Source organism: Phyllobates terribilis, unplaced genomic scaffold (genome assembly GCF_046119375.1).
Source record: "Phyllobates terribilis strain yellow unplaced genomic scaffold, ASM4611937v1 Scaffold_8__6_contigs__length_399053987, whole genome shotgun sequence".
NCBI lineage: Eukaryota > Metazoa > Chordata > Amphibia > Anura > Dendrobatidae > Phyllobates > Phyllobates terribilis.
Window position 1 is genome coordinate 106,127,984 of NW_027362768.1, and position 144,179 is coordinate 106,272,162.

The window sequence follows — 144,179 nt, forward strand, 5'->3', positions numbered from 1 at the left end:
ACAGTTTTCCGACGACTCTTCACTCTGCAAGGGACGGGATGGACACCCCCCAATAAAATGTCCCTTTCTCCCGCAGAAGAAACACCTTCCTGTCTTATGGCGCACCACCGGTCCCCTCCCCCGAAATGATGTCCCTCCTAATTGCATAGGCTCCTCTGGACTGACCAGGGGAACAACCATATGAGGGGACCTTGTAGGAGGTGGAGTCATCACAGGGGGTAGAGTTATCCCGCACCTCTCCCGAAGCCGTCTGTCAACGCGAATAGCAAGGGCCATAGCGGCTTCCAGTGACGCGGGAGAGTCATACTGTGCCAACACATCCTGTAATTTGTCGGATAAACCTTGACAAAACTGGCTCCTAAGAGCCGGGTCATTCCACTGGGTGTCCGTGGCCCACCTACGGAACTCCGAACAGAATTCCTCCGCCGGACGATCTCCCTGCTGGATCCTACGTAACTTAGACTCAGCAAGGGAGATCCGATCTGGGTCATCATATACGAGTCCCAGAGCAGCGAAAAACCTATCCACTGACTGGAGAGCCGGGGAGCCCGGGGGAAGAGAGAACGCCCAAGATTGTGGGTCCCCTTGTAGGAGCGAGATGACAATTCCCACCCTTTGTTCTTCACTCCCCGATGACCGAGGCCGCAGCCGAAAGTACAACTTGCATGCCTCCCGGAAAACAAAAAACTTGTCCCGCCCCCCAGTGAACCTGTCAGGGAGAGCTACTTTAGGTTCTGGTCCGGCTTGCTCCTGAGGATACAAAACCTTGGACCTAACGTCCGCCAGCTCCATGGACAAACTCTGCAACTGCCGAGCTAGACCGGCTACTGGATCCATGGTAGCTGGAGAAAAACTAAGTGGTCGGTGAAAATGTCACGCTGTCTCTGTATACTGGAGGTAGGGGGCCTAAGCTGACCCTAAGCTGGGGCCCTGACTAATCCCTCAACCTGAAGGTACTGTTAAAGGTACAGAGGTCCAGGCCGCCAGCGTAACCCCTACCTCCTGAGGATCCCTGCACCTAAGAAATCTAGTCCTGAGAAGGACCCTGATCACAAAAAAAGGGCACAAGTAATAATATGCCCACACACAGTACTTAGACGAACGAGACAGTACAAAGGAAAAACCAAAACCACCTTGCATACAAAAACTACACAACTACAACAGAGGGAACACCAACGGGAAAGGAGATAAATGATAAAGCGAGGAAGGGAAAAAACACTCCAAATACACTTATCTCTGAAACTCCAAATACCACGATCCGCTCTGTTAGTCTGCATGAAATGCTTTCACCGACACTTCCCTAACAGACCAGCAGGCATTTGAAGGAGTCTCACTACAGCAGCATTGATTGCAGCTGGGCGAGGCTGGACCTCGTCTAGCACAGAGAGAGAGAGAATTAACTCCCTCACTGCCGAAAAACACAAAGCACCAAAAAGTCAGCTGCGAGAAGTCAGGCTGTGTAATCGTGACGATCTTCGTGGCGACACACCCATGACACTACGTGAGTGACAGGGATACAATGCTCGGAAGTATTCTCAGAAGGACAGGTTTCTTCAAACACTGCTGTACTATACATATGTGAAATAATGCTACTGTGCTGGGAAAGAATACAGCAACTACTGACCACTGGTGCCATATAGTAGCAATTTACACTACTAGAAGTCTACTGAATACTGTTTTATTATTAAAGGGGTTCTTCCACCAACATTTGTTACCTGTCCACAGGATAGAGAATAAATGTATGATTGATGGGGGTCTGACCACTACACCCCCTACAGATCACAAAAACTGTCTATGGGAGAGATCATCACTACTGCTCCCAAACATCCAGAGAAGAGTATGAAGTGGGGGTCACCACCATTCCATTCACATAGGACTATGCAATCCCCATTCTCAGGATTGCTGGAGGTCCTGGTGGTTGGAACCCCACCGCTCATGCATTTAGCACTAATCCTCTGGATAGGTGATTAATATTATATGTGGGACAACAGTATAACTTGTATGGTAAGATCATTCATGTGGCAACTTCTGTGCAAGAAAATCATACTTCTTAATGGTTAAAGGTAGAATTACAGCAGAATGCCCTAAGAGATTTAGGATAGCATGTCACCAAATAATGAATAAGATGTGACCAATCAATAAACTCAGACGTTAGAACCAAACTATAGTTACTGTAAGTAGGAATACATGCACAAGTTAGTGTCAGGAGCCTCCATAGATAACAACTATTTGCTAGCGAAACATCCTAGTATCAGCTTATTATTAGCAGACCCTTCTAATTATAGTGATTGTTCAAGGCAAATAACCCCTTTAACAATCAATAATTAGTGCAATGTTATAATAGATTTGATATTGTCGTTCCCCTAGCCTGAAACACAATTAAAGGAATTTTTTAGACCTGTATGAGCACCAGACACATAAATTTCCACACTTATACCCCATGGCTGCTATCAGTGATGTTATTAATGGTTGTTTGACAAATGTTCTGCCACTCTGAATGCACTCCTGCACGAAAATCATCAAGATTCACTACTGGCAGCTGCCTTTGAAATTGCCGACCAATGATGTCCCAGATGTGCTCGATGGGAGACAAGTCTGGAGACTCTGTAGACCAGGGTAGCATGTTTAGATCATGCAGGCTGCACACAGTAGCAGGATCAATAGGCGGCCTGGGCTGTCATGTTGAAAAACGGCTCCTAGGACACTTTGGAGAAATGGCCATACCACTGGTTCTTTAACCAAATCAATGTAACGTTGAGCTGTTAGTGTACCTGGAATGAAGGCTATAGGGGTCTGGCTACTGTACATTATGATGCCCCACACCATAATCCAAGGAGTAGGACCCGTGTGACATTCCATTGTGAAGGCCTCTTCCTGATTTTGCTCACGTGGTCTCCAGACCAATTTCTGGCTATTATCATGTAGAAGACAAAGACAGGACTCATTGCTGAAGAGGATAGACCTCCATTCCAGGCTCTATTTCCATCTTGCCCTGCACCATCGTAGCCTTTGAGAGGTGAACTGAGGTCAATGAAACTCATGGATCGCAGCCAAGACGTGAGGGGATTTCTGCATGTGGGGCTCATGCTCAATACAGAATAAATCTAGATATTTTGAAAATTTTTGTTTCCTTTTTTAACCATTTGCATATCATTAACATATCTATCCATCCTGTCATTTCAATTATTCCACGATTCCTTCTTGATGCTGCAACTTCAATGTCATTGTTGAGGAGTGATGAAAAAAAAAGTAGACTGGGCTATAACAAATAATAAAAAGTGAGTAGACACCATAAATTAGCAGCAGAAGTTGTTTATTTCGATTTACTCTACTTTCCTTACTGGCTCTCCTTTATTTCACACTGAAACACACATATACTTTAATTCATAAAAACAAAGCCTAAACAAGCATTTCGCAAGGACATGGATGCATGATGACAACGCTGACAAGAACAGAGGTATTGAAGCCATGGAGGATGCCAAACGTAATTTATGGTGTTATGCTGTGCCCTCCAGTTTGCAGAAACTCCCGTCCTATTTCCTTCACTATCATCAAAACGACATAAGGTAACTAAAAAGCTAAGATTCAGTACTATTGGCGACATTTGTCCCGAGCCAAGAAAAGCATCAGAGAACATTTTCTAACTATAAATAAAAGGATTTCATTTTAGTTTGTCTCAAGGATAGTGCCAGGCGTATGACAAAAATGGAGAGGAAAATGTGGTGTGATGGATTAGAAGAAGAAAATATTACTGTAACATTAGATAAATGTGTAATCCATATACAAACCATTCGAGTATAGGCATTTAGTTTGGTAGATGGTTGCATTGTAATTGATCATTTCAAAGAGTTGATCTCCTAGTAGAATAACCAAGCATGACCGTCCATCATGGCTACATTATGGCTCAGTATTTTATGGTGCTGTAATAGAGCTGCCATCGAGGTACATAAAGCCTCTGCTGAACTTCTACAGGTCTCTGAAATCATATGCAGACAAGTAGTAATATTTTGGCAGGTTCTGTATAAATCTGACAAAATAAAAATTGAAACTTGCTCCATCGAATTCCATATGTACGCAGACCATTGCTCTTTACTTTGTACATACAAGAATTAAAATTCCCCCAAAAATTAAAGAAAAAGCACAGCAAAAAAGGGCAGCAATGTTTACCTGCCCAGATCTTCAAAGCCAAATGCACTACCAGGGTGCAGCAAACCCACATAAAGATGGCGGCTACACAGGTGCAAAATACTGATGAGACAATCACTCACAACCTACCATTTTAAGGAGGGGGTGACTGTTTAGTATTTGAATTGCACACAAAAAGGCTTGTATAGGGTACTGGTCACACATGGGTAGTGCACAGTATCCGGCTTACAGCCTATTAGTTACGCCCATACTAATAGACTAGGCGGGCTCCCCGGTACTATCCAAGTGCACCCCCTGGGAACAGATACCCCAATTTACAGTGCCCACACTGATGGGCCTGGCTGCACCCTGGAATAAAAATGTGCAAAAATACATATACAGTGCCTACAAGTAGTATTCAACCCCCTGCAGATTTAGCTGGTTGACACATGCGGAATTAACTTGGCATTGTGACATTTGTACTGTAGATCAGCCTGGAAGTGGGAAATGCACTGCAGCAAATTTTTTTTTTTTTTTAAAACGTTAAAAGTTAATTCAGAGTGTCATTTATTATTCAACCCCTCAAACCACAAGAATTCTGTTTGGTCCCCCTAAAGTATTAAGAAGTAGTTCAAGCACCAAGAATAATGAGCTTCACATGTGTGGATTAAAGATCTCTTTTGCCAGCCTTTTCTGACTATTTAAGACCCTCCCCAAACTTGTGAACAGCACTCAGACATGGTCAACATGGGAAAGACAAAGGAGCATTCCAAGGCCATCAGAGACAAGATCGTGGAGGGTCACAAGGCTGGCAAGGGGTACAAAACCCTTTCCAAGGAGTTGGGCCTACCTGTCTCCACTGTTGGGAGCATCATCCGTAAGTGGAAGGCTTATGGAACTACTGTTAGCCTTCCACGGCCTGGACAGCCTTTGAAAGTGTTCTCCCGTGCCGAGGCCAGGCTTGTCCGAAGAGTCAAGGCTAACCCAAGGACAACAAGGAAGGAGCTCCGGGAAGATCTCATGGCAGTGGGGACATTGGTTTCAGTCAATACCATAAGTAACGTACTCCACCGCAATGGTCTCCGTTCCAGACGAGCCTGTATGGTACCTTTACTTTCAAAGCGTCATGTCAAGGCTCGTCTACAGTTTGCTCATGATCACTTGGAGGACTCTGAGACAGACTGGTTCAAGGGTCTATAGTCTGATGAGACCAAGATCGAGATCTTTGGTGCCAACCACACACGTGACGTTTGGAGACTGGATGGCACTGCATACGACCCCAAGAATACCATCCCTACAGTCAAGCATGGTGGTGGCAGCATCATGCTGTGGGGCTGTTTCTCAGACAAGGGGCCTGGCCCTCTGGTCCGCATCCATGGGAAGATGGATAGCACGGCCTACCTGGAGATTTTGGCCAAGAACCTCCGCTCCTCCATCAAGGATCTTAAGATGGGTCGTAATTTCATCTTCCAACAAGACAACGACCCAAAGCACACAGCCAAGAAAACCAAGGCCTGGTTCAAGAGGGAAAAAGTCAAGGTGTTGGAGTAGCCTAGTCAGTCTCCTGACCTTAACCCACTTGAAAACTTGTGGAAGGAGCTCAAGAATAAAGTCCACATGAGACACCCAAAGAAGATCTGCATGGAGGAGTGGGCCAAGATAACTCCACAGACCTGTGCCGGCCTGATCAGGTCTTATAAAAGACGATTATTAGCTGTAATTGCAAACAAGGGTTATTCCACAAAATATTAAACATAGGGGTTGTATAATAATTGACCCACACTTTTATGTTTAAAATTTAATAAAATTCAACTGAGCAACATAACTTTTTGGTTTGTAAGATTTATGCTTCTGTTCATAAAACCTACTCTCGTTTGCAGTTTGAAGGCTCTAACTTATTTGCATCTTATCAAACCAGCTAAATCTGCAGGGGGTTGAATTCTACTTGTAGGCACTGTATATATAATATATGAGGCATTAGTTGATAGTTTGGCCAAAATACATAAGCTCGTAACTCAAGACATGGGTCCTCATGCTTACGAGTCCTACTCTAAACACTAACAGCAAAGCCACACTAAGAAGAATTAAAATTCCCCCAAAAATTCAAGAAAAAGCACAGCAAAAAAGGGCAGCAATGGTTACCTGCCCAGATCTTCAAAGCCAAATGCACTACCAGGGTGCAGCAAACCCACATAAAGATGGCGGCTACACAGGTGCAAAATACTGATGAGACAACCACTTACAACCTACTATTTCATGGAGGGGATGACTGCTTAGTATTTGAATTGCACACAAAAAGGCTTATATAGGGTACTGTTCACACTAGGGTAGTGCACAGTATCCGGCTTACAGCCTATTAGTTACTATTAGACTAAGCGGGCTGCCCAGTACTATCCAAGTGCACCCCATGGGCTGCTCGTAGGATTGCTAGAGAGGCAAATCAGAACCCCCACTTGAAAGAAAAAGACCTTAAGAAACAATTAGCAGACTGTGGAGTTGTGGTACATTGTTCTACAGTTCAGAGACACCTGCACAAATGTGGCCTTCATGGAAGAGTCATCAGAAGAAAACCTCTCCTGCGTCCTCACCATAAAATTCAGCATTAGAAGTATGCTAAAGAACATCTAAACAAGGCTGATGAATTTTGGAAACAAGTCCTGTGGACCGATGAGGTTAAAATAGAACTCTTTGGCCAGGGGCATACATAGGAATCATGGGACCCCATAGCAGAAGCTCTAATTGGGCCCCCCCCAAAAAAAAAAAATTGTAAACAATTGTCGGGGTCACCAAAGATCAGATCTCACAACTTTCCATCCTTTACATAGTAATTTTCCTCCTGCTGACGTCCTAGATTCCTCTTTCATTGCCCCATAAAGTGTGATGCCAATAAAAGGGCCCCCCAAACACAGTATGAAACCCCCATGGTGAATTCCTCCACATGCACAGTATAATGACCCTACTGTACCCCACCTCAACTCCCAGAGTAAAGTATGCTGACCCCAATACAGTATGATCCCCCAACTGTGATCCGCTAGAGAGGATGGTACATAATAAGGGACGGCGCTATACATAATAAAAGAGGAAACTATATAACTAAGGATGGCGCTATACATAATAAGTGAGTACACTATATACTAAGGGACTGTGCTATACATAATAAGGCTACATTCCTGCATCTGTGTGCAGTGTCAGTGTGCTGCCCTGTTTTACTGATGCATTGAGCATGTCCTATTCTAATCCTCAAAATCGGATCAGAACAGGACATTGTCTGACCCTCACAGATCTCATTCTCAGATCTGTGATTTTCATGGATGTGTGAATGGATCTATAAAACTGCACGAGTCCGTGGACCATCTAATAAAAAGATCTGGCAGCACACGGACATTTCACACAAATGTGAGAATGTGGCCTAAGGGATTTTACAGATAACATTATCACTCCAAGTCACACAGTGCAGATACAGAATAATATTTACATCCAGGCACTTACCGCTGACGTCTCATCTGATCAGAGTCGGTTTCTGCTGCTTCTTCTCCATCTGGTCAGACCTTCATGTCGACATCTCACAGCCACGACTCGTCTTGTCACGATGATCTCCAGCCTAGAAAATAACAAGGTCATACATTGTATGCATACATGTGTCTCCCCCACACTGCGTCCTCAAATACAGATATGTAACCCCCCCCATTAATATACTATTATCCACTTAGTAATCAAAATATAAAGTGATAAGCAGCACTGTGCCCCCCATTAACTATAATCTGCACCGGCCAATAATATAAATTATTCAGTCTCTGTGACTCTCCCCAATTAACTGTAAGGCAATGTGCACACGGAAAACATACAAGGCTTCACAGTACAAGCAAAGTGAAACCCCCATAATTGCTCTCTCCCAGCACCCCCGTCATTGCTCTGTCCCAGCACCCCCGTCATTGCTCTGTCCCAGCACCCTCATCGTTGCTCTCTTCCAGCAGCGCCATCATTGCTCTCTCCCAGCACCCCCATCATTGCTCTCTCTCAGCACCCGCATCATTGCTCTGTCCCACCACCCCCATCATTGCTCTCTCCCAGCCCTCATCATTGCTCTGTCCCAGCACCCCCATCATTGCTCTGTCCCAGCACCTCCATCAATGCTCTCTCCCAGCCCTCTCATCATTGCTCTCTCCCAGCACCCCCATCATTGCGCTCTCCCAGCACCCCCATCATTTCCTCTCAGCACCCCCATCATTACTCTGTCCCAGCACCTCCATCATTGCTCTCTCCCAGCCCCACATAATTGCTCTCTCCCAGTCCCCCACCATCGCTTTGTCCCAGCACCCCCATCATTGCTCGCTCCCAGCACCCCCATCATTGCTCTCTCCTAGCAGCACGTCATTGCTCTCCCCTTCCCCACCATCCCCATCATTGCTCTCCCCAGCCCTATCAGCCCCATTATTGCTCTTCCCAGCCTCATCATTCCTCTCCCCAGCCCCATCAGCCCCATTATTGCTCATCCCAGCCTCATCAGCACCATTATTGCTCTTCCCAGCCCCATCATTCCTCTCCCCAGCCCCATCATTGCTCTCCCCAGCCCCATCATCCCCATCATCCTATCATTCCTCTCCCCAGCCCCATCAACTCCATTATTCCTCTCCCCAGCCCCATCAGCCCCATTATTGCTCACCCCAGCCCCACCATCCCATCATTGCTCTCCCCAGACCCATCATTCCTCTCCCCAGCCCCATCATTGCTCTCCCTAGCCCCACCATCCCATTATTTCTCTCCCCAGCCCCATCAACCCCATCATTCCTCTCCCCAGACCCATTATTGCTCTCCCCAGCCCCATCAGCCCCATTATTGCTCACCCCAGCCCCACCATCCCATCATTGCTCTCCCCAGACCCATCATTCCTCTCCCCAGCCCCATCATTGCTCTCCCTAGCCCCACCATCCCATTATTTCTCTCCCCAGCCCCATCAACCCCATCATTCCTCTCCCCAGACCCATTATTGCTCTTCCCAGCCCCATTAGTCCCATTATTCCTATCCCAAGCCCCATCACTCCTCTCCCCAGCCCCATCAACCCCATTATTCCTCTCCCCAGCCCCATCAACCCCATTATTGCTCTCCCCAGCCCCATCAACCCCATTATTCCTCTCCTCAGCCTCATCAACCCTCTCCCCAGCCCCAATATTTCTCTCCCCAGTCCCATCAGCCCCATTATTGCTCTGCCCAGCCCCATCATTCCTCTCCCCAGCCCCACCATCCCACCATTGCTCTCCCCCCACCTCCCCTCCCCAGCATTTCAGTAAAAAAAAACAACAACTTACCTCAGCTCGCTCCCCTGCAGCAGCATCCTCCTGGTTGCCGGCAGCTTTCTTCCTGACCCAGGCGCGCACTGCATGATGACGTCATCAAGCTGTGCGCGCCTGGGTCAGGGAGGAAGCAGAGGACGAACCCTCCAGCTCCGTTGCTATTCTCCTCCTGACAGCAGCGGAGCTGCAGGGATAGCTCCCTGACCACTGCGTGCTGGGAGCAGCTGCACCTTGCGGGTCCCCACTATGCAGCTGCACCAGCGGCGGTATGTCCACCCCTGGACTGCTATGGGGCCCCCCCGGCTCACGGGCCCCATAGCAGTCGCGTGGTCTGCCGCCATTGGTGGTACGCCACTGTCTTTGGCCACAATGATCAAAGGTATGTGTGGAGAAAAAAGGGCACAGGATTTCAGGAAAAGAGCATCTCGCGAATCATTAATCATGGTGGCGGATCAATCATGCTTTGGGGTTGTGTTGCAGCCAATGGCAGGAGGAACATTTCATGGGCAGAGGGAAGAGTGGATTCAATGAAATTTCAACAAATTCTTGATGCAAACATAACACCATCTGTAAAAAAGCTGAAGTTGAAAAGAAGATGGCTTCTACAAATGGAAATGATCCTAAACACAAATCAAAATCCACAATACACTACCTCAAAAGGCAGAAGCTGAAGGTTTTACAATGGCCCTAAAAGTCTCTTGATCTGAACATCATTGAAAATCTGCGGATAGACCTCAAAATAGCAGTGCATGCAAGACGACCAAACAATCTCACAGAACTGTAAGAATTTTCCAAGGAAGAATAGATGAAAATCCCTCAAACAAGAATTGAAAGACTTTTGGCTGGCTACAAAAAGCGTTTACAAGCTGTGATAGTTGCAAAAGGGGGTGCTACTAGGTACAAACCATGCAGAGTGCCCAAACTTTTGCAAAAAATTACTATATATTTTTTTGCTTAAAATACAAGGGAAACGTGTCATATTTAACTGTAGCCCTTTTAGAGATCACTTTGACCAGGGGTGCCCAAACTTTTACATGCCACTGTACATGATGACATACTGATTGGCAGGGGTTCGACCGTTGGGATCGATCAGCAACTGGAGAATTTTTATCCTTGACAATACTTTTATCCCTGTCATAATGGAACGGCAGTTGCTCTATTCATTTTCTATGCGGGGCTGCTGGAAAAAGCAGAGCAGAGCAGTCAGCAGCTCAATAGTTGAGCATGCAAAGATGCCACTTCATTCTGTGGTAAAATTGCCAAATGTTATTGATCAAAGCAGGTCCCAGTGGTCAGGTCCCCACCGATCCAACAAGTTACCTTCACTGGACAACCCTTTAAGAGTGCATTCCTACTGGTATTGCTTACTTACAATGAGTGGAGAATATGGGTCTATTTGAGAGCCTCTTGGAAACCACTGGTTCAACACATTCTCATTTTTTTTGTGTGCACTATGGGCCCGATTCATCTAGACTGGCCTTTTGCATGCCAGTATTGATGTAGAGTGCACTGGAATTAGGGGTGCACTTAATGAATTTGATGCATCTTTTAATTTTTATTGTAATTTATAAAACTGTTGTGGCCTTAATGATGATGAATTTGTTAGCTGCAAGCGGCCACGCTCCTATCCGCTAGGCTACTCCCATTTTTCAAACTCTTGTCGGAGCTGGCCAGGACTGGCAAAAAAAACTGCCAAAAGTCGCAAGTTCTTTTGCATAAATCCAAATTGTGCAACAATTTTACAACATTCCAAACAGTTTTACACCAGACTTAAACCTGGCATAAACAGCTTGATGACCCATTGTGTTCCTGCTGGGCATATACAGCTGAAACCAGAAGTTTACATACACTATATAAAAAGACACATATGCATGGTTTTCTCAATATCTGACATGAAATCAGAATAAACCTTTCCCGTTTTAGGTCACTTAGGATTACCAAAATTTTTAATATTTGCCAAATGCCAGAATAATGAGAGAGTATGTTTTAAGGCTTTTTTTATTACTTACTGCAAAGTAAGATTTACAATGGGACACAGAGGGTGTTCTACACTACTCACAGAGTCTCCGTGACATCATGCTGAAAGTTTACAGTAGAGGACAGAGACTTACAGAGCAAGGTGGGATTTCTTCCCTGCTCAATGTAAGAGTCTTTAATACTAGATAGAGCATCCTTTGACTGCTATAACCTGCAGCAAACATGATGCATAGGCAGAGACAAAATTCTGGCAGCATTGCTGAGGATTTGTAGTCCACTCCGAATAGGCAGTGGCCTACAGTCACTTGACTTGCTCTTCGAAGTACTAGAGGTTGAAATTACTTGTGAGAGTGCAGTAACTAGTAAAAGTGACATTTTCTGTGGAGTTTGGATAAACCACTTGTTATATTAATTGCATTGAGCTATGTACGCAGTTCTTGTTCGGTTTACTGCAAATAACAAAGTTAGCAAATTAAGCTAATAAACCTAATTTGTAATGGGTGAAAAAAGCTATTCCGCCATTGTTTTTTGGGTTTCAATTTTACGGCATTCATTGTGCGGTAAACAGGACCTGGCAACATAGTTATCCAGGTCAGTATGACTATAGCGATACACAACTTGTATAGTTTTTTGTTTTACTATTTTAATATCTTCAAAAACTGTTGAACTTTCTAAAAAAAAAAAAAAAAAGGTTTCTGTCACTGTTTTCTGGGTCCCATAACTTTTTTTTTTCCACCGATAAGGCTGTATGAAGACTTGTTTTTCAGTGCTGAAGCTGTGTCACTTATAAGAACCATTTTGAGGCACATACAACATTTTTATCACTTTTTATTTAATTTTTTTGTGGGAGGTGCGGTGACCAAAAACAGCAGTTTGGGACATTCTTGTTCTTTATGTGCACTATATGCGTTACACACTTTTATATTTTCACAGATCAGACTTCTATTTTTTTTATAACTGGAAAAGGTCATGGCAAAAAAACCTGTGTGTGAAAACTGAATACTTAGTTTCATAGTTTTAAAAATTGACAGTAGACATAACTCCATCGTGTTTAACCTATAACCTAATATGTTGTTCAGAGGACGGCAAAAACTTGATGAGGGAGATGCTAAATTCCCCATATCAGGGGACAAATTGCTTACCAACTCCAAATATGTCATGCAAGACTAGTTCTTACAGAATCGAGCACCCATAACCTGTAATATTATATTGTTTAAGAAAGGCAACCAGGCCCTTCTTGTACTTTAGCAGTGACTTGACCATTATTACATCGTGTGGCAGAGTTCCATAGTCTCACTGCTCTTACAATAAAGAATAATCATCTGATTATGATTGAACCTTCTTTCCTCTAGAGGTAAAGGATGTCCTCTTATCATGGTCGCAGGCCTAGGTGTAAGATCATTATACTGATCTCTGTACTGTCCCTTCATTCATTTGTACATTGTAATAAGATCGCAGCTAAGCTTTCATTGTTCCAAACTGATTAACCCCAAGTTTGATAATGTGTCTTGGTACTGAAGATCACCCATTCCTTTAATAACTTTGGTTGCTCTTCTCAGCACCCGCTCTAGTTCAGCCGTGTCCTTATACACGGGAGACCAAAACTATACATGGTAATCTAAGTGTGGTAGCACTAGTGACTTGTATAGAGGCAAAAATGATGTTCTCGTCATGTGCATCTATGCTTATTTTAATGCATCCCATGATTAAATTTCCCGTGGCAGCAGCTGCCTGGCGAAGATCACTAAAGTTGAGTTTGCTGCCTAACCATACGCCTAGGTCTTTTTCAGTGACAGTTGTACCATTAAATATATAACCGTACATTTTATTTTCTCGACCCAAGTGCATGTCCTTACATGTACAGTTGAAACCAGAAGTTTACATACACTATATAAATAGACACATATACATGTGTTTCTCAATATCTGACATGAAATCAGAATAAACCTTTTCCGTTTTAGGTTAATTAGGATTACCAGAATTTTTAATATTTGTCAAATGCCAGAATAATGAGAGAGAGAATGTTTTAAGGCATTTGTATTACTCACTGCAAAGTCAAAAGTCAAGCTTCAACTTCCTGGCTGATGTCTTGAGATGTTGCTTCAGTATTGCCACATAATCTTCTTTTCTCATGATGCCATCTATTTTGTGAAGTGCACCAGTCCATCCTGCAGCAAAACCCCACATGATGCTGCCACCCCCGTGGTTCAGAATTGGGATGGTGTTTTTATGCTTCCAAACTTCTTTTTCCTCTAAACTTTGGTCATTATGCCCACAAAGTTCAATTTTAGTTTCATCAGACCACAGGACATGTCTCCAAAAATTAAGGTCTTTGTTCCTGTGTGCATTTGCAAACATTAATCTGGCTTTTTTAAGTTTCTTTTAGAGTAATGGCTTCTTCCTGGCAGAGTGGCCTTTCAGCCCATGTTGATACAGTACTCGTTTCACTGTTGATATTGACACAATCTTACCAGCTTCCACCATCATCTTCACTGGGTCTTTTGCTTTTGTCCTTAGGTTGATATGCACATGTCGGACCAAAGCACGGTCATCTCTGGGACACAGAACCCGTCTACTTCCTGAGCGGTATGATGGCTGGACATTTCCATCTTGTTTGTACTTGCGTATAATTGTTTGTACAGATGAACAAGGCACCTTCAGGTATCTTGAAATTGTACCCAAGGATGAGCCAGACTTGTGCAAGTCCACAATTCTCTTCTGATATCTTGGCTAATTTCTTTAGACTTTCCCATGATGCTACACAAAGAAGCAGTGTGTTTAAGGTGTGCATTAAAATACATCCACAGGTGTGTCTTTAACTCAGATGTTGCCAAAACAGAAGCTTCCAAACACATGGCATCATCATATGGGCAGTCCAGAATTGTTTAAAGGCATAGTAATCTTAGTGTATGTAAACTTTTGGCTTTGCAGTGAGTAATAAAAATGCCTTAAAACACTCTCTCTCTCATTATTCTGGCATTTGGCAAATATTAAAAATTATGGTAATTCAAATTGACCTAAAACAGGAAAGGTTTATTTTGATTTCATGTCAGATATTGAGAAAAACATTCATATGTGTTTTTATATAGTGTATGTAAACTTCTGGTTTACATTGCCATGTCATCCTCCTCTGTGGTGATTACCTTTCACAATTTAGTATCATCTGCAAATATTGAAATTTTACGCTACACTGTGTGCAGAATTAGGCAAGTGAGTATTCTGACCATATCATCATTTTTATGCAGATTTTCAAGTCCAAGCTGTATAAACTTGAATGCTTATTGGATGAAGCAGATCAGCTGATGTGTATTTGTATAATGAAGGTGGGTGCAGCCTAAGGACATAACACAATTTTCCTCATGGAAAATGGGCCAAGAAAAGAGATTTAACAGACTCTGAAAAGTCTAAATTATTTAGAACACTTACAGGAGGATGAAGCACTCTTGATATTACTAAGATTAGACTGTGATCACAGATCAACCAAAGGTCTGTTTGCAAATAGTCAACAGGGTTGCAAAAGCGTGTTGAGAAAAAAAACACATTAACTGCCAAAGGTTTAACAAGAATGAAATGTGAAGCGACCAGGAACCCATTATCCTTCAGTGCTTTCCAGAACTGCGACCTCCCTGGTGTGCCCAGAAGTACAAGGTGTTCAGTGTTCAGACACGTGGCCAAGGTAAGGTAGTCCAAAACCCGACCACCACTGAGCAAGATGGAGGTGGAAATGTCAAGACTTCAAGCACTCAAGTTTATATAGCTTGGAGTTGGAAAATATTCATAAAAATGATAGTCAAAATACTCTCATCTTATAATTCTGCACACAGTGAATGCCTTCTACAAGGTCATTAATAAATGTTAATTAAAAATGAAATATTTAAATAAATATGTAACATTAATAAATGTTAAAAAGAAGAGGGCCCAATACTAACCCCACAGGTACATCATTGTGATAATGAATATTGACCCTCCAAATTCTCCCATATAGAGATTTACCAAATTTGTGTACTTATTCATACTTTTCAGTCAGTTTTCAAATAGAGGCGCAAAAAGCGCCATTTTAATAAATTTTAATCACGCTTTTGACATCCCATAGAGAAGGATATTAAGAACACTGGAGGAAAAATCAAAACACAAAAGAAAAAAAAAACAAAAGACACCATACCTAGTGTTTTTGGGGAAAAAAATAAACCGATTATAAAAGCAATACAAAAATGTCAACAATCAAAAGGCTTTTGGTATAGGCTTGATGTACTGATATTTTATTACAAGCTTTTAAAGAAAAATGTTACCACCGCTTTTTGTCCAAGAAAGAAAAAGTGCAAATCTCCATGCACACCTCCCCTAAGAGAAATCAACAAAACAGGGAATTTTTTATCCCCGTTTACAAAATGGAGTGGCAGGTCGAATGCCCGACTGACGTTCCATTAATTTTATATGGAGCTGCTGGAAAATAGTTGAGCATATCGCTCGGCAGCCCCATGGGGAATGAATTGAGTATGCACATTGCCGCTCTACCCTAACAGAAATAATAGTGCCCCGTTTTTGCAGATTAGTTTTCAACTATTATATGGATAGGTGATAACTTATTTTCAATCGGACAACCACTTTTATTGTATCTCCATTCTTTCATTCATATTTGGCCTCTGCACATGGATGCAAGTGGAAGACTTTTTTATTATGATTTTTTAAATCCTTCTGGTTCTGGTCATCTGGACCCATGCTTCCATAAACATACAGAATGCATCCATGGCATGCAGGTTAATAAAAAAATGAGATAAAAAAAAATAATTGTTTTAATATTACATGGTTAATCACAAGAAGACAATCAATTTAAGATAGCTGTACAGGATAAAAGAAGAAAAGTAAGGAAATTATGAGAGACGCAAAGACATCACATTTTTACATTTCAATGTAGTAAATATGATATACTATTCTAATCAAAAATTTCAAAGCAAAAGGAAAAATGAGAGAAGAAAGAAGCCTAAAGCAGGGAAAAACTAGATGAGGCTTTCAGATAATAACTCTAAATTATGAACTATAAAAATTGTGTGCCTTAACTTGGATACACAACGTTTGTTAAAAAAGCCAATATACAGTGGCATGTAAAAGTTTGGGCACCACTGGTCAAAATTACTGTTAATGTAAACAGTTAAGCAAGTTGATCTCGAAAAGGGCTAAAGGTAAAGATTACACAGTCATCTTTTACATTTTAAAAATTACAAAAAGGAAAATGGGAGGATCAAAAGTCAGGGAACCCTGCATGGTTAGTACCTAGTAGCACCCCCTTTTGAAATTATCACAGCTTGTAAACGTCTTTTGTAGCCAGACAAGAGTCTTTCAATTCTTGTTTGAGGGATTTTCATCCATTCTTCCTTGGAAAATTCTTCCAGTTCTGTGAGATTTCTGGGTCGTCTTGCATGCACTGCTATTTTGATGCCTAGCCACAGATTTTCAATGATGTTCAGATCAGGAAACTGTGAGGGCCATTGTTAAACCTTAAGCTTGCATCTTTTGAGGTCATCTATTCTGGATTTTGTGTGTTTAGGATCATTATTCATTTGTAGAAGCCATCATCTTTTCAACTTCAGCTTTTTTACAGATGGTGTTATGCTTGCATCAAGAATGTGTTGAAATTTCATTGAATCCATTCTTCTCTCTACCTGTGAAATGTTCCCCGTGCCAATGGATGCAACACAACCCCAAAGCATGATTGATCCACCCCTATGATTAATGGTTGGCAAGATGCTCTTTTCCTGAAATTCTGTGCCCTTTTTTCTCCACACATACCTTTGATCATTGAGGCCAAAGAGTTCTATTTTTAACTCATCGGTCCACAGGACTTGTTTCCAAAATGCATCAGGCTTGTTTAGATGTTCTTTTGCATACTTATGATGCTGAATTTTATGGTGAGGACGCGGGAGAGGTTTTCTTCTGAGGATCCTTCCATGAAGGCCATATTTGTGTGGGTGTCTCTGAACAGTAGAACAATGTACCACAACTCCAGAGTTTGCTAAATCTTTCTGAAGGTGTGTTGCAGTCAAGCGGGGGTTGTGATTTGCCTCTCTAGCAATCCTACAAGCAGCTTTCACTAACATTTTTCTTGGTTTTCCAGACCTTATCTTGACCTCCAATGTTCCTGTTAACTGCCATTTCTTAATTACATTTCAAACTGAGGAAAGGGAAACTTGAAAACGCTTTGCCATCTTCTTATAGCCTTCTTTTTTGTGGACCTCCACCATTTTAATTTTCAGAGTGCTAGGCAGTTGCTTAGAAGAACCCATTGCTGCTGTTTTTTGGCACAAGGTTAGAGGAGGATGGCTATTTATAAAGCTGGGAAATTTGCATCACCTGGCCTTTCCTAACGATGATAGTGAACAAGCCATAACCCTAACAAACTAATTAATGCCTGAAACCTTGGTCATCTGAGCACATAAATCTCCAAGGGTGCCCAAACTTTTGCATCAACCCATTTTCCTTTTTAAAATTTTTAAAATGTAAAAAATGACAACATATATAGATTTTTGCCCTAAAATACAAAGGAAATGTGTCTTTAACTTTAGACCTTTTAGAGATCATTTCATCTTCAACTTGCTTAACTGCTCACAATAACAGTAACTTTGACCAGGCGTGCCCAAACGTTAACATGCCACTGTACGCGTGACCACCTTATTAGTTACGGCACTCTGGGACTGGGCAAGATACCCTCCTTTATTACTTCAACTTCTGGTAAATATTGCATTTTCGGCTGTGCTATAACTTCTTTACCATATACAGTAGTGTTCAAAATTTTAGCAATCCAATATGACTAACCAGATTAATCACTGTTTTTGGTATAAATTATATTACCACATGTTAAACAATTTACCAGTTGGTGCAGTAGATTCTAAGAAAACCAACAGACTCCGCATTCATGATCTGCATGTTTTTGAGTCTGTGTATTTGAATAATTAATTGAAAGGGGGTGTTCAAAATAATAGCAGTGTGGAGTTTAATTAGTGAGGTCAATCATTCTTTGAAGAAACAGGTGTGAATCAGGTGGCCCTTAATTAAGGGTGAAGCCAGCACATGTTGTACATGCATTTCTCCTTGAAAACTTGAGAAATATGGGTCGTTCAAGACATTTTTTCAGAAGAACAGTGTACTTTGATTAAAAAGTTGATTGGAGAGGGTAAAACTTATAAAGAAGTGCAGACAATGATAGGTTGTTCAGCTAAAATGATCTCCAATGCTTTAAAATGGAAAGCAAAACCAGAGAGACGTGGAAGAAAACAGAAGACTACCATTCAAATGGATCGAAGAATAGCCAGAATGGCAAAGGCTCAGCCAATGATCCGTTCCAGGATGATCAAAGACAATCTCAAGTTACATGTGAGTATTGTGACAGTTAGAAGACGCCTGTGTGAAGCTAATCTCTAAGCAAGAAGTCCCTGCAAAGTCCCACTGTTAAAAAAAAGACATGTACTGAAGCGGATACAATTTGCCGAAGAACACATCAACTGGCCTAAAGAGAAATGGGGAAACATTTTGAGGGCTGATTAAAGTAAAATTGTTCTTTTTGGGTCCAAGGGCCACAGCCACAGACAGTTCGTCAGACGACCCCCAAAGTCTGCATCCAAGCCACAGTACACTCTGAAGATAATGAGCAATGGTGGTGCAAGCATCATGATATGGGCGTGTTTCTCTTACTATGGTGCCGGACCTATGTACCGCATACCAGGGATCAAGGACTAGTTTGCATATATTAAAATACTTGAAGAGGTCATGTTGCTTACGCTGAAGAGGATATGCCCTTGAAAAGGTGCTTCAACAAAACAATGACCCTAAACACACCAGTAAATGAGCAAAATCTTCCAGTCCAACAAAATTGAGGTTGTGGAATGGCCAGCCCAATCCCAGGACCTTAATCCGATAGAACACACATGGGGTGACATTAAAAATGCCGTTGCTGAGGTAAAGCCAACAAATGCCCAAAATTGTGGGATGTAGTCAAAGCATGGAATAACAGTTGACAGGTGCCAAAAGTTGGTTGACTGTATGCAACATAGAAGTGAAGCAGTTATAAAAAAAATCTATGGGCATACAACTAAATATTAGGCTAGTGATTCACAGGAATGCTAAATCCTCAAAAAAAAGTACATATTGTGAGTTTGTAAAGACAAATTTACATTCTATTTTTTAGAACAGCCCAATGTTCATTTTTTATTTTCTGTTAAGTAGTTACAAATTATACACATTTCTCTTCATGTTTTGAATTAGAAAACAGTGTGCAATGTTCCCAATGAATGGAAATAAAAACTAGTATAAAGATTTTGCGCTTAACTCATGTTTTTGAACACACTGCTATTATTTTCAACACTACTGTATTATCTTATAATGCCTTTATCAAGCAGCTGGTTCCTTAAACATGTAATAAAAAAAATGAGCTGTGTAATGTGGAAGTGGTTCTTTAGCTGTTGTTTGCTTTGAGCCTCCATTTTCTACCTGGCTAAGGAAAGTGACCAAATCCCAACTTTCAACTTATACCTGTATTCCCAGTTTCCTGTAGGATTGTGTCATTAGTGGGATCTTCTGTTTCTGTAAAGGCCCCGTCACACTTAGCGACGCTGCAACGATCCCGACAACGATATGACCTGTCAGGGATCGTTGCTGCATGAGCTGTCAAACAGGCAGGCTCACCAACGATCAGGGGAGCAGCGACATCGTGGAAAGAATCTTTCCACGATGTCCTGCTCCAGGTTACCAGTCTGTTGCTGAAGCAGGAGCAGGCTGGTAACCATTGTAAACATCGTGTTACTAGGGGCACACGCGCACCTAGTAACCCGTTGTTTACCATGGTTACCACTCTGCTACAGTGAGCGGGAGGTTACCGCTCACTTTAGCAGGCTGGTAACCATGATAAACATCAGGTTACTAGGGGCACACGCGCACCTAGTAACCCGTTGTTTACCATGGCTACCACTCTGCTACAGTGAGTGGGAGGTTACCGCTCACTTTAGCAGGCTCGTAACCATGATAAACAACGGGTTACTAGGTGCGCGTGTGCCCCTAGTAACCCGATGTTTATCATGGTTACCAGCCTGATCGCTGCTCCCGCTGGTCACAGACAGCGATGTGTGCTGACCAGCGGGAGGGCAACGACCAAAAAATGGTCCAGGACACTTTGCAGCGATCAGCGACCTCACAGCAGGGGCCTGATCGCTGCAAAGTGTCACACATAGCGACATCGCTGGTGAGGTCGCTGTTGCGTCACCAAAACCGTGACACAGCAGCGATCTCACTAGCGATCTCGCTATGTGAGACAGGGGCTTAACACATCTACCTACATCCGTTTGATGTGATGTACATTCATAATACTTGTGTTGTAATTTATGGTGGATATTTGACTGTCTATCGCCTTCATCAGCTTGGACCATTTGGGCTTCATATCTTTAGGTCTGCTATCAGGGAGGTTTTTTTACTCACCATTCTTTGTAAATTCTAGAAGTTGTTGTAGATCAAGATACGAGTTTGGTACATTTTCAAAGTGCCTAGGCTAAAACCATCAAGCAATTTAGGGACAAAGCCATTTAGTTTAGGTCGCCTTCATAAGGTTTCATTTAGATTGCCCGATTATCGGGAACACAAGTTCCTAGCAATGCTCTTTTCACAATAATCATGCAGTATAAACAGTCTGCCGATCACCTGACAAATAAGCAAAATGTTCGTTCGTTGGGGAAAAAAATTGTATGGCTTGAAGAGGACCGGTCAACACTCCTGACTTTATAGTAAATATTTTTATGCTTCGTGAAATAATTATGTAGCTTCTCATGTCTGAGATGTTCCTGTTATTTGCTGTGGATTTTGTTGCATATTTTTGTTGCAGAAAACCCACAGCAGATACACCCCATGTGAACATTCTTTAAAAGGGAATCAGTCACCAGGTTTCTGCTATGTAATCCAAGAGCAGCATACTGTAGAGACACAGGCCCTGATTGCAGCGATGTATCACTTACTGGGCTGCTTGCTGCAGTTTTGATAAAATCACTGTTTTCTCTGCTGTAGAACTAGCAGATCTATTAGTGCTGAGTTCTGTATAACCAGCCCATACCACTGAATGGCAGCTTTCTGTGTACACTGTGCATAGGCAGAAAGCCTAGTAAGTAAAATCACTGGAATCGAGGCCTCTTCCCCTACATCATTCTGCTCTCAAATTAATGAGGTGGTCCACTACTCAGAACAACCCCTTTTTAATCACCATATTTCTCCCATGTAAAGTAATAACACTTAAGAGTTCGCTCACACTGGCAAATAAATCAGAAGAGTGCAATGCGAAAAAAACATTGCATTGAACTCTGACCAATGTTAGTAAAAGAGTAGGTGCTCATCTGCGAGTTTTTTCTCAGCTCAGATCAGACTGAGGAAAAAAAAATCTCAGCATGCTGCGATTATTGAAGCGCACTCGCCAATGCAAGTCAATGGGTGGAAGAAAAAAAAATTGCACGGCACAATGACCATGCGTGTGCCGTCTGATTTTTATGCACACATCTCAAAAGGAAACCCGACATTTCATCAGCCAAGTACAGTAAATTCACAGCCCAAACAGTTGCATAGAATAAATAGAAAGGTCAGTGAGATATATAATCAGTGCCGTGCATGTGTAGTTTACTGTACATGTATTTAGCTAATAAAGGAAAAAAAATGTTGTGGGGTCCCCCTTATTTTTAATAACCATCTAAAGAAAGGAGACAGCTGTGAGCTGGTCTTGATAGTCTGGAAAATGGGCCTATAACCATGGAGCTTCCCAGCCTATTAATATGGGCCCCCAGCTGTCTGCTTAGCCTTTATTGGTTATTAAAAAGGGGGAAAGCAGACAGCTGTGAGCTAGTCTTATTAGTCTGAGAAGGGGCCAAAAGAAGTGCTTTTTACAGATAAAGGACTTGTGTGTTTCTTTCTTTTGACTACGGGGTTAGTAATAGGGGTGTCTGATAGACACCTCTCCAATACTAACCCCGGGATTGTTGCCAGCAGACATTACACAACTGACATCAACCCCAAAACCATTATCCCGGTTTCCAACGCCCAGGGCAATCGGGAAGAGCTGAGGCTAAGCGCATCTAATGGATGCGTCATTTCTGGGGCGGCGGAGGGCTGGTCTTATTAGGCTGGGAAGGGGCCAATATCCATGGACCTTTCCAGCCTATTAATATCAGCCCGCAGCTGTCTGCTTAGCCGCCTTTGCTGGTAATTAAAAATAAAGGTGACCCCCCTTTTAACAAGCAGTAAAGGTTAAACAGACAGCTGTGAGCTGATATTAATAGGCTGGGAAGTTCCACGGATATTGGCCTCTTCTCAGAATAATAACACCGGCTCACAGCTGTCTGCTTTCCCTTAGCTGCTTATTAAAATTAGGGGGTACTCCACATTATTAAATAATTTGTTTAAAAAAATTATGTTAAATAAGGCTAAACACCCTTTAGTGCCACAAGAAAAGCACTAAAAGGTGCTATTTTATTATATGTAGGGGGCTTGTGACATTAAATATCTACAGGACATATATCCTATTTATTCGATCTGTATATAAGATTGATTTATTAGTTTGTAAACTAGCTTTAAATTAGAGAATTACAGTATATAAAAGCTGATGATAAAAACGCATGTCATACGGATGCTAGTTGAGAAAAATCGCATTGTGGAAGTAAGGCAAAAAATAGATCCAGCTCCTGATTAAAAATTCGATAAACTTTATTGTTGAAAAACAAGCTAAAATAGCATGGCACTAGGCTGATTTAACAAAAAATGAAGATAGAGGAAAAAGTGACACGTTTCGACCGCAATCGCGGTCTTAATCTGGGCTATGACACTCACATGGGCACTCGTCCTACTTTTCTGAATCAACATCAGACCGTTTTTTTTTATACGCTAGTGTGACTCCAGCCTCACACTGACCTCCGGTGGGGGTGTAGTTCCAGCAATGTCAGAGCCTGCTCTCCTGGAGCCGCTTCACTCTCATTTTCTCCTGATGAAACTAACGCCTGGAAGAAATGAGAGGGTGAGTTCCTCCAAATGTCAGTTACTTCAGAATGATTGGCCACTGGGCTTGCGTGACATAAAAGTTATGCAAGCCCCCGGAAAGCAGGCACCAACATCACTGGAATGACGCCCGCACTGGAGACGAGTATAGCTGTTATTATTTTATATGGGGGCTAAATGGTGATTGGAGATTTAAATAACAAAAACTTGCTGACAGCTTCCTGTTTAAGAAAAAAAATAGTGATTGGTAGGAAAATAAACTACGGTTTTCCACAATCTTGAGTAGAGTTTTCGTAAAGGTTTACTGATAAAAATCAATGTGAAAATGGATGTGACCTGCAGAACAGTATAACACTCTAGGTCAAGGTACAATATTAGAGTAAAATAATCATTTAAAAAATATATGAACAGATGCTGAAAATACCTTATCCAAGTGACCTAGTTTCTTCCGTATGAAGGCATTTGAATGACAAAATTCCATCCTCACAACACATTTATTTCAATATTTCTGTAAGTAGGCCCTTTAGCATGAGCATAGTGTTACACAGTTTCATACACAATCACATCCAAAACGAATTCTAAAATTTCAATTGTAAACATTCTCATATGTTGAAATATTAAACGTTTGCTAAAAATGCTCAAATGTGGAGCGAAACTGGAGAAGAAAAAAAAAAAATTTAAAAAACGGTGTGGTGAGAAAGCTACTTGTACAGAAACAGGTTTAATAAAATACGAGGGAGAAGAAATGACTTAAGAGAACATCATTAAAAAGAGAAATGAACAGGTGACTTATCACTAGTTTTAAAAAAAAAAAAAAAAAAAATTAATATACTAAAATTCTACATTTTAAAAAGAAATGTCATTGGGTAAATACATCTTTGTTGACAAAGTAGGAGGTAGCATGGATGCACCAGTTAGTGAGAAACGCAACTGAAATAAAGAGTTTTTCTTACAACAAATAATTTCCAGTACTATATACACTTCTCAGAAATATCCGTTAAAACAATCCACCCTCCACTTTTTTTTTTCTTTTTTTAGTAGAAAAGCATTGTGTAATAAAAACGAAACAAAAAACACATACATTATTCTGTACAGTAATATACCGAGTGCACTACGTTGAATGGAACAGTCTTCCGAGCTCTGCAGACGATGGTAACACTTAATGCCCTAAATTAACCGATTTCAGGAATTGATCTTGTAGAAAATGCACCGTAGAAATATATTTCTAATATCAATGATTTTGGGACTATGGATTTGTGTCTCTGATCTCATCTAACAAGTGGGGAAAAAGGCATTATATGTAAGGATTAAGTTGTGCTTCGTACAGGAAGCATGGTGTAAAGATGGTGACGTCTGCAAGAGTCCGAGCAAAACGTTACGACACATCAGTATTTGTTTTGTCCTTTGAACTATAAACAGGTGTGTAGCAATGTGGTCTTTAAAAAGGAGAAAGGAAAATAAAAAGAAAAAAAAAATTAAAAACACAAAAAGAAAATAGTTCTAAAGTACATCCAAAAAAGCCATGTTCGTTTGTATGGCATCTCCTCTTATGAAGCCGCCTCTGTCATTATTAAAGAGAAGTTTGTTTCAGTGATTGAGGGGGTCTTTAGTATAGGCTCCACTTCTACCATACCAGCTCCTGACCGTGGCAGATTTGCATTGACAATGTGACGCTGCAAGTGCTTTATCCAATCTTCTTGTACAGACAAAGGCCCTCGAAAGATAAGCCCACAAAACCTGTTGAAAAAGGAATATGAAAAAGAAATATGAATAATTAAAAAAAATAAATTAAATATAAAAATATATTTTTTCCATGTGCGTTGGTCAGAAAACTTTGGCCCCTGGTGAATACAATAACGATTAACTATAGTGGGCAGACCATGCCAAGGTAACAGGAGATGAAATGGTGCAGTGCTGTCCTAGCATAATACAATCTTAATGTTCTGATATATCATAAAGGAATGCGTAATTCTAAGTAACATAATTGTTATGCACAGAAATGACCTAGAGAGCTAGTGCAGATGACCGTATTTTAGGTCTGAGGGCAAATAGTAGTTTAGTAGAAATGTAGTATAGTTCTTCTGATTCGCTATGTCGCTTACCCCATGTGCAGTGCATTAGATATCCATGGCAATGATCAGTAACAACATAGATTTGTCACTATATGAGTGGTCATAACCATGTATGTTCACTTTTTCCTATCTTTCTCACAATTGTGTTTTTTTAATTAAGAAGATAGTGACATACTAGGGACATCAGGGACACGGAATTGAGTGGGGGCGCCACAGAGCAAAAATTAGGGTGCCAACCTCCGCAGCCAGGAAGGGAGAAAATTCAGGGATATATTAGGGACAGAAATAGTCCATAATCTTTCCTGGCTGGTGTATTATCCATTCCTGTTAGTCCCTATACTTATTGGTTGTGTTTGGAAGTTGAATCCCCTCTTTTTTAAAAAATATTTAATAAAAATGATATTTTAGGGGTCTAATTTCTTTTGGTTTTCCTTCCTAACCTACTGCAATGCCCTGCACATGGGGTAAGCGACTCAAAAGAACTATACTACATTTCTAATCGGAGGGATTTGCTAATATTATTATTACACCTACTACATATTGGGGTAGGATCTTGTATATGGGAATACCCCTTTAAATCACAATACATTTTCTTTATCTTTACTAAATTATTTGCAGGGCTGTGGAGTTGGTATAAAATGGACTGACTCCGACGACGCCTAAATATATAATAAATTGGATTCATTAGTATAATGCAGTATGTTGCTGTAAATGCTTTCATAAGAATTTGGGAAAGTTATGAAATGTCCTATAAATGTCTGTTCTGTTCCTGATGTAAGGATTTAGGCTTTTAGTTGGGATGAATCTGTGCTGCACTTTATGTACACGCTCAGTAGTGAGGAGTCGGGAGTCTGAGTCGTGGAGTTGGAAGTCAGGGAAATTGAGGAGTCGGTGGTTTGGCTTACCAGACTCCACAACCCTGATTATTTGTGCAAACAAAATAAATAAAAAAATAATAAGCTTAAACCTGAACCATACCTGCATCTCAGGATATAAACTTCTTCAGCGCTGTGTGGCAATGGCAATACCTTCTTCTTACTCCCAGATCTTGATCTTGACTTCTTTTGCTTGCAATCTAATACTAGCACACAAATGTAAGAAATCACCATGTAGCCAATGCTATAAAATATAAGAGTTCACTAGAGAAACCAATGGACAGATAACCAATAATCTTTTTTTTTATTGTTTCGTCAACTATAATATTTTATTTTAGAAGAAAGCCGAAAATGACATAAATGATAAACTGGTTTCAGGTCCAATCCCTGATATATATGTGTAATAAATTACTTATTTTTATTGGGCACAACCAAGGCGTGCAATTTACTCATTTACACATCGGAACGAAGGAGGAGTTGCAAACACTAAACTGGAACCACCGTGAAAGGGAAAACTGGTCAGGGGACAATGGCACATATTTGGTCCTTCACACCAATGTCAAGCACAGTACTTAGGCCTCTACTAGCTAGATATACCACAATTAGATATATAAGAACAAGCCATAAAGCAGATGCAGATGATTAAGCACGGAGCCGACTAATACACCAGCACATTTACTAATGGGAAACTTTGGCCATGCAGGAAAGATCACAATGACTATGTACGACACTTAGCAAAGAAGTAAGATGGCTTACTTTGCAAAGGCATACCTGTTCCAGTCAACAGTCCAGCGCTCTTCTTCCTTGAATAAGCTCTCATATGGTTAGACAGGCTAACTCCACTTGAAAAGGTCGTATTGCAATTCACACAAGTCTTGTGCTTTGCGGACAATCCTAATTGAAAGAAATAACAATTGAAACTCCATATTTGGTCTAAGAGAAAATCAATCATAAACCAATTCTGAACCCCACACAAAACTAGGCGCAGTCTACACATGAGCTTTCGGCCACTGAAGGCGAGACTACACTATCCCTTCATAGTCACATAATGTAAGTAATGTGATTCTCTGGTAAATAGTACACAGGCGTTTCCACAATGTTCGTGAGCAGAATTAAAAGTCTAGTTGACAAAGTGGTAATTAAAGTGTTTTACCCACAAGACTGTAAAAAGGCGCACCACTAAATTAGGTTGCTGATGAAGACTGGGAGAAAAGGTGGTATAACACACCACCAAACAGCTGTTAGACAAAACATTTTATTCACTGCCTTTTATGTTCATTACTCTGGATGCGCAACCAATAATGAAAGTTAATGATTTAAAGTTACTTGCAAAAAATCTTTGTGCTAAGCAAATGATCAACAAACTTCCAATGTTTTCTCCTGTAAGGAGCAAAAACTGTAAACCCAGAAACTGACAATCTGTAAAACATGGGTGCAGGTAACGCGAACGTGCAGATGGAGGCAGACAATGATGCCTGGATTAGCCTCAGGTTATATTTAAGTAGACTTATTAAACTTGAGGAAATCCATCATTGTTGGGAACATTGTTATCAATAGGTAACAGGTTCTCTTTCATATCACATTATATTCTGTCAAGGTTTAGGGTTTTTGAGGCAAGAATGGCATGGTCCACAGTACTATTATAAAAATACCACTAAAATACCTGATGGGTTTCGTGATATGTCAGTGGGATCCATCAGGGTCGTAGTCAAGCTCAACGGGATCCATCAGGGCCGTGGTCAAGCTCAACGGGATCTATCAGGGCCGTGGTCAAGCTCAACGGGATCCATCAGGGCCGTGGTCAAGCTCAACGGGATCCATCAGGGCCGTGGTCAAGCTCAACGGGATCCATCAGGGCCATGGTCAAGCTCAACGGGATCCATCAGGGCCTTGGTCAAGCTCAACGGGATCCATCAGGGCAGTAATCTAGCTCAACGAGATCCATCAGGGCCGTGGTCTGGCTCAACGAGATCCATCAGGGCCGTGGTCTAGCTCAACGGAATCCTTCAGGGCCGTGGTCTAGCTCAACAGGATCCATCAGGGCCGTGGTCTAGCTCAACAGGATCCATCAGGGCCGTGGTCTAGCTCAACAGGATCCATCAGGGCCGTGATCTAGCTCAACAGGATCCATCACGGCCGTGGTCTAGCTCAACAGGATCCATCACGGCCGTGGTCTAGCTAAACAGGATCCATCAGGGCCGTGGTCTAGCTAAACAGGATCCATCAGGGCCGTGGTCTAGCTCAACGGAATTCTTCAGGGCCATGGTCTAGCTCAACGGGATCCACCAGGGCCGTGGTCTAGCTCAACGGAATCCTTCAGGGTCGTGGCATAGCTCAACGGGATCCATCAGGGCCGTGGTCTAGAGCAACGGGATCCATCAGGGCCTTGGACTAGTTCAACAGGATCCATCAGGGCCGTAGTCTAGCTCAACGAGTTCCAACAGGGCTGTGGTCTAGCTCAACGGGATCCACCATGGCCGTGGTCTAGGGTAAAAGAGGTCTATCAGGGCCATGGTCTAGGGTAAAATAGGTCAGTCAGTGTGATTCAACAGGACCATGGTGTAGGTGAATGGCTTGCAACAGGACCATGGTAAAGGTCAATGGGATCCAACAGGACCGTGATATAGGTCAATGGGATCCAACAGGATTGTGGAATAGGTCAAGGGGATCCCTCATACCAGACATCACTCTGATAAGGAAGAAAGTCAAGATGGTAGTGTGAAAAGAGCCTTATAGGCAGGCAGAACAAGCAATATGAGATGTTAGAATTTCTATTCTTACCTGACTGTAAAGCAAAGTCCATGCCTCTATGGGAACTGCACATCAAAGAACAGTCTTCATTGAGTGGATGAAGGCATTTTTGGATGAACCTCTTCCTTGCAGTTTGATTGACTTTTTGAAAAGATTCCACGTTCCTATCTTCACCGGATTTTTTCAATTTAAGTAGTTCGATTAAGGAAAGAGGTTTATCCTTCTCATCATGTCCACCGGCTTCATCACATTCACTTAGGTGGAGGCCTTCCTCCATCTGACCAGACAAAGTATCATGTTTGAGGCCATTACGGTGTGCTTCATGATGTACAGCATTGGACCTTGAGCAGTTATTACTGGAAGATTTGTGATGGGAGTAAGACCTGTGAACAGTGCGCCTGTTATTGAGAACTTTCAGGAGTTGCTCATACTTTTCTTCATTTTGCAGCATTTCATTCAGGACACAGATGGGTGATTTGTGTGCATCCCATTTATTTTTGCCTAGTCTTTTCAGGTGACCTCGAACATGATTTGACAATCCAATTTTTGTATCAAACCACCCGCCACAGAGCGCACAAGTGTGCTCAGAAGGACTCTCGGACTTCTCTACAACTAAGATAAAAAAAACACCATATGTTTACAGTCATACATAAATTGATACATTTTACAAAGAAATGAAATAGACAATTAGCAGCAAGGCAGATAAAATGGTCAAAATTGGTTCCATCTGATAAATATTGAGAGCTGAAAATAATTTAGGGCTTCACCTATTTATTGAGGAAGACTGAAACTGTTGAAGCCATCAGCCATGGGAGCTACAGGGTACACAGAAGACATAATTGCAAATAGTCTACAACTGCAAGATGGGAAGTGACTTGTTGTAATGTACATGATCCATAATGGTGACCAGTCATTCGAGCATCACCAACAGGTATAATAGTCATTGGATCAATTATGCCACTTGGTATAAGACAACCCAATAAAGATCTCCAGATTAAGACCAAAGATTACATGTTCAAACAAAATGGTTAATGGTAAAAGGATAGACACCTATTGGGGCATTTTTTTTTAACCTTAAAAGGGCCAGAAAATATTGATGACGATAGGATATTAACATCAGATGGGTGGGGGTCCAACACCTGGCACCCCCACCAATCAGATGTTTCAAGCTCCGTGAGGCTGATGAATATACATTGACATAACACAGCTCCATTCAATGTGTAGTGGCCGCTGCCAGGAACTACAGAACTCCTCCGATTGTTTTGAATAGAGGATGTTCTGTTGAACCCATTTAAAGGCATGGATTTTGTGCTAAAAATAATTTTTGCCATTGGGTAAAAAAATTAGCACTATTTCGCTTATACTAGTTCTTTGTTTCCATGTACACTGCTGGCTGCAGAATGTGTAAACTGAGAATCCACCAGCAAGCTCCTTCTGACTGGCTGAACTTAAATTAAACTGAACTTTGAAGTGGTCATAAATCAGCTAACAGCTGAAAAAAAAAAAATAAAAAAAAAGTTACAAACTCTCCATCAGAAAGAACTCACCAACGTGATTCAAACGCAGCCTCCTGCTTGAGCGACCGCCTCTATGCTGTGTGACTTCAAGGGTTGACCACTACTTGGACAACCCTTTCTCATTCCCCAAGTTTGGCCCCATTAAAATACAAACACCTATACTCGCTACGGTGTTGTTCCAGGAATGTCGGCACGCGTGCTCCAGGGACTCATGTGCGATTGTTATGACACGTGAGCCCTCCACCCAATCAGCAAAAAGTCAAAGTCAAAAAGCAACCGCAGCCCTGGCTTCCTGTTGATGTTCAATATGTCCGAAGGCAGGGACAGTGAGGGCAGCGCTGACTGGTCTGAAGACTCATGTGACGCATCAACCTCACGAGTCCTGGGAACGTGAGTGCTGACACCTCTGGAATGGCGCCGGCACGGGAGGCGAGTACAAGTGTTTGTATTTTAATGGGGCCAAACATGAGGAATGAGAAGGGGTGGTCCTTGTAGTGGACAACCTCTTTCAGTTGACAACCCCTGAGTTAAGGAAGAGGAGCCGGTGCTTGGTGGGGATAGAGTTAGAGTGATGGAAGCTTCAGATCTACAAGTAGCTCTTAAGCCTCATTTGCCTATCAATTCAAATGCTGATTTCTCAGCAACTAAGGAAGGGACTGGCCATGTAGAGGTATTTCTGGACTTGTCTTTGAAACCTCTATATGATCACGTAAAAAGTTTGGTTTAATAAAGATTCCCTTTAAAGAAAAATAAAGTTCCAAAAGGTGTACATATCCTTTAAACTAAGGATTTCATGTGGCTTTGTCATGATGCATCTGCTAAAACCTCTGCACAGAACCATTTTCCCGCTTCAAGTCTCTCATATCACCATGTCCACATGATTATCTGGTCAGGTAAAAAAAGCTCTCCGGTAAACTGTCCGACAAGAATGGCAATCTCACAAGCCTTCCATTTTTATAGTCATAAATTATATATATATAGGAAATAAGCAACAACACAAGATAAAAAACATGACCATTGGTTACCTTTCCTTACGCGCTTTGTTGGTGTTCCGGTCCTCTTGAAGTGCTGCATTTTATCACTTGTTGCTATCTGTTCTGCCGACACCACATGGCGAGCTTCGTATGTTAATCCAGCTCTATGCAAGTGTCCCCTAACATGATTTGATAACCCGACCCCAGTTTCAAAAGTTGCAGGGCAATATGGACAGGACTTCTTTTCGAGAGTCAAGTCACTCCAGTGGAATATAGAACTATTTCTTGGCAATGCAGAGTCCGCATTTTCTGCATCGACACCAGACATGTCATGTAAGTAATCATCCCCGTCGAGGTCATCATAATACTCAAAATAAAAACCATCATCATCGTTAAAATGCAAGTTTTCTTCACTGTGTTGATTAGCTTTAGATTTATCCTTGAAAATTGGGTAAACTGCCTTTTTTGGTGGACTGTTGTATGTATCATCCTGTGACTCGGTGCTATAATCACAAAGCTCGCTATTCTCCCATGATTCATAATCAACCTTTTTTCCAGACGAGTCAAGTTTCTTCAACACGACGTAAGTCATTTTCTGGAGGAAATCAGGATAATTATCCATATCTTCTTCTGTGACTTGCCTTTCAAGGTCAGATTTACGTACCCTTTTGACTGCCACCCGGTCTTTGAAGCCGACAAGCCTACCTGGGTGGCGGTTATGAGGATCCATGATCAAGCACTCGTCTTGAAAGCTGGTTGATTTAGAAACCAAGTGTAAAGAATCAGCCGAATCATCGTCTTCTTTTTTTAAGTTCAGTGGGTATAAATTGTTGGATTTCTTTAAGGTTTTATAGCCATCCCATTTCTGACTGTATCTGTAAGCATGATTCACCTTTGTAGGTTTTTGCTTCATTAGAAAATACCTATGTTTTTGGTCATTACTGCCGAAAAGCAGAGATTTATTTGGAGAAATTGCAGGACCACAGTCAATAGCTTGGGCAGCACTTTTCCTAGCTTTTTGTATTTTTTGTTTTCTGTACAGCCTGGTGAAAGTGTTGCTCTGGCCAAGAGAGCCATATGGTCTTTTCATATCCTGCTTCAAGACAGAATTCTTTGGAAAAGTATAGGACTGTTTGACAAACTCTTTAGCCTCAGCATCGCTATCTACAATCTCATTATCTGAGAAACGTTCTTGTTTAACAACGACAGGACCATTAAACTGGTCCATAGAGGATGGCGAATGTGCATATTGAATGTGTTTCTTTAAAATGTTACGGGCATACGTGGTAAATGGACACATCTTACAAATATAGGTTGTGGGCTTTTTGGATGAAAGGAAATAAGAGTTTTTCGATGTTTTTTTCTGATATTTTCTTTTGGGGACCTCTGCGTTCAGAACAGAACATTTGACCACGGCCCCATGAGCAATACCTCTATGACACTCCAATTCGTTTTCGGTAACGGCCATAAAGTTGCACTCTTCACAACAGTAGTATCTTTTGTCTTTCTCATGGGTTTTGGCATGTTGAACAAAAGTCTTTGGACAGTTGGTTCCGAACACGCACTGTGGACATTGTAACCGTGCGCTTCGACCTTCGTCTTGGAGCTCTTTCAATTCGCGGATCTCCTCCATCAGTTTCTGGCGGCGTTCCTGGTGAATAATCATATGCTTAAGAAGTGAATTTCGATCTCTAAATGTTCGGCCACACTCCCTACAAGCATATGGCCTTGGAACATTAAGGTGGCGAAAGTGATTATTACCATCCAAATGATACATCATATGCCTATGAAGGTGTTTCTTCTCCCTAAAATTCACATTGCACTTTGTGCAGGGAAAAAACGATGGCTCTTGATCGCTAGCGCATGTTGGCGGCGACTGAGAATCACCACTTTGCACATCACCAGGAAAGAATGAGTCGACGTGAACGGGAGACGTTTCATCAGGATAGTCACAAACTGGACTATACATATAATGATTAATCGCTTCTATAGCTTCTTTTGGAAGATGATCAATAGAAGATTCATCAATAGAAGATTCGGACTTGATCTTCATCAGTTCATACTTTTGTGGCGCTACCACTTGCTCTTCATCACTCTGCTCCATCATATCTAAATTTAACAGCTTAGATTTCTTGGAAATATAACTCACATCATTATAAGCATCTTCCGAATAGCATCGAGTTATCTTACTACCGTCCATTTTCCGTTTGCGCTTTTTCTCTACCTTTACAACACAGTCCTTTTCAGGCTCTTCGGTTTTTCCATTATTTACAGAGTCTCTCTCAGTACTCAAATTAGCTTCTGTTCCTGCTACCATATCATCACCACCAGAACAATTTTGGGTCCGATTATATACCTCATTCCTGGGCAACAGGTTACTGTCATTACAGGCATCATCTCCCGACCCTACTAAAGTGCTATCCAATCTGAAACTATTCCCATTAGATGTTTCACACCCAACAGAAGAGGAGGTAGGAGGTTTATGTATGGAATGAGTTTCTTTCTTGGCATGTGCTACATCAGGTAGCAAGAATAAAACTTGCTGACTTGACATCAGTAAAGTGTTCTTTGCAGGTTGTTGAAGATCATAAACCACCTTCAATGTTGAACACAAACTGGTTTGCGGTTCCACATGTTGCTCTGTGGATAAAGAAATACTGTCTGCATTCAGGTTGGAAGTCTGATTTGAGGAGTGGGAAACTGGTCCATTAATAGTTCCTTTAGACAAGATACGATTTTCACTCGAAACAGTGACAGCACCATCGTGTGTTAAGAACGAACCCGGAACTTTGCTTAAGGCTTTTTCAGACCTGTCGCTCGATAATTCTTCAGGCACGGGCAATGAACTACTTTTCTGGAAAGAGGCTGGACTTTCTTGTATTTTATTAAATACTAGATCATCTTCAACTTTGTTGAAATTCACATCCTCTTTGAGGCGTTCATTTGCATCAGTACTCTCAGCACTTATCTGGGACTCCTCCATATTGTTAGTCTTCCCATTAAACAATTTCTAAGGAATAAAAAGACAAAAGGTTTAAGAATTTCATTGCTTATTAACATCCAAGCAAATACCAGCCATACATTTAAAGGGTTGTCCCACAATTACATCTTATAAATTAAGCAAAACATGTATAATAACTGTTGAATTGCTGGGGGCACTCATAACGAGAAGTCCACCCACAACAAGAAATCCCACCCATAACGAGAACAGGGCTGTGTCCCCAGTTTGAATGGCGCGAGGGTTGCACAAATGCTCTATTCATTGTCTATGGGAATGACAGATCACTCCATTCAAACACGAGACACAGGACCCCCAGTTTTATGATTCGTGGTGGTACCAGTGATCACATATTTAGTTGTAAATATGGGACAACCTCTTTAAGGGTAAACATCCATAAGGAACATTTTAAAGACTTGGCAGCCTCTACCCACCATTCTAAGACAAATAATATTCTAAAAATGACTGCTTTACTAGTTAAAAAATATGTGCAAGTATATCAAATGCTTGGTAGAAATAACAGTCACAATATATAACACATCCACAGAAGCTACAGTCCCACAACTCCCTAAATAAATATATAAATATATATATATATATATATATATATATATATATATATATATATATATATATATATATATATATATATATATATATATATATATATATATATATATATTACATTTAGCTTGGATTAATAGGGGTTGTCCACCGTCGGGATATTTCTTTTTTTTTTTTACTTCAATACATGTAGATGTATTTGGGTCTAAAAATCATTTTTGCAATTGGGTTTCATTAAAAATGTTGCCCCGTTTGGCTTTTACAACCGCTTTATTTCCTTGCACATTCAACTTTGATAAGGTCTGTGGTGATAAATCAGCTCAGAAAAAAAACCACATTAAAAAGTTACAGACTACCTTCCAGTCAGCTCACTAATGGATTCTCAGTTAACTCATTCTGTAGCCCAGTGCAACAGAGACTATAGGAGGGAAACTGCAAAATTCTTAATCAAACCCAATTGCAAAAGTGATTGATTTTTAGCCTCAAATACATGCAATGTGCTGTACACCATAAAACTAAAAATCCCTGTATGCCTAGAATGGAGAATTTTTTTTATAAGAGGTAAAATTGCAAAGTTGCCTGCTTTTACAAGCACTTCGTAATTTTACCCATTTAATAATATGACACAATCCCTTTAATGGCTGCCAGACACTTCCGAAATTGAATGTCTTTTAGTGAAACAACAGGACTGGGTACAAAGAAACCATTTCTCTCCAGTTCATGTTTTGTTGCCAGCTACCACAAACATTAGGAGGTCTCTGAGATCCATCAAAACAATTGAAACTTTTTACAGGCAACTAAGTGTAATAAAAATGTCCTATTCTTGCTAAACAACTCATATCAGGCAGGTTTTTAGCTACTTCCGGACAGCTCATAGATTAGAAATGTCCGGGCGGACCGCATATTACTCTGAAATGAGGTTATAAAACGTGATTGTATAGTAAGCAGCTGGATGAGATCGTGCAGCTTCACGAGCAAGGAGCCGACTGTCAGACACGGCCAGACTCCTCATAGAGAAAGCAGAGATGGTTTATTTCTATCTCTGCCTTTCTGATACCTAAATGTTAATTGGATCCAAACTATACAAAGTCAATAAGCTCACCTGGTCACAACTACCAGCCTACACATAAAGATAAATAAAGTTATGTTATGTCTTTTAGCTTATATTCAAGGATCTAAAGTTTAGTGAAAAGCTTGCTCCTTTTTGGAGAGCTGGTGTTACCTTACAAAACTACTCTTCAGGAAAATGGCCGATTCATCAAGCAGTTTATGGCAGTTTTTTGGTGTAAAACTGCAACTCGATTTTTGGAAATTTAAGCCAGCCTTTGCTAGCTCCGCCAACTTTTTAAAAAGAAGACATGGCTCAAGCAGATTGGGGCGTGCTTCACCATGCCCTAATAAAATAATTATAATTTACACCACAGAAGTGGACAGAAATGTATGTTAGCCCCATAGCTGGAGTATATTTCTAGCAGAGGCGTATGGCAGTTGAAAGATACGCTAAATTCATGTTTCTTAATGAATTAGGCGCCTCTTATTCTAGTGCACATTTTCTCCAGACTGGCGCACATAACTGCGGCCATAGAAGACACAGACAGCTCAGCTATGCAGCCAGGAGGCGGTATTTCCCTTGTAACTGGGACTACTATATCAGCTCCAGTTACAAGGAAAATTAAATGAAAATAAAAATATTTAAATGCCCCCCCCCCCCCAAGGTTTTGGGGGAAACCAGGTGTAACATAAATTCAGAATAAGAGGTAAAAAATAAATAAAATAGGCCACTGTCAAGTCAAATTGCTGTTGCTATCCCCGTCCGAGCAAAACAAAAAGAAAAGTGCCCAATGTATAAAAAATATTTGTTACGCAGTGGGAAACACGTTTTTCAATGTATTTTAGTGGTCCTGTGTGGTCATAAAAATGGGAAAAAACAGACACATTTCTTCCCTGAAAGAAAAAAAAAAGACCATGTCAGTGACATAAAAACGAAGCCCCAGATATCACAAAAAAGGACACAAAATGACTTGAATATTCAAACAAAAAAAAAATGAAAAATGTGTTTTTTATCTCTTTAAACCGCATGTACGAAATGAAAAAAAAGAACAACTGGGAATTGAGAATTTTGAGAATGAAAGATCAGAAGGAGAAAGATTTCTCTGATAAGAAATATTACAAAGTTGGCAATTTTCAAGTAAACTACTGATTTATAAAATAAAAATTAAACAGACGGTTACACTTTACGACTTTGGGTTTTTCAGTTTTTGCTCGTTTTACCAGAGCCATAACGTTTTTATTTTTCCATCAATATGGCCATGTAAGGGCTTGTTTTTTGCAGGATGAGTTGTACTTTTGAAAGACACCATTGATTTTACCATATCATGTACTGGAAAACAGGAACAAAATTCAAAGTGTGGTGAAATTGCAAAAAAAGTGCAATTCCACAATTGTTATTTTGGTGTTTTTTACCACTCTCAATAAATACTAAAACTGGCCTTCCATTATGAATCTCCAGGTCATTACGAGTTCGTAGATACCAAACATATATAGGTTCTTTTTTATTTAAGTGGTGGGAAAAAAATCCAAAGTTTCAACAACAAAAAAATTCACCATTTTCCGAGACCCGTAGCGTCTCCATTTTTCAGGATCTGGGGTTGAGTGAGGGCTTATTTTTTGCGCACCAAACTGACGTTTTTATTGATACCATTTTAGAGTAGAAACAATGTTCTGATAGCATGTTATTGCATTTTATTGCAATGTTGCGGCGACCAAAAAAATGTAATTCTGGCGTTTTTTGTTTTTTTTTCTCACCACGCCATTTACTGATCCAATTAATTCTTTTTATATATTGATGCATCAGGCGATTGTGAACACGACAATACCAAATGTGTGTATGCTTGATTTTTTTTTTTTTTATTGATTTATTTTGAATGAAGCAAAAAGGGGGAGATTTGAACTTTTAGTTTTTTATTATTTAAAGCACACCTGTCAGCAGGATTGTGCTCAGTAAACTACATACACTGTCAGGTGGGAAACATTACACTGATTAGAATGATACCTTGGTTGATGAAATCCGTCCTGTAGTTGTTGTGTAATCTTTACTTTCAGTTTGGAGATGACATGCTTGTGCTCCGGGGTGGCGCTCTATCTGGTGCTCTGCTTACATATTCATCTGTATGCTCTTATGACAGCTCACTGTGCCTTCACTGACCTGCCTCCTATTTTACATAATGCATCTAGTAGTGGAGGGCAAGGTAAAATAGGAGGCAGGTCAGTGAAGGCACAGTGAGCTGTCATAAGAGCATACAGATGAATATGTAAGCAGAGCACCAGATAGAGCGCCACCCACAGGCCGACCCGAATCACGAGCATATCATTATTAGTGTTGAGTGAATTTGTTCGGCATTTCAAATTCGGGTTCGTGGTTCCGGCTTGTTAATGCCAAAAAATTGGCTCCGCCCACGAACATCCCTGATTTCCCATGCTGTCACACAGTTATCTGAACTGAAAGTTAAGATTACACAAGAACCACAGGATAGATTTCATCAACCAAGGTATCATTTTAAACAGTGTAATTTACTGAGCACAATCCTGCTGACAGGTGTGTTTTAAATATTTGTAAAAACTTTTTTTTTTTTACTTTTCACATGCCTCCATGGGAGACTTGAAGCTGTGATCATTTGATCACCTGTGCTACACACAGTAGGGCTTAAGCCCTGCTGTGTGTAGCTAAAGTGCTCACTTGCTACGAGCACCGACCGCTGGGGACCGCTCATAGCATCCCGGCAATGACAACCGCAGGGGTCTCCTGCAGACTCCATGTTGTCATGCCAACCCACCCGCGACCTGCGGTCATGTGACGTCCTTCCGCCGTGGCCAGATCAGCTGTCATGTCGGAAAGATGTGGGCTCAGCGCCGGCACCAAAGAGGGGGGTCCAACCTTGGACGTACTCATACATGCAAGGTCGTTAAGGGGTTAAACATCTGTCACAGTCTCCGTTATATGGCAGGAGCTTTTCCTGGAGTAACAGTGAAGACCGAATTCAGATGTTCGTGTATCATGGCCCAATCGTGATATAAGTATGGTCACCTGACCCAAACTCAAAAGCCTCATACTTGCCTATGAGGCTGTAATATTCGGTTCAGGAGTCCCTGGGGCAGCCCATCGTGGTCTGGACTTGGACCATTATACATGGACGTCTAAATTCAACCCAGGTTAAAAAGATTTAAAAAAAAAAGTAGAAATTTATAACAGGAGGGCCTAAGTTCGGTGGGACCTTAATGGAGGAGGAGAAAAAGTCAAGAGTTTCACTTCAGTGCTGGGTTCACAGCCACACTGCTCAGTACTGCTGTACAATGCCCTCCATGCTGCTGCTGCTTCTTTCTCTGTGCTACAAAGAAAGAGGAGCTGGAATTCCTAATGTCTGTGCGTGTAATGTGTATGGAAGACAAAACAGCAGCTAGTCTACACCCAATAGGTCAGAGACAACTGAAAATTATAGATAGCTGGCTGCAGACCTCACAGTGGATATACCTCACCTGACTGTTTCAGTTAATCGCTAGTCTTTGCACTCGTGAGGTATACAGGCCGTGACAACTGCAGCCAAGATAAACTTAAAATGAGTGGGCAGCGTAGGGGCTCCAGGAAGTAAAAGGCTGAGTAGATGTTTTTTTAAAGGAGTTGTCCACTACTTGGACAACCCCTTCTCATTCCCCATGTTCGGCCCCGCTAAAATAAAAAAGCTTATACTCACATCTGGTGCTGGTGCCATTACAGCGGTGTCGACACTTGCTCTCCTGGGGCTCACGTGATGTTATGTCACGTGAGCCCTATGCCCAATTAGCACAGCTGTTGCTCTCCCTGCCTTCAGACCTATAAGTAATTAACAGGAGGTGAGCGGTCAGCCGCGGCTTTCACTTCCTCCTGATTACTTATATGTACGAAAGAGGTGACACCAGTGTTGATTGAGTGCAGGGCTCATGTGATGTGACAATCTCACATGAGCCCTGGGAGAGAGAGTGCAGACACCGCTGGAATGGCGCCGGCACAGGAGGGGAGTACAAGCTTTTTTATTTTAATGGGGCCAAACATGGGGAATGAGAAAGGGTTGTCCAAGTAGTGGACAACAAGGGTTGTGGCGTTGGTAAGCCTCAATTTCCCTGACTTCCGACTCCACAGCCCGGCCTCACTACTGAGCGTGTACATAAAGTGAAGCACAGATTCATCTCAACTAAAAGCCGAGATCCTTAGATCAGGAACAGAACAGACATTTAGGCTATGTGCCCACGATGCAGAAATGCGCCGGATTTTTCCTGAGCGTTTCTGCATTTCCCTGGCAGAAAAAACGCATGCAGATTGTACATGCGGATTGTACATGCGTTTTTCCTGCCAGGTACAAGCAGAAGTGAAGCGTTCTTCACATGTATTTCCGCATGCGTGTTGTCAAGCGCTTTCCAAGCGATTTTAGCATCACTTGGAAAGTGCTTTTGCGGAAACACTTAAAAGACGCATAGTGGGCACACAGCCTTATAGGACATTTCAGAACTTTCCCAAATTCTTATGAAAAAATGTACAGCACATTCTGCATTGTGCTAATGAACCCAATTTATTATGTAATTTAGGAGTCGGAGTCGGTCCATTTTATTCCAACTCCACCAAAATGAACACAGACGCCAACTCCACATCCCTGTGGACAACCCCTTTATTTATTTTACAGGTATTGGCTCTGGGCTGATTTTTAATTATCTTGGACCACCCTTTAATACAGACACACACTGCACTAAATGAAAAGACAGCAAGGAATATTTGCCAATGGCAAAAATACAAAAAATGTACAAAAGGCATTTTGCCATTCAATCTCTAAAACGCTGCTTATCACTTGGTTTTAAATATATATATGAAAAAATACTTTATTGGGGTAATGCGTGATTAAAGATATTTATGATCTAACCCTAATTAAAGGCACAAAGGAATTCATTTCAAGCGCGCGACTCCCCTTGAATATTTCACAACACACAAAGGCATGTTTCCACAGTGACAAAAAAATAAAATTATAGTCAATTTTAGCACCCCGAAATGGTGCTAAAGCAGCGTCCAGCAGGACCGAAAATGCAGAGTGCTGCTCGCAGGGACAGTAACATTGCACAAAGAAGTTATTTCATTAAAACAAAGAAATAAAACTGCTCCGTGTCTGCAAAGTGGAGACTATACAAGTGAATGTCAGAACTTATTATGGAGTAGAGGTAGACAAATGTATGCTCCCTCCGTTTGAGATTATATATTAGCGTTTCTCAACAGGAAGCAATGTTGCTAACGAAGTGGTAAATTCAGTGTTAATGAGTGGCTGCACTCTTACCACCTCAGAGGTAAAACCTTACATGCTCCATCCATCTGTTCTAGTGTTAGAGGTTGCAAGAGAGAACAGACGCTTCTCCCATTTAAAACAAGTTGACTGGTGCCCCCCAACCAGCAGGGGACCAAAAATAGGAATATCAGGTTTCTTTCAAGACACACTTATCCAACAGAAATTGAGAAATTATTACCGCCAGCTGGACAAAGGGATAAAGTGTATGAGGTTAAACCTTCGCATGGCTGCACCACAACCTCACATAACGTAATACTGTCTCAAATCAGGAGCTCACCCTTAGCAAATCCCCTATTACCGAACAGTCGACAGCAGCTGCGGGGAAATCAAACTCATTACTGCCATTAGTAGAAAGTTAGTGCCTGTATTCTGTCCATGTCACGTGCTGGCCGCCATCATGACAGCCCCTATTCTCCCACAGCTGTCTGCACTGGAGAGGAAAGCCATACAGCAGGGATGTCAAACTCAAACACAGAGGGCCAAAATGGAAAACTTGTATAAAGTCGTGGGCCAACCAGTATAATGGGCCCCACATAGTCCTCCATACAGAATAATGGGCCCCACATAGTCCTCCATACAGAATAATGGGCCCCACATAGTCCTCCATACAGAATAATGGGCCCCACATAGTCCTCCATACAGAATAATGGGCCCCACACAGTCCTCCATACAGAATAATGGGCCCCACACAGTCCTCCATAATCCTCCATACAGGATAATGGGCCCCCATAATCCTCCATACAGGATAATGGGCCCCACATAATCCTCCATACAGGATAATGGGCCCCACATAATCCTCCATACAGGATAATGGGCCCCACATAATCCTCCATACAGGATAATGGGCCCCACGTAATCCTCCATACAGGATAATGGGCCCCACATAATCCTCCATACAGAATAATGGGCCCCCATAATCCTCCATACAGAATAATGGGCCCCACAGTCCTCCATAATCCTCCATACAGGATAATGGGCCCCCCATAATCATCCATACAGAATAATGGGCCCCACATAATCCTCCATACAGAATAATGGGCCCCACATAATCCTCCATACAGAATAATGGGCCCCACATAATCCTCCATACAGAATAATGGGTCCCACATAATCCTCCATACAGAATAATGGGCCCCACATAATCCTCCATACAGAATAATGGGCCCCACATAATCCTCCATACAGAATAATGGGCCCCACATAATCCTCCATACAGAATAATGGGCCCCACATAGTCCTCCATACAGAATAATGGGCCCCACATAGTCCTCCATACAGGATAATGGGCCCCACATAGTCCTCCATACAGGATAATGGGCCCCACATAGTCCTCCATACAGGATAATGGGCCCCACATAGTCCTCCATACAGGATAATGGGCCCCACATAGTCCTCCATACAGGATAATGGGCCCCACATAGTCCTCCATACAGGATAATGGGCCCCACATAGTCCTCCATACAGGATAATGGGCCCCACATAGTCCTCCATACAGAATAATGGGCCCCACATAGTCCTCCATACAGAATAATGTGCCCCACATAGTCCTCCATACAGGATAATGGGCCCCACATAGTCCTCCATACAGAATAATGGGCCCCACATAACCTCCATACAGGATAATGGGCCCCACATAGTCCTCCATACAGGATAATGGGCCCCACATAGTCCTCCATACAGGATAATGGGCCCCACATAGTCCTCCATACAGGATAATGGGCCCCACATAGTCCTCCATACAGGATAATGGGCCCCACATAGTCCTCCATACAGTATAATGGGCCCCACATAGTCCTCCATACAGAATAATGTGCCCCACATAGTCCTCCATACAGGATAATGGGCCCCACATAGTCCTCCATACAGAATAATGGGCCCCACATAACCTCCATACAGTATAATGGGCCCCACATAGTCCTCCATACAGGATAATGGGCCCCACATAGTCCTCCATACAGGATAATGGGCCCCACATAGTCCTCCATACAGGATAATGGGCCCCACATAGTCCTCCATACAGGATAATGGGCCCCACATAGTCCTCCATACAGAATAATGGGCCCCACATAACCTCCATACAGTATAATGGGCCCCACATAGTCCTCCATACAGAATAATGTGCCCCACATAGTCCTCCATACAGAATAACGGGCCCCACAAAGGGGTGATGGTTCTGGTGTCGCGGGTCAAATATAATCACCCTGAGGGCTGTATTTGGCCCACGGGCCAGAGTTTGACATGTGTGCCATACAGGTATGGCACAGGTATGTATCAGGGAACTGGTGGGAATGCAATAAACCAAATAAGCACAAAAAGGTATACAGAACCTCATCATAGCAGTCAGGTAAAGTGAAATCGGCGCGGAGGACTGAGGACGTGGCCAGTATATGCTTTGTAGCAGTATTGGTACAAAATATTTATTCATTCTGCGATACCTATAGGAACAGAAATAAAGTTCCATCATAATGACATAATAATTTTCTTCCTTCCTCTGTCATAGGTGCTCTGGGGGTTAAGGGGCAACAATATTTACATGTTTAATAAATGGTTTTATACTTTGTAACATTGTCGAAAGAATAAATAAAATCTTTCAAAAATGCAATAAATTAGAAAGAGAAAAAAAGGCATAAGTACACAGGAAATTACAAAATGGAGCTTGTGCCAACATCTACCGTAATCCATGCAGATACCACAGACGGGAAATGCCAGGTACACATGAAAATATATTATTGAAATCAGCCTTCAATTTTCAGGAGAGCCTTCAGTAGGAGAAATGTGACCTTTCCTCCTTTTTCCTATAAATGACAGATCATATGAGCGCCTCCAGCTATCCTTATTTACAAGATTTCCTACATCAGTATTTTTGCAAACTAACAGCACTTGTTATAACACTTCTGTATACTACCCCCCGAGGTTACCACGAAGGAAAATTAGGTGATAATTGCATATTAACATAATTATTCTATAATGCCTAAAAAGAAACTGATTAGGTCACTTAAAGGGGGTTGTCTGCTTTCAGCCAAGAGTTCTTCCTTTATTATGGTGCGTTTAGAAATCAGAAGAGCGGCCAATCTGCCAAGAGTCACGGATGACCCGCAATATAGGCCCTCTCACATGGCCGACAATCATTCCCGAACATTGGACTATGAACACACAGCACCGACAAGTCTTCTTTAGGCTGTATGCCCACGATGCGATTTTTAAGCGTTTCCGCAGCGGCGAAAACGCTGCAGAAACGCTTAAAAAACGCTTGGTAGAAGGCCTGCCATGTTCCCCAATGATAATCCGCATGTGCTGTGCACATACTGCGGAAATTTCCGCTGCGGATTATCATTGCAGAAAAAAAACACAGCACTACCAATTATTTTGCAGAAGTGCTGCGTATTCGCCGCCATTGACTTGCACTAGAAAGCATGTAATCCGCATCACTAGATAAGGACATGCAGAATGCATGCGTTCCAATGTGCGGATGGTACCCAGGTCTAGAGGACAGGAGACTGGGAGTTCTGTGGAAACTGTTTGGGTAAGAATACAAGGAGAGAACAACGGAAAGGACACCATTGTAGGCATTTACTACAGGCCACCTGGGCAAGCTGAAGATATGGATGAACTCTTTATGTATCAAATGACCAAGTTCTCCAAAAAATATGACGTAGTGGTCATGGGAGATTTCAACTATCCAGACATTTGTTGGGAATCTCTCTCAAGTAAAACTAACAGGTCAAGCAAATTCTTATCCTCTCTTGCTGACAACTTTATCTTCCAAAAGGTAGGGGAGAAAACAAGGGGATCTGCTACTTTGGATCTAATTCTTATAAACAGGGAGGAAATGGTTGAGGAGGTAAAGGTGGCTGGGACCCTAGGAGGCAGCGATCATGCTATTATAGAATTTTGGATAACTAGAGGAGGAAGACATGTGAAGACTCAAACTTCAAGGTTAGATTTTAGAAAGGCAGATTTTAAGAGACTCAGAAAGAGAATAGGAGGGATCCAATGGCTGGATGTCCTTAAGGACAAAAATGTCCAGGAAGGATGGGAAATTTTTAAAAATGAGATTCTCAAAGCACAATCGTTAACAATCCCGAAAAGTAGGAAGAATGGGAAGCATTTAAGGAAACCAGGATGGATGAACACAGAACTTAAACACATGCTAAAAAGAAAGAAAGAAATGTTTATTAAATGGAAAGAGGGAGGCATATCTAAAGAAGATTATAATGCAGTCTGCAGATCCTGCAGGGCACGTATCAGGTTAGCTAAAGCTGACAATGAATTAAGGCTTGCAAGAGATGTCAAAAGCAATAAAAAAGGATTTTGGGGGTATGTCAAAAGTAAAAGAAAAGTCAAAGATGCTATAGGATTTTTACAGGATGAAAATGGAGAAATGGTAAGAGAGGATGTTGAGAAGGCCGAACTTTTTAATTCCTATTTTGCATCTGTTTTCTCTCAGAAAGAAAATGTAACATCAACTGATCTTCACTATCCTTTTAAAGGAATAGAGGAATCCAAGTTATCTGTAAACAGAAAGATTGTGAGGGAATATTTAGCTAACATAAATGAGTTCAAGTCTCCAGGTCCAGATGAATTACACCCCAGAGTACTGAAGGAGATTGTAGAAGAAATTTTAGAACCACTCTCCATAATCTTTGAAAATTCTTGGAGAACAGGAGAAGTCCCAGAAGACTGGAGAAGAGCAAATGTTGTTCCTATCTTCAAAAAGGGGAAGAAGGTGGACCCAGGGAACTATAGGCCGGTGAGTCTGACTTCTATACCAGGAAAGATCTTTGAACAAATTATTAAACAACATGTATGTAAGTACATGGATAAGAATGAAGTGATTAACCAGAGTCAGCATGGGTTTGTGACTAACAAGTCATGTCAGACTAACTTAATTTCCTTCTATGACAGAATCACTGACTGGGTGGATCAGGGAAATGCTGTAGATATAGTATATCTTGACTTCAGCAAAGCATTTGACAAAGTATCTCACATCATCCTTATTGAAAAAATGACCAAGTATGCAATGGACCAGGCAACTGTTAGGTGGATTCATAACTGGCTTAGTGATCGGACTCAAAGGGTGGTTGTAAATGGCTTCACATCCAGCTGGATGAATGTCTCAAGTGGGGTACCACAGGGCTCCGTCCTGGGACCTGTATTGTTCAACATCTTTATCAATGATTTAGATGAAGGAATTGAGGGTAAACTGATTAAATTTGCTGATGACACAAAGCTAGGAGGGATAGCTAATACTAGAGAAGAGAGAGAGAGGATTCAAAAAGACCTAAATAAACTGGAGCAGTGGGCAGCAACCAACAGAATGTTTTTTAACAGGGAAAAATGCAAAGTACTACATCTGGGCAATAAAAATGAAAAAAGCATATACAGAATGGGAGGAATAGAGCTAAGCAACAGTACATGTGAAAAAGACTTAGGTATACTAATAGATCATAGACTGAACATGAGTCAACAGTGTGATGCAGCAGCAAAAAAGGCAAATACAATTCTGGGATGTATTAACAGAAGCATACAGTCTAGATCACGTGAAGTCATTATCGGTCTTTACTCCTCTTTGGTCAGACCTCATCTGGAATACTGTGTACAGTTTTGGGCACCACATTTTAAAAAAGACATAGACAAACTGAAGCAAGTTCAGAGAAGAGCGACCAGAATGGTGACTGGTCTGCAAACCATGTCCTATGAGGAACGGTTGCAGGATTTGGGAATGTTTAGCTTGCAAAAAAGAAGACTGAGAGGAGACTTAATAGCTGTCTACAAATATGTCAAGGGCTGTCACATTGTAGAAGGATCATCTTTATTCTCATTTGCACAAGGAAAGACTAGAAGCAATGGGATGAAACTAAATGGGAGGAGACACAGATTAGATATTAGAAAAAACTTTTTGACAGTTAGGGTGATTAATGAGTGGAACAGGCTGCCACGAGAGGTGGTGAGTTCCCCTTCAATGGACGTCTTCAAACAGAGGCTGGACAGACATCTGTCTGAGATGATCTAGTGAATCCTGCTTTGAGCAGGGGGTTGGACCAGATGACCCAGGAGGTCCCTTCCAACTCTACCATTCTATGACTCTCCTCCGGACCCGGGTACCATAGAAACTGTAAAAAAATGAATAAAATAAAAAATAAATATATACTTACCTTCTGGTGGCCCCCGCTGCACTCGTCCTTTCATGCCGGCAGCTAGCGATGGACTGAAGGACCTGCGCTTACGTTATAGTCATGTGATGGGTCACGCGACGCTGACGTCGGTAGGTCCTTCAGTGCAGTGTACCGCTGCCGGCAGCCAGGATGGAGCGCGAAGAAAGATTGCGGGGGCCATCGGAAGGTAAGTATATATTTAGTTTTTTATTTTTTACCATTCTTTCGGTCACAGTATATAAATCCATGCCGTTTGCATGGATTTATATAGTGTGACCAAGTTGACAAGCACTTTCCAAGTGATGCTAAAATCGCTTGGAAAGCGCTTGTTAAGGAAATGCATGTGAAGAACGCTTCACTTCCGCATGTCCCTGGCAGGAAAACGCATGTACAATCCGCATGTACAATCCGCATGTACAATCCGCATGCGTTTTTTTTCTGCAAGGGAGATTCAGAAACGCTCAGGAAAAAATCCTGAGCATTTCTGCATCGTGGGCACATAGCCTTAGACTAGTCATGGCCTTTAAGGGTTATTCCTATGTAAGCTCAATGTGCTACTCAGTTTCCCATTCATTTACATGGGAGATGTAGAAATAGCCCAGCTCATTCGCCTTGTAGCCAGCACCTAAATGTGGTTATACCTATCTTGGCCAAAAAAAAACCTGAAAGGTTATTAATCTGTTAAAGGGGCTATCCAGCCTTTCTTACTTTCACACCTCAAGGCAGTGCTGCAGACGTGGCTTCATGAAGTTGCCTATATGTGGCAAGCGACATCATGTCAGCAGCACCTCTCACTTGACGAATCGGAACTGAGAGACGCAGGATAACCCCTTTAAAGGGCCACAATGGACATTTATCATTTACCCATAAGATAAGGGACAGATGTCCAGCACTTGGACCCCTAAATTTACCAGAACAAGTGCTGTACTCAGTTGTTGCATAGAATGACCATCTTTCTAGTAATTAGTGGGGCGCAAGTTATCAGATATCTATTCCCTATCCACTGTGTGGCTACAATTCAAAAATAATCTCTCAGTAGGATCAACGCTCCTAAGCAGTCTATAGGGGCATGCAGGTTGTAGGAAGATGAATAAAATGATACCCGGATATCTGCTAACTGATGTCTTATTCCAGAGAAATCCACATTTTTCTTATTTGTAAATGAGCTGTTAAGATCTATGGGCCGGACATAGATCTCCCTGAGAATCTGCGTCCAAAGCTTATTATAAATGAAAGGGGACGTTATCAGTGTGAGACATGTAATGACTGACAGTCTGCTCTCAATCACACACAGCTCTGCATTGAGATCAGAATTAACACTGTACAGCAGAGCTAACACGGTACAGCAAAAGTGACTATCTCATTACAAACATTTGCAGCAGCAAATGTCCTCTCAGAGCTGGCAGCTCTGCTGTAGAGCTGTGCCTATTTATAATCAACACAGTACAGCAAATTTAAACCTTGCCTCATTAAAAGCACAACAAGCATATTTGCAGTTGTCCTGCACTGTATGTGACTGCAGACTTGTGAATCTTCACAGGATTCTGATATGTGGGCACTGGAAGAGCAAGTATGTGATTTGCACACTTCCAGCCACATTAAGACTAGACGTGTCAAGCCTAGCACAATACACTTGCATTGAGAAAGGTCGCGCATGTCTAGTTGGCGCGCAACAGCATGTATGCAAATCGCATACTTGTGGTCATGTGCATGCCCGCTTCAGGCACTGAAGAATCTTAACAGCACATAGTGTGCACGCTATGAGTATTTACAGTGGTGGCCAAAAGTATTGGCACCCCTGCAATTCTGTCAGATAATACTCAGTTTCTTCCTGAAAATGATTGCAATCACAAATTCTTTGGTCTTATTATCTTCATTTAATTTGCTTGCAAGGAAAAAACACAAAAGAGAATGAAGCAAAAATCAAATCATTGATCATTTCACACAAAACTCCAAAAATGGGCCACACAAAAGTATTGGCACCCTCAGCCTAATACTTGGTTGCACAACCTTTAGTCAAAATAACTGCGAACAACCGCTTCCGGTAACCATCAATGAGTTTCTTACAAAGCTCTGCTGGAATTGTAGACCATTCTTCTTTGGCAAACTGCTCCAGGTCCCTGATATTTGAAGGGTGCCTTCTCCAAACTGCCATTTTGAGATCTCTCCACAGGTTTTCTATGGGATTCAGGTCTGGACTCATTGCTGGCCACCTTAGAAGTCTCCAGTGCTTTCTCTCAAACCATTTTATAGTGCTTTTGGAAGTGTGTTTTGGGTCATTGTCCTGCTAGAAGACCCATGACCTCTGAGGGAGACCCAGCTTTCTCACACTGGGCCCTACATTATGCTGCAAAATTTATTGGTAGTCTTCAGACTTCATAATGCCATGCACACGGTCAAGCAGTCCAGTGCCAGAGGCAGCAGAGCAACCCCAAAACATCAGGGAACCTCCGCCATGTTTGACTGTAGGGACCATATTCTTTTCTTTGAATGCCTTTTTTTTTCCTGTACACTCTATGTTGATGCTTTTTCCCAAAAAGCTCTACTTTTGTCTCATCTGACCAGAGAACATTCTTCCAAAAAGTTTTAGGCTTTCTCAGGTAAGTTTTGGCAAACTCCAGCCTGGCTTTTTTATGTCTCGGGGTAAGAAGTGGGGTCTTCCTGGGTATCCTACCATACAGTCCCTTTTCATTCAGACGCCGACGGATAGTACGGGTTGACACTGTTGTACCCTCGGACTGCAGGGCAGCTTGAACTTGTTTGGATGTTAGTCGAAGTTCTTTATCCACCATCCGCACAATCTTGCGTTGAAATCTCTCAATTTTTCTTTTCCGTCCACATCTAGGGAGGTTAGCCACAGTGCCATGGGCTTTAAACTTCTTGATGACACTGCGCACGGAAGACACAGGAACATTCAGGTCTTTGGAGATGAGCTTGTAGCCTTGAGATTGCTCATGCTTCCTCACAATTTGGTTTCTCAAGTCCTCAGAGAGTTCTTTGGTCTTCTTTCTTTTCTCCATGCTCAATGTGGTACACACAAGGACACAGGACAGAGGTTGAGTCAACTTTAATCCATGTTAACTGGCTGCAAGTGTGATTTAGTTATTGCCAACACCTGTTAGGTGCCACAGGTAAGTTACAGGTGCTGTTAATTACACGAATTAAAGAAGCATCACATGATTTTTCAAACAGTGCCAATACTTGTCCACCCCCTTTTTTAGGTTTGGTGTGGAATTATATCCAATTTGGCTTTAGGACAATTCTTTTTGGGTTTTTTCATTGAAGACAAATTAAATGAAGATAATAATACCAAAGAATTTGTGATTGCAATCATTTTCGGGAAGAAACTGAGTATTATCTGACAGAATTGCAGGGGTGCCAATACTTTGGGCCACCACTGTACATGTCTGCAGTCACATAGGGTGACTGGTGACTTGAACCAAAGCCTGGACAATCCCTTGAAGCACGGTGAGAGGACCGCAGCTGCAAATGTTTTTGTAATGAGACAAAGTTCACTTCTGCTGTACTATATTAGCTCGGCTCTCACTGCAGAGCTGAGTATTATTATAAGAGCAAAGTGTCAGTGAAAACATGTCTCACACTAGTAAAATGTCCTTTTATTTACAGTAAGCTCTGGGGCCGATTCGCAGGGAGATCCATATCCGGCTCAATACATATAAGAAAAACTTGGATCTCTCTAGAATAAGACATCGGATTGCAGATATCCAGTTATCATTTTATTCAAGTCTCTATGACCTACATGCCCCTATAGAAGGCTTAGGTGGGTTGATCCTACTGTCAGATTCCCTTTAAAGGGATTATCCAGTGGCCCTCACCTTTACATTGGTAGGTGAAAGGTGCAGCTGACGTGTCGGTTACTTGCCTGTTAGGTATTGTGCACATGTGCTATTCTAATATGACAGGTGTACAAAACATGCCCACCATGCAGGAAACCTGGCAATTGGCTGACAGACACCAAGTCAAGAGCACCACCCGATGTGTGAGAGGTGATGTATCACCCCTTTAAATCTATAACTAGCTTAAAGAAACCCTGACAGATCTTGACTCACCCGTTTTTGTATTTGCATGCCCCATAAAATATCAATCCTGGAGAATCTATTTTGTAACTATGTTGTGCAATCCCTTTGTTACTCTTCCTGGAAATGTAGGAATACCTTTATGACGGAGAGGGGTTGCTGTAGCATCTACAAATATAATCGGGCATCTATGCATGTGTCACGTATTATATAGCATGGTGTGGGTTTAGAGGGCTGAAAAAGCCTGACAGGTTCCCCTTAAGCCATTTTTTTTACTTGTTATAATTTTTGCACTCATGTTGGGTATAATTGACTTAATACCTGCCAGCAAAGCTCCATGCAAATCTCTTTTGCTTGTCGGAATCAAAAACAAGTCTCCTTTTATTATTACGTCTAAAACCCAAGATGTGATGTCATAAAATTAGAATTTGTTAAATCAAATTTTTACAAGCCTAAAAGTTTTGAAAAACGAACATTTACCCTGAATCTGAATCATTAGTATGCATATTTTTCTATCACATCTTACCAAACGAATACATTTTTGCAGTTGCAAATAACCAGCGGTTTCCTCTAGCTGTGATTCAACACTCATTAAAGCTGTTAACAAGTTTTTGCTTATTACTACTCAATTTTAAAGTTACATTTACCAGCGCGGAGACATCCGTTAAGAATACACTTCAATAATTACCAAATCACACATTTGTTTAAAAGGTCATGTGTCGCCACAAAATTGCAAAGATTTTCAGTTATGTTAACCCTTTCGGAGGGCTGTACCATAGGTGGCATTTCAAAAGGAGCACCATTAGTGAACTGCTTAAAAAACAAACAGGGGACAGCTTTTCCAAGTCTAGGAGCCAGCCCTAAAGACTCATACACATCACAGTATTATAGCTTTCTACACCCCCAAGAGCTGTACAGGACACCATCGCCTCCTATCTGAAGTAGCCTGTGCTGGAGTGACAGGTTAGATCTGGTGACTATACCTTCCTTTATCATTCTTTAAGATCCCTTCCTTTTGAAAGTAGTATTAATAAGTTGGACAACTCTTTTAACCCATTCCCACACGTACATTTGTGAAGAGTAATTTACAGCATCTTGATGTACCCATACGTCACAGTGATGGATCGCGCATTAGCGGCTGTACCCGTGCCATCGGCAGCAAGATTCACCTGATACATAATTGGGCTCCCACTGCAATGCCCAGAGTAGCAGCTATGTGCAAGTCCAGGCCATCTGACTCTTTAGATTCAACAGTGAACAGCGATCACAACATCTGAAGAGTCTGACAGAGGGAGCGAGCTCCCTCTGTCACCCCATCGGCTGCATGCAGCAGGCACATGATGAGTTGCTATGGCAGTAAGAGGGCTTATAATCATCTCTGGGTTTGCCAAGTACTTAAAGGGGTTTTTCCACGAAAAAAGTTCATTTTATTCACTAGATCTTGGAATAAAATTAAGATCCACAATAGGAAGTGATTAAATAAAATGTTCCTGTGCTGAGATAATCTTATAAATGTGCCCCTGCTGTGTACTGTGTAATGGCTGTGTCTGACCGTGCAGGAACATGGTCTGATCATACCACAGCTCCTGGACAGGGGAGGAGAAAAAGAGGATACAGGCAGGACAGCAGGGGATCACAGCTGTTTGTTTTTGTGAGGCAAAACATTTCACTGCCTGTTTTTAAGAAATGTTTTACTTCACAGAAATAATCAGCTGTGATCCCGTGCGATCCTGTCTGTATACTGTTTTTCTCCCCCCTGTCCAGGAGATGTGGTATTATCAGACCATGTTCCTGTATGGTCAGACACATCCATTACACAGTACACAGCAGGGGCACATTTATAAGATTATCTCAGCACAGGGACATTGTTTTTAAACACATCCAATTGTGGAAATTATTATTTTTATTTCAAGATTTAGTGAATAAAATGAACTTTTGTTAGTGGGACAATCCTTTTAAGGAAGCATATTAGGTCCTGCCAGGGAGAGAACCTAGTATGCTGGCTGTCAGTATAAGACCGTCTACAGGTGAGAGTATGAAAAATCGTGTGCACTTCATCCATAAAACTTGGACAATTTTCATAGGTGCGTCTGTTTTTTATGTCCTTGTGACATACGTGTGTCCGTTTTTTATGTCAGTTGTGATGTTAGCATGCCCTTGTGACAGTCGTGTGATCATTTTTTACATCCTTGTGAACTAACATGCAGATAGTCGCTAACCACCTGCCTGTTGCGCCTGGAGCCGATCTGTGCCGGGTCGGAGCAGTCACTTTCCACTCCTGCTGGAGATTCGGCAGCTTCTCTTGCACTCTGCTGTATTGAAGAGGCAAGACTTCTGGCAGTAGAGAGGGGTCACCAGCTGCCACCAGCTTCCCAATGCAATCACAGGGAACTGATTGGTTGTCATGGCAGCCATGGGCATCCCGAAGGCCCCGCATCGCTGCCATCTTGGTTCTCCTATGAGGCATGTGGGTGGACTTCATAGGAGAACATCCTTTTCACTATATACTGCAATACTGTGGTATTGCAGTATACTGTATAAGCAGTGGGACGATCACAGGTTCAAATCCCTTAAAGGGGTTTTCCCACTAACAAAAGGTAATTTTAATCAATAGAGCTTGGATTAATAATAATTTCCACAATTGGATGTGTTTAAATAAAATGTTCCTGTGCTGAGATAATCTTATAAATGTGCCCCTGCTGTGTACTGTGTAATGGCTGTGTCTGACCGTGCAGGAACATGGTCTGATCATACCACAGCTCCTGGACAGGGGAGGAGGCAAAAAAAAAATAAAAATAATCAACTTTTGCTTGTGGGAAAACCCCTTAAGGAAAACTTAAAAAAATAAAAACAGAAAATTTTGTCTTGTTCCCCATTAAAAATAGAGAAATAAAAAAAAAAAGATACATTTGGCAAATAAAAAATAATAATAAAAAAAAAGATATATTTGGTATCACGGCATCCGTAAAAGTCTAGCCTGTCATAATATAATATTCATTAACCAGATTGGTAAATGAAAAAATACATATGTATACACACACAAGTTTGGTGTTGCATTAATCATACTGACCTGAAGAATCATGTTGCCAGGTCATAGATCCAAAAAACAATTGAGAAATTGTGATTTGCGCAGTTTAACTGCACTGGGAATATTTTTATTTTTTAAAGCCCTTATACTATATTGAAGGAAGAACAATATTTTTATGACTCTTGGCAGGAGGAAAAAATGAAAGAATAAAAACAGAAAATCGCCCAGCCTAGAAGGGGTTAAAATTAGGCATACTCCCCTTCCTGCGCCCCCACGGATCCAGCGCAGTGCGCTCGGGAGGTCTATGCTGGCTCTGGATGCGGTGACTTCACTGTTAGGAAGTCACATCATTGCTACAGCCTGTAACTGGCTGCAGCGGTCAGGTGAGCAGATGAGCGTGCTGATAACACTGCAGACAATTATAGGCTGTAGTGGTGATGTGACTTCCAAATGGAGCCGACACTACTCCCAGAGCGGTTATAGACCTCCAGAGCAGGCTGTGCTAGATAAGGAGCTGTAAGGGGAGTAACCTGTCATTTATAATTTTTAATAACTCCAGGCCTAAAAAAAATAGTACAATTATTTGACAACGCCTTCAATGCCGTAAAAAAATAACAAAAAAAAACACCACTTTGTTTTTTTGTTCATCCTTGCTGCAGAAAATGGAATGAAAAGTGATCAAAGTGCAATGTGTACCCCAAAATAGTAATAGTAAAAATCCTGTCTTCATAAAACTACAAAGTGAAAAAAAAAACCTTGGTCAAAATAAGTAAAACATAAGATGTTATCCATGCAGATATGTGTATATCTAGATCAATATGTATATATTTGATTAAAGTTTCATTTATGTTTACATGATGAAAATGAACTATTAAAGGACCACTCTGGAGATTTTTGTATATACATTTTCCCCTCTCTTACCAATCAGTAGCGTGTCTTCTGCAGTTTGCAGCGCTGCTCCGGTCCTCTGCTGCACCATGTGACCGCAGTAGTGACCTGTCGGCTCATACAGCGTCTTCGGTATAGTCGGAGGTCACTTTCTCAATGTAAGTTTATGAGACTCCGTAAAAGTCTTTCACAGACTTACATTAAAGAAGGAAAAAATGGCAGAAGACAGCACCCGAAAAGTATTTTAATGCACAAATTACAAACACAAATTACTGATTGATAACAAAGAAAGAAAAAAAATAAAACATTCTGGAGTGCTCCTTTAACTCTTCTGAAAGCATTCTTAGGCCTTATTCAGACATCCGTATTTCTGGGTTTTCACACTCCTAAATAATAATAGTGAATGGGGTCATCCGCATGTCCATGATTTTTCGCGAACCAAGTGGTCAGGGCAAAATCACAGGACACATCTGATTTTGAGCCAAGTATCGGCTCAAAATAGTCAATGCAAGTCTATGGGTCCGTGAAGAAAAATTGGACAGCACTCAGGTGACTGCCGAATGCAGTCCGATAGCAGAATGTGGAGACGTTTTTTTATTTCATGTATGAGAAAAACTAATGATACTCGGACCAAACTTGGAGGAAACTCTGATGAAAATCACTGATGACACTTGGCCGTTGTTCTCGTACATAGAAAATACTGATGTGTGAAGGAGGCCTTACTGTGCAGTATTTTTAACCACACCTGCCTAAAACTTTTACACAGTACTGCATATATTTGTAACCATTACAATTGTATGGACAGAATAAAATGATGTCAATTATACAATATGGTAAATTTTTTTGTGTTGTTGTTGGACATATAATCCAGAACTCTTGTTTATTCCAGCTCCCAAAAAAGTGTGGGAAAAAGTGATCAGAAACCTGTATAAACCATAAAAACTACAGCTCATAAGACAAGAAAACAAGTCCTCACGCAGCTCCATTGAAAGAAAGTTTGAAACTTATGGCTCTCAGAAAATGGAGACCCAAAACAAAATTATTTTTGTGCCATCCATTTCTTTTGTTTTTTCTATGCCTTTCCATAAAGAGTAGAGACGAGCAAACTCAAACTTAAAAGTTCGGGGTTCTTCCCAGACAGAGAGAGAGATAAAGAATAATCAGTATTCAGTCAGTACATTTTCTCAGGAGTGGGAACCAAAACCAGGTGAGGCACAATCAGAGAAAAGGTATAATAGAAACAAGTCACCAATTCTGCATTTATCACCTACTCCTGAGGAAAAATACTGACCAAATACTGACAGTGGGGCCGTGGCCTAAGAGAGAGAGAGAAAGAGAGAGAAAGAGAGAGAAAGAGAGAGAAAGAGAGAGAAAGAGAGAGAAAGAGAGAGAAAGAGAGAGAGAAAGAGAGAGAAAGAGAGAGAAAGAGAGAGAAAGAGAGAGAAAGAGAGAGAAAGAGAGAGAGAGAGAGAAAGAGAGAGAAAGAGAGAGAAAGAGAGAGAAGAGAGAAAGAGAGAGAAGAGAGGAAAGAGAGAGAAAGAGAGAGAAAGAGAGAGAAAGAGAGAGAAAGAGAGAGAAAGAGAGAGAAAGAGAAAGAAAAGAGAGAAAGAAAAGAGAGAGAGAAAAAGAGAGAAAGAAAAAGAGAGAGAAAAAGAGAGAGAGAAAAAGAGAGAGAGAAAAAGAGAGAGAGAAAAGAGAGAGAGAAAAAAGAGAGAGAGAAAAAGAGAGAGAAAAAGAGAGAAAGAAAAGAGAGAGAGAGAAAGAGAGAGAGAAAGAGAGAGAGAAAGAGAGAAAGAGAGAGAGAAAGAGAGAGAGAAAGAGAGAGAGAAAGAGAGAGAGAGAAAGAGAAAGAAAGAGAAAAAAAGAGAGAAAGCCAGAGAAAGAAAAAGAGAGAAAGCCAGAGAAAGAAAAAGAAAGCCAGAGAAAGAAAAAGAGAGAAAGACAGAGAAAGAAGAAAGAGAAAGAAAAAGAAAGAGAAAGACAGAGAAAGAAAAAGAGAAAGAAAAAGAGAAAGACAGAGAAAGAAAAAGAGAAAGAAAAAGAAAGAGAAAGACAGAGAAAGAAAAAGAAAGAGAAAGACAGAGAAAGAAAAAGAGAGAAAGACAGAAAGAAAAAGAGAAAGAAAAGAAAGAGAAAGACAGAGAAAGACAGAAAGACAGAGAAAGACAGAGAAAGACAGAGAAAGACAGAGAAAGACAGAGAAAGACAGAGAAAGACAGAGAAAGACAGAGAAAGACAGAGAAAGACAGAGAAAAAGAGAGCGAAAGAAAGAGAGAAAGAAAGAGAGAAAAAGAAAAAGATAGAGAGAAAGAAAAAGAGATAGAGAGAAAGAAAAAGATAGAGAGAGAAAGAAAAAGAGATAGAGAGAAAAAGAAAAATAGATAGAGAGAGAAAGAAAGACAAAAAGAGAAAGAGAAAAAAAGCGAGAGAAAAAGAAAAGTAGAATATTTTCCAGCTCAAAAGTTTGGGTCCCCATTGTTGTCAATCTGGTTCTTGTATCCGAACCGAACTTTGGAATAAAGTTTGGGTACCAGAACCTAAACTTTCATGGGTCCTCTTATCCTTAATACAGAGGGCTCATGCAAACGTCCATGGATCTCTGTCTGGTCACGGACTGGCTGCTGGTCTCCCCAACCGGAGCATAACAGCTTCATATATTTCTATGGGGTTGTCACGCTTGGGTCGGGAGACTCCCTGCCAGTCTGTGCATTGTGGTCCATAATCGGACGGAGATCCACAGACGTCTGCATGAGACCCTAGGCAGAGTTTCCATAAATCCGTACCATTAGGATCAGGTTTCTTGTGCCTCCACTGATGTGTAGAGCTTTCTAATCTGACTCCTTGAAGGGTCACAACAATTGATGCCCTGTATAAATGTGAGTAATCCCATTGAAGACTATGGAATCAGTACTTGAATCACTTTCCCGGTGTTTAATAGCCACGCCTTACAAGTACCCCAAAAAATGATGTTGCTGACAAAAAAAAAAACTCACCCATCAAAAATAAACAAGCTGCAAAAAAACAATTTGTTGGGCTGTGCACAACCAAGCCCCTCAAACTAATCTACACCTAGGTTTTCAAAAGGTTTGCAGGTCTGGTATAAAAACACGAAAAATGTGCAAAATATTGAGCAGCTACGAGTTGCGATAAAATTCTGTGTCATTTGTGACAGTTTAAAGCCACTTAATTTTTAAGGCACAAACTGTATAATGAATCGTGACCGTTATGTTTACTTCTGCTTCTTCTCAGGTTTTGTTCACATTTGTGTCTTGCAGCAATATTTTCCCTATCTAAACAGAGGGCAATTCAGTGCTACTAGACGAACCCAATGGTAAGTCAATGGTATCGTGAGCAGCTGGTGTCTATCATGCGACAGATCCAGCACCAGTGATGTGAACAGAGCCTGATAACCAGACATTTAGCGTCTGACAGTTTAACGGCAGAATCTGACAATCAATCTCAGTACAGGAAGACTTACATATATCATGGACTACACTGCCACCAAGTGGACAACACAAAGTAGAACAGACGCATATTCCAAATAAAATACTTGCCTCAGCACAGATGTGTGTAAGAAAACTAGAAATATTGCACCTTATAATATCAATGCTGTCTAGTCCCACACGAGGCTTAAAAAGTTTGTGAGCTATACTTTAATATACATGTACTGGTAAAAATGTTCACAGATGATAACAACTTCTCACCAATCAGATGACACATCAGAAGAAATCATTGATAGGGGGACAGGAAACTAAATCCCCTTGCACTAGCAAGGATCCTTAACCCCTTAAGGACCCTGGGATTTTCCGTTTTTTGCATTTTCGTTTTTTGCTCCCCTTGTTCCCAGAGCCATAGAGTTTTCAATTTTCGTTCAATATGGTCGTGTGAGGGCTTGTTTTTTGCGGGACGAGTTGTACTTTTGAACGACATTACTGGGTTTACCATATCGCGTACGGGAAAACGGGAAAAAAATTCCAAGTGCGGTGAAATTGCAAAAAAAAAAGTGCAATACCACAGATTTTTTTTTTTTTTTTTTTTTTAACCACGTTCACTGAATGCTAAAACTGACCGACCATTATTATTCTCTAGGTCATTACGAGTTTGTAGACACCAAACATGTATAGGTTCTTTTTTATTTAAGAGGTGGAAAAATAATCCAAATTTTGCTAGAAAAAAAAAAAATGGTGCCATTTTCCAAGGCCCGCAGCGTCTCCATTTTTCGGGATCTGGGGCAGGGTGAGGGCTTATTTTTTGTGCGCCGGGCTGACGTTTTTATTAATACCATTTTGGGGAAGATCCGATGTTTTGATCGTCTGTTATTGCGGCGACCAAAAACGTAATTCTGGCGTTTAGAATTTCTTTCTCGTTACGCCGTTTACCGATGGGATTAATTATTTTTTTATATTGATAGATCGGGCGATTCTGAACGCGGCGATACCAAATATGTGTATGTGGGTTTTTTTTTTAGTATTTTATTTTGAATGGGGCGAAAGGTGGGTGATTTAAACTTTAATATTTTTTTAATATTTTTACAAACTTTTTTTTACACTTTTTGCTTGCTTCTATAGTCTCCACAGAAGACTAGAAGCAGCAACTGTCTGATCGCCTCTGCTACATAGAGGTGATGAACAGATCACCTCTATGTAGCAGAAATGCTCCTGTATTATGAGCGCTGACCACTAGGTGGCGCTCATAGCGATCAGTACATGACAACCACTGGGGTCTGCTGCAGACGCAGTGTTGTCATGCCCACCCATCAGTGACCTGCGATCACGTGACGGGGTCACCGATGGGCGGGGTAAGGGACGCTCTTCCAGCGCGGCGATGTTAAATGCCGCTGTCAGAGATCGACAGCGGCATTTAACATGTTAACAGCTACGGGTGAATCGCGATTCCACCTGCGGCTGTTGCGGGCACATGTCAGCTGTAAGAATCAGCTGACATGTGCCCGGTTCAGTGCGGGCTCAGCGCCGGAGCCCACGCTGAACAGGGGGCGACAGCCTGGTGCATACTATTACTCCCCAGGCTGTAAAGGGGTTAAAGAGTAACTAATCATTCAATATGCTTTTTTCATATTGCAGACAGTTTAATTGTTTGCAAGTCAGTGCTGTCTATTGAATCCGCAGCCCACTCAGTGCTGTGCGCTCCTGTCTGATGAGCTGCACAATGCTTGGGGGCCTTTTGAGGGATCAGTGGGGGTCTCAGGACTAGGAACCACACCAACCTGCAGGCAATTAAAGTGCCTGTCAGACATAAAAAACAATTTATAAAAGTTTGGTTACTCTTCGGCTTCTGTTAATAATTTTTTTTTTAAATTTCCAAACTCAAAAAGGAAAGGGCAGAGCATTTACTGTTGTACAGGTCCATTTGTTAAAGGGAATCTGTCAGTAGGTTTTTGTACTATAAGAGGTGCATGATGTATGGGGCATAGACCCGGATTCCAGCGATATGTCACTTACTGGGCTGCTTGATTTGATAGAATTCCTGTTTTCTCTGCTGTAGATGTAGCAGTGCTATAAATGCTGAGCGCTGTATAACCTCGTCCACACCACTGATTGGCAGCTGCCTGTGTACACTGGGCGGGATTACACAGATTAGCTTAAAGGGGTATTCTCATCTCAAAGATCCTATCCCAATATGTAGTAGGTGTAATAATAATAATATTAGCAAATACCTCCAATTAGAAATGTAGTATAGTATTTTTGATTCGCTATGCCACTTACCTCATGTGCAGGCATCGCAGGACCTTAGGTATCCACGGTTATGACCACTAGCTGCTATCTAACGAACTGTCACTTTATCAGTGGACGTAACCATGGATGCCTAAGGTCCTGCACATGAGAAAGAGACATAGCGAATCAAAAATACTATACTACATTTCTAATTGTAGGTATTTGCTAATATTATTATTATTACACCTACTACATATTGGGATAGGATCTTGGAGATGGGAATACCCCTTTAAAGGGAAGGTGCAATCAATTTTTTTTTTCTTTTTGTGAAAATAACATTATAATATTAATTTAAGCTTTGTAATGCAGTGTTTGCATAGATTGCAAACACTGCAACATGCAAAATATCTATAAAAAAAAAAAAAGATTACCTAAACTTGCAGCTAGGGGGAGCATCTTCCTGTATAGACCTCAAGCAGCTACAGTAATGCTTCCTTGCATTACGTTAGCTGCAAAATTGGGGCAGTGTCCTTGTGACATCAATGTTTCCCTCCCCTTTTAGGTGTTATACTACACCCAAAAGTAGGGCAGGCAGAATAAAGACTAGAGACAATGCACCGCCATTTTCTTGGTGACTGCACTGTGATCTAATCTCAACCAGCTGCTAAACAGGAAGTGGATCTCAGTATATTTACAGAAGAGCAAGCAGAAGGAAGACAACGGACTGTGGAGCAACGTGGACCTGAGGAGCAGAGATGCACGCAGTGGAGAAGAGAGCAGCTGCGAGGCCAGGACCGAGGAGACTAAACAGTGCAGCGGTGAGGGTCCATAGCTTTATTGCACAGGCAGTGGAGGATGGGAGAATATGAGAGCAGAGCTGGGGGAGCTTGTGTGTGTGTAAAAAGCTTCCAATTACATGTCCTCAGTGTGGAAGCTCTGGGCCACAATGAAATGGCACCTAGACACACCTACAGCTGTGAATTGAGCAGCCCACAGAGGTGTGCCCAGTTCACAGCTAATGTGGCTACAATGTTACAGATAGGGTCGGCATGGACCGCTGAAGCCTATGTCTAGGGCTGCCCTATTTGAAGGAGTGTGAGTGTAGTGTAGTAACTCTTACACTCCTGAAAAGCAAGATGGCAGCCCCCAGTAGCTGCAAAACAAATTAATAAAAAATAAACTATAAATACTGGGCACTTGAAAATATGTTATAACATTAAGGAATTTAACATTTTCATTTATTTTACATAATGTAAAATGCGGCACCTTCCCTTTCAGTGCTTGGCACAGGACCTAGTCCTGCAGTGATAATCTCATGCTGATAAATCGCTGATTGTATTGAAACTACAGTAAACTGCTGAGCAAGTGACACATCAGGCTCTCTGCTCCAACCTCATTCTGCTCTTAGATTAAATAGCAAAAACTTGCTGACAGATTCCCTTTAGGGTTCACCCATACTAGCGTATAAAAAAAAAAAAAAATCAGTCCCATTCTCATTCAGAAAAGTTGGATGAGTGGAATCCGTATGTTTTACCTTCTGTTATGCGAGTGTGGGATTATTTTCTAGGCTCGGATCCGTATGACATGCGTTTTTAACATCATCTTTTACATACTTTAATAATAAATTTAATAACGCAATCTTATATACAGATATAGATAGAAAGATATTATGCACCAAGAACCTCCAATTTTTTGTAAGTAAAGCTTACTGAGTAATAACACAGTTTAGATCAAATGTTTCTATTGTCTTTATGTATCTTGGCCATAATGGAGTGCTGCTGCACTTTCTTTATACACTGCTCAAAAAAATAAAGGGAACACTTAAACAGAATATAACTCCAAGGAAATCAAACTTCTGTGAAATCAAACTGTCCACTTAGGAAGCAACACTGATTGACAATCAATTTCACATGCTGTTGTGCAAATGGAATAGACAATAGATGGAAATTATTGGCAATTATCAAGACACCCTCAATAAAGGAGTGGTTCTGCAGGTGGGGACCACAGACCACATCTCAGTACCAATGCTTTCTGGCTGATGTTTTGGTCACTTTTGAATGTTGGTTGTGCTTTCACACTCGTGGTAGCATGAGACGAACTCTACAACCCACAGAAGTTGCTCAGGTAGTGCAGCTCATCCAGGATGGCACATCAATGCAAGCTGTAGCAAGAAGGTTTGCTGCGTCTGTCAGCATAGTGTCCAGAGACTGGAGGCGCTACCAGGAGACAGGACAGCACACCAGGAGACGTGGAGGGGGCCGTAGGAGGGCAACAACCCAGCAACAGCACTGCTACCTCCGCCATTGTGCAAGGAGGAACAGGAGGAGCAGTGCCAGAGCCCTGCAAAATGACCTCCAGCAGGCCACAAATGTGCATGTGTCTGCACAAACGGTTAGAAACCGACTCCATGAGGGTGGTATGAGGGCCCGACGTCCACAGATGGAGGTTGTGCTCACAGCCCAACACCGTGCAGGACACTTGGCATTTGCCACAGACCACCAGGATTGGCAAAGTCGCCACTGGCGCCCTGTGCTCTTCACAGATGAAAGCAGGTTCACACTGAGCACATGTGACAGACGTGACAGTCTGGAGACGCCGTGGAGAGGGATCTGCTGCCTGCAACATCCTTCAGCATGACCGGTTTGGCAATGGGTCAGTAATGGTGTGGGGTGGCATTTCTTTGGAGGGCCGCACAGCCCTCCATGTTCTCGCCAGAGGTAGCCTGACTGCCATTAGGTACCGAGATGAGATCTTCAGACCCCTTGTGAGACCATATGCTGGTGCGGTTGGCCCTGGGTTCCTCCTAATGCAGGGACAATGCCAGACGTCATGTGGCTGGAGTGTGTCAGCAGTTCCTGCAAGATGAAGGCATTGAAGCTATGGACTGGCCTGCCCGTTCCCCAGACCTGAATCCGATTGAGCACATCTGGGACATCATGTCTCGCTCCATCCACCAACGTCACGTTGCACCACAGACTGTCCAGGAGTTGGCGGATGCTTTAGTGCAGGTCTGGGAGGAAATCCCACAGGAGACCATCCGCAACCTCATCAGGAGCATGCCCAGGTATTGTAGGGAGGTCATACAGGCACGTGGAGGCCACACACAATACTGAGCCTCATTTTGACTTGTTTTAAGGTCATTACATCAAAGTTGGATCAGCCTGTAGTGTGTTTTTCCACTTTAATTTTGGGGGGTGACTCCAAATCCAGGCCTCTATTGGTTAATAAATTTGATTTTCATTGATGATTTTTGTATGGTTTTGTTGTCAGCACATTCAACTTTGTACAGAACAAAATATTCAATGAGAATATTTTATTCATTCAGATCTAGGATGTGTTATTTGAGTGTTCCCTTTATTTTTTTGAGCAGTGTATATATTGTGCAGTTTCTGCAGCTAGCTCCTGTTCACACTTAGGATATGCTGGTCAGTTTTCTTATTATCTATTACTATGGGAGGTTGTAACTGCCTCCTGTTTGACCTTGCACTCCTCCCATTTAACCAGCAGGTGATGTATATTCTATTCTACCAGCCGTTTTAAATAGTAGGTGTTTTAGCCCAGAAGTGACATATTCTGTCCAGAGTTATAGGCTTATAGCCCAAGAGAGGCATGTAGGCAGTGTAGTACCCATCAGATGGGAGGTCACCTTGCAGGGGTTGATGGGCACGCATGAATTGGCCAATTTATGCGCTAAGAACCTCCGTTTTTTGTAAGTAAAGCTTACTGAGTAATAACACCGTTTAGATCAAATGTTTTCATTGTCTTTATGTATCTTGGCCATAATGGAGTGCTGCTGCACTTTCTTTATATAGAAAGATATTAGATAGATAGATAGATAAATATCATGCAGATACATAATTTCACAACCCCCTACATATTTTAAACTTGCACCCTTTAGTGCCTTTCATGTGGAGTTTATTCTACAGCTTTGTAGAATCGTTTAACCTAATAAATAAACCCACCCCCCACCCTTAAAAAAAAAAAAGTAGTGGAATGTTTTTTGTTTGTTTTTTTAAATAAACTATTTTTGTGTGTGTGTGTTTTGTTACTTTTCAGTATTGGGTTAGTAATAGGGGCTTCTTAAAGACATATCTCCATTACTAATACCAGTGCTTGATGACAGCTGTGTTTTTGGACAACCCCAAGTCCCATTACCCCGATTGACACCGCACCCATTACCCCGATTGCCACTGCACCAAGGCAAATAGGGAAGAGCCGGGCAAAGCGTCAGACTTGGAGCATCTAATGCCATGCACCAATTCTGGGATGGCTGCGGGCTGGTATTTTTAGGCTGGCATTGGCCAAATAACCAAAGACCTTCCCAGCCTGACAATATCAGCTCACAGTTGCCTCCTTTACCTTAGCTGGTTTCATAAAATAGGGGGACTCCCACATCATTTTTAAATGTATTTATTAGGTTAAACAAGTATAAAAAGCTGTAGCATGATCTCCACATGATAGGGTGAAAGTTTAAAATATGCAGGATATTTATCTATTTATTATCTCTTTATTATCGTTCTATCATCTATGATTTTTTTTTCTTTTTGTTACTTGGTAGCCAGGAGGGTTCCTGGCTGTGAACTTCGTGTGCTTGGCTGATGCAATTTCCTGATTCCTTTGAGATGTGAACATAATAATCAGCCGTCATAAGTATGGACTGTGTGCTGTCCATTTTTTCCTCGCACCCATAGACTTGCATTGGCAAGTCTCATCCGATTTCCGCGTCCATACACAGCATGTTGCGATTTATTTTCCCTCACGCCCAATATCGGTGAGAAAAAAATAGCAGATCTGCACTGCCTCATTGAATAACATTGGTCCGAGTGCAATCTGATTTTTATCGGATTGAACTCGTCTGATTTATACACTCGTGTGAGCGAACCCTTAAGGAGATCACTGGGAGCGCCAACTAACGGACTTTTATCAACACCTAGGCTGGGTTCACATATCGGTGAAACACAGACCATGTTCAGATCGGAAGACCGGGCCCGACCACCAGTTCTCCCAACCTGAACTAACATGCCTAAGAGGCCACTCGTGTGCACATGGACCAAGTGAAAACGGCCCTAGAGAGATTCCAGTTACTACAAGTTTTCAGCTACACACAATGATATGTGATAACTACTAGATCGCTGGTGGGGACCTAGCCACTAAGGACCTCACCAACTTCTAGAACTGGGGACTTTACTTGTGTCTCTAGCTTGAATGGAGCAATAATCTCACATTTGTACTGCCACTATATATAGAGAATTTATCAGATTATGGTTGCCACATCTGAGAATAACAGACCCTGATTCAAACGGAGTTTCACTCACTCGGCTTCTTGCCCAATTGCAGCTGCTGCAGCTCTGCTAGTCCTCTCAGTGATGAGCTTCTGCAATGTCGTCCTCGATGTTCATGACCTGTTGCTATCCCTTACTTGCACCACCAACCAGCAGCTTTCTCCCTATGTACAGTATAGGCAGTAAGCTGTCAAACAGTGATGGGGGAGGGAGTGTAGACAGAGCTCATAACCGAGAGGACTAGCAAATCTACAGCACATAAAACAGTGAGGTATCAAAACTACATCAAGCAGACCAGTAAGTGACACATCTCTGGAATCAGGGTCTCTGCCCCTATTTAATTCTGCTTCCAGATTGGGAAGTATAAGCCTTGTGGCAAATTCACTTTAAATCTCTATAGGAGATAGCAGAAGATAGCGGAGTAGAGCGCTCAGCTATTTCCGGGAGTGTCATAAAGTAATTCTATCAGGAGGCAGCAGATGTGACAGTCACTCTGTTCAAGGTAGACACACACACACAAGGTGATAACTGATAGAAACTTGAATACCCCTTTAATCCCACAGCAAAAAAGGGAAATGCTAACAGAGGACCTATAGGGTTTAAGACTTTTCACCAATATATTATATCAATAGAAGGGGACGTCCTAAAGAAGAAAAAAAGGGTAGAAGTTTAAATGGATTACATGGTCGTACCCCAGTAAACTCATACTTCTATATTACTCTAGTGCTTGACTACATCGGACCTGAGTGGGAACTTGGCTTTCTAATAAATTGGTGAACGAATCAGGTCTGATGTAGTCCAGCACTTCCCACGACGTTCCTCGATTCTGAAGATCAAAGGCTATGGAGCCTTGTACGGAGGCTCCATGGGCTTTGAGCAGCAGCTACTCACGGCGATTGATGAGTGCCGACATCAGTAACGTTACTGACGTCACCGCTCATCTTAATCGCTGGGTGTCGCAGAGCGCAGTGGGAGCTGGGAGTGGCTGCTGCTCAAAGCCTATGGAGCCTCAGAACAAGGCGCCATGTCCTTTGATCGTCAGAATCGAGGAACGACGTGGACAGCGCTTGACTACATCAGACCTGCGTGGGAACTTTGCTTTCTAATAAATTGGTGAACAAGGGACAGTCTCTTGTTTTTGTGTCTCTTTCTTTAAATGTCTTACAGGTTTCCATTTGTTGTCAGACTACGTCGGTCCTGCATAGCTTTTTTTTTCTATTAAATAAATTGGCGAACAAGGGAAAGAGTCGGGAAGGGTTTTCTAAAATGAAAAAAAAAACACAATATTTTACTTAACTGGGTTAGTAATGGTGGTGTTTGATATAAAAATAAGGGGGATCCCATTTCCCTTTTTCTAAATTATTAGGTTAAACCAGGCTAAGCACCCTTTAGTGCCACATGAAAGGCACAAGTTTATAATATATCTGCAGGATATCTATCTATATAATATCTACTTATAATATGTCTAATATCTTCTAACTATATGTTTATAGAAGATTGCTTTATTGTTTATGACAACTTCATTTGATTTACATAGAGTATTATTATAGTATGTAAAAGATTATGTTAAAACGCATTGCATACAGATGTCATACGCATATGACACTCGCCAATTTTTCTGGCTGAGAATCTGAGCGATTTTATAAACGCAGATGTGAGCGAACCCTTAGGCTGTGTGCCCACGATGCGTTTTTTTAAGTGTTTACGCAGTGGCAATGCCGCCGCAGAAACGCTTAAAAAATGCTCGGTAGAAGGTCTACCATGTTCCCCAATGATAATCCGCATGTGCTGTGCACAAGCTGCGGAAATTTCCGCTGCGGATTATCATTGCGGAAAAATCCGCAGCACTACCAATTATTTTGCGGAATCACGGCGTTTTCGCCGCCATTGACTTTCATTGAACCGCATGATATCTGCATCACTACATGTGCACATGCGGATATCATGTGTTTCAATGTGCGTATGGTACCCAGGTTTGGAGAAGGGGAGACTCTCCTCCAGACCCGGGTACCACAGTACCTGTAAATAAAAAGAATAAAATAAAAAATATACAATATACTCACATCTTCATAGCGATCTGTACGGTGTCCCCGGCAGTTCGCGATGGTCTAAAAGGACCTTCCATGACGTCATTTAGTCGTGTGATGGGTCATGCGACAGCTGACGTCGGTGGTCACGTGACCCGTCACATGACTAAATGACATCATGGCAGGTCCTTTTAGACCTCCGCGAGACACCGGGGAGACCGGACGCATAGCATAAGGACACCGGGGGGCCATCAGAAGGTAAGTATAATATTTATTTTTCATTTTTTACCATTCTTTTACAGTCACACTATATAAATCCATGCCGGTTGCATGGATTTATATAGTGTGACCAAGTTATTAAGCACTTTCCAAGTGATGCTAAAATCGCTTGGAAAGCGCTTGACAACCCGCATGCGGAAATGCATGTGAAGAACGCTTCACATCCGCTTGTCCCTGGCAGGAAAAACACGTGTACAATCCGCATGTACAATCCGCATGCGTTTTTTCTGCCAGGGGAGATGCAGAAACGCTCAGGAAAAATCCGGAGCATTTCTGCATCGTGGGCACATAGCCTCAGGGTATGAGCACACGGTCAGAAGCCGCTGTGGGTTTGACACTACGTGCTTATGCAGCATCAAACGCGCAGCGGGCAGATGTTACAGCATAGTGCATGGGATTTGTAGAAATCCCATGTCCACTATGCGTCTCCGTACACCTGCGGCTCACCCGCGGAAACTGATATGCGACGCGTCTTTCAGACCCGCATCATTTCAATTTCTCTTGCAGGTCCGTATGTGGACTTTCCTCATAGATTAACTTCTATGAGGAAATTCTATGAGGAAAGTCCGCATGCAAAAAAAAAATAAAAAATCCCGCCGCTTATTTGCATAATGAGCGGAAGCTGCGAGGCTATTCGACAGAGCCGGGGCCGCAGGCGGCTCCTGACCGGGGGCGCATATCCTTAGAGTGGTCTCTACTTAAACAGGAAAGGAAAAGAAAGCCAGGAAAAGCCGTGCTGTAGTTTTTGAATTGTAAAATTAAGAAGTGTCCTAAGTGCACAAATTACAAAACGATATGAAACATTAGAACTAGATACATACAGTTCCCAACTGAGGTCAATATGCTGCACAGACAAGTGCATAAAACAATAAAGGTGTGTACACTACTTGACAACCCCTTCTGAATCCCTTATGTTTCCACCTAGTAAAATGATAACACTTAAGCCATATTCACATATTCAGTATTAGGTCAGTATTTTACATCACTATTTGTAGGCAAAAAACAAAAGTGGGTGATAAATTCAGAAGTGGTGACGTGTTTCTATTATACTTTTCCTATGATTGTTCCGCTCCTGATTTTGGATTAGAAATAAGGATATAAAAAACAGACCAAATACTGAACCTGTGAATGTGACATTATACTCCCCTCCGGTGCTGGTGTAGTTCCAGTGGTGTAGATATTTACTCTCCAGGAGATCGCTTGACATTGTTATGTCACGTGATCCCTGCAGTCAATCAGCACTGGCTTCCCTCTACTCTCCCACGGGCGCACCTGACATCTGGAGGGAGAGCGGCAGCTGCTCTCTCACTTCCTCCGGGTGTCTTGATTTATCCGAAGAAGGGCAGAGTGAAGCAAGCGTGGATTGGCCACAAAAATCGCATGACATAACAATGTCCCCAGGAGAGCCAGTGCCACACTACTGGAACAGTGCCAGCACCAGGGGTGGGTATAGGTGTTATTATTTTACTTTGAGGGAACATAGACAACCCCTTCTGAATCCCTAAGTAGTGGATGCCTTTAAACAGATAGCGAAGTGGGGGGGCAATACTTTCTTAAAGGGGTTTTCTGAAACAGGAATGTTTTTCTACAGCTTATCTGACTGCAGCTTGCCGAATCCTGACTCTGTTTGCCACTCATATGAGATTGTCATACTTGTGGCGACTAGAAACTCCTCCTAAATCTCTAAAGAGGACACTGAGAAGCAGAAGTTAGTCAACACGTGACCGCAAATATGCAAATCACATATGAAGGTCATGTGACATACAGTCAACCCAGCAAGCACAGCTGAATCCCGAGGCCACATTCACACGTTCAGTATTTGGTCAGTATTTTACCTCAGTATTTGTAAAGCCAAAACCAGGAGTGGAACAATCAGAGGAAAAGTATAATAGAAACAAGTCACCACTTCAGCATTCTTCACCCACTCCTGGTTTTGGCTTTACAAATACTGATGTAAAATACGGATTATGTGAATGTGGCTTAACAGTGTGCATAGTGCACATGATTTAGCAAGCTGCAGTGTTTGCCCAAAATTTGCACGGCAAGCTTCTTGTACACCTCCAATGAGTGACTCCATTCTGCCATATACAGTGGGTACAGAAAGTATTCAAACCCCTTTACATTTTTCACTCTTTGTTTCATTGCAGCCATTTGGTAAATTCTGAAAAGTTCATTTTTTTCTCATTAATGTACACTCTGCACCCCATCTTGACTGAAAAAAAAGACAGAAATGTAAATTTTTTTGCAAATGTATTAAAAAAGAAAAACTGAAACATCACATGGTCATAAGTATTAAGACCCTTTGCTCAGACGCTCATATTTAAGTCACATGCTGTCCATTTCCTTCTACTCCTTCATTGGAGTCCAGCTGTGTTTAATAGGACTTGATATGACTCACAGTGCATGTTAGACCAAATGAGAATCATGAGCTCATAGGAACTGCCCAAGGAGCTCAGAGACAGAACTGTGGCAAGGCACAGATCTGGCCAAGGTTACAAATGAAGTTCTGCATTACTCAAGGGTATTAAGAGCACAGTGGCCTCCATAATCCTTAAATGGAAGAAGTTTGGGACCACCAGAAGTCTTCCTAGACCTGGACGTCCAGCCAAACTGAGCAATCGTGGGAGAAGAGCCTTGGTGAGAGAGGTAAAGAAGAACCCCAAGATCACTGTGGCTGAGCTCCAGAGATGCAGTAGGGAGAAAGTTCCACAAAGTCAACTATCACTGCAGCCCTCCACCAGTCGGGCCTTTATGGCAGTGTGGCCCGACGGAAGCCTCTCCTCAGTGCAAGACATATGAAAGCCCGCATAGAGTTTGCTCAAAAACACATGAAGGACTCCCAGACTATGAGAAATAAGATTATCTGGTCTGATGAGACGAAGATAGAACTTTTTGGCGATATTTCTAAGCGGTATGTGTGGAGAAAAGTTGGCACTGCTCATCACCTATCCAATACAATCCCAACAGTGAAACATGGTGGTGGAAGCATTATGCTATGGGGGTGTTTTTCAGCTGCAGGGACAGGATGACTGGTTACAATTGAACGAAACATGAATGCGGCCAAGTACAGAGATATCCTGGATGAAAACCTCTTCCAGAGTGCTCTGAACATCAGACTTGGCGGAAGGTTCACCTTCCAACAAGACAATGACCCTAAGCACACAGCTAAAGTAACAAAGGAGTGACTTCAGAACAAATCTGTGACCATTCTTGACTGGCCCAGCCAGAGCCATGACCTAAACCCAGTTGAGCATCTCTGGAGAGACATGAAAATGGCTGTCCACCAACGTTCACCATCCAACCTGACGGAACTGGAGAGGATCTGCAAGGAATATTGGCAGAGGATCCCCAAATCCAGGTGTGAAAAACTTGTTGCATCATTCCCAAGAAGCGCATGGCTGCACTAGCTCAAAAGGGGGCTTCTACTCAATACTGAGCAAAGGGTCTGAATACTTATGACCATGTGATATTTCAGTTTTTCTTTTTTAACAAATTTTCCAAAATTTTTACATTTCTGTTTTTTTTTCAGTCAAGATGGGGTGCAGAGTGTACTTTAATGAGAAAAAAAAATGAACTTTTTAGAATTTACCAAATGGCTGCAATGAAACAAAGAGTGAAAAATTTAAAGGGGTCTGAATACTTTCCGTACTCACTGTATAATGAGGACGGGCCCAAAATATTCCAGAACTTAAAAAAATGTCCACTTGCAATATGGCTTTTTCTCTTGCTATGGACGTCTACTGTAACATTAAGCAGGATTTGTATGGATGCTGGTCTCTCGGGAAGTATGGCGGGTTCTTTTTATCATCTCTTACGCCCAATGTGGATGATAAAGATTTCAGACCTTTAAACTGGAAAAAAATGTCACACAGGTATAAACTTTACTTACAATGGTTTACTTTTGAAGTCAACCAAATTCAGATGGCTGCTCTCAGAACCTGAAAACAACAAAAACAAAAAAAACATCAATATTAAGTAGTGTCTAGGAAAAAAAAAACATCTGGCCCTCTCGGACCAAGTAGCATATAAAGATAAGAAGTACATAACTAAATACATAATGATATAGAAATGATATAACTGATCGGTGCTTGGCAGCATTCAGAGCTCGCATAAGAATAAATGGAGAGAGCAGTGCATGTCTGGTCACCTCTCCACCCGTCAGCACGCGAGATAGATGCAGGTATCCGTGGTTGGACCAAATCTATTGTACATATATGACATATCCTGGAGATGTGCCGTGAGTGTCTCAGATGGGACAACACCACTAAAGTTTAAATAAGTTATCCAGATGAAAAGGCTAGGATCTGAGAAAAGTAAACTAATTGGTATTCACCTACCGGCCCTCATCTCCATCCAGCACAGGTTGGTCTGTAGTCCGTGCTCACGCATGAAGAGGAGAGGTCACTGATCCACCAGCAGGACTGCTGTGGCCAGTGATTAGCTGCAGAGGTCAGCTGACTTGAACAGTGGATAATCAGATGTTTTTCTGATGACATGCTGCTGAACTCACTTGCCAGCTGCAGCCAATCACTGGCTATAAAAATAAAGTTTTACACCAGCATGCCCCATAACTGGACTAGTCTGAGACCACTGCCACTCATCCCAGCAGTATGTTTATAGGGTTAAAACCTGATGGTAAGTTTAGTTTAAAATGGCACCATTTAAGGTTACATAATACTGTATTCAACAACTTTTTTTTTCTTAAAAAGACATTAGGGAGTTCTGGCCCTCCTGTCATACATTCTGTCAGCGTAACGGCAGGAGGCCCCAATACTCATTAGATGGCCATTTAAAGGGAATCTGTCATCAGGTTTTGCTGTATAATCTGTGGACAGCATGAGTTAGGGATTAAAAAGCAAATTTCAGTGATGTGTCACTTGTTGAGCTGTATGCTGTTGTTTACTTACAGTGAAGGTTTTATCATCACTAGGACATGATCATTGCTAGCACTAGTTGCCTCGTGCCAACTACCAAGCAGTCCAACCATGTCCCCTCCTCTAATAAGCAGCTCACGGTCAATACACAATATACATACAGAGCCTTCGGCGGGCGGGGTTAGCTCTCGCAGCTCTGCTTCATCATACATCTAAGAATTCGATTGTGTCAGAACGGCTGCACCCAGCAAACTAAGTGACACATAACTGTAATCAGGGTCTGTATCTACAGCAGGCTGCTCTCAGATGAGGAGCAAGAACCTGCGGACAGATTCCCTTTAAACCCGCCAATATCGTCGGACTCAAGTTGCCTTTAATTTAAAGATAAGGAGGTGTTTACCCTGTCACAGTGTAAATGGTCCTGAATGAAAATCAAAATGAAAATGCCAAACTCGTGACAGATCTGCTCAGTATAACTCGACCAAACCAGACTTTTGTTTTATATTGTTATGTAATACCTTCCTAAAACGTGCAGCAGATAGAGGGGGGGGGCAGGTCCTGAGACAACCCATTGGCTCAAAAAGACTCTAGGGGCTGCTGAGCAGGAGAAGTGTGAAAGTCTATGAGCCCGTCCTCTATATCCTCTATATTGTGTAGCAAGTGCAGGCTGCGATTCATGCTGCTGACGGTTTGGGCAGCATTAATTGCCCGACAGGTTCCCTTTAATACAAAGAGAGAAAGGGCTTGGCCCATGCACATCACCAAAACATTTGCCCAAAATACACAGTTTTGGCACAAGTCTGGCCCTCAGAATTCTATGAATTCATAGATCAATGGATTTCTGATGGCCAGCACTTGCAGCATTCCCACCCTAAAGGTGCTCATCATACAGCTCAGATAGCGGTCAAGCCTTCATCGGACCACCCCCTATACACATGCACACTCCTCTATATCAAGGGTAAGCCGCTGCTTAACACGAATGACGGTGACATCGCCAGGTAAAACTAAATCATGGAGTGCTGTAATTCAACACGCTTGATCCTTCTCTCTCAACTTCATCCGTCAGGGGAGAGTCCGGAGGTACCTATATATATTAGGTGTTCAACATGTCCTGCTGACTTTACTGTGTACAGGGTCCTTTAGAGGGAAATACATGCAGTCCCTGAGTTACGAACATCTCATAGTTATGAATGCAAGATGTAAATAAAAACCTCCAAAAAAAAGAATACTCACCTTATCGGCCACCCCACTGCTCACCGTCCGGTCTTGGACAGGACTTCTGGCCACATACAGGACTCAAAGGTCATTGCATCTTGTAAGGTTGTAAAGTCAAGACGAGCGACTGAGATGTGGCGTGAGATGGTGGAGTGTAGAGGACCATTGGACTGCGAGCAGACGGAGAGGTGAGCAATGAAGCGAGTATTGGTAAAAAATGAATAAATATAACAAATATATATATTTGGTGACCCATACTTGTTCTAACTTACATACAAATTCAACATACAAACAAACCTACAGAGCCTATCTAGTTTGTAACACGGGGAGTGCCTGTACTTCATTTAATAAGATAAAAAAAAATAAAAGCTTTTGTGATCTCACATGCCATATGTACAGTTGCTGAACACTGTCAGAACTCAGTGCTGTTGATACGAAGGAGAAAGGACCAACCTTATTAGGCATGGTGGTGAGGACAAAGTATAGAAAGAAGCCCTGGAAAGAATCTATACATCTGGATTTTACATTGATGTGTCTACTTGAAATATTCCTTCGCTCAGACGATCAGTACTCCAAAAGTCCAACAAGAGGTTGAAGCAAACTGAAATAACTATTTAGATCAGGGCCCTTTCAGCATGTTATCCTGGAATGATATGACTAGTCCAAGAAACCGTAGGAGCTGGAGATGCCAACAATGTATCTACTAAAAGCAAAAGTCATAGTCCTAGCACTCCTGTGCTGGTATTTTTGTAACAAGTTTGAAACTTTTTGCTCTTTTGCGCCAGGTAATTTTTTTTTTTTTTGGGAGGAGGATGTTCATAGGGACTAGGTTGGTTGCAAGGTCAATAAAGCCCTGAAAAGATGGCAGACCTAAGGTTCTTCAGTAGGTCACCAACTTTCAAGACAACATATTGCCTGCCACCCAGCGATCACTGCATGAGAAGTGTGGCATTCTCGTCTGTTTAACGTCTTAGATGCTGTGGCCGCTATTGACCACAACATCTAAAGGTTTTATTTTTTTACAGAATTCGAAGAATGGAGCGGGTTTAGCTTCCACACAACATCTGCAAACACTCACTGTACATGTTCAAAGGATGACAGAGGCATAAAAACAAGGCAGCTTCTCTTACCCTTATTGGTGCAGGTTCCTGAGGTTGAAACCTCTGAAAGTATATCAGCATATCCTAGCAATATCAACATCAGTTGCTATTGTTTCTTTTCTCTTGCCACTGTAGTAGAGATGTGGGATTACATTGGGAATACTGAAGCGAATGAGCGCACATGTTATACGTGGACAAACCAATCCCACAACTGAGTTCAGCTCTGTGTACCGGCTCTTGTGTCTGGAGGAAGAGTTGGCAGCAGAGAATTGCCCTAAATAATGTCCATATGAACCACTAGTCATTGAGTCGAGATCTCACTCGGCGCCATTTTCCTGAACACCGCCGTAGGTCGATCTGCGCGTGCATCGGGAACCATTTTCACGAAGACGGCCACCAGCTGCTTCTGTGAGAGCGCCGCCCACAGATAAGACGGCGCCAGCCCAAAATTTAAATGATGAAGATGATGAATACAACAGAGGCAGCGGAGGGGCCGTGGCTGAGACCTCTGAGCAGGAGACCCTACCAACAGTCCCGCCCCAAAGCACGAAGAGATGAGGAAACCGAAATGTATCATGATCATTAAACGAAAACCAGGCTGCAGATTTTTACACTAAAAGGTAAGTATTAAATCAGTATGACAACGCCATACTGCCCATACCTTGAAATGAACATAGATATTCCTGCTGACAGGTTCCCATTAAATACAATTCATAAGAATAGTAATCCCAGCAGTACAGACAAAAATTCATTTAAAATTGGTAGGTGAGCAATTGTGTGAAACACCAAAAGGTATGGAGCCGCCAATGCATGGTATAGCATACATGTAACAAAAAATGATAAGACACCCGACGAGAGTTTCACAATGCTTCATCAGGGGTGCTTGGTGGGTGGGCATATTATTCACAATGACATTTTATTTTTATCTTTGATTGTGGGATATTCACTTATTCACATTTTTTATTGGGCATTGTCTGTGTGTGTATGTACATATACCCAGATACCATTTGAACATTGGTTTATAAAACCTTTTGCATACCGGTCTTGGGAATTGACTTTTCGGAATATGCACACACCTCAACATGGTGGAACATTGATTTATATAAATGTCTTCTTTCTTGGTACATGTATGCTATACCATGCATTGACTCTGCTCCATACCTTTTGGGGTTTGACACAATTGCTCATCCACCAATTGTAAATTAATTTTTGTTTGTATTGCTGAGATTACTTGCACCCACTATTCTTATGAATTGCATTCAATAAAGATTATGATGTTTTAATATATTGGAATGCTTATTTCCATCCTGGCACTTACTCTTTTTCGTTTTTTTCTACTTTATACAGTGCCTCCTTTTGGGAAAATCAGATTTGCTGGAGCTACAATTTTCAGTAGCCTATATCTCCACAAGTAGAATCGTTCCCCCTTAGAATACCTGTCAGAGGTCTCTCATTTAGAAAAATCAGAACTCCTGCTTTGCACTGATGAGAGGCAAAGACCCCAAAACATGCGTCAGCAAATGGAGTTTCTGATTTGGCTTTTTATCGCAAGTCATGAGGCAAGGTTTGTTAAAGGGTCGATATTAACTTTTAGGATTGCCTCTTCCAATTGGTAGCACTATAGTTCTAGTCCTTTTCCTCTCTGAAGAGGGTACTTATATATGCCCTTATGAGGTACATGGAAGCGGGCTGTCTTGTGTGATACCAAAAGGTAGGCACTTTGCATTAAACTGAGGGCTTTTCCAATGAACAAACATTAACATATGTAATTATTGGCCATTCTTGGATATAAAAAGAAGTGCTCAATATGTCCAAGCATGGATATTTCATGAGGGGTCCAAAGGAAAGAATTTATATCAATATATAAATCAATAAGTAAAATCTTGACCGTGCAAAGGATAAAGTACAAACGAGACCTGAACATCCATCGTAAGTTACAACAGGTCTGACACAATGCAACCGTGCTGTGCAATCCCATCATGTGAGGTGACGGTTGCTTAGAAACAAATCATGATTGCAATTTAAGAGAAGCTTGAAGATATTCTTGTTAGTCAATTTTCCTGTAACGTTGGCATACTATTAGACCCACAGACTCGCAGTAAACACTATAAACATATATCTCCAGAACTTCTAAACTAAAGGTCAACGTTAAGCCAACCCATCGTACACAGATAGGACTGTAATGTAAGATAAAGTCCTGCTCATGGTTATTGGCACCCATGAATTTTAAGTACATAATGTGGAATATCTCCTGAAAAAAAAAGAATCAAGTGACACAGTTTTTTTGTGTAGAGCACTCATGTTAAATACAAAAGAGCAAATGATGAACAATAATTTAAAACCAAAAACAATGGGAGGGAAAAATAGAAAAACCTAACGCTTGCTGTGTCACTGGTATTGCCACCCTTTACATTAATTTAGTATGGAAACAAATCTTGACTGGTCTGTGGTAAATCACAAGAGATTCACCTGTGATTGTCAGTGCCCATGTGACATGAATTAGCCAATGAATGATGACTTCAGTGCTTTAAAAAGCCACATGGTAGGTCCTATTCCTTTGTCACAATGGTGAAGACAAAAGAGCTGTCTGAGAACATCAGAATTGCTATTATTAGCAAACATAAGACTCTCCAAAAGACCTTGGTACCCCAGTTTCAACAGTGCGCAATGTTATTAAGAAGTTTGCCAAGCATGGAACTGTCAAGAACCTATCTAGACGTGGGGAAAAGAGGAAATTGACAAGATAGGTCTTCGAAGGTTGGTGCGAATGGTGGAAAAAACACCACGTCAAACATCCAAAGACCTGAAGGCCAACCTGGAACAGTCTGGGGTCATGGTTTCAACAACCATATGCCACACACTAAACCAAGCAGAGCATTATGGGCAAAGATCAAGGAAGAAACCATTGCTGAACAAAAGACATAAAAAGGAATGACTGTTTTTTGACAAAGAGCACCTTGACAAACCACAATCCTTCAGGGAAAAATGTTCTGTGGACATATGAAACAAAAATAGAGCTTTTTGGCAATGCAAAGCAACAATTTGTTTACAGACGGCGCAATGAAGCGTATTAGAAAAAGAACACCTTACCAACAGTTCAGCATGGTGAAGGATCCATAATGCTGTGGGGTTACTTTGCTGCGCATGGTACTGGAGGCCTTGACTGTATCACAGGAATCATGAAATCAGAGAATTATCAAGAGATTTTAGAGCGAAATGTCCTACCCAGTGTAAGAAAACTTGGTGAGTCGAAGATCAGGGGTCCTCAAGCAAGACAATGACCCAGAGCACACATCCAAAAGTACACAGGAATGGATGAAAAAGAAAAAATGGACTGTTTTAAAATGGCTAGCAATGAGTCCTGACCTCAATCACATTGAAAATCTTTTGGGTGAGCTGTAATCTGCCATTGGAAAAAAGGACCCTGCAAACATTCAAGAGCTTGACCAAACTGCAAAGGAAAAGTGGGAGAAAATTCCAGCTGAGAAGTGCAAGAAGCTTATAGATGGCTACAAAAAACGTTTGGAGGCGGTCGCCAATGCCAAAGGGTGTGCAACCAAGTATTAATTAAGGGTGCCTTTATTGCTGCACATGCTGTTTATTCTGTTTTTTCTTTGAAATTGCAACATGGAAGTTGAAAAACAATGTTTTATTGTTGGATTACTTTGGACCACTAATTAAAAAATCCTGAGGATGTAACTTTGATACATTTCCATTTATTTCTGAAGATAATGCACAGTCTATGAAAAAAATGAATGGATGCCAATAACGATGAGCAGGACTGTATATGTGTGTGCATAGTGTATAGCACAGACACCTTCCCAAGTACATACACAATGCATAGGCATTCAGGATTACACAATCAGATAAGCCAATCAGTCTACACACATATGGAGCCAAACTGAGTTTTCTAGTCGTCTGCTAACAGCAATGGTCATAGGCATCAATGGCGAGAACTGGGGGATGTAATTATGAGCAAAGGTAGAAGTTTGACGAGTACATGAACCCTCAAATTCCAGCATGACAGTGGCCAGAGTCATGCAGCCTCCATCAGACTCTGCTTTTACATGGGCTGCCACCGCTGTATTCTGGCTTTGCATTTCAGAGCACCATTATCAGGGTCGGAGAGGGTCTGAGTGGTCGGACCCCACCATACTGCAAGGAATGACTTGTCTCTTGGATAGCGGATGATTTCATGCTGGGAACTCCTTCCTGACATGGGACGTACTGTTTCGCCTTATGTTGGAGGTTCAGGTGTATGAAGCAGGCTGTGTTATACAACCCATGGCAAAAATTATGGAATCACCGGGCTCAGAGGATGTTCATTCAATTGTTTAATGTTGTTGAAAAAAAGCAGATCACAGACATGGCACAAAACTAAAGTCATTTCAAATGGCAACTTTAGGGCTTTAAGAAACACTAAAAGAAATCAAGATTAAAAATGGTACTCAGTAAGGGTAATTTTTTTCAGACCGAGCAGAGGGAAAAAATTATGGAATCACTAAATTCTGAGGAAAAAATTATGGAATCACCCTGTAAATTTTCATTTCCAAAACTAACACCTGCATCAAATTAGATCTGCTCGTTAGTCTGAATCTAAAAAGGAGTGATCACACCTTGGAGAGCTGTTGCACCAAGTGGACTGACATGAATCATGGCTCCAACATGAGAGATGTCAAATGAAACAAAGGAGAGGATTATCAAACTCTTAAAAGAAGGTAAATCATCACGTAATGTTGCAAAAGATGTTGGTTGTTCACAGTCAGCTGTGTCTAAAATCTGGACCAAATACAAACAACATGGGAAGGTTGTTAAGGGCAAACATACTGGTAGACCAAAGAAAACATCAAAGAATCAAGACCGGAAACTTAAAGCAATATGTCTCCAAAACAGGAAATGCACAACAAAACAAATGAGGAACGAATGGGAGGAAACTGGAGTCAATGTCTGTGACTGAACTGTAAGAAACCGCCTAAAGGAAATGGGATTTACATGCAGAAAAGCTAAACATAAGCCATCATTAACACCTAAACAGAAAAAAACAAGGTTACAATGGGCTAAGGAAAAGCAATCGTGGACTGTGGATGACTGGATGAAAGTCATATTCACTCATGAATCGCAAATCTGCATTGGGCAAGGTGATGATGCTGGAACTTTTGTTTGGTGCCGTTCCAATGAGATTTATAAAGATGACTGCATGAAGAGAACATGCAAATTTCCACAGTCATTGATGATATGGGGCTGCATGTCAAGTAAAGGCACTGGGGAGATGGTTGTCATTACATCTTCAATAAATGCCCAAGTTTACATTGATATTTTGGACAGTTTTCTTATCCCATCAATTGAAAGGATGTTTGGGGATGATGACATCATTTTTCAAGATGATAATGCATCCTGCCATAGAGCAAAAACTGTGAAAACATTCCTTGAAAGAAGGTCAATGTCATGGCCTGCAAATAATCCGGATCTCAATCCAATTGAAAATCTTTGGTGGAAGTTGAAGAAAATGGTCCATGACAAGGCTCCAACCTGCAAAGCTGATCTGGCAACAGCAATCAGAGAAAGTTGGAGCCAGATTGATGAAGAGTACTGTTTGTCACTCATTAAGTCCATGCCTCATAGACTGCAAGCTGTTATTAAAGCCAGAGGTGGTGCAACAAAATACTAGCGATGTATTGGAGTGTTCTTTTGTGTGCTTGTTTTTCATGATTCCATAATTTTTTCCCTCTGCTTGGTCTGAAAAAAAATACCCTTAGGCTATGTGCCCACTATGCGTTTTTTAAGCGTTTCCGCAGCGGCAATTCCGATGCAGAAAAGCTTAAAAAATGCTTGGTAGAAGGTCTGCCATGTTCCCCAATGATAATCCGCATGTGCTGTGCACATGCTGCGGAAATTTCCGCTACGGATTATCATTGCGGAAAAATCAGCAGCATTACCAATTATTTTGCGGAATCGCGGCGTTTTCGCCGCCATTGACTTGCATTGGAACGCATGGAATCCGCATCACTGCATCTGTACATGCGGATTTCATGCGTTTCAATGTGCAGATGGTACCCGGGTTTGGAGAAGAGGAGACTCTTCTCCGGACCCCGGTACCATAGTACCTGTAAAAAAAAAAAAGAGAATAAAATAAAAAATAAATATTATACTTACCTTCTGATGGACCCCGGTCTCCTTGTCTCTGCTTGCCGGCAGCTCGCGGTAGACTAAAAGGACGTGCGGAGACGTAATTTAGTCATGTGAGGAGTCACGCGACCGCTGACGTCGGCAGTTCCTTTAATCTACCACGAGCTGCGGGCAAGCCAAGACAAGGACACTGGGGGCCATCAGAAGGTAAGTATATATTTATTTTTTACCATTCTTTCGGTCACACTATATAAATCCATGCCGTTTGCATGGATTTATATAGTGTGACCAAGTTGTCAAGCACTTTCTAAGTGCGATCGCCCGGCACCAGCAGAAGCCACGCCGCTATTGAGGAGCATGAATATTCAGTGCTACCCACGCCCATGGGCGTGGGGAGCAGTGAATATTCATTTTCTTTAGCAGCGGGGACAGTGTAGGCTGCAGCAGGCGGCCGCTGCCTCCTGTGCTCCGCTCCTCCACCGCTACTGCTCACCCCACACCGTAATATGTATACACACACACACACACACACACACACACACACACACACACACACACACACACACACACACACACACACACACACACACACACCCCCAACATTCGGACTATGAGAGGCACCCCCCATTTTCCTCCAAAATTTTGGAGGAGAAAAGTGCATCTTATAGTCCAAAATATACGGTATGTGTTTACTGTGCTTGATGACAAATAATGCCGTTGTGGAAATACCACTAAGTAAATGAGTAAAAAAAAAAAAAAGCAGATGCTATATGTGTAGCATTTTTACATTTTTCACTGTCTGTTACAAGAAGCTTGGGAAATTTTAAGCAAGAGAGAAAAATGGATGACACATCAAAGACTGATGAAGATGTGATCCCACAAACCGATAACAAATCAGCCACTAACTTGTTGGGGTGGTTTCAATATGAAAAAAAGATGTGATAAATCAACCCCTTTCATAGCACGAATTGTAAAAAAAAAAAAGAACAGTGTAGAAAAGCAAGTGACAAGTTTCCGGGACCTCATCAACATCGGCGAGAGCTTTATCCCCTGACAAAGATGACTTGGCACAGTGTCACATACTTCCAGGAACAGCTGGCCAGCAAAAACGACTACAAGAATTTAGTGACTGCTTATCCTGAAAGTCCAGAAAAATAAAAAGCCTCACAGTAACATCCCAAAAAATCACTGACCTTATTTTAGGCAATTGTCCAGGATTAAGCGGGGAAAAAGTCCTGCTTCTGGAAAGATTTTTCATTTTCTAATCCAGGACAACCCCTTTGGGTCAGTATTCATAGCTTGATAGGGAGTGATCTGTGGGAGAAAAGTAAGAAAAAAAACACCTTCCCAGAGGAACATCAACTCTCTCCTTATATTTGTAGAATAAAACCTCCAGGACGATCACTAGCTGCTTAAGACAAAGTTCTACATGCAGATTTACATGTGAAATTCAACCAACATCTGGTGTAAAGCAAGTACGGAGAGGAGCTGGGGTGTTATTGGGAGGCTTTGCTGCCTCACGTCGTGGAGCTGGGGTGTTACTGGGAGGCTTTGCTGCCTCAAGTCGTGGAGCTGGGGTGTTACTGGGAGGCTTTGCTGCCTCACGTCGTGGAGCTGGGGTGTTACCGGGAGGCTTTGCTGCCTCACGTCGTGGAGCTGGGGTGTTACCGGGAGGCTTTGCTGCCTCACGTCGTGGAGCTGGGGTGTTACTGGGAGGCTTTGCTGCCTCACGTTGTGGAGCTGGGGTGTTACTGGGAGGCTTTGCTGCCTCAAGTCGTGGAGCTGGGGTGTTACTGGGAGGCTTTGCTGCCTCAAGTCGTGGAGCTGGGGTGTTACTGGGAGGCTTTGCTGCCTCAAGTCGTGGAGCTGGGGTGTTACTGGGAGGCTTTGCTGCCTCACGTCGTGGAGCTGGGGTGTTACTGGGAGGCTTTGCTGCCTCACGTCGTGGAGCTGGGGTGTTACTGGGAGGCTTTGCTGCCTCAAGTCGTGGAGCTGGGGTGTTACTGGGAGGCTTTGCTGCCTCACGTCGTGGAGCTGGGGTGTTACTGGGAGGCTTTGCTGCCTCAAGTCGTGGAGCTGGGGTGTTACTGGGAGGCTTTGCTGCCTCAAGTCGTGGAGCTGGGGTGTTACTGGGAGGCTTTGCTGCCTCACGTCGTGGAGCTGGGGTGTTACTGGGAGGCTTTACTGCCTCACGTCGTGGAGCTGGGGTCTTATTGGGAGGCTTTGTTGCCTCATGTCCTATCAGAAGACGACTATGGTGACAGAGACATGTCGCTCAATACTGAGATCGCAGTGTCTCATTGCAAAATCTCAGTCTAATTATTTGCTATGGTTTTGCATTGTCATTTGCAAGTCGGAAATGTTTCCAAATTTGTTGAAGTTTATGTAGTTAGTCGCATGCAACTCACTCGCACACAAATCGCACAGATGTCTTTGGTCATGTGACACATCACCGAAAGGACCAGGCATGTTGAAATCGAACATGCCCAATCCTTCTTTCCTTGCAACATCTGCAGTCAGGTGAATAATAGGGACACTCGATTATACATTGGATAGCCAGTCCGTGTCTGGAGTAGCATTTCTGGCATACAAAACGCTAGAACTTCTGATGAATTTGACAGGCGGGCAGGGCCACACCCCATTTAGCCCCAGCCCTTCCCAGTTTTGGCAGAACCGATTCAACCTGGCTTGAAAACGCCACAAGTCACAACATTGTTGGGGCGACTTTACAAAGCTTTTACGCTAGTTTTATGGTATAAAAGCTTTAATCAATTAGCCCCTATGTGTCTTGTGCAGCATTTGTATTTTCACACTCTTGTGAGTAAGTCTCCTATACAGACAAGAAAGTACTTCTGGCTTTTCATTTTGAAGGCAATCCAATCTGTTACATTTCTTAAACCATGAATATGTCTCCTAGGTATGGCAATACATCATTTACAGTCACTTAGGCCTCAAATCATTGTCGAGCACGCATATTTCCCGGCAGAGGATGGCGGAATTATTCAGCCATCATCTCCCTCTAACAGCCACAGGTGGAGATCCACCCTTGGCGGTTAAGACGTTAAATGTCGGTCAATCTTTGACAGCGGCATTTAACACAACGAAAGGGGGGCGCGTCATTCCATATGCTCATTGATGAGCCCTTGACGTGATCATGGGATGCTGAAGGGTTGCCATGAAAGCTGGGAGTCTGCCGATATCTCTGTGCGTGTCATGACGGTTCTCCTGTGAAAGCCAGCGTTTAGCAGCCATTCATAGGAGATCATGAATTTCGCTATACATAGCAGTGCTGATGAACTGCTACATATAGTACAAGTGGTCAAATGATCGCAGATTAAAGTCCCCTAAGGGGACTAACAAATACAGTAAGAAGTGGGAAAAAAAAGTTGTAAAAAATATGAAAAAAAAAAAAAAAACAAAGTTCAAATCATCCCCCCTTTTGCCCCATTAAAAATAAATCAATAAAAAAATACATATATATGGCATCGCTGTGTTCAGAAATGTTATATAAATATAAATAAAATAAATTACCGTAATCAGATCGGCAAATGGCGTAGCACGAAAAAAATCTAAATGCCAGAATTAAGTTTTTTTGGACACAGCAACATTGCAATAAAATAAGAGGCAATCAAAACATTGTGTCTACCCCAAAATGGTATCAATAAAAATGTCTTAGGGCTCAAAAATAAGAAAAAATAAGCCCTTGCCAGGGCTATGGAGTCGGTAAGCCAAACCTCTGACTCCCTCATACATGGCTCATGTTTAAGTGGTACATTTACTGTAGCACAGATTCATCTCAGCTAAAAGTCTAGACCCTTAGATCAGGAATAGGACAGACATTTATAGGACATTTCAGAACTTTCCCAAATTCTTATGAAAAAAAATTCCCCACAAACTGCATTGAACTAGTGTACCCAATTTATTATATATTGTCGGAGTTGGTCCATTTTATACCGACTCCGACTCCACAGCCCTGGTCCTCACGTAGCGTCAGATCCCAAAAATTGAAAAAGTTATGGGTCGCAGAAAATGGTGAGACAAATATATATATATTTTTTATATAAATTTCCGAAATTTCTTTTCAGCAATAAAAAAAACTATACGTTTCATGTTTGATATCTGGGTACTCGTACTGACCTAGAGAATCATAGCGCCAGGTCAGTTTTACCATACTGTGAACATGGTACATAAAAAAAAACACAATTGTGAAATTGCGTTTTATTTGCAATTTCAACGCACTTGGAATTTTTTTCCCGCTTTCCAGTACATCACATGATAAAGTGAATGGTGTCATTTAAAAGCAAAACTTGTCTCGCAAAAAAGAGCCCTCATACAGCTATGTGGACTGAAAACTAAAAAGTTATGGCTCTTGGAAGAAGGGAAGAAAAAAAAGGAAAACAAATAAACGGAAAATAGCCTGGAAGGGGTTAAGTACCTGCCAGGTGCTGCTAATCAAATGTCCTTGATCAATTGTTCATCAGGAAGTGTTACTGCGTCTCTAAGGCTATGTGCCCACGATGCAGAAATGCTGCATATTTTTTACGCTTCTCCCTGGCATGAAAAAAGCATGCGGTTTTTACATGCGTTTTTCCTGCCAGGTAAAAGCGTTTGTCAAGCGTCTTTGCATGCATTTCTGCATGCGGGTTATCAAGCGCTTTTCCAAGCGATTTTAGCATCACTTGGAAAGTGCTTGACAAATTGTTCACACTATATAAATCCAAGCAACCGGCATAGATTTATAGTAGTGTGACCAAGTTGGTTAAAAAAAAAAAAGAAGAATGGTAAAAAATAAAAAAAATAAGATTATACTTACCTTCCGATGTCCTCCCGGTGTCTTCTCCGCTCTGTCCGGTGTCTTGGGCGGCTCGCGGTGGTGTGAAGGACCTGCGGTGACGTCATTGAGTCATGTGTCAGGTCACATGACTCAATGACTTCATGGCAGGTCCTTCACAACACCGCGACCCATACAGCAAACCAGACGGAGCAGAGAAAATACCGGGAGGACATCGGAAGGTGAGTATAATATTTATTTTTTATTTTAAATTCTTTTTTTTTACAGGTTCTATGGTACCAGGATCTGGAGGAGAGTCTCATCTTCTCCAAACCCGGGTACCATCCGCACATAGAAACGCTTAATATCCGTGTGTGCAAATGTGCTGACACGGATATTAAGCGTTTCAATACAAGTCAATGGCGGCAATTACGCTGCGTGTCTGCAAAATTAATGGACATGCTGCGGATTTTTCCGCAATGATAATCCGCAGCGGAAATTTCCGCAGCATGTGCACAGCACATGTGGATTATCATTGGGGGCCATGGGGCACGTATTACCAAGCGGTTTTTAAGCGTTTTCGCTGCGGAAATTCCGTGGCAAAAACGCTTGAAAAACGCATAGTGGGCACGCAGCCTAAAAGCTGATGTTTTGGGAGTTTGATAGTCTGCAGCATTCAGGTATTTGTTCACACAATGCAAAGGAGGAAATATATCAGAAATGAACTTAGAGAAGTAATTGTTGATGTCCATCAATCAGGGAAAGGGTATAAGGTCATTTCCAAATAATTTGGAGGAAATTATTCTACAGTGAGAAATATTATTCACAAGTGGAAAACATTCAAAACAGTTCCCAGTCTTTCCAGGAGTGGACATCGCAGCAAATTCACACCAAGGTCAGAACCTACAATGCTCAGAGATTTCCAAGGACCTCAGAGCTACAGCTCAGCAATAACGGTCGTGTCCATAGTGTAAATGCTGAGGGTTTTTTTTTCTGCAGGTGTTAATACTAAAATGCACAACAACAATCTTGATTGATTATTGCATTTTTTGCTGAGATTTTTTACTGTTTTCCCCTTTATGTTATGGCTTTATTTTTATTCTGCACTGAATACATTTTTTTTCATGCTCCCCATAGAAGCCTACACAGAAAAAAAAACATCAAAAACACAGTTCAATGGTGTTTTTAAAGAGGTTGTCCAGGCCTGAGATGAAAGTCTGCAGTCACTCTGATGTGAGGACTCTCCAGTACTGTTGGTGTGAGATCATGTGATCGTCCATATACATTTGCATACTTCTGCTCACATTCCAACTAGAGGTGCTGGTTCGATCTGTGCACTTCTAATGATCGAGGACGAGCACGTCTAGTCAGCATGTGACCGCTAGTATGCAAACTGCGGTCACATGACCGCCCGCTCGTACCAGCAATACTGGGGAATCCCAACATCAGATTGTCTGCAGACTTCCATACCAAATATGTATAAACCAATTTAGTCTGTGATAACCATATCACAGACAAATAAGAAGAGATCTATGATGCAGTAAAAACTTCACAAATTTATTGAAAAGGATAAAATAAAAAAAAAGCTTTAAAAATTACATAGAACAAGGAATACCTATGTGGCACATCACATACCTAAATATATTAACATTACTTGCAAAATCAGGAGATATGAAAATCTATATAAGTATCAATAATAGTATTTTGCCAGTGCATTGTGATTTTTCTACCTATATAATGAAGATTTTGCCCTATATACAAGGACCATTAAAAACTACCACTATACAATATATTACCCATTATAGTACATATATGCATTAAAAGTATTACTGCAGTATACAAGGGTAACTGTGGGGCTGTTTCAAGGTGTATGATGTGTCCTGCTATCCCCTCTTCAGAGTGCCACCTATTGGAAATTGCAATTCTAAAAGTCCATATCAACCCTTGCCACATAACTTGGGATAAAAACCAAACCAGAATCTCAATTTGCAGACATGTAGGACACCCCAAAACACGTATCTGCAAATTGAGATTTCTGTTTGGCTTTTATCCTAAGACATGTGGCAACGGTCGATATTAACTTTTAGAAATGCTACTTCCAATAGGTGGCGCTAGAGTTCAAGTCCTCTTCCGCTCTGAAGAGGGTATTTGCATATTTAATTTCCCAGTCTCCTTACACTGGCATGTCACTCCTCAAGGAGAGAAATTACCCCTTATTAACATCTGAGAGAAACAGTCCCAATTTGTTTTGTGTCATCCTAGTTGCATGAATTTCTTTTTTTCACTGAAGCAGACTGTCTGAACTTTTACTATCTATTAACGCTGTCATTTATTTAGTTAAAAACGGATGAAACTCGGATGCATCACTGAAGGACACAGTCGGTTATCGGTTTTATAACTGAGTGTAATCCGCAAAACAGACCTGCTCGGAGTCTCACGGCCAGAGACACGGACCCGTTTTTAAAAGAGGAGTTTATGGTTTAATGAAACTCTATGGGTTAATGTGCTATCCAAGAAAGAAAACAGCCAGCACTAGGATGTATCACACGGATGTGTGAATGTAGCCATAAGGCTTAGTCAGCATGTTAAAAGTTCAAGTTCATGACAATGCAATTACAAAAAGACTGAACACGTGTGGCTTGCTTGGAAAGTTTGCCAGGAGAAAGACTCTTATTTCTAAAAATAACATGACACCATGCCTAAAACTCGCAAACTTGTATCTGAACAAGCCAAAAGACTTCTATAAAAATGTGCCCCGATTCATTAAGACCGGCGTTGTTCATGCTGATCTTGGTGAGGGGGCGTGGTGGAGTAAGACGCTCCTGATTCATGAAGCGGTGCACGCCTCTTCACAAATCTGGAGTGTCTTGAAGAGTGGAGAGCGTCTCTGTATGCTATGTAAGAAATCTCACTCCAATCAGGGACTGGAGTGAGATTTCTGGCGTAGGGAAAACCACAGCTCATCATGAATTAGATTGGCTGTGGCTTCCAGACCCTGTCCCAGTTCTGCCCATTTAGCGTGAAGACGCCAAAACTTTGAGTTGACTTTTCAAAGCTTTTACGCTAGAATTCTGGGGTGAAAGCTTTGATCAACTGTGCCCAATGTCTTTTGAACAGACGAAATCCAAGTGTTGATCTTTGTCCAAAATACCCTGCACCATGTTTTGCGTAAACGAAACACACAAATCAGAACAGACACCTCATACCAAGCACGGTGGTGGAGGGGTGACTATTTGGGCTTGTTTCACAGTCACTGAGTCAACCATGAACTCTTGTATTCCAAAGCATTCTAGAGTCAAGTACGAAGCCAACAAAAAGCTAAAGCTTGGCCGAAACTGGGTCAAGTAAAAGAACAATGGTCCCAAACATCTGCAAATCTACATCAGCAGGGCTTACAAAAATGAAGGAGTTAGTGTTGCAATGAAGCAAGAGTTCAGACCTCAACCCAAGAACTTAACCCCTTCCTGTCCGAGCAATATTCCGTTTATGAGCTTATATTTATTTCCTCACCTTCTTCCAAGAGTCATACCTTTTTTTTTTTAGTTTTTTCTCAACATAGATGTATGAGCAGGGCTGTTGAGTCGGTAAGCCAGATCTCTAACTCCTCAATTTCCCTGTCTGCCAACTCCAACTCTGACTCCACAGCCCAGCCTCACTACTGAGCGTGTACATAAAGTGCAGCACAGATTCATCTCAACTAAAAGCCTAAATCCTTAGATCGGGAACAGAACAAACATTTATAGGACATTTCATAACTTTCTCAAAGTCTTATGAAAAATTTTACAGCACATCTTGCATTGTACTACTGTACCCAATTTATTATATATATATTTATTTTAGGAGTCTGAGTCGGTCTATTTTATACCAGCTCCGACTCCAACAAAATGGGCTCAGCCTGACCTCCACTGCCCTGCGTATGAGGACTTGTTTTTTGAGGGACGTGTTGTAGTTTTGAATGACCCCATTCATTTTATCATGTCATGTACTGGAAAGGGGGGTAGTGGGGGGAATCCTAGTGCAGCAAAATAGCAGGAAAAGAAGCACAATTCCGCAATTGTCTTTTGGGGGGGGGGGGGTTATTTACAGCGCTCATTATAAGGTAAAAAGGACCTGGCAATATCACTCTCCAGATCTGCACAATTAGAGAGATAATAAACCTGCATTTTTTTTTAAAGTGAATTTTTTTTAGAAAATTTAAAAAAAAAAAATTACTTATGTTGCTATTTTCCCATAGACATGTTTTCAATTTTTGCCTAATGGGGCTTGTTTTTAGCACTCTGAGAATATTTTTACTGATATCATTTCGGGAATAGATAAAATGTTTTGATCACCTCTTAGGCTGTGTGCCCACTATGCGTTTTTTAAGAGTTTCCGCAGCGGCAATTCCGCTGCAGAAACGCTTAAAAAACGCTTGGTAGAAGGTCTGCCATGTTCCCCAACTGTGCTTTGCACATGCTGCGGAAATTTCCGCTGCGGATTATCATTGCGGAAAAATCCGCAGCACTACCAATTACTTTGCGGAAGCGCGGCGTTTTCGCCGCCATTGACTTGCATTGGAATGCATGTAATCCGTATCACTGCATCTGTAGATGCGGAAGCCATGCGTTTCAATGTGCGGATGGTACCCGGGTCTGGAGAAGAGGAGACTGTAAGACTGTAAAGACTTGTAAAAAAAAGAATAAAATAAAAAAATACTTACCTTCTGATGGCCCGCGGTCTCCTTGTCTCTGCTTGCCAGCAGCTCATGGTGGACTCAAGGACCTGCCATGACGTCATTTAGTCATGTGACGGGTCACGCGACCGCTGACGTCGGCAGGTCCTTTAGTCTACCGCGAGCTGCCGGCAAGCCGAGACAAGGACACCGGGGGCCATCAGAAGGTAAGTATATATTTATTTTTTACCATTCTTTTACGGTCACACTATATAAATCCATGCCGTTTGCATGGATTTATATAGTGTGACCAAGTTGTCAAGCACTTTCCAAGTGATGCTAAAATCGCTTGGAAAGCACTTATCAATCCGCATGCGGAAATGCATGTGAAGAACGCTTCACATCCGCATGTCCCTGGCAGGAAAAACGCATGTACAATCCGCATGCATTTTTTTCTGCCAGGGAGATGCAGAAACGCTCAGGAAAAATCCGGAGCATTTCTGCATCGTGGGCACATAGCCTTACTGCAATTTTTGCGGTTTTGGAGACTGAAAAACTGCAATTCTGGCTTTGATTTGTTTCTCGTTACTCAATTTACTGTTCGGGTTAATTTTTCGATGTTGTTTTTTTTTTTTTAAGGAGGGGATTGGGCGATCTTTTTAACTTTTACATTCTTTTCAAAAATTTTTAAAACTTTTTTTTTTCTTTTCACTGTATTTGCAAGTCCTCTTAGGGGACTTGAACCAGCGATCTGTCGATCAATTGTGCTATGTATGGCAGTACACAGTGTTGCTGCATATAGCAAAAATCACAATCTCCTATGAATGCAAGCCACAGGCTGGCTTTCACAGAAGTACCATCATGACAGGCACAAGGGTCTCCACAAACCCCTGGCTGTCATGGTAACCCATCGGAGCCTTGCAATTGCGTCGCGGGGGCGTCGATGGACGGTTAAAACAGCGCCCTCCCCAAAACACGTGCTGTAAATGCTGCAGTCATAGATTGATAGCAGCATTTAACAGGTTAACAGTCACGCTTCGCTCCACACGCGTCTATTAGAGGCAGATGATGGCTGAATAACAGACATAATCTGCCAGCAAAAGATGTGGGCTCAGAAACTAAGCCCACATCAAAGTCAGGGAGCTGGCAAATGACGTAACTGTACATCATATGTCTATAAGGGGTTAAAGGGAACTTTTCACTCAATTTATGTTGCCCAAACCTTGGTCAGCAGGACACCGAGACTGGCTACACGATTGCAGCCAGGTATGCTTTAATCTGAAAATCTTTGGCAGTTCAGATAACATAGTTTGAAGAGACGGCCGAGGACCATAGGCAGAGACTGGATGAGTCCGATGTGGTGACAGGTTGGATCCTCACTGCCCCAGTTGACGGACAGGTGTCACTGACCTGTCAATCACATGGAGCGGGGTGAGGAGAAGCCAGGTACCTCATCACACTCCCAACATCTCTCCCTATGTCCCTGGCCATCGTTTCAAACTATGTTTTCTCCAAACTCCTGAATCGTTGCGAAGTTGGACATACCTGGCTGCAATCTCCCAGCCAGGCACTGGTTCATGCTGCCCGTAGGTGGACAGCATGGATTGAGTGACAAGTTCTCTTTAAGAGCTGTGTATAAACAAATGCCCAAAAATCTCAATGAAATTAAAAGGGACCTGTCATGTTCCCAAATGATAACCTGCAGATACAAGGCTAACATCAGTCACAGAAGTGTGGTTTGTCACCATTCAGTACACAGTTAGCGGCAGCTGTTAGCACGCCCCGGGACTTTAACAGCTCGCAGTGCATCAATATAAAAGTAGTGGAGCAACCCTTTAAGCAATACTGTAAGGCTACGTTATCACAATGAACTTTTGGTGAGTTTGTTCTTGCAGATTTTCTGCACCCATTAAGTTAAATTGGTTACTTGCATTTTTTAAAAAAAAAATCACCAAAAACTCATCATGGGAACGCAGCCCAAGGGCTCATTTAGATGTCAGTTTTTCTCACGTACGAGAAAAACTGTTTTATTAGTGACTTTCATCAGTTGTTTTTTTTCTTAGTCTGATCAGTTATGCCCTTGTGATTTTGCACAGCCCAATCGGTCTGCAAAAAATCAGAGATGTGAACAGCCCCATAAACTATCATAGGTATGAGTGCTATCAGTGAAAAACATGGATAGCACTCGTACATGAAAAACTGACTTGTGAATGAGACCTTAAAGGGAATGTCCACTACTTGAACAACCTCTTCTTGATCTAAATGTTTGGCCTCGATAAAATAAAATAGCTTATACTCACCTCCTGTGCTAGCACAGCTACCACAGTGTCAACATTTGTTCTCCCCAGGGCTCATGTGTGTTTGTTGTGAACCGTGATGCCGGCGCCCAATCATCAGCGCTGGCGTCACTGTCTCTGCCTCCTGTCGAATTGAACATATAGAGGAAGTACGGGCTGCGGGTGATCTGACTTCCTCTTCATGTTCAATTAAACAGGAGGTGGGGACAGTGACGCCAGCGCTGATTGTGTGCTGGGTTCATGTGTCACAACAACAGCATGGGAGCCCTGGGGAGAGCGAACGCCGACACCGGGGAAACAGCGCCAGCACGGGAGGGGAGTATAGGCTTTTTTATGTTATCGAGGGCAGACGTGGGGTATGAACAGGATTGTCCAAGTAGTGGACAATTTCTTTAAGAGTCGTCAAAAATTACTTTACAACACATACACATAACGATTACATCAAATTATTGCTAAATGTGGTTCTACAAGCTACTGAGTCATGGGGTGTTCCTAATTTTGCACACACTTTCTGTATTTTGGCCTAATTTTTGGTAAATATTTAAAAATTGTTTTTTCCCACAGCTCCACTGAGTAATTTTTGTTTCTTAATGAAAAATCCATTATACGGTTCCAGAAATATGGTCCTTTTTATCTTGTGCTGGTTTTTACCAACCTCACAAGGTAATAATGAAGAGTAAACTAAAGACGCCACCCCAGAGAATCCTTTGAGCAATGGCCCTTTATAAAAAAAAACAAGAATTAGCACTAAACAAAAACACCCATACCTCTGGAATCGTATGGTGGATTTAAAGATGTATAAGGTACATCGGAATATTTATTTGCAACATGAATATGGAAAAAAAAAACAGTTTTTGGTTTAGTTTTAACCTACTGAATGAACTCAAGATTATTACAGTTGTGTGGATACCAAATATGAATATTTTTTTGTTTAGCTAAATTGATACATGTTTGTAATAAATTATTTTTATTTGCAAAACAGATTTTTTGGCATTGAGGACTTTGTACTGTTTTTTTTTATTTGCAGATCTTTTGTGTGTTTATATTTTAGTTTTTATTTATTTTTTAACAAAATTTGTTCCCCAAGAGATCATCGAAGATCTCAGGGTAACATCTTTTTTTCCTTATACTATATATCTTTTTTCTTTTTTTTTTTATACACCATCTGGGTCATCCACAGTAGGCCCATTTACTGGGGAAAACAGCCCACTGAGGTTATAAGTCACTGGCAGAGGTGAGGCATCCTACAATCGTGTGATCATCAGGGCTCATCAGGGCCTACAGGAGTGTTATCAGTGCAGATGCTTCTGTTCATTACATACTGCTCATTGAGGAGCCTTTCTTTCTTTTCCCCAGGGGCCCCGGCAATGTGACTGTTGATTCAACCCACTGTCAGTATACATGAGAATACACACCGGTGTTTGTTCTGGAAAGCGAGCACTGTCAATTAGAAGCGGGGAAAGGTCCCAACATGCCAAAGAGGCGGAACTGTGCGCCAAACTCTTGGCCACACCAAGGGTACACTGAAATCTACTCGTTTGCATATGAATTGTTATTTTCTCCGGCATTATACCAGTAACTGGTTCAGTGCTAGTATGGTTGTCACAAGTCTCCTGCAACACTGCAGAGAACATTTAAAATATACTTTGGAGGCGACAGACTCCTTTTAAAGGGTTATTCCCATAATCAAATTATTTTTCACAAAGCACACTAAACGCATACTTATGGTTAATATACAAACTAGGCCAACAGAACATTTTTTTCTTGTACATTTGTATCTTTTTTCCATCTCTATACATCCAGCTTCACATAGCAGAAATCGGCGGTCCTATTCTTACACAGGTAAAACTACATTTCCCAGCAGCACTTGCTACTCTACAGTGCTGCAGACCCCTCGCTCCCTTGTGTGATCCTTAAAAGCCTCAACCTCAGTCGTCTTCCATATGCATCAACAGAGCAGCATTTGGAGTTTCAAATCACTTATCTGTCAGCAGCAGGCAACAAACATTACTCAACACCTCTCAGCCACAGTCACTCTGCTCAACCCCCTGTGTAAAGCCCCATCCCACAGTGTAAAGCTCCATACTGAAGTACATCACTCCTCTCATACCCCTATATACAGCCCCATCCTGTAGTTTCACACCTCTCAGTCTCTATATACAAGCCCATCCAGCAGTATATCACTCATCTCAGTCCTCCTATATACAACCTATCCAGTAGTACATTACTCCTCTCAGCCCCTCTATATACAGTTCCATCCTGCAGTATCACTCTCCTCTAAGGCCTTTTATACACGCCCTATCCTGCAGTACATCATTCCTCTCAGCCCCATTCTGCAGTATATCACTCATCTCAGGCCTTATCCTATTTTATATGCCCTATCCTGCTGTATATCATTCCTCTCAGCCCTATCCTGCAGTATATCAAACTTTCTCAGAGCCACTACATACAACCCCATCCTGCAGTATATCACTCCTTTCAGCCCTTCTATATACAGCCCCATCCTGCAGTACATCGCTCCTCTTAGTTAGCAGTACAACCCACTACTTCCTGTAATGAGGTTGTGCACTGTAATGAAGGAGTTTCCGCCCCTTCCCACAACATCAGCCCTCACAGGAGCAGCTCAGTTGCAGACAAGACCCAAAGCAGAGCAGTGCTGACAAGAATTCAGCAAAGGGTATGTGCACACATCAAATATTTGCAGAAGTTTCTGCACCATGATGCGGCAGTTTAGTGTACTAGCAAAATTAATGAGATTTCTGAAATCTCATGCTTGCTGCTTATGTTTTCATTGCAGACTTCATGCAGTTTCAAATCTGCAGCATGTCACACTTTTCAGCGTTTTTCAACCATTCAAATGAAATGAAAATTGCAAAAAGTAAGTTTACTAAGCCTGTGTAACAGTTAAGCTTCCATACACATTAGCTGGTCGGGCCATCTTGCTAGAATTGGTGGATGCAGTTGACTTATGTAATGTGAAGAGGCTTTCAGACATTGTAAGCTTAGTGTGCCATGGACTTCTATACCCCACCTTGGACATGCCCCTACCCTCTAAAAGGATCTTGATATATCCTGGACCTCTATATGCCTCCCTACTCCCCACCCCCGTCCCCCTATTTTTTACCATTTGCTTTGGCAATGCTAATATGTACTTAGTCCTGCCAATAAAGCTCATTTGAATTGAATTGTATGGGGGGTGGGGGGATATAAAATCACAGCATGCACTAGATTCCTCTGTTTGGCAGACATGACAGTGCTAGTTTCAGTAGCATTCAGCCCATTACCTCCCTACATGATACAGGAGAGCACATGGAAGTAGTCATGCGTGGCTGTGAGAGGCCTGAGAACACTCATTTCTGTGTGAACTGTGCCCTATGCTGAATGGTAAGTTTGGTGCATTTTTACACACCCATCTAGCTTTATATCACCTCATTGTAGGATTTCATTTAGAACACTTTTTTTTTAAACATTAAAAAGGCCTTTAATTTGGTAAATTTTACAAACGTGCTTAGGGCGATAGCAGAGACAGTCTTACTGCATGCGTCTGAAATTCCAAGCACCGGTATAAGCAGTGGCCAGACAATTTTGAAACCAAGTGCCGAAGCCATTGAGCAGCAAGGGAGATTTGGAGGCATGACGCAATGTGCCATCACCAGTGCCACACACTTTATAAGTTTGTCTACTAAGGTGCAAAAAGTGGCTAATAAATGAGACCAACTATATACACCAGAATTGTGGCTCACTGAGATCAAAATGCTGTTGCTTTTTATTTTGGTGTATCTGCCCCTGACCCCTCACAGCATGCTTGCCTGCAGAGAGATGCCACTGCTGAGGAAAGAAAAAAAATAGAGATTCAAAATTGATTATTTTTTTTCTTTCTATGTAAATAAGACTAAAAGTGCAGTGAGGGCGGCCTGTATCGTTCCACACCTAACACCTACTTATGCACTTTATTGTTGCTTGCTCAGGACCACTACATCCCCAGCACAGAGGAGATGTCAATCAAGTACATGGGTGCTGCACAAGGATCTGTGCACCTACCAGGAATCACCCTGCCCTCTGTGCACTTGTTGCCTCCTTCACATAAAGACTTAAACGGAACCTGCAACCATTTTTTTGCTACCTAATCTGAGAGCAGAATTATGTAGGGACACAGACCCTGACTCGTGATGCTCACTTACTGGGCTGCTTGTTGTAGTTTTGATAATCAGCTTTTTTTCTTTTTTAATTAGCAGGAGTGTATCACTAGAGGCCTAGTAAACCTGCTGATATGTAGTCCTCATTCATGAACTCTGTATAGCCCCACCCCAACCACTCTGACAGCTTTCTGCCTATGCACAGCGCACACACAAAGCTGCCAATCAGTGGTGTGGGCGGGGTTATACAAGACTCCGAATTCAGAGAAGTGAGATCTGCAGTAAAGTAACCCGACAAATAGCAGGAATCAGGGTCTCTGCCCCTATATTATGATACTCTGTGATGGGGGAGCAAAACCCTGCAGACAGATTTTCTCAGCGACGTGATAACCTTTTGCAGTCAGGATGCCATATGGCAGCTTGTCGGTTACTACTGTACCCATGTGATGACCCCAAAATACTAAAATAGTGGCGCTCACAAGTTCATCTCCAGGGGAGCAGGTCACCAGATATAATTTAACCAGCACATGAGTTTATTAGTAAGAGGAATGCGCTCTATTGTTCTCTGGGAGCAGCCATTCCTAGTGAGCTGTAATGGGCGTGTGGCCAGGCACTGCTGCCATATCTGCCTCCTGTGCCCAGAGATCCTGACAGCCATGTGTGCACAGGTCACTTGTGCAGGGTGTGAGCAGGGGACAATGGGAGGAGCAGGGGGAGCCATGGGGCCCAGTGCCGGCTGCCAGCAGCCATACTGCGGCCATGTTGGGCAGCCCCGTGGTCAGGCCCATGCTCGGGCTCAGCCGTGGCTGCTGCAGGCCAGCACAATGTCACCAGCCCTAATCCTCCCGTCTGCTGGCTTGTCCACACGCACTAGGCCGCACTTCCAGCTCCGGGCAGGAGATGAGCCGGGGCCCGGGATGGCGCTGCGGGCCCACGACACGTCACACCGCGCCACACTCACACTCGGCACTTACTTCTCGTCCCCAGACGTCCCCCCCAAATATATGCAGCAATGGCGGCCGCCTGGCTCCCCGTCCGCCTGGTATTTCTGCCCTTCTTTCCCAGCGTGCATGCGGATTGGCTGCGCGGCGTCACGTGACTAAACAAAACCGTCACAGCTAAACCTAAAATGAACCCTTTGTCCACAGATAATTGCGGCCGCCGCTTTGTGGTGAGAGGCCCCGGATAGAAGCCGGGGCTCCCCGGAGACTCCCGAGGGAGGGAAAGCCGAGGCCGCGCACCGCGACTCCCCGCACCCCTCCGCCGCCCGCTGCTCGGCTCCCGCGGACGCCATGTTGCCCCGTCCGGCAAAAATGCGTCAACTAGTGACCATCTCATCCAGCAGGAATGAGTGTGCCCGTGGGAGAACGCAGCCGCCGGTGTGTGTGACCCGTCAGTGTCTGGGAGAGACATGCGTTACCGCAGCGCACAAGGAGTTAAGCGGCGGCATCAGACGAGCAGAGGGCAGACACCTGCGCGCACTCACCTGCTCGGGGCCGCACCGCACACACAGGCCCGGGCGACTCCGCCGCCACCGCACTTTTTTTTTTTTTTTTTTTCTTCAGTTCAAACCTGAGGACTAGACGTGGAGACAGACGTCCACCCACGTGACCCGCTCTGACCCCTCCCACTGTGAGTGGCGGGGGCGCGCCTGCCGGGGAGTGGAGGCCGCTGCGGGGGCGCGCCTGTGACAAACGGAGACTGTTTGGTCCGGGAGTCAGGTGTACGGGGCTGTCTGTTCCTGACCGGAGTCACCGGACTGCTCCCTGAGCCGGACACACACAGTGATAGCCTGAGCACCAGCCACAGTATCCCCGGGAATGGGCTCGGTGCCATCAGCAGTACTGCCCCAGTGATGGGCTCAGTGCCATCAGCAGTACTGCCCCAGTGATGGGCTCAGTGCCATCAGCAGTACTGCCCCAGTGATGGGCTCAGTGCCATCAGCAGTACTGCCCCAGTGATGGGCTCAGTGCCATTAGCAGTACTGCCCCAGTGATGGGCTCAGTGCCATTAGCAGTACTGCCCCAGTGATGGGCTCAGTGCCATCAGCAGTACTGCCCCAGTGATGGGCTCAGTGCCATCAGCAGTACTGCCCCAGTGATGGGCTCGGTGCCATCAGCAGTACTGCCCGGATGATGGGCTCGGTGCCATCAGCAGTACTGCCCGGATAATGGGCTCAGTGCCATCAGCAGTACTGCCCGGATAATGGGCTCAGTGCCATCAGCAGTACTGCCCCAGTGATGGGCTCAGTGCCATCAGCAGTACTGCCTGGATAATGGGCTCAGTGCCATTAGCAGTTCGCCCCGATAATGGGCTCAGTGCCATCAGCAGTACTGCCCGGATAATGGGCTCAGTGCCATCAGCAGTACTGCCCGGATAATGGGCTCAGTGCCATCAGCAGTACTGCCCGGATAATGGGCTCAGTGCCATCAGCAGTACTGCCCGGATAATGGGCTCAGTGCCATCAGCAGTACTGCCCCAGTGATGGGCTCAGTGCCATCAGCAGTACTGCCCCAGTGATGGGCTCAGTGCCATCAGCAGTACTGCCCCAGTGATGGGCTCAGTGCCATCAGCAGTACTGCCCCAGTGATGGGCTCAGTGCCATCAGCAGTACTGCCCCAGTGATGGGCTCAGTGCCATCAGCAGTACTGCCCCAGTGATGGGCTCAGTGCCATCAGCAGTACTGCCCGGACAATGGGCTCAGTGCCATCAGCAGTACTGCCCCAGTGATGGGCTCAGCGTCATCAGCAGTACTACCCCAGTGATGGGCTCAGTGCCATCAGCAGTACTGCCCGGATAATGGGCTCAGTGCCATCAGCAGTACTGCCCGGATAATGGGCTCAGTGCCATCAGCAGTACTGCCCCAGTGATGGGCTCAGTGCCATCAGCAGTACTGCCCCAGTGATGGGCTCAGTGCCATCAGCAGTACTGCCCCAGTGATGGGCTCAGTGCCATCAGCAGTACTGCCCCAGTGATGGGCTCAGTGCCATCAGCAGTACTGCCCCAGTGATGGGCTCGGTGCCATCAGCAGTACTGCCCGGATAATGGGCTCAGTGCCATCAGCAGTACTGCCCCAGTGATGGGCTCGGTGCCATCAGCAGTACTGCCCGGATAATGGGCTCAGTGCCATCAGCAGTACTGCCCGGATAATGGGCTCAGTGCCATCAGCAGTACTGCCCGGATAATGGGCTCAGTGCCATCAGCAGTACTGCCCCAGTGATGGGCTCAGTGCCATCAGCAGTACTGCCCAGATAATGGGCTCAGTGCCATTAGCAGTTCGCCCCGATTATGAGCTCAGTGCCATAAGCAGTACTGCCCGGATAATGGGCTCAGTGCCATAAGCAGTACTGCCCGGATAATGGGCTCAGTGCCATCAGCAGTACTGCCCGGATAATGGGCTCAGTGCCATCAGCAGTACTGCCCGGATAATGGGCTCAGTGCCATAAGCAGTACTGCCCGGATAATGGGCTCAGTGCCATCAGCAGTACTGCCCGGATAATGGGCTCAGTGCCATCAGCAGTACTGCCCGGATAATGGGCTCAGTGCCATCAGCAGTACTGCCCGGATAATGGGCTCAGTGCCATCAGCAGTACTGCCCGGATAATGGGCTCAGTGCCATCAGCAGTACTGCCCGGATAATGGGCTCAGTGCCATCAGCAGTACTGCCCGGATAATGGGCTCAGTGCCATAAGCAGTACTGCCCGGATAATGGGCTCAGTGCCATCAGCAGTACTGCCCCAGTGATGGGCTCAGCGTCATCAGCAGTACTACCCCAGTGATGGGCTCAGTGCCATCAGCAGTACTGCCCGGATAATGGGCTCAGTGCCATCAGCAGTACTGCCCCAGTGATGGGCTCAGTGCCATCAGCAGTACTGCCCGGATAATGGGCTCAGTGCCATCAGCAGTACTGCCCCAGTGATGGGCTCAGTGCCATCAGCAGTACTGCCCCAGTGATGGGCTCAGTGCCATCAGCAGTACTGCCCCAGTGATGGGCTCGGTGCCATCAGCAGTACTGCCCCAGTGATGGGCTCGGTGCCATCAGCAGTACTGCCCCAGTGATGGGCTGGGTGCCATCAGCAGTACTGCCCGGATAATGGGCTCAGTGCCTTCAGCAGTACTGCCCCAGTGATGGGCTCAGTGCCATCAGCAGTACTGCCCCAGTGATGGGCTCGGTGCCATCAGCAGTACTGCCCGGATAATGGGCTCAGTGCCATCAGCAGTTCTGCCCGGATAATGGGCTCGGTGCCATCAGCAGTACTGCCCGGATAATGGGCTCAGTGCCATCAGCAGTACTGCCCGGATAATGGGCTCAGTGCCATCAGCAGTACTGCCCGGATAATGGGCTCAGTGCCATCAGCAGTACTGCCCCAGTGATGGGCTCAGTGCCATCAGCAGTACTGCCCAGATAATGGGCTCAGTGCCATTAGCAGTTCGCCCCGATTATGAGCTCAGTGCCATAAGCAGTACTGCCCGGATAATGGGCTCAGTGCCATAAGCAGTACTGCCCGGATAATGGGCTCAGTGCCATAAGCAGTACTGCCCGGATAATGGGCTCAGTGCCATAAGCAGTACTGCCCGGATAATGGGCTCAGTGCCATAAGCAGTACTGCCCGGATAATGGGCTCAGTGCCATCAGCAGTACTGCCCGGATAATGGGCTCAGTGCCATCAGCAGTACTGCCCGGATAATGGGCTCAGTGCCATAAGAAGTACTGCCCGGATAATGGGCTCAGTGCCATAAGCAGTACTGCCCGGATAATGGGCTCAGTGCCATCGGCAGTACTGCCCGGATAATGGGCTCAGTGCCATCGGCAGTACTGCCCCAGTGATGGGCTCAGTGCCATCGGCAGTACTGCCCCAGTGATGGGCTCAGTGCCATCAGCAGTGCTGCCCCAGTGATGGGCTCAGTGCCATCAGCAGTACTGCCCCAGTGATGGGCTCAGTGCCATCAGCAGTACTGCCCCAGTGATGGGCTCAGTGCCATCAGCAGTACTGCCTGGATAATGGGCTCAGTGCCATCAGCAGTACTGCCTGGATAATGGGCTCAGTGCCATCAGCAGTACTGCCCCAGTGATGGGCTCAGTGCCATCAGCAGTACTGCCCCAGTGATGGGCTCAGTGCCATCAGCAGTACTGCCCCAGTGATGGGCTCAGTGCCATCAGCAGTACTGCCCGGATAATGGGCTCAGTGCCATCAGCAGTACTGCCCCAGTGATGGGCTCAGTGCCATCAGCAGTACTGCCCGGACAATGGGCTCAGTGCCATCAGCAGTACTGCCCCAGTGATGGGCTCAGTGCCATCAGCAGTACTGCCCCAGTGATGGGCTCAGTGCCATCAGCAGTACTGCCCCAGTGATGGGCTCAGTGCCATCAGCAGTACTGCCCCAGTGATGGGCTCGGTGCCATCAGCAGTACTGCCCCAGTGATGGGCTCGGTGCCATCAGCAGTACTGCCCGGATAATGGGCTCGGTGCCATCAGCAGTACTGCCCCAGTGATGGGCTCAGTGCCATCAGCAGTACTGCCCCAGTGATGGGCTCAGTGCCATCAGCAGTACTGCCCCAGTGATGGGCTCAGTGCCATCAGCAGTACTGCCCCAGTGATGGGCTCAGTGCCATCAGCAGTACTGCCCCAGTGATGGGCTCAGTGCCATTAGCAGTACTGCCCCAGTGATGGGCTCAGTGCCATTAGCAGTACTGCCCCAGTGATGGGCTCAGTGCCATCAGCAGTACTGCCCCAGTGATGGGCTCGGTGCCATCAGCAGTACTGCCCCAGTGATGGGCTCGGTGCCATCAGCAGTACTGCCCGGATGATGGGCTCGGTGCCATCAGCAGTACTGCCCGGATAATGGGCTCAGTGCCATCAGCAGTACTGCCCGGATAATGGGCTCAGTGCCATCAGCAGTACTGCCCCAGTGATGGGCTCAGTGCCATCAGCAGTACTGCCTGGATAATGGGCTCAGTGCCATTAGCAGTTCGCCCCGATAATGGGCTCAGTGCCATCAGCAGTACTGCCCGGATAATGGGCTCAGTGCCATCAGCAGTACTGCCCGGATAATGGGCTCAGTGCCATCAGCAGTACTGCCCGGATAATGGGCTCAGTGCCATCAGCAGTACTGCCCGGATAATGGGCTCAGTGCCATCAGCAGTACTGCCCCAGTGATGGGCTCAGTGCCATCAGCAGTACTGCCCTAGTGATGGGCTCAGTGCCATCAGCAGTACTGCCCCAGTGATGGGCTCAGTGCCATCAGCAGTACTGCCCCAGTGATGGGCTCAGTGCCATCAGCAGTACTGCCCCAGTGATGGGCTCAGTGCCATCAGCAGTACTGCCCCAGTGATGGGCTCAGTGCCATCAGCAGTACTGCCCCAGTGATGGGCTCAGTGCCATCAGCAGTACTGCCCCAGTGATGGGCTCAGTGCCATCAGCAGTACTGCCCGGACAATGGGCTCAGTGCCATCAGCAGTACTGCCCCAGTGATGGGCTCAGCGTCATCAGCAGTACTACCCCAGTGATGGGCTCAGTGCCATCAGCAGTACTGCCCGGATAATGGGCTCAGTGCCATCAGCAGTACTGCCCGGATAATGGGCTCAGTGCCATCAGCAGTACTGCCCCAGTGATGGGCTCAGTGCCATCAGCAGTACTGCCCCAGTGATGGGCTCAGTGCCATCAGCAGTACTGCCCCAGTGATGGGCTCAGTGCCATCAGCAGTACTGCCCCAGTGATGGGCTCAGTGCCATCAGCAGTACTGCCCCAGTGATGGGCTCGGTGCCATCAGCAGTACTGCCCGGATAATGGGCTCAGTGCCATCAGCAGTACTGCCCCAGTGATGGGCTCGGTGCCATCAGCAGTACTGCCCGGATAATGGGCTCAGTGCCATCAGCAGTACTGCCCGGATAATGGGCTCAGTGCCATCAGCAGTACTGCCCCAGTGATGGGCTCAGTGCCATCAGCAGTACTGCCCAGATAATGGGCTCAGTGCCATTAGCAGTTCGCCCCGATTATGAGCTCAGTGCCATAAGCAGTACTGCCCGGATAATGGGCTCAGTGCCATAAGCAGTACTGCCCGGATAATGGGCTCAGTGCCATCAGCAGTACTGCCCGGATAATGGGCTCAGTGCCATCAGCAGTACTGCCCGGATAATGGGCTCAGTGCCATCAGCAGTACTGCCCGGATAATGGGCTCAGTGCCATCAGCAGTACTGCCCGGATAATGGGCTCAGTGCCATAAGCAGTACTGCCCGGATAATGGGCTCAGTGCCATCAGCAGTACTGCCCCAGTGATGGGCTCAGCGTCATCAGCAGTACTACCCCAGTGATGGGCTCAGTGCCATCAGCAGTACTGCCCGGATAATGGGCTCAGTGCCATCAGCAGTACTGCCCCAGTGATGGGCTCAGTGCCATCAGCAGTACTGCCCGGATAATGGGCTCAGTGCCATCAGCAGTACTGCCCCAGTGATGGGCTCAGTGCCATCAGCAGTACTGCCCCAGTGATGGGCTCAGTGCCATCAGCAGTACTGCCCCAGTGATGGGCTCAGTGCCATCAGCAGTACTGCCCCAGTGATGGGCTCGGTGCCATCAGCAGTACTGCCCCAGTGATGGGCTCGGTGCCATCAGCAGTACTGCCCCAGTGATGGGCTGGGTGCCTTCAGCAGTACTGCCCGGATAATGGGCTCAGTGCCTTCAGCAGTACTGCCCCAGTGATGGGCTCAGTGCCATCAGCAGTACTGCCCCAGTGATGGGCTCGGTGCCATCAGCAGTACTGCCCGGATAATGGGCTCGGTGCCATCAGCAGTACTGCCCGGATAATGGGCTCGGTGCCATCAGCAGTACTGCCCGGATAATGGGCTCAGTGCCATCAGCAGTACTGCCCGGATAATGGGCTCAGTGCCATCAGCAGTACTGCCCGGATAATGGGCTCAGTGCCATCAGCAGTACTGCCCCAGTGATGGGCTCAGTGCCATCAGCAGTACTGCCCAGATAATGGGCTCAGTGCCATTAGCAGTTCGCCCCGATTATGAGCTCAGTGCCATAAGCAGTACTGCCCGGATAATGGGCTCAGTGCCATAAGCAGTACTGCCCGGATAATGGGCTCAGTGCCATAAGCAGTACTGCCCGGATAATGGGCTCAGTGCCATCAGCAGTACTGCCCGGATAATGGGCTCAGTGCCATCAGCAGTACTGCCCGGATAATGGGCTCAGTGCCATCAGCAGTACTGCCCGGATAATGGGCTCAGTGCCATCAGCAGTACTGCCCGGATAATGGGCTCAGTGCCATAAGAAGTACTGCCCGGATAATGGGCTCAGTGCCATAAGCAGTACTGCCCGGATAATGGGCTCAGTGCCATCGGCAGTACTGCCCGGATAATGGGCTCAGTGCCATCGGCAGTACTGCCCCAGTGATGGGCTCAGTGCCATCGGCAGTACTGCCCCAGTGATGGGCTCAGTGCCATCAGCAGTGCTGCCCCAGTGATGGGCTCAGTGCCATCAGCAGTGCTGCCCCAGTGATGGGCTCAGTGCCATCAGCAGTGCTGCCCCAGTGATGGGCTCAGTGCCATCAGCAGTACTGCCCCAGTGATGGGCTCAGTGCCATCAGCAGTACTGCCTGGATAATGGGCTCAGTGCCATCAGCAGTACTGCCTGGATAATGGGCTCAGTGCCATCAGCAGTACTGCCCCAGTGATGGGCTCAGTGCCATCAGCAGTACTGCCCCAGTGATGGGCTCAGTGCCATCAGCAGTACTGCCCCAGTGATGGGCTCAGTGCCATCAGCAGTACTGCCCGGATAATGGGCTCAGTGCCATCAGCAGTACTGCCCCAGTGATGGGCTCAGTGCCATCAGCAGTACTGCCCGGACAATGGGCTCAGTGCCATCAGCAGTACTGCCCCAGTGATGGGCTCAGTGCCATCAGCAGTACTGCCCCAGTGATGGGCTCAGTGCCATCAGCAGTACTGCCCCAGTGATGGGCTCAGTGCCATCAGCAGTACTGCCCCAGTGATGGGCTCGGTGCCATCAGCAGTACTGCCCCAGTGATGGGCTCGGTGCCATCAGCAGTACTGCCCGGATAATGGGCTCGGTGCCATCAGCAGTACTGCCCCAGTGATGGGCTCAGTGCCATCAGCAGTACTGCCCCAGTGATGGGCTCAGTGCCATCAGCAGTACTGCCCCAGTGATGGGCTCGGTGCCATCAGCAGTACTGCCCGGATAATGGGCTCAGTGCCATCAGCAGTACTGCCCGGATAATGGGCTCAGTGCCATCAGCAGTACTGCCCCAGTGATGGGCTCAGTGCCATCAGCAGTACTGCCCGGATAATGGGCTCAGTGCCATCAGCAGTACTGCCCCAGTGATGAGCTCAGTGCCATCAGCAGTACTGCCCCAGTGATGGGCTCAGTGCCATCAGCAGTACTGCCCCAGTGATGGGCTCAGTGCCATCAGCAGTACTGCCCCAGTGATGGGCTCAGTGCCATCAGCAGTACTGCCCCAGTGATGGGCTCAGTGCCATCAGCAGTACTGCCCCAGTGATGGGCTCAGTGCCATCAGCAGTACTGCCCCAGTGATGGGCTCAGTGCCATCAGCAGTACTGCCCCAGTGATGGGCTCAGTGCCATCAGCAGTACTGCCCCAGTGATGGGCTCAGTGCCATCAGCAGTACTGCCCCAGTGATGGGCTCAGTGCCATCAGCAGTACTGCCCCAGTGATGGGCTCAGTGCCATCAGCAGTACTGCCCCAGTGATGGGCTCAGTGCCATCAGCAGTACTGCCCCAGTGATGGGCTCAGTGCCATCAGCAGTACTGCCCCAGTGATGGGCTCAGTGCCATCAGCAGTACTGCCCCAGTGATGGGCTCAGTGCCATCAGCAGTACTGCCCCAGTGATGGGCTCAGTGCCATCAGCAGTACTGCCCCAGTGATGGGCTCAGTGCCATCAGCAGTACTGCCCCAGTGATGGGCTCAGTGCCATCAGCAGTACTGCCCCAGTGATGGGCTCAGTGCCATCAGCAGTACTGCCCCAGTGATGGGCTCAGTGCCATCAGCAGTACTGCCCCAGTGATGGGCTCAGTGCCATCAGCAGTACTGCCCCAGTGATGGGCTCAGTGCCATCAGCAGTACTGCCCCAGTGATGGGCTCAGTGCCATCAGCAGTACTGCCCCAGTGATGGGCTCAGTGCCATCAGCAGTACTGCCCCAGTGATGGGCTCAGTGCCATCAGCAGTACTGCCCCAGTGATGGGCTCAGTGCCATCAGCAGTACTGCCCCAGTGATGGGCTCAGTGCCATCAGCAGTACTGCCCCAGTGATGGGCTCAGTGCCATCAGCAGTACTGCCCCAGTGATGGGCTCAGTGCCATCAGCAGTACTGCCCCAGTGATGGGCTCAGCGCCATCAGCAGTACTGCCCCAGTGATGGGCTCAGCGCCATCAGCAGTACTGCCCCAGTGATGGGCTCAGCGCCATCAGCAGTACTGCCCCAGTGATGGGCTCAGCGCCATCAGCAGTACTGCCCCAGTGATGGGCTCAGCGCCATCAGCAGTACTGCCCCAGTGATGGGCTCAGCGCCATCAGCAGTACTGCCCCAGTGATGGGCTCAGCGCCATCAGCAGTACTGCCCCAGTGATGGGCTCAGCGTCATCAGCAGTACTACCCCAGTGATGGGCTCAGCGTCATCAGCAGTACTACCCCAGTAATAGCCTCAGCACCATTCACAGTCTTCCACAGTAATAGCCTCAGCACCATTCACAGTCTTCCACAGTAATAGCCTCAGCACCATCCACAGTCCTAAATATTTTATGTTCTATCAATCTAAAAGAATCTCATACAATGACGCTACCATTTTACTTCAGTAAATTTGTTATTGCCCATTATTGAGGAGTCGGTGATTACTCCAGAATCACTTGTGACGCCACAGCTAATCTAATTTATGATGTGCTGTGGCGAGGCGCACGCCACTTTTCTGATGCTCATTTCATTAAGAGGCATGTGCCCCATAATGGATCAGGAGCATCAGACTTGTTCGCGCCGGTCTTGATGATTTCGGTCCATAGTGTAGAAAAATAGCGGAGTTGGAACTATAGCTTAAAGGGAGCCTACAGTTCTGCTCAAAAGTTTACATACCCCGGCAGAATTTTCCCTTTCTTGGCCTTGTTTCAGAGAATATGAATGATAACAAAAAAATTTTTCTCCACTCATGGTTATTGGTTATGGCTAGGGATTTTATTTAGGGGTATCAGACTAAAGGGGGCTGAATACAAATGCATGTCAAAATTTTCAGATTTGTGTTTTTGTAATATTTAGAAAACAATGTATTTCCTTTACACTTCACAAACCCTTGATACTTTGTGTTGGTAGATGCAAATACAATCCCAATAAAATACATTTGTTTGTGGGTAAATTTCACGGGGTCTGAATACTTTCTCAGGGCACTGTATAGTGTAGATTTCAATACATTGCTTTTACTTAAAAATAGTTTGTCATTTGCTAATAGGGATCATCAGTGCACCCTTGGTGTGGCTAAGGACTCAGTGCCCCATTTCGCCCCCTCAATTAGCAACCTCCACATTTGCCCTTAGCTTGATTGAGACAGCGTTTGCTTTAATCGAATCCTGGCCGTTGGCTACTGCACTGACACCGCATGAGCCTAGAGACTGTACGGAGTCAGTGCGGGCAGGCTCTCATCACTCTGTGGTCTGTAGTAGCCTTTTGCCTTACATAGGAGCATACATTAGCAGACAGGAGAGAGGAATGAGAGCTCTCCCTGACTGACACTGTGTGCACATGCACTCTGCAGTGTCAGTGCGGATGTGCAGGGCCGGGGAATTCTATTCAGGTAGTGCTCAAAGTGAGAGAGAAGTGCAAATGCTGCTAATTGAGGGGTTGAAATGGTACACTGAGCCCTTAGCCACATCATGAGTGCACCAAAGGCCCCTAATTAGTATATTAGATAAAGGGTTTTTTTTATGTAAAGGTAAAGTAGTGAAATCTACAGGTATGATATTTATTAGGGCTGGGCTATAAGACTGTGTAACTGGTTTATTTTGAGTTTTGATGGTGACACTTTGTTTAAAAACGTCAGTACCATCCACAGTGCGATCAGTAACAAGTATCCTCAGTTTAGCCAGTGTCAAACCAACTGCAGTTCAGGGCTCCTTATTCTAAAGAGAACTAACCCTTACATTATACGAGTACATGTATGACAGCATGCTTTAATAAAAAAAAATCTGAAATGTTATCAAGGCATGTAGCGGACGGTGATAGCCAGCTGAGTATCTTGCTAGGTCCTCCGAAAAGAAGTCTAATTTTGGCCAGAAATCTTTAGCAAAATATTTTTTGGTGTCACCCAAACTTTGTCCCCATGAGCAAATAAGACCAGCCTTATTTATTGGTAGAAGACTTTAAAAAAATGTTCAAACCTAATCAAATTTCCCTGGAATTCTGCCAAAATCCTTTGTAACTGAACAATTATTACTCCTCTAGCATCAGGGGTATTGACTCCAGTAAAGAGGATAAAAAGCAGAATTTAGGATGCTGCCTAAAACACGAATAAAGGGATTACTGTTTGAAAGATATAGACATGGAAAACCAATTTTTTTTTTTTATTTATTTATTTTAATTTTTTATTACACGTTTGTGGCTACTTTTAGTTAATAAAATATCATTAAGTTTCAGTCTGAAAAGTTAATTATTTATCGGTCGACCATGACAGCACCACGAGAGAGGGGATCCGCCCACCAAGGACAGGAAACCTACAGGCTTAAAAGGGGGCGGCCCTCCCTCTCGCCTCAGTTTGGTTTCCTGTCCTTGATGGAGGGAACCTATTGCAGGCTCGTGGAAGATCTGGATGGCGACGGCTGTCGAGCAGCGCCCCTATCTGGGATCTGCAGCTCCAGCGTTCTGCCTATGCAAGTGCACCCCTATCTGGGAGAGGCACAGCATGTTTTTGCACCGGATATGCAGGGGAGCTGCGCCCCTATCTGGGGTGGCAGCCCTTTTATCTGCTTCAGCCAGATTGCGCTTTCTGTAGAGGAGTCTGCCCTGGTTGGTATCCGGATTGCAGTGGGACTGCGCCCCTATCTGGGGTGGCAAGCCCACCATTGCCCAGGAGATGCGAGTTGCGTGGGGTGTTGTCCCCATCGACACCTGGCGGAGGTCGGCGCGCTGGGTCTGAGGCCGTCTACGAACCTCCGCCCCGACCAAGAGCGGGCCGCGGGAGAGCGGCGCCCCGTTCAGAGGTAGCAGGCCATCGCTATGGGCAGGACCTACCTGGGAGCGCCTTCGGTGTATGAGGCATCCTCGCGCGGGCACGCACTTCCGTCCTCCTGTAAGTCGCAGCCTGATGACGTCACCACGTCTCGAGGACATCATGTGACCGGAACCCGGAAGTCGGGTTACCGGCATCTGTTTGTTAGTGCGGTATTAACCGCGATGCATGCGTCCCTGAAAAGGAGAAAAAAAAAAAAAAAAGTCGACAGCTCCATTTCCATGCATAAGTGGAGAAGCTGCTGTGGACCTGCGCCCCTATCTGGGGTCGACAGCTCCATTTCCATGCATAAGTGGAGAAGCTGCTGTGGACCTGCGCCCCTATCTGGGGTCGACAGCTCCAGTTCCGTGCATCAGTGGAGAAGCTGCTGTGGAACTGCGCCCCTGTCTGGGATCAGCAGCTCCAGCTCTGCACATCAATGGGAGCACCTGTTGAGCTGCGCCCCTGCCTGGGGGCAGCAGCTCCTGCTTTGATCGGCGCACTATTGGAGGCACCCCTGCCTGGGATTTACCACCCCAGTATTGCTCAGGCATGGACGGAGGCAGAGGAACAGGCCTGTGACTCATTCCTGCCTCCGAATCCGTACAGCTGGTGGTGAGTGATCTTCGTGAATGTTTACCTTGTTTATGGGGCCCTTTCCTTGTTATGGTTACTAGGAAAGGCTGAAGGATGTTAGCGCAAAACTCAAAAATGGAAGTGTGCGCTCTGTAAGACTCCATTTGGGCCAAGGGCATCGTACTTTAAAATTGGCTTCAGGATGGAAGTTGGACCTTAGACCTCTAGGCTAAAGTTAGCCACATGTCTGGGCCGCCAGAGCCTCATGATTGGCCTTCAGAATTTACCACAAAAATGAGCCTCAATCTGCTCAGTAAATGTTAAAGTAACACTCAGAGGTTTTTACTGTTGTCCTCCAGTCTGTTTACTCCATCCATAGGATGGCACATGGTGTTAATACAGCACATGGTCTCTGTGAAGGTCTGCTGTCCAGCTGCGTCTCATCAGTCGGCTCCTTCGGGTGGGGCTAGTCTGACAATTGAGATTTACCACCCAAAGGAAAGGTTTATCCTTCATTCAGATGGATTACTCTTTTAAATATAAATCTGAGCACAGTGCCTCACAGTGCCTTATAAAGCCTCTTTGCGCTTCACAAAGAGCACATCATAGCTCTTTATATCACATCATAGTGCCTCATGCCACATCTTAATGCCTCATGGCACATCATAGTGCCTCATTGCACATCATAGTGCATCATGGCATAGCGCTTTATAGCACATCATAGTGCCTCACAGCGCCTCATGGCACATCATAGTGCCTCATGGCACATCATAGTGCCTCATGGCACATCATAGTGCCTCATAGCATAGCGCCTCATGGCACATCATAGTGCATCATAGCATAGAGCTTCATAGCACATCATAGTGCCTCATTGCATAGCGCTTTATAGCACATCATAGTGCCTCATGGCGCATTATAGTGCCTAATAGCATAGCGCCTCATGGCACATCATAGTGCATCATAGCATAGAGCTTCATAGCACATCATAGTGCCTCGCCTCATGGCACATCATAGTGCCTCATTGCATAGCGCTTTATAGCACATCATAGTGCCTCATCGCATAGCGCTTTATAGCACATCATAGTGCCTAATGGCACAAAATAGTGCATCATAGCATAGCGCTTCGTAGCACATCATAGTGCCTCACCTCTTGGCACATCATAGTGCCTCATTGCACATCATAGTGCCTCACAGCGCCTCATGGCACATCATAGTACCTCATGGTACATTATAGTGCCTCATGGCACATCATAGTGCGTCATAGCATAGCGCTTCATAGCACATCTTGGCACATCATAGCATGGTGCCTCTTGGCTCATCATAGCTTGGCGCATCATAGCATGGTGCCTCTTGGCGCATTATAGCATGGTGCCTCTTGGTGCATTATAGCATGGTGCCTCATGGCATAGCTTTTCATGTCACTTAATAGTGCCTCGTGGCACATAGCGCTTCACAGTGCCGCATAGCGCTTCACAGTGCCTTATAACGCATGTTAGTGTCTCAAAGCACATCATAGTGCCGTATAGCGTCTCATAGTGCTTTATAGTGCCTCATGGCATAGTGCCTCATAGCGCTTCATAGCGCCTTATGGCTCTTCATAGCATAACATATAATAGTGACTCATAGCATATCATAGTGCCTTATGGTGCATTCATAGTGCCGTATAGCGCCTGTTAGTACCTCATAGCGATTCAGTGCCTTTTAGTACCTAATGGGGCCTCATAGTATCTCTCAGTGCTTCAGGGTGCCCCTGTGCCTTGTAGTGTTTTTATAGGGTGTCTGTACCTCATAGTCCCTCTTTGTAAAGGTGCTGGGAAGAAAAAAAAAAGAGGAATTTGATTGAAATCTGGTGGTGGAGGGGTAGATCAAGGCCTATTTAACTGGCCAGGCACCACTGTTCAGGGCTTCCCAGCTTCATTCTCCCTATCATGGAGTTTGATAGTGAACAGCAGCAGCAGCTACTGCAGCAGCAAGTTGAGCAGCTGCCATCTCCACCATCTCAGCGGCAGTTTGGGGAGCCCCAAAAGGTGCATCGCCCACGTGTTTCTGGTTATGCTCGGTCCTCAGGAAAACGAGGTTCGGTGTCTAAGTCCAGTCATCACGGCTCCAGCAGGATGGACGAATCTGCAGCCTCCAGGGATGATCCCCCGGCTGAGAAGGGTCCTTCCTCCAAATCGGTACCAGCCTTTTGAGCCACCTGGATTTCGGAAGGCCATGGTTCTAAGAAAGATCAGAGAGGACAAGGCGAGGGTCCTTCTGGTCGCCCCCTTTTGGCCCAGGAGGCCCTGGTTCTCATGCCTGAGGAACATGTCCATCTCCGATCCTTGGGTCCTACCAGAAATCCCGGATCTCCTCTGCCAGGGTCCGATACTCCATGCTCAAGCTCCTGGCCTCCACTTGACGGTGGGGAACTTGAGAGGTCCCTGTTAGAACGCAAAGGATTCTCCCGAGATCTAGTGACTACACTAATGCATAGTAGAAAACCTGTCACGTCCAGGATTTACGCTAGAACTTGGAAAAAAAATATTTAATCTTTCTCTGGTTCTACAGTTTGTACGGGAGCTCCAATTAGTAAAATTTTAGGATTTTTACAGAAGGGCCTCGAGATGGGGTTGGCGACAAGCACCCTTAAAGTCCAAGTCTCGGCCTTAGGTGCTCTATATAACTGTGACTTGGCAGGGAATTGCTGGATTTCTCGCTTTATCAGAGCTGTGTTGAGATCCAGACCGGTTATCAAAAGCAATTTAGTACCCTGGGATCTAAATTTAGTTCTAAAAGCATTAACCGGTTCACCTTTTGAACCAATAGAGTCGGCATCTAAGTCCATCTCCCTTAAAACAGCGCTTCTAATAGCTCTAACATCAGCTAAAAGGGTTACTGATATCCAGGCTCTGTCTTCATCCCCACCTTTCACTCAAATCCTGGACGATAGAATAATTCTTAGAACGGACCCGGCATATCTCCCTAAAGTAGCTTCCCGTTTCCATAGACTCCAGGAAATAATACTTCCCTCGTTCTGTCCTAATCCAAGAAACCAAAAAGAAGCAGAGTTCCATTCCTTAGATGTTAGAAGATGTGTGATTAAGTACCTGTCGGTCACCCAGGCCTTCAGGAAAGATAGTTCCTTATTTATCTCCTTCCAAGGGCTGAGGAAGGGGCTTAAGGTTACTAAATCCACCATAGCTAGGTGGATCAGGGAGGCTATTACTCTAGCCTATGTCTCCAGCGGTGAGGAAGCGCCACAGAGGTTGAAGGCTCACTCTACCCGAGCAGTGGCGACCTCGTGGGCGAAGAAAACTGGTGTCTCGATGGAAGACATATGTAAGGCTGCTACCTGGTCTTCTCCATCTATCTTCTATAGGCACTATAGACTGGATTTGGGTGTTTCATCCAACCTCACATTTGGGAGAAGAGTGCTCCAGGCTGTGGTCCCTCCCTAGACGTTTTTCATCTCTGCAATTCTCTCGTGGTGCTGTCATGGTCGACCGATAAAGTCATAAGTTACTAACCGGTAACGGGATTTTTCGGAGACCATGACAGCACCCTTATATTCCCTCCCTTCACCATATGGGAGCACTCCTCATCTATTAATTACAACCTTTTCTCACTTAGTAGTGTTGTATAAAAATGTTATTTTTATGATTGTTTTGTTATGTCTACTAACCTGGCGGTCCTCTCAATGCTCTGTAATCCAAACTGAGGTGAGAGGGAGGGCCGCCCCCTTTTAAGCCTGTAGGTTTCATGTCCTTGGTGGGCGGATCCCCTCTCTCGTGGTGCTGTCATGGTCTCCGAAAAATCCCGTTACTGGTAAGTAACTTATCACTTTCATTAATTTTTAATATTAGCCTTGTAATATCGTAATATGCAGCCTGGATCCATGTTTAAATTTTTTTTTTGTCTCTCCTTATAATAAAGGCTTGGTGTCAGATCTGTGTATCGAGGTTGCTGCATCATTAGCTCCTATACAGCACAACTTCTATCCTGCGATATTCGCTCTTCATGTGCTTTCCTCTTTTTCTATAACCTGCTTTCTTTGTCCTCCCAGAGATACTTTTGCCCCCTGTATGCTGTAGAAATCCATTGACAGCCCCATTCTGCTATCTCTTAGGGTGCAGTCAGACCTGTATAACATGGACGACGATCACAGTTCATGGACTGGCCGGCACACAGGAATGCTGAGAAGTGTCAAGGAGGCTACAAAGCGATCAGGCACTCTAAAATTGTCTCGAAGCAAAATAAAACAGTCACGTGGTCATTGTGCGCTGCCTCAGTTCTACTAAGTGTAACTATAAAAAGGAGCATCCGCTGTATCTAGAGGAGAGAAGGCTTTCCACACTAAAGTAGAATGGGATTCTTTATCAGACGTTGGCTCCGTGGTCAGTTGCTTTGCAGTGCTGAGGTCCTGGGCTTGAATTTAATGGGACTGTCGGCACCGAATGGCTTATCAAACTAAGTACAGGCGCTCGGTGCACCCTTGGTGTGACCAATCACTTAAGTGCATCTTCCCTCCTGCTTGTTTTCGATCTATCTCTGCCCATCTCTGGCTCTATGAACCCAGAGCTGTCAATCAAAGAGTGAGGGTGGAGATAGAGGGAAAACAAGCAAGTGGGAAGGTGTATTTAAATGTTTGGCCACACCAAGGATGCACCGAGCATCTACTTGGTTTGAACACTAATTCTGTGCTGACAGTCCCTTTTAGCCCTTGGCAACATTTGCACTTAGTGTTTTGTTTTTTTTGCAGCGTTGGTTTTCTCCCACACTCTAAAAGTATCCTGGCAGGTTAATTTAGCATTTAAATATAAAACAGAGTACTTCAATCCCTTGGTGTCACGGGTTTGTCAGGTTTGATAGACAGTCATATGGGGTAGAAGGTCGCTATGACTGTAGAAGGTCGCTGCGTTTGGCCTTGCAAACATTATATGATTATACCTTCTGCTGCTAATTACCACACCATTGGTGTATCCTTAAATACACTCAGTTTCTCCAGAGAGTTGCTGGTGATAGACTGTCCTTAACTATTCAGGCTTGGAATTCTAGTAGTCGGCTAGAATTTTCTTGGCGTTCCTTCATGGATTGTTGCCTTGTTTTCCCCGGTGTCATCTTTAAGCTAAGTGTATTCCCTTGTTTGTTTCCCTTGTGTGTACTTTAGTTTGCAGTGGTATAAAAAATGCAAGAGCGCAATAGGGTCTTATCCAATATAACATTTGGTACAGAAGTGTTAAAAACTGCTCACCTAGTAGGGTTGTGTGGGACACAAGACCTATAAAGCATGGACTCCAAATTCTGCAGCTTCCTAGGAATATGTCAGAGATAGATGCTGGGAAAAGAAGTTGTTCTGCGCTCACATATCTTCAGATGTCTGTTTTAAACGTGACTGTAATAGACATGTGACTGTATACACCCCTCCCTCTGTTCTTTGGTGGTTTTTTTTTTTTTTTTTTTTTTGTATTTATACCATGTATGTTGATTAGCTCGTTGTTATGTATGGTTGTCCTGCGGAAGGAATCGGTGGACTCTGAAACACGTAGACAATAAAACAAGTGTTCTTGATAAAATAAAAGGATTGAGCTACATTTTTGGGCAGGTCTGCTGGGAAAGCTCTTAATGTATACACTAATAGGTCAATAGGACTGTCTTGCCATAAGGAAGAAAGAAAAAAAAACCTTCTGGCTACCGTATGTGGTTGTGTGAACATAGCCTTAGAAGTCTCACGCCACAATCATTCAAATGATCTTCACAATTCTTTTCTGGTTTCATAAAAATCGTAATATAGAGACAGGAGTTAATCAGATGAATAATCAGTTTGTACCTTGAGATAATCCGAAGCTAGAAGTCAGGTCAAGTTTAGAGGAAGTCAGGTCAACTCAAGTCACAGGTTAAGCCAAAGCAGCATGACAAAAAATATATATCTGTCAGGGAGGCTAGTGAAAAGCGCCATTAACCCCTTCATGCATATAGGAAACTGTATGTCCATTCTGGGGTGATCGTATGTGGAGAGGACTCAGGAGCTCAGCTCTCTCCACATGCGGCTAATGCTGGCAATATTCCATAGCCGACATCTATTTAATAGCCACGGCTGGGGCGGAGTTTCAGTCATGGCTAATAAACATTTAAACGCCGCTGTCAATCTGAGACCAACATGTAACCCCTTTCTGACATTTGTGGTAATAGTACGTCCTTGTGCCCTGGGGCTATTGGGCCAGGGACGTACTATTATGCAGAATGGGATTGCGCCCACACACAAGCGGTGCGGGGCGATCAGCGCCGGGTGTCAGCTGATGCTCACAGCTGACTCCCAGTGCTCGTATGCCAGGAGCACATTAACCCCCGAAATGCTGCGATCAAAATCAATTTCAGCATTCCGGGAGCAACGGGAGGTAAGCGCCGTTACTTACCTCCTCTCTGGCGTCCAGCGCTGTCTCTGTCGGGTCCCAGTGGTTGACAAGGTGACCCGATGTCTACATCCGGGTCACCAGACAGCAGAAAGTTAGGTAGATAGTGCTCAGTGCGCGGTCTAACTTGTGTGCACAGGGCTGCAGCCTGCATAGCATAGAGATGCTGCTGCAGCACTTCTATACTATGCAAGCGATCTGGGTTAAAAAAAATGAAAGTGTAAAAGTTAAAAAAAAGTGTCAGAAAGTGAAAAAACATTTTTTTTTAAAAATGAAAAAAAAAATCCCCAAAAAATAAAAATATATTGTACCCATAAATAAATATTATTCGGAAAAAAAACAATAAAAGTACACACATTTGGTATCACTGCTACCGGAATGACCTGACCTATAAAACTGTCCCACTAGTTTAACCCCTTTAGTGAACATGGTAAAAAAAAAAAAATGAAGCAAAAAACGATGCTTTATCGTCATACTGCCAAACAAAAAAATGGAATAAAACGCGATCAAAAAGACAAATGTAAATAAAAAATGGTAAAAGCAATTCTTTTCTCTATAAAATAGTTTTTATTGTGTAAAAGCGCCAAAACATAAAAAAACTATATAAATGTGTTACCGCTGTAAACCTACTGACCCGAAGAATAAAGCTGTCTTATCAATCTTAACACACGCAGAACGGCATAAAAAAAAAACAATTCCGGAATTGTTGGTTTTTGCTTATTCTGCCTCCCAGATATCGGAATAGAAAGCGATCAAAAAATATCACGTGCCTGAAAATGGTAGTAACAAAAACGTCAACTCGTCCAGCAAAAAACAAGCTGTCACATGACTGTCGGCCGAAATATGGAAAAATTATAGCTCTCAAAATATGACAATGCAAAAACTAGTCTTTGCATAAAAAAGCGTCCTTTAGTGTGTGACAGCTGTCAACCATAAAAACCCCATATGAATCTGGTATCGCTGTAATCGCACCGACCCAAAGAATAAAGTCGTCTAATCACTTATACCGCACGAGGAACGGCGTAAAAAATAAACTCTAGGGTTAGGGTTGAGCTAGGGTTAGGGTTGGGATTTTTTCAAAAGCAAAAAAAAAAAAAATGACGATATGGCGACTAGTGTTGAGCACCCGCGATACATGGTGCATACCTGAGTACCCGATGCAAACTCAAGTAGCGAGCACTTGAACTCAAGACTAATGACAACTTATTCAATATGATGACCTAATGTTATCAAATTCTGTGTCGTACCTCTGGGATCAAAATGTTCACTATACCCCTTGATAAAATCCTTGAGGGGTCTAGTTTCCAAAATGGGGTCACTTGTGGGGGGTTTTAGGCGCATCAGGGGCTCTCTAAACGCTACATGGCATCAGCTCTCAATTCCAGCCAATTTTGCATTCAAAAAGTCACACAGTGCTCCCCTGTCGTGAGCCGAAACAGTGGTTTCCCCCCACATATGGGGTATTGGCATTCTCAGGAGAAATTGCACAACAAATTTTGTGGTCCAATTTCTCCCGTTACCCTTACAAAAATAAAAAATTGGGGTCTAAAGTAACATTTTTGTGAAAAAAGTTAAATGTTAATTTTTTTACTTCCACATTCCAAAAATTCCTGTGAAGCACCTGAAGGGTTAATAAACTTCTTGAATGTGGTTTTGAGCACCTTGAGGGGTGCAGTTTTTAGAATGGTGTCACTTTTGGGTATTTTCTGTCATAAAGGCCCCTCAAAGTCACTTCAAATGTGATGTGGTCCCTAAAAAAATGGTTTTGTAAATTTTGTTGTAATAATGAGAAATCGCTGGTTAACTTTTAATCCTTATAACTTCCTAACATAAAAAAAATTTTGTACCAAAATTGTGCTGATGTAAAGTAGACATGTGGGAAATGTTATTCATTAACTATTTTGTGTGACATATCTCTCTGATTTAAGGGCATGAAAATTAAAATTTTGAAAATTGTGACATTTTCTAAATTTTCGCCAAATTTCCGATTTTTTTTCACAAATAAACGCAAGTGATATCGAAGAAATTTTACCACTATCATGAAGTACAATATGTCACGAAAAAACAGTCTCAGAATCAGTGGGATCCATTGAAGCGTTCCAGAGTAATTACCTCATAAAGTGACAGTGGTCAGAATTGTAAAAATTGGCCTGGTCATTAACGTGCAAACCAACCTTGGGGGTAAAGGGGTTAAACTCCTCAGTTCCGCGCCATGCAATCACAGGCACTGATGGTTTACTTTAACAGCCGGGTGCCTGCTGAAGGCTCCCATCACTGCCATCTTGATCCTTCAGTGAAGCTCTGCAATATGCTGATCTTCAAAGGGAACCGAGATTTTCATGATATACTATAATACTGTGGTATTGCAAGATATAGTATAAGCGATCAAACAATTTCAGGTTTAAGTTCCCTAAGGAAACTAACAAATAATGTAAGATATGAAAAAAGTTTTTATATGTATAAAAAAAAAAACTGAAGTGCCCCCTTCTTTTCTATACCTGTTAATATCTTTATTATTACTTTTTTCTCCCTTACATGTACACTCACCTGATGACTCCTTGCCATTAAGGTAGAAACGCGTCGGGAGGGATATGTGGATAGCCACAAGAGTTAGTGCCATACTTGGGTACTTCCATTGTAAGGGCAGGAGCTAGTGCATTGGGCACAACAGGGTGAGTTAGAATTTCCTATTTACCTCATCTGTTGCCTAGAGATTTACGGACTACAAGATCTTCTCATCTGAATTGGGTGAAATGGTAATACTTATGTGGCACCCCAGGGGTCTGGTTTCCACAGTAATGTAATGTTATGTCTGAGAGCAGGTGGGAGGTCCTTTGGTCAGGGATCCTGTGCATGCCACACCTCCTGCCCAGTCTTGGGAGGGGAAGAACTTCCCCTATATAAACCCGGGGCTGAGGCAGGGTTAGGAGTCAAGGAGAGTAGAGACGAGAAACAGTCATAGGAAGAAACAGCAGAAGCTCAGTGGGAGCAATACTACTACGAGTCAGGGGCTGGCAGCTGCAGAGCTCGCCCTGACTGAGAAGCTTTCTTACCGGACCCGGCGTCCGAGGCTGTGGGGACTAACTCTTACCCAGCAGCAGAAGCCGACCGGCAGGGGATTTCAGGTCCTCAGGCCCAGAAACCCGAAGGCAAGGTCACACGCGTGGGACCAGCACCGCCATCGTGGAGCGGAAGCCATTAGAAGGCCCCGAGTCACCGGCCATACGGGTGAGCACCACACGGCACACTCAGGGACGTGGGCTACTTATATCCGCTTCTAGCAAGGTAGCCAAAAGAGTACAGTCAGTTTGGGAGGCCTACAACTCCGCCTGGCCAGGGGAGATCCCATCTGCTCAAGGACTGACCAGGCCCCGTTCGCTAGCAAGTACTCTGGGAGGGTCTATCGTTGTTACCAGTAAAGACCCTGAATTACACCGCACCGTCTCTGAGTGGTCCCTGCTACCCCCATCTTCCACGTCTGCTGCCCTGAGGCCATACCCCTCCCGTTGGGGGTTATACTATCACGCTGCACAATTCTACACCGGCCTCAGCGGTCTGCCCTGCAGCGGCAGCTCCATAGCTGCAAATCAACGGGTGGCGTAGTCGACACTCAAATAACACCTATCAAGACTGCCACACACTGAGTTTGACTCCCTGGGCACGGACCGGGTCCCCGCCACTCGGAGACTACAACCCTCATCTGATCCGGTTCCGGGTAAGCCCCGTGCGCGAGACGCTGTGCGACACAGCAGGCCCAGGGGCGCGTCAACTTTGGCGTAGTCGGCAGGATTTCGTGCCCGCAACCACCGGGTACTGCGTGCCTGAAAAGCAAAGACTGTTCAAACTTACCAGTGGTGAGGTTTCCCGCCATCCGGCGCCATCTTCTGCCTTCTTCCCGCCATCCGCGAAGTTTTCCCGCCATCCGGCGCCATCTTCGGCCTTCTTCCCACCATCCGTGGAGTTTTCCCGCCATTGGACGCCATCTTGAGGACGCCGCGCGGGAAGAAGAGGGGCGTGGACTCCGAAAGCGCACGAGAACTGAAGCCCCGCCTCACGTCCGGACGTTGCGTAAGGTCCTGGAAGGAGCCCAGCAGACGCCGACGTCACCGGAGCGCGACGGAAGGTCCTCAACCCTGACTATCTACTGCGGAGCCGCGGCCTACGGAACAGGATCATCGCAAGGTAGGCCACGGTCCACTAGGGGGGAGGAAGATGTCGGATGCGGAGGAGAGCTTCACTGCCTCAACCCCCGCCAGCGCCACCGCTGCTGCAGTTATGCCCTTCACCATGCCCTATATCCCGGGAGCAGCTTGGCTACCCCAGTACTCAGGGGAGTCACATACCCTGCATGACTTTAGAGAAAAGCTGGATAGCCTCTTCCAGGTGTACCCCCTCACAGAAGAGCAAAAAGTGAGCATCCTGGTGGCCCAACTAACCGGGGCAGCCAAAAGGGAAGTAAAATCCTGGCCACCTGGGAGGAAGACTGTCGCAGGGATACTAACCCGGCTGAAGGATACCTTTGATACCCGCACCTCAGCCGAGATTAAGCTTAGATTCTACGGGTGCAAGCAGCGAGCGCATGAGAGTATAAGGGACTATGCACTAAACCTACAAGAGGCCCTGAGGGCCATTAAGCAGACCGACCCTGATGGAGTGGGAAACGAGGACAGGCTGTTGACCGAACAATTTATAGAGGGACTATATTGTAATGCCCACCGAACCCAGTTGCGGGCAATGGCCTTACAGGATCCCCATCTGGGCTTTGCACAGTTCAAGGACAGAGCCATCCGGGTGCTCCGAGAACCGGCACCGGGTGGCGTTGTGACCCACAGGTGCCCAGCTATCACTTACCACCAGGAGGCGGCGCCCTTGTCGGCAGGGCCTGTGGGAGCTGATGCGCAGGCTTTGGACAATGACCCGGCTCCAGACCTACACCATCAGGTCCAAGAGCTAGCTAAGAGCGTTGCTGCGCTAACCCGAACTGTGCAGTCTTTACAGGTTTCCACCCCAGGGAAGATCCAGCTGGCATCCGGACCGGAGGACATCCCGTGGCGTCGACCAAGGAGGACCCCACCGGCCAGAGGAAGACCCAGTGACCGATACAGCGAAGACGGACGACCCATCTGCCGCCGCTGCAATCAACCCGGACATATGGCAAGGTACTGTTCTTTAAACGGGCACAACCTGGGGTAGAGGGCCAACCCCCAGGAAAAAGATCACCAGGCCCATCGAACTGGCGCGACAGATATGTGGGAGGACGTCCAGTCTTGCCTGTGGTACTGGATGGCATTCCCATGAGTGCCCTACTGGACACCGGGTCACAGGTCACCACCATCCCGTACGTGCTCTTTAAGCAGTACTGGAATGACTCGGATATTACCCGCTACCCTGACGACGACTTGAGTATCATCGCCAGCAATGGCCAGCCCGTGCCACAGATCGGATTTAAAGAGGTGACCATCAAAATCGGTAGAGTCGAACTGGCAGCACAGGGACTGATCATTGTAGATATTGACAAACATGAGAGTCACCCAAAAATAACTCTAGGAACTAATGTAATTGAAAATTGTCTTGCAGAGGTGATTTTTCTTTTACAGCAGGTTGCCAAGAACGCCAGCTCCGGCGAGCAGCGGGTGCTCCAGAAAGAGATCCGGGCACTGATGCGACGGCAACAGGTGGAACTCTCCGGCGGTGAGATTGGTAGCGTAAGAATGTGTGACCCTTTTCCTATTGCCATGCCCCCAAAAAGTGAAATGATGATTTGGTGCCGGGCAGCTATTGGTCTGAGAGGTAGGGATTACCAGGCAATGGTAGAACCAGTTTACTCGGACAGTAGGCCCACCATTTTGACAGCACGGGGGGTGGTTGATGTACGCCATGGGAGGGTGCCCGTTCGCATAATAAATATCGGGGAGAGGGAAGTGTACCTGCCCCGGTATGCCACGCTAGCCAAATTATATACCATTAACCAAAATTCTATACAATCTGTGGAACCCTTGCCTCCATCTCACCCGGAGGAAGGTAACGGCTCTAAGAAAAACATGGAGGACTGGTGTCAGCAACTACATCTGGGTACTGACTCCACTCCCGCACACCAGAAACAAGGAGTCTATCGGGTGGTTCAAGAGTACGAGAGAGTGTTCAGTAAACACCCGTTAGACTTCGGGCGAGTCAAGGGGGTAGAACACCACATCCCCACGGGAGACCATCCTCCTATAAAAGAGAGGTATAGACCCGTACCCCCTGCCCACTACCAACACGCCAAGGGGATGCTTAGAGACATGAAGGAGGCTGGGGTGATCAGGGATAGCTGTAGCCCCTGGGCAGCTCCACTAGTCTTAGTCAGAAAAAAGACAACACCATGAGGATGTGTGTAGATTACCGGAAAATCAACCGTATCACACACAAGGATGCGTACCCCTTACCAAGGATAGAGGAGTCATTGGCTGCTTTAAGATCTGCTAACTTCTTCTCTACCTTGGATCTCCCTAGCGGGTACTGGCAGGTTCCTGTAGCAGAGGCGGACCGGGAGAAGACCGCATTCACCACCCCGATGGGACTTAGCGAGTTCACCTGCATGCCGTTCGGACTCTGCAACGCACCAGGAACCTTCCAACGACTAATGGAGTGTTGTCTGGGCCACAGAAACTTCGAGACGGTCCTGTTGTACCTGGACGATGTCATCGTATATTCCAAGACGTATGAGGACCACCTGAAACACCTGGCGGAAGTGTTCGAAGCTCTGGCGAGTTACGGCCTAAAGGTGAAACCCTCCAAGTGTCACCTCCTGAAACCAAAGGTGCAGTACCTGGGACACGTGGTGAGCGCTGACGGAGTGGCTCCCGACCCTGATAAGATCACCGCAATTAAGGAATGGCCAAGCCCCTCCAGCGTAAAAGAAGTGCGGCAGTTCCTCGGGTTGGTAGGCTACTACCGAAGGTTTATTCCCGGTTTCACCAAAAAGGCAGCACCTATGCAGGACCTCCTGATAGGCCAGTCCCGGAAGGCCAAGAACCAGAAGCCGCCCTTCAAATGGGAGGAGCTGGAAGAAGAGTCCTTCCGCCAGCTGAAGATGGCCCTCACGGGGGACGAAATCCTGGCGTACCCGGATTATAGCCAGCCCTTTATCCTCTACACCGACGCCAGTAACATCGGGCTAGGAGCCGTACTGTCCCAGATCCAGCAGGGGAAGGAACGAGTAATCGCCTACGCCAGCCGAAAGCTGCGACCCACCGAAAGGAACCCCGAGAATTACAGCTCATTTAAGCTAGAGTTCCTGGCCGTAGTATGGGCAGTCACCGAGCGCTTTAAGCATTACCTCGCTTCTTCCCGGTTCACCGTGTACACGGATAACAACCCGTTGACACACCTGGACACGGCAAGACTCGGTGCCCTGGAACAGAGGTGGATGGCCCGTCTGTCCAACTACGAGTTCACAATCAAATACCGGGCCGGACGCTCCAATACCAACGCGGACGCCCTGTCCAGGATGCCCAACCTGCCGGACGAAGGAGAAGATCCGGAGGGACTGGAAGAAGTTGAACTCCCTGCGTTCCACCGTCATGGGACTATCCAGTATTCCCACCGGGTAAGGAGTAAGCAGGCTGCTACGTTGAACCCCTTACCTCACTACAACTGGGCGGAAACGCAAGACAGCGACCCTGCCGTCCGACTGGTGAAGGAGATGCTGACTCGCCCGGAGGCTTGCCTTGAACCAGACCCTCCGGAGGAAGCCAAACAACTATGGGCAGAGAGGAGTCGACTGTTCCTTTACAAGGGGAAGTTGTGCCGCAGAATGGTTAACTCCCGGACGCATGAACTACTCTGGCAAGTAGTGGTGCCACGAAGAGACGCAGCCATGGTGATGGAGGCATACCACGACGGAGCTGGACACTTCGGGTGGAAGAAGCTGGAGTTCCTGCTGCGCGAGCGATTCCACTGGGTAGGCATGAGGGGAACCATTGAGAAGTGGTGCAGAGACTGTGGCCCGTGCAACCTGAGCAGGAAGGACCGTGCCAGCCAGAAGACTCCCCTGCAGTCCATCGTCACCCGGCAACCGTTGGAACTGGTAGCCTTGGATCATGTAAAACTGACCCCAAGCAGAAGTGGCTACGTCTACGCGTTAACCATCGTGGATCATTACTCCCGGTTCTTGGTTGTCGTCCCCGTCAAGGACTTAACGGCTCAAACAGCAGCTAGAGCCTTCCAGCAGCACTTCTGCCGTCCACACGGGTACCCGGACCAAGTGCTGACGGACCAGGGACCTGCCTTTGAAGCGGAGGTCTTCCAGGAATTCTGCAATCTGTATGGCTGCCGGAAGATAAGGACGACACCCTACCATCCGCAAACTAATGGACTTTGTGAGAAAATGAACCAGGTGGTAATGGATCTTCTAAAAACGTTGCCCCTGGAAGAACGCAGTCTGTGGCCTGAGAAGTTGCCCGATCTGGTGGACCTATACAACCACATCCCGGTAGGTTCCACCAACTGTACCCCGGCTTACCTAATGAGGGCAAGACCTGGTAAGTTACCTGTTGACCTGGAAATGGGAGTCCTGACACCCGAGGACACTTCACCAGAAGCAGACTGGGACACAGAGAGGCAGCAGCAGTACAGGAGAGCGTGGAGCGAAGTCTCTGTCAGGCTAGGGAAAGACAAGAGAAAACTTACAACCAGTATGCTCCCGCTGTTCCCCTGGTACCCGGAGAGCAGGTCTTGAAGAGGAAGAGACGGCTCCACAAGTTGGACGACCAGTGGGAGAAGGACCCGTACACCGTACTGCCCTCAAGCCACGAGAACCCGAAGGTTTGTACCATCAGTAAAGACGGAGGGGAAACCACAGCCATTGTATCCCGGGACCACCTGAAGAAGTGTCCCGAACAACTGAGGAACCCTGAAGAGGAACAAGAAGACCATCGACCCGTAGAGGAAAGGGAAGATATGGTTAGTACTGTGCTCGGGGACTTCCCTCGGTCTTGGACTCAAGTCAATGGTGCAGTTGTGGTACCCGTACTCACCTTCCTCCAACCAGCATCCCAAGCACCTACGGAGCAACAGGTAGAGCTGGAAGAACAGCCGGTCCAGGAGGCAGAAGACCCCACACCCGCAGACCAGGAGGATCAACCCTCTGCTTGCAGTGAGCCTGCCATATCCCTAGTGAGCCAAAGAGCCGGTAGACAGCTGCCCAGTTTACCCTTGACAGCTCCTACACCCTGTAGTTCAGGGCTAGACAGTCAGCTCCGTAGGGCCACTAGAGGCCAGTTACCCGCACGTTGGAGGATTTGAAGTGTATAAATTGTTTTATTTATGTTTACCTGTGTATTGTTGCTTGTGTATAATTTTGTGTTTCTAGTTATTTGTAGGAGTCCTTGGTGGATTTACCGGGAATCCTTTGTACATAGTTGGAGCGTAACCCAGGACGGACTAAAGACTGTTAAGGACTCGGGGCAGGACAAACCCCTACCTGGTTACGTCTCCCTGTTTTGGTGAAATGGACACCTTGCTTTTCTTCAAAGACTGCACCCGGTTACGGACATGCCGTGACCACCTTTATGTGTTTCTTCTTATTGTACTATTATTGTTGTTATATCTTGTTATGTTTTTCTAAAATATGTTTAGTCCCGGAGTACTAAATTTCACTAGGGGGGAATGTGGCACCCCAGGGGTCTGGTTTCCACAGTAATGTAATGTTATGTCTGAGAGCAGGTGGGAGGTCCTTTGGTCAGGGATCCTGTGCATGCCACACCTCCTGCCCAGTCTTGGGAGGGGAAGAACTTCCCCTATATAAACCCGGGGCTGAGGCAGGGTTAGGAGTCAAGGAGAGTAGAGACGAGAAACAGTCATAGGAAGAAACAGCAGAAGCTCAGTGGGAGCAATACTACTACGAGTCAGGGGCTGGCAGCTGCAGAGCTCGCCCTGACTGAGAAGCTTTCTTACCGGACCCGGCGTCCGAGGCTGTGGGGACTAACTCTTACCCAGCAGCAGAAGCCGACCGGCAGGGGATTTCAGGTCCTCAGGCCCAGAAACCCGAAGGCAAGGTCACACGCGTGGGACCAGCACCGCCATCGTGGAGCGGAAGCCATTAGAAGGCCCCGAGTCACCGGCCATACGGGTGAGCACCACACGGCACACTCAGGGACGTGGGCTACTTATATCCGCTTCTAGCAAGGTAGCCAGAAGAGTACAGTCAGTTTGGGAGGCCTACAACTCCGCCTGGCCAGGGGAGATCCCATCTGCTCAAGGACTGACCAGGCCCCGTTCGCTAGCAAGTACTCTGGGAGGGTCTATCGTTGTTACCAGTAAAGACCCTGAATTACACCGCACCGTCTCTGAGTGGTCCCTGCTACCCCCATCTTCCACGTCTGCTGCCCTGAGGCCATACCCCTCCCGTTGGGGGTTATACTATCACGCTGCACAATTCTACACCGGCCTCAGCGGTCTGCCCTGCAGCGGCAGCTCCATAGCTGCAAATCAACGGGTGGCGTAGTCGACACTCAAATAACACCTATCAAGACTGCCACACACTGAGTTTGACTCCCTGGGCACGGACCGGGTCCCCGCCACTCGGAGACTACAACCCTCATCTGATCCGGTTCCGGGTAAGCCCCGTGCGCGAGACGCTGTGCGGCACAGCAGGCCCAGGGGCGCGTCACTTACTACTGGCACAGTTTATATATGGCACTTTATTGTCCAGGACCTCTGTGATGTTGGTGCATATTCATACCCAGGTTCGGACTGGCCCACAGGAGAACAGGAGAATCCTCCGGTGGGCCCTGGTACCAGAGTGGGCCACCACCCTCTAATATGAGCAGTACTTGGCACAATACACTTGATTCACTATGTACAGACAAAGGCAGCATCTTATTTATTTAACAATCAACCCAGTTTATTCTCATTCACAAATTTCTATAGTAATAGTCATATTTGCACGTAGCTGAAAAGTGGGGCCCTGGAGTTGATGTTTCTGGTGGGCCCTTGGCACCCCAGTCCGACACTGTCTGTGACTGCTCTGTGCTGGCAGAGATCGGCGCAGGGCAAAAGCAACTACTTGCCTGTTAGTGCTTAGTAGAGATGAGCGGTGTTCGACTCGAACTGTTCGCCAATCTCAAATTCGAGCTGTTTTTGGCGGTGTTCGAGCCGTTCGACGAACATGAACGATTTGAAAAAAATCCGGCTGTCCGAGGTTATGTTCGATAACTGTTCGTGCACCAAAATCGTAACTGGATTTTTTCACAGTAATGCTGTTAATCAATGTTAATACACAGTTTGAGTGTACAGCGGGGCGGGGGGAGGGGCATGGGATGGATCTCTGCAGAAATAATGAAGATCTCCTTTTTTTTTTTTTTTTCCCGCATTTACAGTGGGGAGGTGCAGTCTATCAGCAGCGCACACGCAGCGAACTGCTTTTTTCACACAAGCAAGGGCATGTGTCATTGGCTGTGTATGTCACATGTCCTTGCCCTATAAGACCAAGCCATTTTCCACGTCGCCACCATTTTCTCACTGCTGCAGCTGAGTGTTAGACGGCACCGCTGCTGCTGTGGGCGCTATACTTTCTAACTGTGTGAATTGCAAGCGAATTTGCTCTTAAATAGACAGACAGCTTGGGAGTAGGGACTAGTTGTAATTACAGCCCTTTTGAGGGCTAGGTTACAGCATTTCCTAGGACTTTTTGCCAGGCAGGTCTGTTTTAGTGCTGTGCAATTGTTTTTCACAGCATTTGGCTAAATCTAGCTAAGCAAATCCTTTTGGGCTCTTGCAGTGTGTGTTAGTCAGTGGAGTAGCCTATCTGTGTTGCAAGCTACACCACCTGTGTATGTAATAAGAATTTTTTACTGCACCTAGCCAAGGAAAACCTTTTGGGCATAGTAGCAGTGTGTGGTACTCATTGTATTAGGCCATCTATACCAAGCTCCACCAGCTTTGAAATTAATAATAATTTTTAGCTGCATCTAGCCCGGAAAATAATTTTGGGCCTGTAGCAGTGTGTGGTACTCATTCTATTAGGCCATCTATACTAAGCTCCACCAGCTTTGAAATTAATAATAATTTTTAGCTGCATCTAGCCTAGAAAATAATTTTTGGCATGGTAGCAGTGTGTGGTACTCATTCTATTAGGCCATCTATACTAAGCTCCACCAGCTTTGAAATTAATAATAACTTTTAGCTGCATCTAGCCTGGAAAATAATTTTGGGCCTGTAGCAGTGTGTGGTACTCATTCTATTAGGCCATCTATACCAAGCTCACCACCTGTGTATGTAATAAAATTGTTTTACTGCTTCTAACCCAGCCAATCCTTTTGGGCTAGTACCACAGTTTGGCCACTCAGATCTGCTTGGTTTCCATCCATCCTTTTTTGTGCAAACAACTCCAGAGTTGTCAATTAGTTAACCACCAAAATGAGTGGCAAAAGGCCTGCTGCTGGTGGAAAGGGGAATAGGCGTGTTGGGAAGGGAAAAAAGGTTGCGTCTGTGGGGTAGGTGTTAAAGCAACAGTAACATCTGCAGAAGACCATCTTCCAGCCAAACTAAGATGTCTACTTCTTTTCGTGGACAATGTGATCCGATCCCTTTCTTACGGCCACGCCCATCGCTACAAATTCCAGGTGAGGCACAAAAACAGCAGGTGCTTCAACGAATATCAAGTGCTCCTTCAAGTGGGCTCTCCTCCACCTCAACTTCAACATCATATTTTTTGGAGAACTTGGTCATTTGATGAACTCTTTATGTATCAAATGACCAAGTTCTCCAAAAATATGACGTAGTGGTCATGGGAGATTTCAACTATCCAGACATTTGTTGGGAATCTCTCTCAAGTAAAACTAACAGGTCAAGCAAATTCTTATCCTCTCTTGCTGACAACTTTATCTTCCAAAAGGTAGGGGAGAAAACAAGGGGATCTGCTACTTTGGATCTAATCCTTATAAACAGGGAGGAAATGGTTGAGGAGATAAAGGTGGCTGGGACCCTAGGAGGCAACGATCATGCTATTATAGAATTTTGGATAACTAGAGGAGGAAGACATGTGAAGACTCAAACTTCAAGGTTAGATTTTAGAAAGGCAGATTTTAAGAGACTCAGAAAGAGAATAGGAGGGATCCAATGGCTGGATGTCCTTAAGGACAAAAATGTCCAGGAAGGATGGGAAATTTTTAAAAATGAGATTCTCAAAGCACAATCGTTAACAATCCCGAAAAGTAGGAAGAATGGGAAGCATTTAAGGAAACCAGGATGGATGAACACAGAACTTAAACACATGCTAAAAAGAAAGAAAGAAATGTTTATTAAATGGAAAGAGGGAGGCATATCTAAAGAAGATTATAATGCAGTCTGCAGATCCTGCAGGGCACGTATCAGGTTAGCTAAAGCTGACAATGAATTAAGGCTTGCAAGAGATGTCAAAAGCAATAAAAAAGGATTTTGGGGGTATGTCAAAAGTAAAAGAAAAGTCAAAGATGCTATAGGATTTTTACAGGATGAAAATGGAGAAATGGTAAGAGAGGATGTTGAGAAGGCCGAACTTTTTAATTCCTATTTTGCATCTGTTTTCTCTCAGAAAGAAAATGTAACATCAACTGATCTTCACTGTCCTTTTAAAGGAAGAGGAATCCAAGTTATCTGTAAACAGAAAGATTGTGAGGGAATATTTAGCTAACATAAATGAGTTCAAGTCTCCAGGTCCAGATGAATTACACCCCAGAGTACTGAAGGAGATCGTAGAAGAAATTTTAGAACCACTCTCCATAATCTTTGAAAATTCTTGGAGAACAGGAGAAGTCCCAGAAGACTGGAGAAGAGCAAATGTTGTTCCTATCTTCAAAAAGGGGAAGAAGGTGGACCCAGGGAACTATAGGCCGGTGAGTCTGACTTCTATACCAGGAAAGATCTTTGAACAAATTATTAAACAACATGTATGTAAGTACATGGATAAGAATGAAGTGATTAACCAGAGTCAGCATGGGTTTGTAACTAACAAGTCATGTCAGACTAACTTAATTTCCTTCTATGACAGAATCACTGACTGGGTGGATCAGGGAAGTGCTGTAGATATAGTATATCTTGACTTCAGCAAAGCATTTGACAAAGTATCTCACACCATCCTTATTGAAAAAATGACCAAGTATGCAATGGACCAGGCAACTGTTAGGTGGATTCATAACTGGCTTAGTGATCGGACTCAAAGGGTGGTTGTAAATGGCTTCACATCCAGCTGGATGAATGTCTCAAGTGGGGTACCACAGGGCTCTGTCCTGGGACCTGTATTGTTCAACATCTTTATCAATGATTTAGATGAAGGAATTGAGGGTAAACTGATTAAATTTGCTGATGACACAAAGCTAGGAGGGATAGCTAATACTAGAGAAGAGAGAGAGAGGATTCAAAAAGACCTAAATAAACTGGAGCAGTGGGCAGCAACCAACAGAATGGTTTTTAACAGGGAAAAATGCAAAGTACTACATCTGGGCAATAAAAATGAAAAAAGCATATACAGAATGGGAGGAACAGAGCTAAGCAACAGTACATGTGAAAAAGACTTAGGTATACTAATAGATCATAGACTGAACATGAGTCAACAGTGTGATGCAGCAGCAAAAAAGCCAAATACAATTCTGGGATGTATTAACAGAAGCATACAGTCTAGATCACGTGAAGTCATTATCGGTCTTTACTCCTCTTTGGTCAGACCTCATCTGGAATACTGTGTACAGTTTTGGGCACCACATTTTAAAAAAGACATAGACAAACTGGAGCAAGTTCAGAGAAGAGCGACCAGAATGGTGACTGGTCTGCAAACCATGTCCTATGAGGAACGGTTGCAGGATTTGGGAATGTTTAGCTTGCAAAAAAGAAGACTGAGAGGAGACTTAATAGCTGTCTACAAATATGTCAAGGGCTGTCACATTGTAGAAGGATCATCATTATTCTCATTTGCACAAGGAAAGACTAGAAGCAATGGGATGAAACTAAATGGGAGGAGACACAGATTAGATATTAGAAAAAACTTTTTGACAGTTAGGGTGATTAATGAGTGGAACAGGCTGCCACGAGAGGTGGTGAGTTCCCCTTCAATGGACGTCTTCAAACAGAGGCTGGACAGACATCTGTCTGAGATGATCTATTGAATCCTGCTTTGAGCAGGGGGTTGGACCAGATGACCCAGTAGGTCCCTTCCAACTCTACCATTCTATGATTCTATGATCACAAATACTCCAGTCCTCAGAGGTGTCACCCCAATCGCACTTGCTTCCTCACAGCTCCCAAGTCTCCAGCTGCCCATCTGAGTATGGGGTAGCACAGATGGTTGAGTCTGCAGAGCTGTTTACTCATACTATAGCCTGGGACAGAGGTCTGCTCCAGAGCTTCTGTGAATCCAGACGAGGAAATGATCTGCACTGATGCCCAGAATCTTTGAGTCGGATCCAGGACCAGATGAAGAAGGTTCTGAGCATAATGTAGACACCCGTTCCCAAACTGTAAATCCAGTTGGTGGAGACCATGATGAAGACAATGATGAGACTCAAATACCTAATTGGAGCGACAACTTGAGTTTTCGGTCAAGGCAGGAAGAGGTTGGCTCTGAGGACGACGGGTGTGAGGACACACAGGGTGATGATGATGAGGTCGGAGATCCCACTTACTGTCAACCCACAGTCAGCCAGTCGATGAGGTCAGCAGAGGAGGTGGAGGAGGATGCTAGTGACGACGAGGTTAGGTTGCGCCTTCCTGGACAGAGACGTAGTACTGGAAGCACGTCAACAACTGCATCCTCAAACACAACTCTGCCTCAGACCACAAGTCGTAGTGGCTCTTCAGGTCGCATGGGCTCTAAGCTTGCATAGCCTGGGCATTTTTTCAGATCGATTAGGATGACCCAACTCGTGTTATCTGTAATATTTGTCACCAAAAGCTAAGTAGAGGCCAAACAATCCATAGTTTGAGTACTTCATGCATGAACCGTCACATGGATATGAAGCATAAGTTGCAGTGGGAAGCTCACTGTGCTACAATGCGGCCTATCGGGCCGGGCCAACCACCGTCTGCCCCATCTTGTGCATCCGCGGCCTCTTCATCCTCTGTGACTGGGGGGACAGCAGTCACACATGTTTTTGGACGCAGACCTGCCACCTCTTTACCCGCAACAGCCAGTGTGATTGGCAGGTCATCATTTCATTTGGAAGTGGAAACACCAGCTGGTGTTGAGCGCTCTCCGACATCGAGAGCACCACCTTTGGATCAAGGCAACCTAACTTTTCCACCTGCATCTTCCTCACAGACCGGCAGTTTGCCGGGGACACCCTACTCAACCCCGTCTAAGCACAACTGCCAGCCCTCGGTCCCTCAGATGTGGACAAGTAAAAGACTATTTCCTCCTAGCCATGACAAAGCTAAGAGGTTGAATTTCACCATCTGCAACCTGTTGGCTACAGAAATGCTGCCTTTCCGCCTGGTGGACACAGGATTTTCGAGACATTATGTCTGTCGCAGTACCCCAGTACCAGATGCCCAGTCGGCGCTACTTCTCAAAGAAAGGTGTGCCTGCGCTACACCAGCATGTCGCACACAACATCACCGATTCTTTGAGAAACTCTGTGTGTGACAGGGTGCATTTCACCACAGACACTTGGACAAGTAGGCATGGACAGGGGCGTTACATGTCGCTGACTGGGCACTGGGTAACTATGGTGACAGCAGGACAAGGTGCTGCTGTCAAAGTCTTGCCGTCCCCACGAGTTGTGCGTCAATCCTCTTTATCTAGAAGTTCCTCCACTTCTTCTGCCTCCTCCAACCTCCTCTCGGTCCTCCACCTGCACCCAAAGCCTGTCTGGTAATGCCACCCGCTTTCTAACTGCGCAGAAGGAATCCTGCACACCTCCTTACTATGCTGGCAGCAGGGCTCAATGGCATCAGGCCGTGTTTACTTTGAAATGTCTGGGAAATGTGAGTCACACAGCTGAGGAGTTGTGGTCAGCTCTGGAGACCCAGTTTCATGAATGGTTGTTTCCACTGGACCTGCAACCAGGGAAGGCCGTGTGCGACAATGCTGCAAACCTGGGTGCGGCCCTTCGCTGGGGCAATGTCACACACGTGCCTTGTATGGCTCACGTGTTGAACCTGGTTGTCCAGCAATTGTTAGCCCACTGTCCCGGACTAGATGGCCTTCTGCAGAGGGCACGGTCGCTGTGTGCTCACTTACGCCATTCGCATCCCGCAGCTCAACAATTTACATCTCTACAGAAGTCGTTGGGCCTGCCAGTTCACCGGCTGAAATGCGATGTGCCGACATGGTGGAATTCAACTCTGCACATGTTGCAGCGGCTGTGGCAGCACCGACAAGCCATGGTGCAATACATTCTGACGTATAGCCTGGGCCAACGAGATCCAGAGGTGTGGCAAATCACGCTGCAGGAGTGGTCTCAGATCAGGGACCTATGCACCCTTCTGCACAGTTTTGAAATGGCGACGAAGATGTTTAGTGCTGACGATGCCATTATCAGCATGACTATTCCGGTGATTTACATGCTGGAGCACACGTTAAACAGAATTCGGAGTCAGGTGGTGGGACAAGAGGAGGTGGAGGAAGTAGAGGAGGAGTCGTATGCAGAAGGGATAACATCTCCAAGGTCCAGACGGTCGGCAGCACCAAGGCGGCAGGCATGGGAGGGTGGGGGAGAGGGATTAACCAGGGCGCATGGTAGCAGCCAAACTGTTGAGGAAGGTGCAGGAGCCGAGGAAGAAGTGGAGGATGAACTGGCGATGGGCATGGAAGACTCATCAAATGAGGGAGACCTTGATCACATTTCTGTTGTGCGAGGTTGGGGGGAGAGAGCAGAGGAAGGAAGCATGATTCTTACATCGCTACCAATACAACAAGGACTTGGTCCTCCTGGATGCGCAAGACGCATGAGTGCCTTCTTGCTGCACTACCTACAACATGACCCTCGGATTGTCAGAATTCGAAGTAATCCTGACTACTGGGTTGCCACACTCTTAGATCCCCGGTACAAAAGTAAATTTGCCAAAATAATTGGCATGCAGGAGTATCACTAGAGGCTGTTGCAGAATCTTACATGTGCTTTTTCACAAAACACCAGTGGTGCACGTAGTGAATCTCACAGTTCTAACTTGCCAACCGTGGGACTGTCGAGTCTTCATCACTCAAACCGTAACAGTAACACAGTATCTGCTGGTAACAGCAATTTTGTGGAATCGTTTCACCACTTTTTTAGACCATCCTTTGCAAGGCCACAGGAGACAAGAAATCTGACACATAGTCAACGCCTAGAGAGGATGGTACAGGAGTATCTCCAAGTGAACGTCGAAGCCATGACTGTGTCACTGGACCCTTTGCTCATTTTGGGCTTCCAATCTGGAAAAATGGCCGGAGCTCGCCACTCACGCCTTGGAGATCTTGTCATACCCTGCAGCCAGCGTTCTCTCTGAACGTGTGTTCAGCGCTGCTAGTGGTGTGCTGACAGATAAGCGCACGCGGCTCTCCACTGAGAATGTAGACAGACTCACGTTCTTAAAGATGAACAAATCATGGATCCGCAAGGACTTTTCTACCCCTGTGTCATCCTGGGGAGACTAAAAGCTTGAGGATTTGGTAAAATCACCTCACCAACCGTTTTAAGCAACTCTGGGGCAATTGATGCCACTTAAGTGGTGTCTGTGCCACAATTTTTGGAAAAAATGGAGACTCTTTTTGGAGTCCCCTTGCTGTGTTTTACTTGACGTTGGCATCGTCAATTCCAGGTGGGTTGGGTCGCTCCCCCCCCCCCCCCCTTTTAACTGTAAGAAACTACATACACTATGGCTTGGGGTAACACAGATGGTTGAGTCTGAAGAGCTGTTTACTCAGAGGTCTGCTCCAAAGCTTCAGTGTCTGCTAGTCAGCGTAGTAGCCCAGCTCTGAAGCAAGCTACACCGCCTGTGTATCTAATAAGAATTTTTAACTGCATCTAGCCTAGGCAGACTGTGAGGACCCCCAACCAAACCCAGACGCTCAGCCCCCCTACCGCCCCCCTTTCCTTAACAATACAATAATGTAACTCTTACATCTGGATGGGTGAGGATCGGTCACAGCTTTATTAACTCTTTATACTCGTTCCATTAGAAAGGCATTTTATTTCTAAAATAATTCAGCTTGTTGCAGCATGCTCTGTGTCTCCACACCGGCAAGTTGGCCAACAAGTGTAACTCTCCAACATGTCCTTTCTATTTCCAGGCCACGGAGGATCCTGCGTACTCGTATGCAGGACTCTGACCCCCATCCATCACTCTTAACGCTTGTTCCACTCCGTCCTGGAGTCCTGACAGGAATATGTCCAGTCCAATATCCATTAAGTGAACACCGTCGGCCCGTATGAGGCCTGCTTTATCTCCTTCCAGTTGTCGTATCACTACACCGCCTCTGTCTCTTCTAAATTTTGCCATCCGAATATTTATTACCCGACTTGTCCGTTCGATGGCCGTGATGTCTTGCGCACCTTGCCATACCGCTATCGGCACAATCTCTGACCATACTATAGTTAGTTTTGTGAAAAATTCTCTGAAGCGCTCAGTGTCTAGTTTCATTATTGCCATTAGTTATGCGCTCTTGTGATGCCCTAGGTCGTTTCCCCCGGCCTGGATAACTAAGATGACCGGACCTCTTGCCTCTCTCCCTACCTTGATTACCTCCATTAGTACCTGTGGCCATTGCAGGCCTCTAATACCTCTCCAGTTGAAATATGTGTTATGAAACTCTAATTTCCTCCCGCCTGGGCGGACTTTCGCCCTTTTTTCTGCCCAATATATATACGAGTGGCCTATCACCCACACTGTTGGCTTAGCGTCACCTGTAAAAGAAACAAACCACGTTAGGATAACAAGTCCGGTCTTATGTATCTTGCCAAACACGTGGATCGCCATCTCCCTATCCTCTGAACTTCCGTTTCTGACAGTCCTGCTCTTGCTGCTTCCGTGGCCGCGCCTATGCGGAATGAGTGTGTCCCATAATCTTTGGGGTGGTTCCCTGCCGATGTTAGGCATTTATTAAATATAGCTTGGAACTGGTATCTTGATAATGGCGTTCCATCAATGTGTGATAGGATGAAATTGCTTTGTGATCTGATGGTTATATATGTTTATACTATTGTTACCCGAACTTAGCGTACCGTTTGTGGGTTGTAGAAGTACCCAAGTGCCCCTGCCCGCTGGAACCGTTTTCGATTTGTGTATGCGTAGACGTATTGCATTATTGGCTATGACTACGTCCTGGTGTAATAAGCCTCCACTGGTGGTAATTTTGGATTGAGGGACTAATTCGCTGGATTATGGATTGTCTGATGATGAATCTTTGTCACATCTCCCCAATTCAGTAGTGGGAAGTGAAATGCTACTCCGGTCAGCCACCGCTGCGCTGACGCCCCTGATATGCCCCTCATCATTAGCTGGTGGAGAAATTCTATGGTGACTTGTAATCTGGCTTGTTCACATTGGTCAACCCGTCTGCCTGCTACTAGTCGTGTCCACTCTTCCCATGCCTTACAGTATGCTTGCCACATCGACAGGGCAACTGACGCTCTGATTAATGGCATCAACTATTCGCCACTAGATCCCATAGGGAGGCTGGGCAACTGTTGCCCGATGGGTGGGCGTTGGGGAGGAGCTCTGTGTAAATCTGCCAATTTTATTGTGATAAAGCGTTAGCAGCAGTGTTAGACCCCTCAGCATCGTGGCTAGCGCGGACCCATACATTGTGTTTTAGGCACAGAAATGCTAGCCGGCGTAGTAGGCCTAGCACTGGGAGAGACAATGATGCCATATTATTAATGAAGTGCGCTAGGCTGGTGTTTTTTGTTATGAAGCATATATTTTTGTTAGCCAGGCGTGCGCCCCATATTTCTATTGCTACCACTATTTGGAAGAGTTCCAGGAGTGTCTGTTTTTTTGTCAGCACTTGTTCTGCCCAATACGGAGGCCATAAGCTAGTGCACCATTGGTTATTTAGTATCTCTGCATATCCGCCTGATTCTGCCGCCCCGGTGAATAATCTTAGTTCAATGTTGGACTGTTCTGCTGACATAAATAACGTGTAACCGTTGAATGATTATAAGAAGTTTTTCCACACCTCTAAGTCCGCTCGTAGCTACCTGCTGATTCTGATTGTATGACTCGGTTTAGATGCCCCTTTTGTTGCGGGCGATAAATGAAGAGAAAAAACCCTTCCGACTGGCATCACCCGGCTCTCAAACACGAGGAGACCTAGTAATACTTGCATCTGCTGTAGTGATACTTTCCATACTGCGCAAAAAACCTAGATCAGGTGTAATGTTTTGGTATTTTTTCCCATAGGAGGCGGAACAACCTTGCTGTGGTGTCGATTTCGATGCCTAAGAACGATATCTTTGTTGTGGGGCCTATGTTTTTGGTTGGGCATAATGGGACTCCAAACCGACGGGAGATGTTTGTGAATTTGTTGAGTAAGGGGCAGAGAAAGTGGATGACCAATCGCCACGGCCCGCGGAGGGGCCACCACAGTCGGTGAATCCTTCCTTATTTAGTATAGAGTCTACCAATACTTTGGGCGTAGTAGCCCAGCTGCGAAGCAAGCTGCACCGCCTGTGTATCTAATAAGAATTTTTTACTGCATCTAACCCAGCCAATCATTTGATAGTATTGCTAGTAGCAGAGCCGCATAGGCTCTAAACCTTGCATAGCCTAGGCATTTTTTGAGATGTCTAAGGATGACCCAACTCATGTTATCTGTAACATTTGTCACCAAAAGCTAAGTAGAGGCCAAAAAAACAATAGTTTGAGTACTTTATGCTTGAACCATTGCATGGATATGTAGCATAAGTTGCAGTGTGAAGCTCACTGTGCTACAATGCGGCCTAGCGGGCCAGTCCAACCACCATCTGCCCCACCTGTGTCATCCTGGGGAGACTAAAAGCTTTAGGATTTTGGAAAATCACCTCACCAACCATTTTAAGCAACTCTGGGACAATTGATGCCACTTAAGTGGTGTCTGTGCCACAATTTTTGGAAAAAATGGAGTCCCCTTGCTGTGTTTTACATGACGTTGGCATCGTCAATTCCAGGTGGGTCGGGTCTCTACCCTCCCTTTTAACCGTAAGAAAGTACATACACTATGGCTTGGGGTAACACAGATGGTTGAGTCTGAAGAGCTGTTTACTTATACTATAGCCTGGGAATCAGAAGTCTGCTGCAAAGCTTCAGTGTCTGCAAATCAGCGGAGTAGCCACCACCTGTAGATCTAATTACAAATTTTTAACTGCATATAGCCCAGGCAATACTTTGGGCCTAGTAGCAGTGTCTGCTAGTCAGCGGATTATCCCAGCTGTTAAGCAAGCTACACCACCTGTAGTTTGGACACTTAATTTTTTCAAAGGAAATGCTTCGGGCCCCCGGGACACTCAGTGAAGAGCATCAGGGGAGGCACCCCAAGGCACAGGGGCTGGGACTGGCGGTAGGACGCCTTGCGGTGGACCGCCAAGCTCGATCCTTATAAAAGCTTTTTAACTGGAGCTGGAATTACCACGGCTGCTGGCATCAGACTTGCCCTCCAATAGATCCTTGTAAAAGGATTTAAAGTGTACTCATTCAAATTACAGAGACAATTTAAATTACAGAGCTTAGACCTGCCTGCACCACGGTGGGGCACGACCCACCAGCGGACAGGCACCAGTATTGGGAGAGGGGGGCTGGCCGTCAGGGTCCACCACAGCTCTGGCACAAACCCGGCGACACGGAGGTCGCACGGGCAGGAACGGACTGGCCGTGTCGGCTTCGCACTTTTTTGGTTTTAGAAGGGCATGACATGCCTATATCTGTGTCTCCCCCTCCTTTTACTCCTCCACCTCTTTCTTTTCGCATGACTATATTTACTTGTCACTTTTCTATGTGTTAGTAGTGTCTTCTGAGCAGTTTGTCAGGTTTTGGACACCTTTGAAGGTGTTTTCTATGTGTTTTTGTTTTCTTCCATTGGTTTTAATGGTGTTCGACGAACAGTTCGTCGAACAGTTCGGCGAACATACCGGTGTTCGACGAACCAAACCGAACCCGAACACTACGGGGGTGGCTCAACACTAGTGCTTAGGCCCAAAGTTTGATGCAATTTGCAGATCGCAATCGGCCATGCAAGTCAATGAGTCAATGGAAAACATCGGACTGCACATAGATGACATCTGAGAGCAGTCTGATTTCCACTGACTGACAGACTGGAGAAGAATCGGATCACACTATGATCACACTCTGATCAGACACTGAGTGTGATCAGAGTGTGATTACCATAACTGACCAGATTCTCTTGGATGAGGCAATATACGCCCATGTGACCCCAGCCTTACAATTTGTACTTACACACAATTATTTTATTTTTGACCACAGGTTTTTCCATCAACTCCGGGTCATCACTATGGGTAGCCGTTTTAATCTCTGGTGTTCTGGATATAATATCTTTTCATACTTGCCAACATTTATAACACTCAGTTAGGACATTTAAGCCTTACCCCAAAAATGCCTGAAATGCCTGCAACATAAGTATCACCTACTTTTGAAAATCTCTAATTTCCAGAATCTATTGCTTTTGCTGCTGCAGAATGATCACTGACTGTATTGTGAGTCTAAAATTCATATAATTAAATCTCATAAGGACAAATTCCCAAATTAAAACAGTAAAAGGCAAACATAACTGTTCTCCACGTGCTTCTTCTCCACATTCAAATTAATTTTCAATTCATTAAAAAAATAATGGTTCATGTAAATCGGCTCCATGAACCAAAGTGAGATTTTAGCTGTTCTCGGTTTTCATTTTCTCTCTTATGCACCTGCATCGTATCACTGAGCCAGGGGACAGTAAACTGTTTTACTGATTAATTCCTCAGTTTATACAGTGTAAAAAATTGTAGTCTAAAATCACAAAACCCAACTCCACTCAAATCCTAAAATTTCAGTTGTGACTGCAGTCAGCTAAAACCTTGTCCTGTTCTGTTTCGTAATGTGGTGCGGGACGGTAGCTGTAGGCGAGGTAGTCGTCTCTTACGCCCCAGCCCCTGATAAGATGATCCCAAACTGTGTATATGTGTCACCCCAGGCCTGGATGCCACAAACTTGTAAGGCTGTGTCTGAGAGCAGGAGGGAGGTTCTCTGGTCATGGACCATTTGCATGCAGCACCTCCTGTCCCAGGCCAGTAGGGGGAGCAGGCTGCCCCTATAAAAACTGGTACTGAGGGCAGGGTTAGGGAGACCAGGTCCACTTCTGAAGCATCCAGAAGGGTTCCCAGAAGAGAGGGACAGGTCAGCCACAGCTGAGGAGTCCAGGAGGCAAAGGAGGAACAGAAAGCCAGGGACAGAGGCGACGAGAGCCGGTCCTGGCAGAGAGAGACTACACAACCGGACACTGGGGTCCGAAGCTGTCAGGGTTGCAGGTCCTGCAGCAGATAACCAACCCGCAACGGATTTCAGGTCCCTTGGCCTAAGAAGCCACACAGAGGGACCGGTACAGCACGGAGAAGCTACAGGTACCTAAGGCCCGAGTCGCAAGCCATACAGGCGTAGTACATGGCAAGCTCAGGGACGTGGGCTATCATACCACTAAAGGGGGAGATAGTCAGCAAGGGCAGAGAGAGAACGGTAGGCCTACCCACTCACCCTGGACAGTGGAGCTCACCCGAATGCCCTCAGACACCCAGGTCCATTCCTACCCTGTACTCCTGGTGGGTCTGTGATAAGTCCTGCAGTAAAAGACCCTGGACTGCATTATTGGACTCTGTGTGATTACTGCGGCGCCTGCACCATCACCTCCAACATCCTATTACACTGCCCTGAGGCTACACTCCTCCCGTGGGGAGTTGTACTATTCCCTGCTGCATCCCCAACACCAGCCTCAGCAGTCTGCTTTGCAGCGGCGGTCCTCCCTGACCGCAATCCACGGGTGGCGTAGTCGGACATTACCTAAAACATATAAAAGGCTGCCACTGGTCTGACCACCCTGAGCCACGGGACCGGGTCGCCACTACTACTCCCAGCATTGCCCTGAAGCCCGGTCCCGAGTGCCCCACGGCCCAGGGGGCGAGTCATATACATACTACTTTTTTACTTCTGGAAACTGATCAGTATATGGTTTGTGTTTGGAAGATCCCATCTGTGTTTAGTGGTTCCCTTAGGAAACCTTTTTTGCGTCTCTTACGCCCCTGCACGTTACATGAAAGTGGGGGTCCTGGCTAGGTGTGTGGACTTGTGCTGTGGGGGTGCTAATCCTTGCATGCATCATGTAACCAATGACTTGGGTTGGCCAGGACAAGATGTCTGACAGCTCAATGAGGGAGACCACCAGTCGAAAATAAACTTTTTACTCAACCATAACTGGAAAGAGATTATATACAGGAGATAGCGGGCACATATCTAGATGAACGATTCTTTCACAATACAGAGCATTTTTCACACACAGATTCCTTCCTCTTTCCTCTCTCGTCCTCTATCTTCACCTTTCTTCTTTACTTCACCACAGCCCATCTCAGTATTACAGTCCAGCTTGTACGAGTCCTGTGCTCAATCCGCGGCTCCACGTCCTTTTCCCCTTAGTGGAGCTACTTTACCACTATGGCCGTTACTTACCTCTTCTGTCTTTGACGCTCTGTAACTCTCTCCCGAGGCACTCTCTTCCTCTTATGTACTCTATCCCATTTAGGCCCATTACCTATTAAAGTTGTAAATTCTGGGCCGTACTGCTAGGCGTCCTCTCCTAGGCCCCCTCTCCATTCAGTGACTGTATTCTTTCGGTCACTTCTCTCTCTTTCTCTCTGCTAGGATCTCGCTATCCTCTGTCTCTGTCTCCTCTCTCCCCAGTCAATCTCAAAAATTTCATGTGATAACAAATCTATATAATTTGATTTGGTTTCATACTTTTGTATTTCATGAAAAATTGGCTACTAAGGA

At 44.6% G+C, this 144,179-nt stretch overlaps 1 protein-coding gene across 6 annotated transcripts; it reads right to left on the minus strand.

Moving 5' to 3' along the window:
- Positions 1 to 23,097: 23,097 nt before the first annotated feature.
- Positions 23,098 to 99,683, minus strand: ZNF644 (zinc finger protein 644). Of its 6 annotated transcripts, none has more exons than XM_073643181.1 (7): positions 99,538 to 99,683; positions 72,771 to 72,819; positions 31,644 to 34,602; positions 29,132 to 29,713; positions 27,122 to 27,244; positions 26,454 to 26,550; positions 23,098 to 25,140 (listed from the first exon to the last, which is right to left on the minus strand). In XM_073643181.1, the coding sequence occupies exons 3-7, from the start codon at positions 34,573 to 34,575 to the stop codon at positions 24,951 to 24,953; spliced, it is 3,924 nt and encodes a 1,307-aa protein (XP_073499282.1). In that variant the 5' UTR covers positions 34,576 to 34,602; positions 72,771 to 72,819; positions 99,538 to 99,683; the 3' UTR covers positions 23,098 to 24,950. The 6 variants fall into 6 exon arrangements, with proteins under 6 accessions (XP_073499282.1, XP_073499281.1, XP_073499280.1 ...); XM_073643180.1 differs by having other exon boundaries at positions 26,454 to 26,556; XM_073643179.1 differs by having other exon boundaries at positions 27,107 to 27,244.
- Positions 99,684 to 144,179: the final 44,496 nt, after the last annotated feature.

Excerpts from the sequence above, each read along its gene's own strand:
- ZNF644 (XM_073643177.1), bottom strand. The coding sequence starts at position 34,575 with ATGGAGGAGTCCCAGATAAGTGCTGAGAGTACTGATGCAAATGAACGC. Across the intron at positions 26,557-27,106 it reads AACAGGTATGCCTTTGCAAA|TATTAGATTGCAAGCAAAAG; the intron begins GTAAGCCATCTT and ends TTTGTGTGCTAG. Across the intron at positions 25,141-26,453 it reads GTTTATATCCTGAGATGCAG|GTTTTGTGGGCTTATCTTTC; the intron begins GTATGGTTCAGG and ends CTTTTTCAACAG.